A 144,179-nucleotide genomic window follows, 5' to 3' on the forward strand; every position below is an offset into this window, starting at 1 on the left:
TTATTTACGTTTGGGGCATCCCCCCACTGTCATTTACGTTTGGGGCATCCCCCCATTGTTATTTACGTTTGGGGCATCCCCCCGCTGTCTTTACGTTTGGGGCATCTCCCCACTGTTATTTACGTTTGGGGCATCCCCCCACTGTCATTTACGTTTGGGGCATCCCCCACTGTCATTTACGTTTGGGGCATCCCCCGCTGTCATTTTCGTTTGGGGCATCCCCCCCACTGTCATTTTCGTTTGGGGCATCCCCCCATTGTCATTTACGTTTGGGGCATCCTCCCATTGTCATTTCGTTAGGGGCATCCCCCCGCTGTCTTTACGTTTGGGGCATCTCCCCACTGTTATTTATGTTTGGGGCATCCCCCCACTGTCATTACGTTTGGGGCATCCCCCCACAGTCATTTCGTTTGGGGCATCCCCCCACTGTCATTTCGTTTAGGGCATCCCCCTATTTTCCTCTTGTTTAGGGCTTTCCCCTGCCGTCAGTTTGCTTAGGGCATCCCCCTTTTGTTTTAGATTTATCACCACCGTAGGTCTTCACCTATGGGCCTCCTACTTTAGTGTTTAGAGTTAGCTTTTATGGTTTGGCTTTAGTGTTTAGAGTTAGCTTTTTGGTTTGGCTTCCAGAGCTATTATTTTCTCAGTTTAGCATTTAGAGTTAGTTTTTGGTTTGGCTTCCAGAGCCATTATTCTTCTAGTTTAGTGTTTAGAGTTAGCTTTTTGATTTGGCTTCCAGAGCTATTATTGTTTTCAGTTCGGCGTTTAGAGCCACCATCACTTCTCAGTTTCGGCGTTCAGAGCCATCATCGGTTTTCAGATCGACATTCAGAGTCGCATCCTCGGTTTCGACGTTCAGAGTCGTTATCACTGTTTTCAGTTCGGCGTTCAGAGCCATCATCACTATTTTCAGTTCGGCGTTCAGAGTCATCATCACTTTTAGGTTTCGGCGTTCAGAGCCATCACCGTGTTTTCAGTTTCGGCGTTCGGAGCCATCATCGGTTTTCAGATCGACATTCAGAGTCGCATCCTCAGTTTCGACGTTCAGAGTCTTCATCACTTTTCAGTTTGGCGTTCAGAGCCATCATCGCTTTTCAGTTTTGGTGTTCAGAGCCATCACTATTTTCAGTTTGGCGTTCAGAGCCATCATCGCTATTTTCAGTGTGGCGTTCAGAGCCATCATCGTTTCTCGGTTTTGGCATTCATAGCCGTCACTATTTTCGGTTTAGGCTTCCAGAGCCATTACTGTCATCTTGTTTAGGCTTCTAGAGCCATTACTGTCATCTCATTTAGGCTTCCAGAGCCATCACTATCATCTCATTCAGGCTTCCAGAGCCATCACTATCATCTTGTTTAGGCTTCCAAAGCCATTTCTATCATCTCGTTTAGGCTTCCAGAGCCATTACTGTCATCTTGTTTAGGCTTCCAGAGCCATTTCTATCATCTTGCTTAGGCTTCCAGAGCCATTACCGTCATCTTGTTTTGGCTTCCAGAGCCATTACTGTCATCTTGTTTAGGCTTCCAGAGCCATTACTGTCGTCTCATTTAGGCTTCCAGAGCCATCACTATCATCTCATTCAGGCTTCCAGAGCCATCACTATCGTCTCGTTTTGGCTTCCAGAGCCATTACTGTCATCTTGTTTAGGCTTCCAGAGCCATTACTGTCATCTTGTTTTGGCTTCCAGAGCCGTTACTGTCGTCTTGTTTAAGCTTCCAGAGCCATTTCCATCATCTCGTTTAGACTTCCAGAGCCACTACTGTCATCTTATTTAGGCTTTCAGAGCCATCACCGTCATCTTGCTTAGGCTTCCAGAGCCATTACTGTCGTCTTGTTTAGGCTTCCAGAGCCATCACTATAATCTCGTTTAGGCTTCCAGAGCCATTTCTGCCATCTCGTTTAGGCTTCCAGTGCCATCACTATCATCTCGTTTAGGCTTCCAGAGCCATCACTGTCATCTTTTTTTAGGCTTCCAGAGCCATCACCATCGTCTTGTTTAGGCTTCCAAAGCCATTACCGTCATTTTGCTTGGGCTTCCAGAGCTATTACCTTCTAGTTTAGCTTTTAGAGTTCGCCTTTTGGTTTGGCTTGCAGAGCTGTTTGTTTTCTAGTTTAGCTTTTAGAGTTAGTGTTTTTGGTTTGGTTTCCAGAGCTGTCACTTTCTTAGTTTAGCTTTTAGAGTTAGTTTTTGGTTTGGCTTCTAGAGCTGTTATTTTCCAATTTAGCTTTTAGAGTTAGTTTTTGGTTTGGTTTCCAGAGTTGTTACTTTCTCAGTTTAGCGTTTAGAGTTAGTTTTTTTTGGTTGGCTTCCAAAGCTGTTTTTCCTAGTTTAGCTTTTAGAGTTAGTTTTTGGTTTGGCTTCTAGAGCTGTTATTTTCCAGTTTAGCTTTTAGAGTTAGTTTTTGGTTTGGATTCCAGAGCTGTTACTTTCTCAGTTTAGCGTTTAGAGTTAGTTTTTTTTTGTTGGCTTCCAGAGGAGTTTGTTTTCTAGTTTAGCTTTTAAAGTTAGTTTTTGGTTGGCTTCCAAAGCTGTTATTTCCTAGTTTAGCTTTTAGAGTTAGTTTTTGGTTTGGCTTCCAGAGCTGTTATTTTCCAGTTTAGCTTTTAGAGTTAGTTTTTGGTTTGGTTTCCAAAGCTGTTATTTTCCAGTTTAGCGTTTAAAGTTAGCTTTTTGGTTAGGCTTCCAGAGCCATCGTTTTTCTCAGTTTAGCGTTTAGGGTCAGTCCCATCATTCAGAGTCACCGCTCCTAGCGTTCATGTTCACTAGCATTGCGCATCTTACCTTCATGGTTTTGCATTCTTCCTCGGTTTTTCCTCACCTCGTTACCCTGTGCTTATCGCCTATTCATCTCGTAGTCCACATAGGGCAGTCTCCTTTAGACGCATTCTTGTTCGTACTCCAGGTTGGTTCGACCGTTACTCACCTTTGACACCGATTTTCGGGTCATTTTTGGAGACATCTTAGAGGGAGCTTGGATCCTTAGTATGGTCGTAGAGGCATTTTGAGACATCATTTTGTTTTAGGATCAGAGCCTTTGTGTTAGTCTGTCAGCCTGAGCGAATTCGTGTTTTGCTAGTGTCCCTATGGGGGTCTCCTTGGTTCTTCGGTAGAGTTCACTTCATTCCACTCACTATTCACACTTACCTTTCACTCCATTGTTCATGTTCCTTACACTCGTGAGCTCTACCGAAGAGGGGCATATTTGTAGACCCCCCATGAAAGAGCTGATGTTTTTTTTTATTATTATTATATATATATATTTTTTTCTTTCTCTGACCACCCCGGGATTTAGGCTGATGGGGGCGGCCAGATTAGATGGGATGCAACGGGTAGGTAAGGGAGCCAGGCTGGCTGACTGGTGAGAGGGGCAGAGCAAGTTGAGACTTGCTGAAGAAGACACGGGAACGAGGGAAAAGGGAGGGAGGAAAAAAGAAAAGAGGTTTTGGGAGGAGGGGCAAGTCTGCGGGGATCCGAGGAGAGCAAAAGCAGAGAGGAAAAAACAGAGGACTTGAGGTACATACGGAGGGTTTTCTTTGCTCATTTTTACTAGAGAGGATCTCTCCCAAGTGCGGCATTGTGGATTTTTATTATTCATGTTTCTGATTACATTGTTATTCATGCATGTTTCTTGTTACTTCTTTTAGCTTTCATTTTGCTACTCGGATGTGACTATTCTGCTATTCTCTCATTCTCTTTGTTTTTTTGTTTGGGGCTACCATGCGTATGGGTTCATCCAAATCATCTTAATGCTCTCGTTCATGGCCCACAGATTCACATATGAAAATGAGGCTCCATAAGTTTGCATTTTGTTTTCTTTTTCTTTTTTTCTTTCTCTGTTTCTTCATTGGGGACACGAAGACTTCTTCTCCTTCTTTTTGTGGGACTGGTCTCGGCTCGGAGGGACGAGAGGAGGTTTTGAGAGAGAGAGAGGGAGTTGTAGGAAGAACTAGCCGCAAGCTTGAGAGAAAAGATGAGCATGAGGGCAGATCTGGAACTGATAACATGGACGACGTTTCCGGGAATGATCAGGTTGCTGCTGACAACCCACCAAGGAAGAAGAGATACCACCGACACGCTCTTCAGCAAATCCAAGAATTTGAAGCACTGCTCCAGGAGTGTCTTCATCCTGGTGAAAAGCAAGGGTTGAGACTCCGCAAAAGGCTTTGCTTGGAGACCAGGCAAGTGAAGTTCTGGTTCCAAAATCGTCGCACTCCTTGTTATTCCAGTTCTTGGTGATAATCTGAAGCTTGAGGTAGAAAGGTTGAAGAAAGAGAAGAAGCTGTCCTTTGCATTGTCACCGGGGCGTTTTTTTTTTACCACTCAAACGTCTTCTTATTCTCTCTCATGCGTAATACCCATGTTTTTTTCCTTGACTTTTCCCCCACTCAAATATCCTTCCATCCTCTCTCTTATGCATGCAGCCACATGTTTTGCTCCCATGCATGCAGCCACATGTTTTGCTCCCAAACCTATTTAATATGTGGGGACCACGTGTTTTGCTCTCAAATCTCTTAAATATATGGTGATCCCGGGTGATTTTCTTTTCTTTGCCATCTAACTACTCCTAATAACAAAGCCACAACTTATATTTTAATATTATTACTTATGTCTCCATATTTTAATATCCAACCGAAAATCTCAATTCTAATTTTCAAAATCTCAATTTTCATTTAATTCCCAAAATTCAACTTCCACATTTATTTGTTTAATTACCATTATTATTGTAATTATTACTATTGTTACTGTTATTGTCATTATTTTATCCATTTATTTATTTTTAAATTCCATTCTCAAATTTTATTTATTTATTTATTTTTAAATTACATCTTTTAAACAATTTTCATAATTGAAGTTCCAATTTAAAAAAAAATCCCAATATTTGCATTCATTATTTAATTATTATTTTCGTTTTTATTATTATTCTTTTTATTTATTCATTTATTTATTCTAAAAAATTTCATCTTTAAACAATTCTTCAAAATTCCGATTTTTAAATTTAATTCCAATTTCCGAAATTCCAATTTTTATATCAATTTATTTAATCATTATCACTTTATTCATTTATTTATTTGTTTATTTTTTAAAATTTCATCTTTAAACAATTCTTCAAAATTCCAATTTTTGAACTTAATTTCCAATTTCCAAAATTCTAATTTCTTTCATATTTAATTCCCAAATTTCCAATTCTTAAATTTAATTCCCAAAATTCCGATTTTCAAATTTAATTCCCAAAGCTCCAATTTCCAAATAAATTTCAAAAGTTCAATTTTCTCTCTAACAGTTTTAATTCTCTTCGGGTTTCAAATAATCTTCGATTTCTCTTGATTTTATATAAACATGAATGCTATTTTCATAATTCCAGAATAATGGGATTTGTGATATTAATTCCTGCAAAAATGAATGGGCTTTGGTGGGGCCCAACATACGTGCTTTCCTCATGAATGATTGATTGTTTGTTTGATTAAATTGCCATACATGATCGATTTTATTTTGCTCTATGACATGCTCGAAATTATTCCTTAATTGTGCGCTAGCCTCACTTCTTGATAGCGCTTTATGGATCACTGTCCAGGTATGCATCCACACCCGCTCGGGTCATTTTTCTGTATGCATGTTTAGATTCCCACATGTGCATGATCACTCTGGGTATTCATTGATCTCTTAATTAATTGTCATGATTGCTTCATTTTATTAGTAGAGACCCATTTAGGGACTTAGAGGGGTGCTACGGTTCATACCGTACCTTCCTGATAAGTAATCTGACCCCCGAACCCGATCCGGTTTTTCACAGACCACCTTTTCCGAAACAAGGAGTCACACTTAGGGTTTTTTTCTTTCTTATTTTGTTTACCCTTTAAAAATAAAACAAAAATAAGTGGCGACTCCAAGTCATTTTTCTTAATCAATATAAAATCAATTTTTCAAATAAAAATTGAGCTCGCTATGGAGTGGGAAACGCATGAGCCGAAATGCGGGGTCCACAGGTGGGGTCTAACTTTCTAAGCTATCTGAAGTATATGAGAAGTCACCAGCAAGAGGTAGGGAGCAGCAGCTTTTTCCTTCTTTTTTTGTGGCATTTTTATCATGTAGGGAATGCAGAAGAGAAAATATATATATCTTTGGGCATGTGACATGGGACCCCATCAATATAATAAAAGCATTCTTGGAAATGGGAGATGGTAGGAGAGAGTAGAGAGCATAATGGCATATTCATAGAATCAAAAGCTGGTTGAATTGGGTTGGTAAAATATTGTGGAGGGAAGTTGAAGCAAACATTGATGGGACACAACCCAACTCTTACAAAAATGATGGCATTTTGATTGCAACCATCATAAGATTGAATTTGGTTGTGAATGTAATTTTTTTTTTCTTTAGGGTTGGGCTTGGAAATGGTAAAAACTAAAATAATTTAGAACAATGGTAGATTTAAAAATAAATAAATAAAATCATTTTTAGAGCCAAAAAAATGGGAATATATTTTAGAATACATGAATAAGAGTCAATTTTACAATGCTTTTAGAAACAACTTCTGACATAAAAAGTGTTTTTTTTAAAAAAAAATATATATGTTTAATAAAATTTAAAAAATAAAAAATTATCTATAATACTGTTAGGAAAATGATTCTCCTAAAATACTTTTAGATAAAACATTTTTACTAAAAACACTGTCGAGATTTTTTCGTTCTTTGTTATTGGATTTTGTTTTTTGGTTTTAAACCCTTTTTTTTATTATTCTTTTCATATATTAGATGTTATAAGCTTTTCATATAGATTAATTTTATAGAGAAATGCTTTGTTAGAAGGTATAATCAACTAAAATAAGTTGTAAAACATAAAAGGCTCTTTATGCTATATAAATAATAATAATAATAATAATAATAATGTAAACTATATTATCAAGGCTGCATTTGAAAATTGACCATTAGGGTATGCAAAATTTGACCAAGTCCACGTGTTTGCCTTTTTATCCATTTTCCAAGGCTTGATTCAAGGGTTTCAAATACTTCCAAAGCGGGCATAGATCAGCTGCCAAAAATATATCCATGACCTTTGTTTCACAACATCAGAGGATGAAATTAGATAATTTATTTTATTTTATTTTTACTATATATGAAGAGAAAATCTTACTTTTTTTCATTTTAATAGCTCTTTGCTTTGTACATTATTTTATTTTTATTCTCAAAAAATAAAAAATTATAAAAATTTTGGAAAAAATAAATGTAGTATATAATCATTAATATTGCAAGGGAAAAACCTCTTGAAACCCTAGAAGCATTGGCAGGTTGAGGTAGTTGGTTGGGAGGTCTTCCCCACCTAACTTCCAATTAGATGTGCTTGACTTGTAATTAACTCTAATAAAGATAAACAATTTACACAAATAATTATTAAAATAAACATTTGAAATAATATAATCAATTAATAAAAAAATAAAAATAAAAACTCACCTTAATTAAGAATCCTTGTTTTGGGTTTGATTGAAAAAATTCTATGGCCTTGACTTTTCAAACAATTACTTCTTGGTGTTGGTCACATCCATCAAAATGGAACTCAATCAATTCATGGGCCCAAAGGGATTTGGAAAAAAACATAAATGGTGCTCCATCAATTCATGCTCAATCAATTCATGTTTTTTTTTTTTTTTTACTTTATATTGAATGTAATTAACTTTCAAAATTTAGATGAATTTTTCTTAATTTTTAACTTATATGTTAATATTTTTATTTTAACTAAATAAAAAGCTTAAAATATGTAATTTTTTTTCTTAATCTAAAAAGTTAATTGATTCAGTATAAGTTGAAAAAACAAACACCAAACATCGTTTTTTCTTTTAAGCTTGATTTTATTTTCAAATATTTTTTTAATATGAAAAAATAAATTTCTTTATGAAATCTTATCTATGCCCTCACATAAATTTCAATAAAATTTTCAAATAAATTAAAAAATATTCAAATTTCAAATAAAAAAATAAAGGTACCACAATGTATTCCTATAGTACTTTGTTACTGAAGGAGAAGTGTAACCCTATTCCTTCTAATATAGTAAAGAATCACTAGAACAAAAGAGGAGCATTCTAATATTATAATACCAAAAATAATATTTGAAAGATTAAAGGCATAAATATTTTATTAATTTAAAAAATTAAAATAGTCATTAAAATACAAGAGTTAGGTTCATTGTATTTAAATAATGAAATAAAAAAGTCACAAGCCATCCCCAAAATTCAATCCTCTTTAGTCCTTTTCCCAAATGAGTTGACCAATTCTCCATTATTTGGGCAGGGATTGAAGGGCACATGTCAAGGTTTTGGCCCCTCATTTTCCTTGATTTATGCTTAATTGCTTTTAATCAAGTCAAGAAAATGAAAGTCTTCCACATTTTATTATGACCTATAACATTAATTAGGTTTTTTTTTATTTTTTTATTTTGATGATTTATACATCCTTGAAGAAATAGGTCTAGGGCATGGTTTGATTTAGAAGGGTAGGATTGGAATTAACCTACCGACAAAATATTATATTTTACTTTTTATTTTAAAGTTGAAATCATTTGTAACATTTTACCTACATGTACTAATATGTCAATTATTTTATGTTATGTTATAGTATATAACTAATATTAATAATTATTTTTTACATTATTGAAATGGTTTTTAGAAGAAATTCCATACCCTAAAATCAAATTCTTAGGAAAATTAAAAATTGATAATAAAAAATGTTACTTATGAACTTGATAAAAGTGTTAGGTTAAAATGTTACTTATAAACTTGGTAAAAATGTTAGGTTGCATTAGGGTTAGGAGTCTTTTAAGCTGACAAGTTTAAGGTTATTGGTGAGGGTGGAAAGAAAAAAAACTAAGGGTTTGTTTGGTTGTTGTTTTTTAAAACTGTTCTAGAAAATAGTTTTTGAGAATAATTTTTAAAAATAGTTTTTTGTGTTTTTTTTTTTTTAAAAATGTGTTTGAGAACTGAATTCTATAAAACAGTTTTTGTTCTAAAAAAAAAAACATGTATAGTTTGAGTTAATAAAAAAGTTTTTTAGAATAAGTAAAACAAAAAAACATATTTAAAAGTTATTTTTTTTAATTAATAAAGTGTTTTCTTTCATTAACTTGATATTATAAATATATAAATAATTTTCATATGCACAATTCATTTAAATTTAAAAAAATTATTCAATTTAAAAAATTTTATACCAATTATAATTTTTTTAAACAAATGATGATTTTATAAGCATGCGTAAGTATATTAATTTCAATAATTTAAGGAAGAATAAATGACTTGCAGGTGAGGGTGTGGTAGTTGGGTGGAGCTCACTTTTGTGGAAAACATAAAAAAAAATAAATACGAAAAACAATCTATGCTTTAAATAGTGAAAAAACAATGAAAATATTTTGTTATTGTTTTTTAAAAAAATGGTTTTTGAGAACACGAAAAACATAAATATATATATATATATATATACCCCCTTTTCCAAACAAGTTTTTTGTGCTTTTTGTTTTTAAGTACAAAAAACAGTTCTTGAAAACAAAAGCCAAACAGACCCTAAGTCATCCTTTATTTTTAAAACCAAAAGTAGTAAGAAATTTTATATAATTAGTCAAAACTTAAATCTAAAAGGTTGATTTAGAATGTGTGTGGAATTATTTTTTTTCAAAATATTTTTAATAAATGTGTTTTCTCATAAAGTATTTTTAAGAAAATCACTGTTTGTCCTGAAAACATTATATTGGATAAAGAATTTTGATTACATAACTTGAGTACTAGCAAAACAAATAAGAATCCTATTTCCTTGGCAAATCAGGCAACCGTCTTCACTAGGGAACGAGAGTTCGAGTTCTTGCTCATCACGAGATGGAATATTTTTTGTTATTAAGCACATTTCCCAAAGTGATCCACGTGTTAAAACAACAAAACTATAAATCCGTGAGGTGATTCATGAAAAAACATTCATAAAAATAAAAACAAATATGATTTTTCAAATTTTTAAAAGTGTTTTTTAAATTTTATCAAACACTTAATTTTTCCTAGAAACATATTTTAGAGTAAAAATATTTCTTATAATATTTGTCAAACAGATTTTTAGAGTGCGTTTTACAGTGATTCTAAAAAGTATTTATAATCTTTTTAACACTTAAAAATTTTTATTTTTTAAATCTTATTTTCTCATTTTTCTTATATATATATATAAAAAAAAAAGGAAATGTTAATTACTTTTAAATTATGTTTGGTTTCATAGAATTTGATTAAAAAAAAATGGAGGGAAAAGTTGAGAGAAAAAAAGTTAATAAACTCATTTTACTTATTTTAATTCTTTTATATTAAATAATTTAAAATTTCATATATATATATATATATATATATATATATATATAATTTTAATTTATAATAAAATAAAATATGAAAAAAAATCATTTTTTAAAATTAAACATAACATTAAATTTAATTTTCTTTCCCTCATTTTTTTCTCTAAATAATTAAATAAAAGAAAAACTTTACAATTTATTTATAATGTAAATTTTTTATCACTTTGATAAACCCACTAAACTTGAACTAATCATGCAGCATTTGATTTTCTTTATCTCTCTTTTGAATATTGTCAACATACAAATAAAAACAAAAACTAAATATGTAACAAATCTCAATATAAATTCTAATTTTTCAATGTCAATCAACCCTTTTTAATGACCAAAATTTCTTTAAAAAGCTAACATGATAATTATATAACATTCTGCACTTTTTAGTTTTAACACATGTCATAAAAGTAGCCTCATTTGGTTCATCATAATAATGTCCCAATATAAATTTGACTAGAGAATAGTTTTAGTCAAATTCAATATTGAAATGATGGCATTGGAGAGAGCTTGTTTTTTAAAACAAATTATAATGGACCTAAAAATGACAATGGGATATGCAAAAACCCTACAAATATAGGATATTATTATTAAAAAAAAAAAAAACTTGAGATATAAGATGACTGGAGGACCACATTCATATCAAATATCAAGCTACAAGCCTACAACTTCATTAATTCTTTAGGTGGAAGGGACCAAAGTGGGCTCCACAATAACTTACATAAAAGGAAACCAAAAAGATATTCAAATATTTTATATATATATATATATATATATATATATATATATATATATATATATATATAGTACTCCTTGCTACTTCTTTATCCTTCTTGACTGTATTTTGTTTTTGCTAAGTTACAATTCAAAATATAAAAGAAAAAAAATTCTTTGGATCACCACATGTCATCTAACAAAATAATAATAATATAAAATTAAAAAAAAAACATAAGAATATAGTTTATTTATTATGATAAATTTAAATAAATACTCATATAAGTTTAATAACTTCTAAACTTTAGAGATGTTTGATATTACTTAATGACTTAAGTTGACTTTAAGTTAAATTATATTTAAGTTGTTAACTTAAAATTTATCATTTAATTATTATTTTAAGAATTAAGATTGTTTAATAAAATTAATTTAAAAATATTTTAAATTATTAAATTGACATATTTATATTTATAAATTATAATTATAACAAATAAAGTTGAGTAACGGTGGAAGTTATGGAGTAGCAAAAAAGAATTAAGTAATTAGGATAAGTAAGGGTAAAAAGGTAAAATTAAGATATAAACTTAAGAATAATTTAATTATTTTTTATTTTTAATTTGAAATTATTTTTTATTTTAAGTTATACTATTAAGTTTTTTTACCAAACATACTTAATTTATTTAATTACTTAAGTTAAGTTATTAGGTTAGTTTGTGAAATACCACTTAGTTCTAAACTTTTTGTAAGTAAAATTAAACTTTTTATAGAATGATCAAATGTTAAAATTAATAATAAATAAGATCATGAAGATTAAGGACATTAGCCTAAAAAATGAGTGTGGTTTTCAGAAAAAGGAGTTCAAAATAATGGTAGCCCACCAAGACATTCACATGTGGTTCCATGGACGGATGTAGGGTAAGAACAGGATAAGATGAGTTGGTTATCTTTTCTTTTCAACCAATGGAGACCCTCTTTCTCATTTCTATGCCCATACATATATAGATAAAAATACAAATAATAAAATTGAGGTACAAAAATTGGATAAAAATAAAAATAATAGGATTAAAAAAAATAGGACTAGATAAAAAAAAAAGAAAAAAAGATTAAGGTATAAATAAATGAGACAAGGATGAAAAATAATAGATATAAAATAATAGGACTAAAATATGCATATAGTATGGATTAATTGATTGCATTTTAGCAAAATTATATACATAGAACAAGATCAAATATATTTGTCTATAAATAATAAAAGAAACTTTGGACTTATATGTAGGGGTGCCCAACAACATTTCTAGTGTTTGGTAATTGTGGAATGTGTTTATCAAAATTTCTAAGATGGGTAATGCCTCATAAATGAACAATTTTTGGTAAATATCCAAAGGTAGTTCATTCCTCTTATTAAAATTTCTTTATTAATCATTTTCAAATAAACAAATGTCCAACTCTAGGTTTATCTTTTCTTATCATCATCATCATCATTATTATTATTATTATTATTATTATTACTATTATTAAATCCTTCCCCACCAAAAAATTTTTAACAATGGAAAAAAAAAAATTAAATGAAAGAACATTTCATGGGTTTGATATATACCAACTAAAAAATATTTTTTATTTATTTATTTATTTTATGTATGCATTTTAAGAATAAAAAACATTTAACATTTAAAAATAGCTTAAAAAAAAGGTACATTTTCTATTTTTTATTTTTTAAAAAAATAAAATTATTTCTCAAAAAACTTGATTTCATTTTCATTTAGAAAGAAGCCCATTATTTTTATTTTTCCAGGAATAAAAATGTTGATTTCATTTTCTCAAAAAACAGATATATTTCTCAAAAATAGGTACATTTTCTATTTTTTATTTTTATAATAATATTATTTCTAAAAAAAAAGTTGATTTCATTTTCATTTGAAAAGAAACCCATTATTTTCTTCTTATAGTTTTCTTTATTTTTTAGATAAATTGTATGCAAATAAGGAATAAATGCATGATTAGAATCACATAATTTTTTTTTTCCTAATCAAAAACCTTTCATGACCAAACCCTTAAACTCTTTACCAAGACTCAAACTTCAAAGTATTGATCACCTTACAATAAGCATAAAGTAAATTCAAGGTATTATCAATGACAATTTACCCTTATCGACGGGATTACCCTAACATTATATTTATGGAGTTATCATATCTCTTTTATTTGACTTTAAAATATATATATATATATATATATATATATATATATATATATATAAAGGTGTAATACATCAAATTAAAAAGCACTTATTGCCTCAAATTTTCAAAGAACTTTTCATAAAAATAAATTTGATAAAGTGATTTAAAAGAATAAATGAGTGAAACACATTGGATTATATAAAAAAAGAATAAAAAAAAAAGGGGAAGGGCACATGAGATTTGTCCTCGTTAATAACATTAAAAAAAAGGGCAAAAAAGCTGTAGGAGATTTTAGGCAGCCAATCGTTTTCTAGGTGAAGTGTCGGTGGTGGAACAGCTCCTAATATCAGTTCACACAGTTGGCTCAAATCTCCATCTCAGTCTCCAATTCCCAGTCTCTCTTCTCTTCTCTGCTCTGCCCATTCATCAGCTCCCTCTTTGCCTCTGTAATTTTGCAGAGAACCACGCAGGAAATTAGCAGAATGGGTGTGGATCCAAGGCAGATTCTGGCTGGGTTTCTGACTGTCACCATGTTTGTAATGCTGGCCAACATGATCAAGAGGGAGCATTTTGATTCTGTGAGTCCATTCCCTCTTCAGGGTTGTGGGCTGTTGTCACTTCGAAGTTCTATGATTTTCTTGGGTTTTGATGAGTGTTTTCCGTTTCATTGTGCTTGGTTTGTCTGTTCTTTTCTGGTTCCAATTCGGCTTGGTTTTGGGTGGTCGAGTCCAAACCCACTTGTGGGTTGTCGTTTTCTTGCTGTTTTCATCTCTAAATTCTGTGATTTTCTTGGGTCTTCATCAACTTTTCCATTTCATTTTGCTGGGTTTATCAGTTTTTGTGGGTTCCAATTTGGCTTGGTTATGGTTCTGTGAGTCCAAACCCACTTGTGTACTGTGATTTTCTTGCAGTTTTCACTTAAAATTTCTGTGCTTTTCTTCAGTTTTGATTCATGTTTCAATCTCATTGGGCTTGGTTTCTCATTTTCATGTTCCAATTTTCACTGATTTCATTTCTATGTAGTTAGATCTTAAGACTCTGTGCATAATTCTGATTTTCTGTGTTTCATCTGGCTGTAGATTAATATTTGGAAGTGATTTTCTTGTAGTTTTCATTTCAATTTCAGTGCGTTTTCTTCAGTTCTGTTTCATCTTTCCACCTCATTCTTCTTTATCTTCTCATTTTTTTCCCAGTTTGAACTTGGTTCTGATATGAGATTGTTGTAAGTTAATGCAATGATGTGAATGATTCAATTGAATCCAATTAGATCTTAGAGATTTCCTCCTTCAATTCGTTTGTGGGGTTTCATTTGAGTGATTCAGGATATAAATCTTTGGATGTAATTCAGGGTGTTTGAACCCAAATCATTTTTCCATTTGGTTACTGGGAAAACGTTGGAAAAGTATGATTTGAAAAGAAAATAATAATAGAGGAAAGGAAAAAAGCAAAGACTTAAAACAACCCATGTTCTCTGATGGACTATTTTCCAATGGGAGGAAAAAAAGTGTGAGTGAAAATTTTCGTCTTCTTTTGTCCTGCATTTTCTTGGCATCCAAACAGTGAGACCTGCAGTGGCCTTGATTTGGATTTCATTAAATTTGGATTTGTTTGATTGCAAAGATAGAATCATTTGATGGGTGATGAGTATCTCTATTCACTTCACAGGTGAAAACTCCAGCAGCTGCAAATATTCGCCTAGATGAAAACCCAGCTGTAGAACAGAGCCTCGCTAAACTTCCCGGAGGGACTACCACAGGGCCTTGGAAGGAGGATGAATGGCAAGAGCTAAAACCCTGCTGGGCAAAGCCTGATTTAGGTAAGCCATTCTGAATCCTCCATCGATTTTGGAATTTTACATACTAATGACATTCATTCTACCTAAACCTATTTGTCAACTGGCTAACAGGCAATTCCGAGAAATCAACGGGGTTTGTCACCTTCTCATTAACTAATGGCCCTGAATACCATGTTTCACAGGTAGACAAATTGGGGCCGTTTCCATTTTGCTTGAATCCAGCTCAAAAAATTATATGTTTTTAGCGTCTTTCAGAAAATCAATACTGTCTATCTGTTGTTCTCTGATATTCATCTCATTGCTCTTGTCGGTTTCTATCAGATTGCGGATGCAGTGGTGGTGGCAAGATATCTAGGAGCAACGCTTGTAGTCCCTGACATTAGAGGAAGCAAACGGGGGGATAAGAGGTGAAGTTTGAGATGAGTTTTGCAGTACTGTTTTACTAGAAAGGATCATTCTTTTCCCATTTTTTGCTTTCTGTTTTTTGGTCATAGTTCCTTTCTCTACTGTGTTTTGGTTATTGTTTTGGCTTGCTTTACTTCAATAGATCACATTCTAAGCTAACATGAATAATGTAGGGTTTTTATGTGAATTTTCTCTTCATGTTGGGCTATGATTTTAGGACCTATTGGCAATGTTTTCAAAAACCATTCTCAAAAAACGGTTTTTGAGAAAAGTTTAAAAAGAAAAACCCTTGAGTGTTTTCAAAAATAAAATTCTGTTCAGGAATTCAGATTTGAAAAATTATTTTCTTGGCTTATTCTCCATAAAGTTGCTCAGAATACTCTGAAAAAAAACAACTAAAAATACTTGAAATTTCTTCTAAGAATATGTTTATAAAACAAATTCTGAACAAACTGTTTTCAATCGAAAACATGTTTTCTAAATTAGAAAACCATTTTCTGTTTTCAAGAACAATTACTAAACAGGCCCTCATTGATTTCTACTTCCAAAATTTTTCAGGAAAATTTCTACTGAAATGATGAAAAGCACGGCATATCATAGAGTTACTGGTTTTGCTCATCTTTTATTCTTTTTGCACTTTCTTGCCATGCTTGGCAAGAAATGAAGCCATTTTACTATGATGTTCCTAGTAGAATATATTGTTTGTTGGAAAGGTGATACCGAGATTAATAAGGCTAACATATCAAATGCTCTCCAGGGACTTCGAAGAAATCTACGATGTTGAGAAGTTCATGAAAAGCCTAGAAGGGGTGGTCAGAGTAACAAAAGATCAGCCTGCAGAACTATCAGCTCAAAACATTGCGGTTGTAAGAGTCCCTAACCGGGTGACCGAAGAGCATGTAGAAGAGTACATTGCACCTATATTCAGAACAAAAGGCAACGTCCGCCTCGCAACATACTTCCCTTCAGTGAATATGAAGGAGATAACAAAGAGTAAGGCAGACTCAGTTGCATGCTTGGCCATGTTTGGTGCTTTAGAACTGCAACCAGAAGTCAGGGAAGTAGTAGACTCAATGGTGGAGCGGTTGAGGACTTTGAGTAGGAAGTCTGATGGGCAGTTCATAGCTGTGGACCTGAGAGTTGAGATATTGGAGAAGAAGGGCTGCCTAGGAGGAGATGGGACGAAAACTTGCTATGGGCCAGACGAGATATCTGCATTCTTGCAGAAGATCGGATTCGACAAGGATGCCACGGTCTATTTGACTCAAACAAGGTGGCATGGCAGCCTTGATTCTTTGAAGGAATCCTTCCCTAAAACTTATATAAAGGTTAGTAATCTCTTCATTTCTAAATCATTGTTTAGAATTCTTATATGGGATAGTACAACTTCAACTTCGATAAGGTGGGTTTGAGTGTCGTGGAAAAATATGATGAAAAAATACTAAGGAAAAGAGGAGGTGGGAGTTGCTAAAAGATTTTCTTCTTTGTTTTCCTTTTGGACAAAGGTGAAGAACGTTTGAGATAGTGTATTTCTCGGTTATTCTTTTTAGTTACCTTTAGTTGGTTAGAGGTCAAGAACGACAAATTCAATCATCCCAATGCTAAAAGTGTTTTTTAAGTGTTTGACAAATTTTTAAAATCTGTAAATCCATTTATGGACTTTGTAAGTCTAGCTAAGAGAGTTTGTTTGTTGTTATTACCTTTTAGCTTCTTGTTTTTGTATTCTTGTTGTTTTGTTTTCTTTTGTGGGAGGATTCCTCATCCTTCTTTTGTACTTCTTAATTCTATCAATATTTTTCTTTGTTGTTTCCTATAAAAAATAATACATCCAAGACACTTTTTGAAAGCCTTTTTAATAGAAATGTTAAGAGTAAAAACATCTGTATGAGAATCACTTCCAAATAGGCTTTCAACGCCCAATTGACTTAAATTCATTTGTTAGACCCTTCGACTACTTCAAAACAAATCGATGTTACATATTTGATTCAATAGATGTTTATTATCATGTCATGTCGACACGGATATTTAACAGACTTTATGCAACATAGGTTATAACTCTTATTTTTGGCAAAATTTTGCAGGAAAACATAATGCCAGCAGACAAGAAGCCGAAGTTCCTAGATTCAGAAACCTCAGAATTCATGAAGGTCATCGACTTCTACATCTGTTCCCAGAGCGACGTCTTTGTCCCCGCCATCTCTGGCCTCTTCTATGCCAATGTAGCCGGTAAAAGAATCGCAACAGGCAAGAACCAGATACTCGTCCCAGCCACCATCTCTGAGGCCACAGCTTCTGCATCAGACTTCATCTCCTCATACATCTCCAAGAAGAACCACCTGGCCTACTCCTGTTTCTGCTAGCACCCCATGCATGTCAAAACCCGAAAACCCGAAAACCAAAGCATTTGTAGCATGTTGTGATGAATTGAATTCATAAAGGACTCTAGCTACTATCATCCTGTTGATCTCATTCAAAGGGTTTTCAGTTAGGAGATTGATGGGTTGGCTAGCTATACTATTCATACTTGGATTCAGGTTTGAAGTGATTCCCAGAGATCGAGAAGTTGATATTTGGGAAGCATTCTCGAGTGTAACAACTGGTTGAAAGCTTTACATATATTTTGATTCTCAGTTGTTTTGTGGTTGTAGAACTTTCTTGTATCATTGTCAATTGTAATTTTAGCTATACTCTTCTTACATTTCAAGAGTTACATATTTGTTTGGTTCATGAGAAAGTTTGCTCTCTTGATCATTCGATCTGCCTTTACTTTCGATTAAGACAAAAGACGGATTGATGTCTTCCGAATGATCAATCTACTTTTGCTTTCAATTATGACAAAAGACGGGTTGACGACTTTCGATGTATGGTCTTCTTTTGTTTTTTTTTTTGATTGGAAATCTAAATAGGTTTATAAATATCTTAAATCTGAATAGAAATGATACAAAAATATCATTCCAACTTAACAATTTAAAATCTTAAATCCAAAGAAAAATTTGTATAAAAATGTAAGCCAAACTTCCAATTAAAATAAAAATGATTTTTTTTTCAAATATTAGAGAATAAGAGTTCAAAAACCAAATTCTACTCAAGCACCTTTTTAAGTTAAAATTGAGAAGAAAATAGTTAAAATGAGAAGATTTTTTAGTTCTTTTCATATGAGTGTTTGTTGGCAATTTTAGACAAAAATTCTTAAATTTCTCTTGACTCAATTTTCCAAATTCTTTCTTAGATTACTTGCCTAATGAAAATCAAGATATTTTTTTTTTTTTAAATTAGGGAGGCTTGGGAAATAGTTTTTTTTAGTAACTGTTTAAGTGTCATATTCTAGGATCGATTCAAATTTGGGTAAGATAGATCTTGGATTGGTCCAATTTTCTTGCTAGATCTTTTCTTAGCCATTGTATCAAGGGCTCATGTCCTTTTAAACCAAAATGCTTCCAAATTAGGGCAGAGAAACCTACAACCTTTTTTTCCACCCTCTTGAGCACCCACTTTTCACGCAAAATTAGAGGTGTTTGGTTGTCAAGAAAATCAATCATTCTCCTTAATTTCCAAATCGTTTTCTACATTGGATTTTTTGAAAAATGGGTTGATTCTTCTCTTTCATTCATCTCTCATTTTCTTGTTTATTTGAGTTTGAGGGAAAACTCATTTTCTTCTTATATAGATATAGAAAGATGCTAAAATTCAGTTTAATGTGGAATCCAAGGGTACTCCGAAAGAAGAATGTGTGAAACTGAAAGTGGAAATATGCTAGTCAAATGGTCTTATTAGGATTAGTAGACTTGAGTTAGGTAAAACCTTCTATTCAATTTTTGTTATTTATAATAAATGTTTTCAGTCGCTTGTAGGCTTGTGATTTTTATCTCTTTTGAGATTTTCCATGTTTGAATCTAATATTTTTCTCTCTCTAATTCTTATCTTTTGTTCATTTCTATTTACTAATCTCAATTTCATACTTGGTCATATATGTTGACTGAGTGAAAAATGAGTTTGATTATCTTTTGAATATCTTGAATAATTTTCTATTCAATTTGAAGAAGATATCAAGTTGTAATTGAAAATATGCTAAGGAAAAAATTGTTCTTATGCATTTGTGTTAGGGAGTATTAAAGCATTTGCTTGTAACTTAGATTATAAATTGGTGGGAGTGTTATTGCATTCATGGTTGGTTGTGATTTTATTTTTGTTGAATTGTTTGAATAAAAAAATGTAAACTATGAGAAATTCTAAGGAAAGATAATATATGTTGGGAACCATTTTTTAATTTGTTTAAAAACAACTACTCCCCCTAAGTGTAGTTCATCATTGAGATTCATCCTCACTTTTGTTATTACAACAACAAAAATGAAAATAATATGGAAAATATGTTTTATGATGATTTTTTAAAGGGTTTACTACACTTTACCCCTCCAACTTATACCGTGTTTTTCACATTACCCCATTACATTTAAAATCGAGCAATGTACCCTCCATACTTCATAAATATATACAATGTACATTTGTTGTGTAACAATGTTAGCTGTAATGAATGAAAGGTGCATGTGCTAAACACGTGACATGTTTAAATGAAGACAAAATCGTCATTTCATTTTAAAACCCCAACTTAGCCCTCCTCTTTCCTTCAATTATCTAGTGGAAATTTCCTAAATCCCCAAATTACAACTAAATCCTTAGAATGGCTATTGTCAGGGGAATTTAAGATTCTGATGGTTTTGAGATTGAAAACCTTGTCTGATTCATCGTCAATGAGCACAATAAGAAGCAGGTTTTATTTTGTTTTAAATCTCGTTTTTCTTTCTCTATTTCTGCTTGTTTCTTGAGTTTTTTTTTAGGTAGGTCGTGTAGAGATTGGGTTGTTAAAGAAAAGGTTTGAAAATAGTTTTAACTTTTGATGTATCACTTTCTATAATTATGGTGGCTACTTTATAGGAATAAATTGATTCCTAGGCGTATTAAATCAAATATTTACACAATATTCAAAATATTCCAAAATAATAAACTATCCTAAAGAGTCTCCAACATGCCCCCGCAAGATGGTGGTTCCATTGGAGACACCAATTTTGGAACAAAGATGATGAAACCGAAGATCAGATAACGTTTTAGTTAGAAAAAACAATGGTATAAGGTGTCGTGAAGATATCGAAGCAAGAAGATTATTGCTATCCAATGAACAATGGTAGGGCGATGCATGAATTGAGAGAGTTTGTTGACTGCAAAAGCGATGTTCGGACGTGTAAGAGAGGTATATTGAAGACTACCAACAACTTGGCGATATTTAATAGGATCAGTCAATGAGGTGTCGTCGAACAATGTGAGATTATGTGTTGGTGAGAAAGGTGTTTGGGCTTCTTTGGCATTCAACATGTTGGTCTGAGAGAAGAGCTTAGTAATGTACTTCTATTGAGAAAGAAACAAACCGTCTTTAGATGGGATCACCTCAACTCCAAGGAAGAAAGACAAAGAGCCATGGTCCTTAATGGAGAATCGCGTGGCAAGTTGAGAAACAAACTTGTTAATGAAGCCCAAATCATTGCCTGTTAGAATAAGATCATCGACATACACAAGTAGATAGAAAACAAGGTCATTAGTATTATAGAAAAACAAAGAGGTGTTCGAGAGGTAGTTAACAAAACTTGCAGCCACAAGAAAAAGTTGCAATTCAGTGTACCATGCCCACAAAGCTTGCTCAAGACCATAGAGAGCTTTACGAAGACAAAACACATGGTTAGGAAGATTTTGATCAATGAAGCCTAGTGGTTGGACCATGTAAACATCCTCAGATAAATGCCCATAAAGGAAGACATTGTTCACATCAAGTTGTCAAAGAGACCATTCATTAGATAAAACAAGACTTAAGATGACACGAATAGTTGTTGGATTGACAACTGGACCAAACGTGTCATGGTAGTCAATATTCGAATGTTGGTGAAAACCCTTAGTCACTAATCGTGCTTTATATCGCTCAATTGATCCATCAGACTTGTGTTTGATGTGAAACACCCATTTTCAATTGACTAAGTTTTGATATGGATATGGTGGAACAAGGTCCCAAGTACCATTGCTAAGCAGGGCATCAAATTCCTTGGACATGGCTTGGTGCTAGTGGGGATGTTTTAGGGCAAGGGTAACACTTGTGGGTTCAATGGGTTCGAAAGGGGAAAGATAAGAAGTGAGGGTGAGTTTTTGAATGGGTTTTCAGATATTGTTCTTGGCACAGGTCATCATGGGATGGACATTCTCTTAAGGTAAGGAGGTTTTGACATGAGGAGAGTCAAGTGGGAATTGGGAAGTTGAATGGGTGGGTGGAGGTGTGGTTGAAGCCTTGTACATTGCAAGACAAATATCTAGCACACATTGGTTGTCATTTGCATTGGACTGATTAGATGAGTCCAAAATAGAAGACACAATCTCATCATGGGTAGGATTTTTGGGAGTGTTGACTGCCTTGGGTGTGGAAGGAGTGACAAGTTTTATGGGAAGGAAAAATGGTTGACTAATGGATGCAGGGGAAAAGGAAGAGGGGGGGAGGGGGTGGTTTGGAAGAAAAAGGAACAAAAATGGGAAGAGATGATGACATATGAGGGACCTAAGTATTGAATGTATCTTGACATGGTCTAGGACAAGAGAGCAAAAGAGATGCAAATGGAAATATGGATTCCACAAAATCAACATGGCGTGAGATAAAAAGTTTTTGAGTGGACAGGTGAAACAATGATAAACACTCTGAGAAAGTGAATACCCTACAAAAAAACATGGTCTTGATCGTGGCTCTAATTTATTTTTATTGTAGGGTTTTAACCATGGATAACAAAGACACCCAAAATGGAGAGATCATAGACAGAATTGGAGTGGGCATGCGATTTATGAGATAAGTTACAGTACAAAAGACATGTGACTAGAATTTGAGAGGAAGGAAGGCATGGCTAAGGAAGGTGGGACCGGTCTCAACAATGTGACAATGACGACATTCAAAAAAATCCATTATGTTTAGGGATGTGTGGTGGTGTAGTACGATGAGAAATACCATGTTAAGATAAAAAAAAAAAAAGGTGTTAAGGCTTTGATATTCCCCACCATTATCAATGTATGGTGTAATGATAGAACTATCAAAAGATTTTTCTACAATGAGCCAAAAACATCATAAACCTCTAATTTTTATTTTAATGGATATAACCAAATATATTTTGTGAAATGGTCAACAAATATAATGTAATATTTATATCCATCATAGGACTCAATGAGTGATCCCCAAACATCAGAATAGATAACTTCAAGAGGGGATGAACATGTAATAGACGAAACAGAGAAATGAAGTTTATCCGTTTTATTGCATTTGCAAGCATTACAAGAAAAAGTAGATGAAGTTGTGGAGGACATAGACACATCATGAGATGAAATTAACTGCTAAAGAACTTTGACAGAGGGATGACCAAGGCGATTATGCCATTCAAAAATGGAAGTTTTGACACTAGAAAAAGGCAATCAGTGGTGGAGAAGATGAGACTTGAGTCAGCCATTCATAGACACCATTTTTAATTGGTCCTTGCAAAAGACGTGCCCCCATGCAAAGATTCTTCACAACAAATGAGAAAGGCAAAAATTTAACTGATACATTATTAGATAAACAGAATTTAGAGATGGAAATAAGATTAGGAACACAAGAACATTTGTTAATTTAAAAGGTTGAGAGGGAGAAGGAATAGTAGTAGAACCAGTATGGATAATGGAAAAACCAGTGTCATCACCAATCATGTCATCTGAGCTTGCATAAGGGGAGTGGAGAGAAAGATTATTGAGGTCGATAGTAACATGGTGAGAAGCACCTGAATCAAGAAGCCAGCTTGAAGAGGCATGATCAGGTTGAGCAGCAAAATTAACACATGAAGCATTGGATATTGGTCGAGAGTGTTGAATAGATTGGGGTTGAAAGAAGGACTGAGTATTCCAAGGCATGTAACGAAAGCTTGGACAATGCTTTGCCCTGTGCCCCTATTGCCCACACAAATGGCAATACCCTTTGTAAGGTTTTGGACTGAAGGTACGATTATGAAAAGAGTAGGTCTGACCATGTTTTGACTGGTTATGGCTAGGGTGACAGTTGAATTTTTCCAATCTATTCAGGTTGTTGTTTTGGCAACCATTTCCCATTTTGTGAGCAACATTTGCAGTGACTGGTAGATGATTGTTCTTCTCTTCTTCATGCTGAAGGTGGGTTTCAAAATTAAGGAGTTTCTCATGCAATTCTTCAAATGAGATTGGTTGATTGGAGCATCCATCATGGCAAGTTCATCAGATCGACTTTTAATTTGCTGCATGTATTCAATGACCCTTTGAGATCCTTTATAAAGATTAGCAAGCTGTCCTTTGATTTGCATAACGCGCCCTCTCAACGGTTTAGCATATGTCGTAGCCAAGGTTGTCCAGGCATTCTTCGATGTTTTTAAAGAGGTAATGAACGGTATAATTGTGGAAGACAGTGATCCAACAATAACATTAAGGATTGGTTGATCTTGGCAAATCCAGAGAGAGTATTCTGGGTTGATCATGTCAACACCATTTACTTTGAGAATAGGGGGTGGACAAGGTCGGTTTCCATCAATAAAACCCATGAGATCATAACCGTCAAGAAGAGTATGAAATTGAATTTTTCATGATGTTTAGTCTGTTGTGTTGAGTTTGAGAGGGGCTTGAGCAGAGGCATTAATGGAGATTAAGGAGTGTGTTCTCAAACGGGCTGATGATGGATAGAGGAAAAGAGACGGGCATTGCAAGAGTATTTGGTTCTGGTTCAGGTTCAGCCATGATCTCATTATAGTGCTGCTCTGATACCATGTAGAGATTGGGTTGTTGAAGGAAATGTTTGAAAATAGTTTTTGTGTTAATTTTCATTGATATGAAAGACATGTATATATACAAGATACAATTGACTTTTTGGTGTATCACTTCCTATATAATTATGGTGGCTACTTTATAAGAATAAAGTGATTCTTAAACATATTAAATCAAATATTTACACAATATTCAAAATATTTATAGAATATTCCAAAATAATAAACTATCCTAAAGAGTCTCCAACACGTAGAGGTTTGGCTTATGAACATTTGTTTTTTCTCCTAGGAACCAAACAAGGATTTTTATTTTTAAACAAAATTCATTTGTTCCAAAAGCATAATAAAATATTATTTTTAGGACAAAACAATACGATCATTTGTATGATGAAATTGAAGTTTTCATTTCGCAAGGAGTTGATCCACAATTTAATTTTCATTTCTCTTCCCAAGGTTTTTGAGCAGCCAAACAAGGTTCTTTGTTGGGTTTTTTTTTCCCTCTTTAATCATTCCTTGAAACACTTGTGAAAATGATTTTTTAGATGGGTATCTGATCAAGGATTCCACTTCTCTAATGGCAAAAGCCTCCTTTATATCCATTTCCAATTCTCTCTTCTTCTTCTTCTTTTCTTTGGTTGCTATGTTTGATTATGTAATTTTAATTGATTGTTTTAATTCAATTTTGATAAACCGGAAAAGTCTATACTTTTGAGACTTTAGCTGCAATTTGGGGATTTAGGAAATTTCCATGAGATGAAGGAAGGAGGAGGGTTGGGTTGGGGTTTCCCCATTTTATTATTTATTATGTTTTATTTTATTTTGATAGAAAGATCGGTAAATTTAACTTAAATTTTTTGTTATTACAATAACATATCATCTCATTTACTATTTAAATATTTTGATATAAAAATATAGAAAGAAAGTTTAAAAACAATATTATCCACCCAACTTAATCTCACCCAACTTGAGTAAATAAAAAATAAAAAAAATAAAAAATACTTCTAACATTTCTAACACTAATTTTTTTTTATCATTCTAGTGTTAAAAAAACTAGAAACATTTAACATTTTTTAAGCATCTCGAGTTAGAACTTAATAACTAAAGTTCCTTGATTCAAATTTAGCTTTGATTATTAACATTTATTAAAATAATATATATATAACAACTACATGTAAAAGATTTTTTAAAAATCAATTTTAGTCAAATATTCCGAGTCTAACTTGATCTCAACCCCACCGAGCTTTAATTAGTCAGATTGAATTTAAATTAAACATTTATTAATTCAAATTCATCTTGACAAACCTAACCCACCAACTAAGATTTGTTTTCTTAAACCAAAAAGGAAATGATAAATTACAAAAAGCATCCAAATACTTTCACTTTTGTCTCAATTGAACCTCTAAATCTATTTTTCGAAATAATGTCAACGCTGAATCATTTCCAAATGTCAAATAGAGCCTTTGTCAAAAACTTCCATGGCAAGCATGTGAACAAATTAGACATCAAAACAAATATGAATGCCTTCCAACTTGTCACATGACTTACAAAGTACTTATGTAACATTTGGACATGATTAGATTAACACAACTGCAAAAGAGAGTTCCAAGGTTGCATTGAGGCAGTGAGACGCAAATGAAAATAGAAAGTGTCTTGTACATCTACTCCAAAAGTAGACAAAATAATCTTGGGTAAAAACATTTCGAGTTCCCAAGACTTTTAACATACATTTGCTTTTACAATACATAAAAAACAATTTTCAAAAACCGTTTTTCAAAACTACTTTTTGAAAACATTTCCCAAATACAACCCAAATTTCTAACCCAAAGCACACATTCAACAAATTTTCAACAAAGAATCATTTTTTGAGGATGTTTTCAAAACATCTAATATTTAAGAATAAATTTGAAATATTTTCAGTCATTTTTGTAGGGTGTTTTGACTAGATATGAATAAAACTATAAAACTTTTACATTGCCTGTGTAATGCGACCTTATCAAGACTGTTTTTCATTTGGAAAATTTTCCTAAATTAAAATCAGAAAATTGATTTTTCAATCAGAAGAAAAACCAAAAGTCACAATAAAAAAATTGTAAAAATGTTGGTCCATCTTGCTTCACTTTTAAATAAAAACTAACTTTTCTTCAAAAAATAACTTTTAAATAAAAAAAAACATGCGCGCACACACACACACATACACGCCACATTTTGGAAACCGGCGTCGATCATAAAAAATTTTAGATGCCTTTTAACATTAATTTTTGTCTCCATTGGGTTGAGCTAATTCTGACCCTGCACATACAAAAAGAACATTGGCTCCCATTCAAAACCCTGTTTTTAATCACTAGTAAGAACCTATTTTATCATTTGCTTGTGAAATCCGAATATCCACAAACTTAGTAGCAAAATGACAATTGATACATACAATACATCTAGAAATTTTCTACGGCAAACTAGATAGGTCACCAGTATAGTTCCCGATGCACAGTTACGCTATTTATTAAAAACAAATAAGCACAATTTTAAACATTTTGATTATAGGTACAAAGAAACAAACATATTGTAATTAGGTTAATGCCAATGGATCATTTTTCAATCAAGTAAGTCGCTGGAGGTCATAGAGAGACAATATAAATACTGGATGATCCAATATACTAAAAAATGTGTATCTAGAATGATTGAAAAGTCAGGCGGAAACAGGACCAGATATAATTTTTTCTTTTTTTTTTTTGGCAAATCAAATATCCATCAAGAAAGGGCAGATGCAGAAATGTTCTTGGATTTTAGGCTTCATGAAGAATATTATATGCAAAATACAATCAATTTTTGTGTAAAAGAGCCATCCCCATAAGCATTTATCAGAGGAATTTGAAAGAGAAATTTAAGACAACCCACATACGTATATATGCCCGATTAGTGATCTACTATGTTCAAAAGTTGAATATGTTATTTTCTCAAAGGTTCTAGCCATCTAATTTATGCTCAAAATAAATGTTGATTCAATTAGTTCTCAAAATTTATAAACCATCTAATTTCATCAAAATTCTCAACTTTGAGTTTGAGCTTACCTGAGACACGATTCTTGAGAGAGGGCTTGCATATCTATGGCTCCGAGGATCATCATTCCCTGTTACCCATGGTCCATGGGAGAGGGGTCGTGTATCCAAGTTTTGAGTCCTGGATTTTACCCCATACACAGTCCTCAAGGGAGAGGTCATAACCCAGGATCTTCCTCAAATCCTATAAAACATTACAACCCATTACAAAATTATCAGATTGAACTTTTACTCCATACACTAGATCTACTGAATGGAATCTTGTATAGACAGTAGTTAATATTTTCCAATCAGAAACTCTACAAGATAAACGATGGTGAGCTGATAAGAAAAGTTATCTTACATACCCACCCTCCTTTGCTCATCTTTTGGTTGTTCACTTTGCCCAATTGTTGTACAGCCCATTCTTCCAGCTTCAAATTGTTCTGACAAGGCTTCCTTTTCCCCAGGCTGAACCTGTTTTCTCCTTTTTTCCAGGCTGTGCTTGTCACTTCCTTCTCCCCATGTCATCTCATGTTCCTGCTTCTTGTGCTGATAAGTATAATCTCATTGCGCATGCAAACATGAGAACCAATTAAAGCAATTAGAATAAAAGCACTCCAATCTTAACATCTTAGTACATTTCATTTACAGTTCCAGCAAACAAATGAAGTAACAAGATCATATTGTTAGGGCGTAGAGTTGTTTAATTCCAAAAGTCTATCAACATACAGAGATCGACAAAATGATATTCAGAAACACAAGCCAAGTGGGTTAGCTGCAAAGTCTTCGACTTGCTCAAGGAACGCAAATTAGCAGGAACTTTGAGACATGATGCTTTGACGACTTCGAGTTCAAAAAAAGACCAGTGAAGATACCAATGCAAATATTTGAATTTCAAACATTTTATTGATATATCGAGCGATGAACACAGTGGAAGATTTTGACGGAGATAGGATATGCTGAAAGATATCATGACAACCACAGGAAGATGGAAGCTAAGCCCAATGACCCGCTCTCCTTTGCTGAAATGGCTTAGTGAAGAACTTGGCAAAGGGAGTCTCAGGAACTGGAATGAGTTTCCCAATGATGGCCAGAGGCCAGCTGCCAGAAGGAAAAGGATAGTTAGCAACAATGTTTCATGTGCAACAACTTAGAAATTAATTAGCTTGCAAATGAACTGTTAGAAGCATTTGTTTTCAAACACCTTAACTGGGCAAGTGACACCAGTTCGATACCCTATTAGAAAATTTTAAAAGCCAAAAAAAGTCATAAATGACCAGGTAGTGTAAGTCATAAAAAGTCATAACTGGGCAAGCATCTTTTCATCTTTATTCTTTCTTTGGCACTATTACAACATGATAATCCAAATTCAGTTAGAGCTTTGCAAACACGTGCATGTAAGGTTTTCAACACTCAGATTAAAATAATACAACAAAATTGATGAACAATGGTACTTGTCTTGAAATTTTATAACTTATCACTATTACTAGTAATGGTACAAACCTGACAAGGCCAATTGCCAAAGAAACCATCCATAATTTCCAACTGAGTTTAACTGTTGATGTAAACTTTCCAAGAAACTCAATGATGATAATCTACAAAAGAAAATTAGAACTGGCAATGTTAAGTACCAAGCATATAAAAAACAAGAAAGCCTTGAAAAGACAAACAAGGACTTCTCACCTGAAGCGCAAAGGTGATTCCAATGATCCCCATAAATAGGTAATTTTTAGTCACTCCAGTAAAGACATTAATTTCATCTGGCTTTCTGGCATTGAACTCGTTGAATATCTGCAAATGAAATGGTTGGCTAATTTTTGTTTGGTACTTTGAAATAGTAAAAAACAAACATAAGTAATTATTCAAAATTAATTTTATAATGTGACCTGGAAAAAGAAAAACTTAGGTCATGACATTTTTATTTATTTTTTAACGACTCATTCCTGTTTTACTCAGCTTACCCCAGACTACTTACTTGGCATAGGACAAATGAGTTGAATATCATACTATTCTTCACTTGAGTTGCATGCTTCCTGGTTTCATCCTTCAAATGAAGAATACTTATACCGCAGAAGTTGAGGACAAGGAGGACACTGACTTGATAAAGAGCCTTCACAAACAAAAAACACAGTACAGCAATAACTCAATAATGCTCAGTCAGCAATAGAAACATTACAAGTACCCAAAAAAAATAATATAATAAGAAATTGTTACCTGAATGATTAGGTTCCTCCACATGATATTTGTAATAAGAGGTTCTCTGAGAAAACAAACAGATAATCATCTCTCCACATCATGTATCAATCTAAAACCAAAACCTCCTCTTTCCAATCTTAAATTTACCAAAAAGCAAAAGAAAAAAAAATGCAAATCCTTATTTGGTCATCAAACTAGTATGAAAGAGAGAGAGAGAGAGAGAATGAGAAAAGAGAAAACAGAGCAGGAACACATCTTTGCACCCCTCTCCATTCTTTCCTCCATCAGTCCCAACCATACGAAAACAACCCATCATAAAATCCAAATTATAAAATTAGACGAGGAACAAAATCACGAGAAGTATACTACTTCAAGTTCTAACCTTCGACCAACTGGAGATCTTTCCATAAGATGATCAGTTGGTGGTTCAGTAGCCAATGCAAGTGCTCCAAGAGTATCCATGATAAGGTTAACCCATAGAAGCTGTACCAAGTGAGAAAAGAAAAAGTGATGTAAGAAGAATTAAATAATCCCTAAATTTGGTTATTTGAAAGACCATGAAAAGCAACATTTTTCACACTGCCGAAGTTTCACCTAATTTTTTTCCCTCTTTTTGCATATTACAAAAGGCCTATGAATCAAGAAATATATTAGTGGCATGTTTACTAAACTTTTTGAAAAAGAGAATACAGGGAAGGTATTAACAATGGGAAGAAAATGGAATATAAGGAATTGAAGTGTTTAAAAAGATATCAGGAAATAAAATGGGAATGAAACTTATTCCCTTTAATCTACGTTTGGTTGACAGAATAGCATAGGATATGTATATCTTATGATATCATATCCCATTGGATAAAAAACGCATATCCTAAGATATCATTTCTAATAGGATATGATATCCTTGGATATTATATCTAATGGACATAAAATCCTAAGATAGTATATACAATGTGATATGTTATGTTTATATTTAGTTTGTAAAATAAATAAATAAATAAATAAAATAGAATATATATATTGTTTTTCAATATTCAACATTTGTTTAAAATAAAATATTATATTGCATTTTAATATTGTCTATTAAAAAATATGAATTTTCTCTAACATTTAACAATATTCATGATTAAAATATTAAAAAATTATAAATTAAAAATAATTTACACACACACTAGCAAAGCCAACGTAGGCTTAGGGTGGGTGGGCATGTGGCTTAGGGGTCTTGTGCCCTTCCTCAAATTTTGAAAATAAAAATTTTGTTTTATTATTTTAAGAATTTTGGAAAGTTAAAAATGTAAAAATGCAAGTTTTCCGCCCCCTAAAATGTAAAAATGTAAAATAAAAAATTCGATAAGTATGGTGTATGGATATTAAGTAGATTTCTAAAATGTTTATAAAATTAAATTTATTCAAAATCCATATATATATATATTGTATTTGATATTAAATATTTTTTAGTCGTGATTTTGAGATTTTTAAAATTTTTGGACTTCTAGGTTTAATCAAATATTTACTAATTTATGAATAACTACATAATTATTTAAATTACATATTGTTTACTAATTTATAAAATTTAATTCATTTAAATATTCAATATTTTATCAAATATCTTTTTTTATTGGTGGGTTATTTTTGGTTTAATTTTGAGCATCTTGTAATTGTTTATTTTTTTATGTTTAACCAAACAGTTATTGATTTGTAACCGGCTCTCTAAGTTTTAATGATAACATTGTATTTATATAATAGATAACCTTTGAATAAAAATTTTATTACTATCAAGCGATTTATATTTAATTATTTTTAAAAAATAAAAGAAAAATTATTAGTGAAATTATTGAATTTTTCTAAAAATTATTAAAAATGTTTTAGTCATATTTCTTGCTATATTTTAAGACTTTTTTGAAAATATTATTTGAATTTTTTGATAGATCATATTTCTTGCTATTTAGTTTTTTGTGATTTAATTTGATAGATCATAAAATCTTCTTTTCTTTTATACATAACGTCAATAATTTCTTATTTTATTAAATAATGCTATTTATTTTATTGAATAGAAGGAAGTCAAGAACCCATTCCTAAAATATAAAAATTTATCTATATTTATTCTAATCAACCAATATTTTACCTTGACCACCCTCACCAAAATTTCTGGCTCCACCACTACACGTGCACCCACCCACTCACCCCCCCCCCCCCCCCCCCCCCCCACCCCCACCCCCACACACACACACACACACACACACATATATATATATATATATATATATATATATATATTAAATAATACATGTATTAGTATATTTTATAAATATTATTTTAAGCACAAATTTAATTTTTTTAATCAAATTTATTTATATAAGTAATATAAAAAATTTTATAAAAAAAAATGATTAAAAAAACTAATTTAGAACATATATGATATAAATATTCTATATCTCAACTTAAGATTCTACCTGGGATATAAAAAAGAGGGTGGATCTGTTATTAGAGCGTCAAGAGAACTTACCCTATTTTATACCAACCAACCAAACATGGGATAAGATATGTTATCCCCCTCTTACCCTATCCCATGCTATATCTAGCGAAACAAATATGACTTTAGAGTGTTTACCAATAGCAAAGGAAACAAAATGAGATGTATAATTTGATCATAACAAATAACTACAATATGAATGATGCATTACTATATTAGAGGCATAACTTCAGAAAAGTTGATTCCTCAAACTTGAGGAATTTGTTTCATGATGAGGGATAGGAGACTATGTTTCCTAAAATTTGAGGAATGGGTCTCCTTAAATTGGGGAGGGATCCACACAATAATTTTCCCGAAGTTTAAGTGAACAAAGGAAAGAGCAAAAAAGAAATGCCTCTCTTTCTTTTCATTCCAAAATAAACAAGTAAACATAAACTTCCAAATAAGGTTTCACAAAGTAACATTTCACAACTTAGAAAATAAAAATTCATCAACTGAGAGAGAGTGTAACCTGCACTGCATTTAAAGGAACATCACCAGAGGAAACTGATGCAACAACATTTATAATAAGAGCTGCAACATTAACAGTGAGCTGGAACTGGATAAATTTTTGAATATTTGCATAGACAGAACGCCCCCAGCGAACAACCTACATGGCAAAAACAAATAAAATTGTCATATACACCAGGTATAAATATGAATTACTGGGAATTTTCAAATAAGCCTCTTCATAAATGCATACATGGCAAAAAAAATAAATAAATAAAATTAAAAAATTAAGTGTCCATTTGGATACACTTCTATTTTCTATTTTTTAAAATCAGAAAATAGTAGTAACTTTTATATAAGATATAAGAACTTTAAGAGGCTTTACATTCACAAATTATGGTTTTAAAAACTCTTTAAAAAAATTGAGATATCAAAAAATTCTTATTATTTTTAAAAATTCTGAAAGTGGTTTTTAAAGATATAAGGTAAAACTGTATCTTTTGTAGAAAATGTTCTACTTTTATATAGAACTTCTATTTAAAAAAGAAAAAAACAGAAGTGTATCTGTGGAAATCCGTTATAATTTTGAATGATGATTGGTAGGATGATAGGGAAAGATTGAGGCCCCAATTGTGGATAATTTGTGTTCTTCCATATTTGTATTTTTTTCCTTTTTAATTGTTCTCTGTGTATTTGTTAAATAGGGATACGTTTATGTAAAAAATATAGTTTTGAATGAATTTTAAAATCATTCTCAGTTTCTTCATGGTTTCAGAGCCTCGTTTGCTCTAAAACCCTAATTTGTCCATGGATGCCCAAAGAGGGAACAACCATGAAAGAGTGTCGGAGATACACTCTTCGATGGGCCCCGTCGGTGCATTCGACAACTCCCCACTCAACCTTACCGTTGAAAAAATGAATGGTAAGAATTACAGAGAGTGGGCTCCAGCAATCAAGTTCGTTATTGACAGGAAAGGAAAATTAGGGTTCCTTACCGACGAGACTCGGTGACCACCTCTGACCGATGTAGTAGCATCCAGAAATGGCAGTCCGAAAACTCCTTTATCACCTCATGCTTGATTAACTCCATGAAACCAGCCATTGGAAAGACTTACATGTTCCTCCCGACGACAAAGGACGTATGGGATGCAATAAGGGAAACGTATTCCAATGCTGAGAATGCTTCCCAAATCTTTGAAATCAAGACGTGACTTTGGAAAATGAAGCAAGGAGATCGGGAAGTCACGGAATACTACACCGAGATGCTGGGTCTGTGGCAAGATCTTGATCTCAACTGCGAAGAGGAGTGGGGAGTGCACAGGGGACAGTGTGCGCTCCAAGAAGAAGATGGAGAACGAGAGGGTCTTCGAGATCCTAGCAGGGCTGAACCGCGAGCTTGATGACGTCAGGAGTAGGGTTCTCAGTCGTCGGTCGTTGCCCTCCGTCCGAGAAGTCTTCTTCGAGGTGCGGCGAGAGGAAAATAGAAGGAGAGTGATGCTGGATCTCTCATTTGGGCCTGAGGGCTCAGCCCTTTTATCTCGTGGGCCTCATGGGCCTCATGGGCCTCATGCTGTTGTTGGACCTGGGCCTCATGCTGTTGGATCTAGTGGGCCAAGCCCAAGACATTCCAAGAGGACTTATTGTGAGCATTGTAAGAAGTTGGGCCACACTAAAGACACTTGTTGGGCCTTACATGGTAAGCCCGCATATTGGAAGCCCAGACAGCCCAATAAAGCCCACAGTCATCAAGCCTCCATCGAAACCCAGGCAGACAAAACTCCCATAAAAATTTGTCAGTCAACTTCTAGTGTGGGGTTTAATTCCGACTAGCTTGCGAAATTATATGAGCATTTTTCTAATTTCCAAGCCTCTAGTCAGTCTTCTACCACTTTATCCTCTGGTTCTTTGGCAAAAAAAGGTACCTCTTTGATAGTACTTGGCACCATGTCTCAGACTACTCCCTGGATTATTGACTCTGGTGCATTTGATCATATGACTGATGCTCATCATTTATTTTTTACATATTCTCCATGTGCTAGTAATTTAAAAGTAAAAATTGCAGATGGTACTTTATCACCAGTTGTTGGCAAAGGGAGTATTCGTATTTCTGAGTCGATTACTCTCAACCCTATCCTACATGTACCTAATTTGTCTTGCAATTTGCTGTCTATTAGCCAATTAACCAAAAGGTCTAATTGCTCAGCTAAATTCCTACCATCTCACTGTGTTTTTCAGGACCTATCATCAGGGAAGACGATTGGCAGTGCTAAGGATCGTGAGAGTCTATATTACTTCGACAAAACCAATGTGCTTAGACAGAGTTCTATTGTTTGTAATTCTACATCTTATCCTAAGGACAGTGAACTTTTGTTATGGCACAAAAGGATGGGTCATCTTAGTTTTCAGTACTTAAAACATTTATTTCCCTCACTATGTTCAAATAAAACTTTATTGGATTTTCAGTATGAAGTGTGTGAACTTGCCAAACATCATTGAGCGTCTTTTCCTAAATCTAAGTATAAACCATCCATACCATTTACTTTGATTCACAGTGATCTATGAGGTCCCTCACATACCCTTAATAGGACCCATAAAAAATGGTTTATTACTTTTATTGATGATCATACTCCCATGTGTTGGGTATATTTGTTGACTGATAAAACTGAGGTTCGATCCGTCTTCATGAACTTTCACTCTATGATACAAACACAGTTTCACACCAAAATTCAAATTCTTCGTACTAATAATGGTACTGAGTATTTCAATCACTCCTTGAGCACTTACCTATAAGAAAATGGTATTATACATCAAAGTTCTTGTGTTGACACCCCTCAACAAAATGGGGTTGCAGAACGGAAAAATAGACATATTCTTGAAGTTGCTCGTGTTTTGCTATTTACATCTCACATGCCCTCACAATTTTGGGGTGACTCCATTTTGACAACCACATATCTTATTAACCGAATGCCTAGTCGGGTCCTATCCTTTGTCACACCCCTCAAGAAATTCCAAGAGTTTTTTCCTTATTTGAGACTTGATTCACATCTTCCACTTCGTGTCTTTGGGTCCACTGTGTTTGTCCACACTCACGGACCTAAGCGAAACAAATTTGATCCCAGAGCGCTTAAATGTGTCTTTCTTGGCTACTCTTCCACACAAAAAGGCTACAAATGCTATGACCCAATTTCACAGAAGCTATATGTTAGCCTAGATGTCACATTTTTTTAGCATACTCCCTACTACTCGCTTCAGGGGGAGTCCATGAGTGAAACTAGACCTTCCTTAACCTTTGACTATCTTGATGTTGCAATGTTTGAATCCACTTCATACCTTATATCTACCCTTTCGCCTAATACAAAAGGACACTTAAACTTAGGGGGAGATACGGAATTACAGACAAATAGGGAAACACTTGTTTACTCAAGGAGGCCAAAATCGAAGTTCAATGAGACACTCATCTCCAAAGCACTAAAAGAGTCAGAACCGGTGATAGTTCCAACCCCTCGAGAGTATGGCTCCAATTCTGATCAAGTAACAGATGACTTACTCATTGCTCTTAAGAAACAACCTCGTTCATGTACTCTCCATCCTATCTCAAAATTTATGTCTTATAATTCTCTTTTTGCAAAGTGTCGTGCTTTTACAACTAACCTTGACAGAATCCAGATTCCTAAAAACATTCAAGAAGCCTTCGAAATTCCAGAATGGAAAGAGGCTGTGATGGAAGAAATAAGGGCATTGGAAAAAAAATGAGACTTGGGAAGTGATGAATTTGCCAAGGGGGAAGAAACCAGTGGGCTGTAAATGGATATTCACATTGAAATATAAGGCAGATGACACAGTAGAACGATACAAAGCCCGCCTAGTTACAAAGGGGTTCACTCAGACCTATGGCATCAACTATACCGAAACATTTGCACCAGTAGCAAAGCTGAACACTATACGAGTTCTTTTATCCTTGGCAGCAAACCTCGACAGGCCACTCCATCAGTTTGATATCAAGAATGCCTTTCTGAATGGTGAACTAGAAGAAGAAGTGTTTATGATGTTACCACCAGGGTTCTGTAAGGAAGAAGAAGAAACCAGGGTATGCAAATTGAAGAAAACTCTTTATGGTCTCAAACAATCACCCAGAGCATGGTTTGATAGATTTGCAAAGGCAATTAAGAACCAAGAATACCAACAGGGACAATCGGATCTTCTTCAAATAGTCCAATGATGGAAAGATGACTATTCTAATCGTGTATGTCGATGACATCATTCTCACTGGAGATGACACAAGAGAAGTGGAAAGGTTGAAGAAGGTCTTAGCCACAGAATTTGAGGTGAAAGATTTGGGTCAAATGCAGTATTTCCTAGGAATGGAGGTCGCCAGATCAAGGAAGGGAATTAGTATTTCCCAAAGAAAGTATGTACTTAACTTGTTGACTGAGACTGACATGCTGGGATGCAAGCCAAGTGATACCCCTATTAAGGCAAGAAACAGAATGGAAAGTGACAAAAAGCCCGTGGATAGAGAGAAATATCAGCGACTAGTAGGTAGACTGATCTACCTTTCTCACACTAGACCTGACATTGTTTTCGCTGTAAGCGTGGTTAGCCAGTACATGTACTCACCAAAGGAAAGTCATCTGGAAGCAGTGTATAAGATCCTAAGATACCTAAAGGGTTCTCCAGGGAGAGGACTATTCTTTAAGAAGAGTGATAGTAAGAAAGTAGAGATCTATACAGACATAGATTGGGCGTGATCAGCAGATGACAGAAGGTCTACTACAGGTTATTGTACCTATGTCTGGGGGAATTTAGTAACATGGAGAAGTAAGAAGCAGAGTAGCCAAAAGCAGTGTCGAAGCTGAATTCAGAGCAGTTGCACAAGGTATGTGTGAAAGACTATGGTTGCAGAAACTGTTGGAAGAACTACGCATTACAATAGAGCTCCCCATTAAACTCTATTGTGACAACAAAACTGCCATTAGTATTTCTTATAATCCTGTTCAGCACGACAAAACCAAACATATAGAAGTGGACAGACACTTTATAAAGGAAAAAATTGAGAAAGGGATTATTTGCATGACTTATATCCCTACAAGGGAACAATTGGCCGATATTTTCACCAAGGGGTTACAGAAATCAAGCTTTGAAGACTTTATTGGCAAGTTGGACATGATTAATATCTATGATCCAACTTGAGGGGGAGTGTGGAAATCTGTTATAATTTTGAATGATGATTGGTAGGATAATAGGGAAAGATTGAGGCCCCAATTGTGGATAATTTGCGTTCTTCCATATTTGTATTTTTTTCCTTTTTAATTGTTCTCTGTGTATTTGTTAAATAGGGATACGTTTATGTAAAAAATATAGTTTTGAATGAATTTTAAAATCATTCTCAGTTTCTTCAGTATCCAAACAAACACTAAAAATAAAAAATAAAAAATAGCATATGAGATATTCAACTAGAAGCAGCATCTTGGGACATGTTTGTTCACCATATACAAACAAGGGCATGGCCTAAAACCAAAAGTCAACCTATATAACTGTTCCAATCAACTGATATTCAGATTTTTCCTTTAACTTTCTAGTTCTCTATACCGGGAAATTCAAACCATTTGATCATGTTTATTCAATTAGGACAAAAGTAAAACCAAGAGAAATAGCAATTCTTCTGCAATCCCATGGAGTTTTGAAAAATCCAAACAACTTAGGGATTGAAGAGAGGTAGAAATTCATCGAATAAACTACACTCCATTGTATATGTCAAGACCCATCGATGACGAGGGACTAAAAGCTTAAATGCAATTTTAAATGCACCTGAAATTCCTTTGTAGTCATAACATTTGTATATTGATAAGATCATTTACTATTTTCCATGGATAAACCATATAGCCAAGGAAAATGAACTCTGATTATAAGCAAAATGCTAGCCAAAATAAACTTCAGGACTTCTATATGGGGATAAGACCACATCTTTGGTAGCATATAAACCTCAAATTAAGCATAAGGAAGCCTATAGAAAAGAAGGAACACCTTTATGAGCTCCTCACACCTTAAGCATGAGCCCTCAAGGCTGTGCTTTATGCCACACATTTCCATTTTTGAGTCACTTAAAGGCTACCCTTATTGCATAAAGCTCTTTAAAACCATAAGAGTATACTCTAACAAAGCACATATGGTAGAAGTTAAGCCACCAAAATAATTCTGTTAAGACATGCAAAGGATTGACAGTATTTTTGTTTTAAATATAACAAGGTAGAATCATAACTACAAATTCCCAAGACAATTTACTCACATAAATGGTTTGCTTACACTAACCTTTACAACTGAGGCAAAGTTATCATCCAAGATAATGATGTCTGAGCTTTCTTTTGCAACTTCAGTTCCTTGAATGCCCATAGAGAGACCTATATCTGCCTACAATAGAAAATGATACAACCTGATCAATCATTACAAAGAAACAACATTATGAACCTGCTGAAGATGGAAAAACAACATCCAAACTCTACAGCCATAACCTATCCCACCAAGAGGCCCCAACACTAAACAAGCATATGGCTTCCCTATTTAGTCACTGCAATGCAACCATAAGTGGTTACCAAGGACCATGGAGTCTCCAAGTTTCATGGACTATGATGAGAAGACATTTAGAAATAAATGCAACTATAAATAGTTACTAAGTATATTCCTCTCTGAGTTTTGCCATAGACTAGGATAATGTCACACATATATGATCTACCTATCAACAATTAGTGTGTCCAACACTTACAGAAAAAATATACATTTCAAGTCTGAAACATGTTTGCACACAAAATACATCCCAAAAACTTGTTAAAGTTGAGGTAAACATCCAACCTTCTAGTAAAGGGGGATTTTGCACTAGTCCTATATTAGGTAAATAAGAAAGAGATAAGCTCGTAGAAGTTTGATCAATAATTGTGCCAAATTATTTATGTTACTCTAGAGTTGGGTGTTCATTCTACCCAATCCCCTAAGTAGCTAACCATGTGGTGAATATGTTGCGAAACAAGTAGCCAATCAATTTATTTCTTTTGTAAGGGATTTTCTACCCATCTAAGATTTTGTGTTTATTTTTGTAACCATTTTTACATGTGCATTTCCATCAATATCTAAATAGTCTTTTCTCACTTTTGATCAAAGTTATGTAATGGTTGTTATTGGAAAAAGGATTTTTAATCCTTCTTTGTATTTACTTAATCCATGGTAATAAAATGTTCGTTATTGACCATATCTATATATATAATCAATACAACATGGTCCCTCCATTTACTTCATGCATAAATATGTACTTATTCCATGAAATGCAGACAAATGCACAATAAATTGTGTTTTTGTAAAGTGGCCATGTCTAACACCTCATATCTGTCTCTGCATGTAATAGTCTATGGAAAATCTCCACAAAATGCATCAACAATAGTCCCAGAACAAGCAAACAAAATAAACCGTAAAGCACTTATTTCAGACTTGCAGGGTTCTACCAGATTTCTCACTTGAATAAGAAAGAAAGAAAGAGGAAGAAAAACAGAAAGGCCAAACAACACAACAAAACAAAACAAGACCTATAGAAGGTCAAACCTCATGAAGTGCAGGAGCATCATTAGTGCCATCTCCTGTTACGGCAACAACCTCACCAGCCTTGCGTAGCGCTTGCACAAGGAGAAGTTTATCATTAGGAGAAGATCTTCCCATCACCTATACACAATACACATGAATTAATTGTTGAGTCATATTTAGGCCCATCAAAACATCTATCTTATGCAAAAATATATTTTTATGGAGTCAACACACTTTATGCTTCATTCTTATCCATAGCTCAAGCATATGATAGAAATCTCTGGCTGTTGAGACCATACCAATATTTTCTTGGCAACTTGTTCTCTTTCTCTCTCAGATAATACACGGAATGCTCTTCCTTCTATGATATTAGGTTCAGTAGCATCTGCTTCAGAAGGAAGTATCCCACACTCTAAAGCTATTGCCTTGGCTGTTTGAAGATTATCTCCAGTGATCATGCGTACCTATTTGATCACAAACACATGATTTTCAACAATTCAATCACAAATTACTATATTATGGAATTACATATTTCGAATACGTTTTCCATCACTTCCACACTAGCTTCACATTAGACTAATGGAAAATGTTAAAAACAGACATCATATTGATTACTAGTAGCAATTTTATTCCTCACATCATTCATGGAAATATATCTTAGGAGTTCCTTAGGATGTAGATTATGCTTAGCTGTAGTTAATTTCATTCATAAATAAATCCAATGAGCCATACTAAAATTCATATTCCCAGGACACAATTGCATAGGGCCTCTAAATGGCATTATTTGATTGAATCAAACTTTTTTTTTTCGATAAGTAAACATCAATATATTAGCAAAGGCAAACGCCGCAAAGCATACAGGGAGTATACGAGGCGACAAAGGCCAAACAACAAAGGAACAAAAACAACAAAAACCCACCAGCCCTCAACTGGAGGCTATCCACTCCAGGAAACCTATAAGGGACCGGGACTCCGCACCATTATACAATTTTGCCCACCCCCACATATTACAGACAAAAGAATACTTAATTTTCTGTATAGCTAGCTCCCCCCCCCCCCCCCCCTAAATGCTAATCTATTCCTTTCCTTCCACACCGTCCAAAAAATAAACAACGGTATGGATCTCCAGATTCTCTTCCTCTTTTTGCCCACAAACGGACCCTTCCAGCTGATAATTACCTCCTTTACAGTCTCTGGAAAGACCCACTGGGCTCCAAACATACTAAGAGCCATCCCCCACAGCACACTAGCCACTGTACAATGTATAAGAAGATGACTAACATTTTCCTCATCACTACCACATAAGTAACACCGGTTAGGGATTTGCCATCCTCTCTTTTGAAGCCTATCAATAGTAAGGATCCTCCCCCAAGTAGCTTCCCATGCAAAAAACGCTAACTTGGAAGGCACATTCTCCACCCAAATGCCCTTTTTGGGAAACAGAGATGTACTATGGCTGGTCAACAGTCCATACGCATCCTTGACACCAAACTTCCCATTTTTTCCCCCCTTCCACACGGCCAAATCCTCCTCCAAATTAATTCTTTGATTCCTTAGGATTTGCAACAATTCGTCCACCAAGGCCAGCTCCCAATCATTGAAACTTCTAAAAAACCTTAGGTTCCAATCACCTTGGCCAGCATTCTGGTCCCATAAGTCCCCCACAGTGGCACTTTTTTGGGCAGCCACATTGAAGAGTTGAGGGAATCTCCGGGCCAGCTCCACATCCCCGCACCAAGTGTCCTTCCAAAACCTGATTTTGGTGCCTTTTCCCACCTTAAAAGTCATATTATTCCAACACCAATCTGCTTCTTTCATAATCTCCTTCCAAAGCCCCACCCCAAATGCCCCATTTGCTTTTTTAGTTCTCCACCCAAAATCCTCTTGCCCGTATTTTGCTACAAGAACACGTTTCCACATTTCATCCTTAGCACGAGCAAATCTCTAGACCCATTTTCCAAGAAGGGCTTTGTTCAACTGGACTATTTTCCTCAACCCAAGCCCCCCCTTCTCTTTGCTCACACACACCTTCTCCCAACTGACTAGGTAAGCTTTTCTTTCCGTGCTTCCCCCTCCCCACAAGAAGTCTCTTTGCAGTTTTTCAAGTCTTCTCGCCACTCCCTTAGGCATACGGAAAAGGGACAGCTGGTATAAAGGCATGCTAGCCAATGTGCTCTTTATGAGGGTGATTCTACCACCCTTAGACAAGTATTGCCGCTTCCATAGGGCTAGTTTCCACCTCATCCGTTCTTCCACCCCATCCCACACATAACCCGCTTTGTTAGGCGCGCCCAGGGGCAGCCCCAGGTAGGTTGAAGGCAGCTGACCCACCTTGCAGCCCAGCTCCACAGCCATCTCAAGGATCTCATCCACCTCCCCCACTGGAATAATTTCGCTCTTAGCCAAATTAATCCTAAGCCCAGAAGCGGCTTCAAACCAACATAAAGTCCAACTCAAAAACGTCATATCTTCTTTCTTAGCTTCACAGAAAACTATTGCATCGTCCGCAAAAAGGAGATGAGAGATACTAACAGCCTGCCCCCTACCCCTCTGCATCCTACATCCCGTGATGCAGCCCCCTTCCACAGCCCTCCGAAGAAGCGCACTCAACACCTCCATTCCCATGATAAACAAATATGGGGATAGAGGGTCGCCTTGCCGAAGCCCCTTAGAGCTAGGGAAAAACCCGGCTGGCTCCCCATTTACTAAAACTGAGAACTTGGCAGTCGAAATACAGCTCCATATCCACTCCCTCCATTTAGTCCCAATGCCCATTTTCTCCATCACCCTCATCAAAAATTGCCAATTGACGCTGTCATACGCCTTTTCAATGTCTAGCTTACAGATCAGGCCCTTCTTTCCCTCTTTTTTCCACGAGTCAATCACCTCATTTGCGATTAGGGACGCATCCAAAATCTGCCTACCCGAGACGAACGCGTTCTGATTGAATCAAACTTAACTATCTAAATTCAAGTTTACATTGGGATATTGAAATGGAAACTTGAGAAAGCAAGCAACACAAGCACCAGGCAGTCATGAGAATGGTAAGGACCCTATCCTTACCTATTTACAGTGTTATAACCAAGTCAAGTATGGTTTCCGGCATCATCTGCCTTTTCTTTCTGGGTTTTTTTCCTCCTTTTTGTGGGTTGCACTAAATCTCATCGGAGTCATGGAAAAAAACAAACCCCTCACACTAGGGCTAAGGATCTTTCTCTACCTTAAAACACTTACGTTAATAAGAGGGAATCTTGAGAACACTTGTAAGATAGGCATCAGGCAAGTTTCATGCTAATGGTTAGAAAAAAGTCAAGTATAGCCTGTGTCATCACTTATTTTTCTTTTGGGTCATTTCTTCTTCTAGGTTTTCACTACATTTTATGGGACTGGGAAATAAACACACCCCTCACCCTAGGGCTAAGGATCTTTCTCTCCCTTAAGCACCTAGAGGGCACACGATCCCATACCAAAGCCCTAGCTTTAATTCTCTCCCTCCCTCCTTCCTTCCTTAAAGGGTGTAAAATCCTAACAATTAATAAAGTAACATCACCCAATAGAAATAAAATAAAATAATCTAATTGGTGAATAACAATGAATAATGAAGAAAATAAACTGATGGGCAATTAATTAAAAAGAGAAAAGGAGCGAAACTGCCCTGTCTTTAGTTACTGACACAAGTTAGCAAATCTTATGCCATTTATTGAATACTATTGAACAACCAATTATCCTAAAAGCTTAATTTTGTAGGATTTGGGTCCATAATATATATCATGCACTCCTAAAAAATAATGTAAACCCACATGAATAATTGTAAATTTATCCAGAAAGTCATGAGGTCCATCATTGGTGTTGCTGCCCAAGTGCATAAGAAAAAATATGTTGTAGTATTTCAAAGAAATGAAATTGATGGTTAAGAGAGAGCAAAACATTAATAAGGAAAACTATAGAATGAAATTGATTGTTGACTCTGGAACTTCCCAATGGAGTGAGAAGAAATATATTATTTTCAAAAAGATGAAATTCACAAGTTTTATTAGTTGAATACTAGTAAAAAATGTATATAAATGAAAATAATAATAGTTTGAATTTTTAACAATGAGAAGAAAATATACAGGAAAAGAATCATAGAAAAAGTCGCAACTTTCTGGATTTTGAAAATTTTTAATTTTAATAATTTATATATTTTATTTTAAGAAAATATGTGTTCAAAATACTACTACTTTGTCGTGAACTTTAGGCAACAAAGAAGTGAAGTTCGATGAAGAAAAAAAACTTCAATCTTTTTGGACGGTAATATATGACCGAAGATTGCTACCATTTGTGCCTCTTGAATAAAAAGCACAGAGCAGCCAAGAAAGGATGAAAAAATGAAAGACACAAAAGAATACGCAACTTAAAAAAAAAAAAAAAATGACAGCAACAACTATCCATCCTTTTAGATGTCATCAAGACCATGTTTTAAGCACATAGGAAAGTAGCTATATGAAGCAGTCCCACATTGGCTAAAAGATGTACTAGTTAAAATGTGAAATATGTATGTGTGAGTCCATGTGTGTAGAATAGAGAGAAAAGAAGCAAACACAAACAAAAGTGACAGAAAATTGAGAAGCGGACCAAGTAAATGGAAGTGAGATAATAATATCAATGAATGTACAGTGGAAAACTAGATTAAGAAAAATATTATTATGACGAAAAATACACTTTGTTTGATGATGAGATATAATGAGTATATGCATCAATGAAAAATACAAGTAATGAGCGACACTTACAAGTAAAAACAATATTAATAAAAGCCTCATGAAAAAATTAGGGAGGAAAAAAAGAAAGTGGAAAAGAAAAAGTGGTAGTTAAGGCTATATGGTACCTTAATTTGGAGGAGCATGATAGTTTATAGTTCTACTTAAATCCATATAAAGCAAAACAAACTATACACAACTATTTTTAAACTTTGTAAAGCAATACTAGATTCTGCCGTAGTGTATGGTACTCATGAACTATTTTTTGGTAGAACCAAATAGTAAGACAATAATACATTAGAGCAGAAATATTACAATCAATGATAAAAGAAAGCGCCAGTGTTTTTTAACTTATAATATATCAATAGACTTTTCAAAATAGCACACAGAAAAAGAAAAAAAAACATCCTACTGAACTAAATGAGACAAGTATTATACAAAAACATATCAAATAGCAATCAAATCATCATTTAAGCATTAAAATTAAGAATATATCTTTGGTACATTTTAAACCTAAACTCCCATTTTTAGATAAATTTCAAACATAACATGCCCTAGTCAACCCTAGAAGGGTAAACTCCTTATCTTTTGGATCCTCAGTCACATCACTACCTTGCGAGTATGTCTTTTTCTTTGAAAGTGGATCATTCTTTCATCAAGATCACTTACTAGAGATTGACATCATAGGGAGGGCAAATGAAATGAAATGAAATAAAATAAAGAGGTATATGGTCCATTCTCATATTCCAATTCTAGCTGCTCCTGTATTCTACTAAATGGAGAAGTATTATGGATAAGGAAATGGCTACAATGCATAGAATGAAACAAGTTGTTGGGACTCATCATATGTATGTCATTAGATATCATCTTGGTGGGACAATTGAGAGATTGAAGACTCATCTACATTGCATATGGATATTAGAAGATAAATCAACATCATAAGGATCTTAATGTTAAATTTGACAAAGCCGATGATGAACGGTTGAGAAACCCTGGAAGATATGCAAGACTGGTATGGAAATCGACATATACCAGAGTGATTCGACCTGATAAGGGTGTCACTAATCAGTTCTGAGAGATTCTTCAACAACCTCATTAGGGGACATTTCGATGTATCTTGAGATATGCAAATGGTTCTTTTAGAACAGATTTTGCACTTTGATTCTATCAAATCCATGATCTAGATAGAAGATCTATTTTTAGTCAGTGAATCTCTATGGGAAATAATCTGGTTATCTGGAAGAATAAGAAAGCAAGTGTTGTAGCAAGATCTAGCATAGAGCAAGAGTACAAGGCTATTGCTCATACAACATGAGGGATTTTGTGGGTGAGATATTTTTTCAAATGGTTCTTTTATCTTAACTCTCATGAGATTGTATTCCCAATAACCAGAGCTGTCTTCCAGCAACCTGGTTTCATGGGAGGACAAAGCAAATAGAAGTTGATTCTCACCTTGCAGGGGATGTAGGGATGAAAAAACATATCAATAAAACTTAAATTCAATGACAAAACTAGTTGGGAGATGTTTTCATCAAAGCTTTATGGAAGGACCATGGAATCAGCAGAAACTTTTGAATTCTGAAAACTATTGTTTTTTATAAATCTACATAATCCACTTTTAAAAACTAGGGATTTATATCCAAAAACAGAAAGCCATGAACAACATTCATGATCATAGTTTAGGGCGCATCTTCCAAAACAAGGCAATCCTCAAGGGACAGGCTTGTACTGCCTGTCAGCCTCCTTTGGGGCATTAGTCTTGTAGAATTGTGTTTTGCTTTACCTCAAGCACCATGGGGAGTAATGTGGTACCAGATTAATATTAACATTCTCTATGAAGGGAATGACTACAAGGTACTGCAGCGGAATCAGTTGAAACTATAATGGCTAAACATTAGGCAAAATCTTCTCATGTTGCTTTTACATCATCCATACCACTGAATTAATCACGTGTTCAACCACTATATGTTGAAAGATAAGGCTTTGTTTGTTTATATTGTTTTCTATTTTCATGTTCAAAGAATCCAGAAATCAAGGCCAAAAACAGGTTTAGACAGTATTTTTCCGTTTTCATTTTCTGGAAAACTAAGCTCAAAAAATAGAAAAAGTGAACATCAAATCGGTATTTATGAATATGAAAAATATTAATATAAATAAAACATTATCTCATATATATTTGAAATCAAATATTATCCTAAAAATACAGTATAAATTTTTTGTCTATTTATTAGACTATGTATTATTGTAATTAGTTATATTTTAAATTAGAATAATTTATCTGAATAATTATAAATATATTAGAATATTTTACTAAATCATTTTATAATAAAAAATATAGTAAACAAATAAAAAATAGTGAACAAGTATAATATAAGGTCACATAAAACATGCATAAAAGACTATATATATATATATATGTTATCCTTTTTAATAACATATATCATACCATGACACGTGTATTATATAAAATTCTAATTATATTTCTTTTCACCACTTTTTCCATTAGTGAAAACTCAAAACCAAACAAGATTTTTCAAATTTCATTTTCCAAAAGAGTCTTCATTTTTCTTAATCAATCGCATTTTCAAGAAAAGAAAAAATAAGAAATAAAAATTATTTTCAGAAAGTGAAAATAGAAAATAAAAACTAGAAAACTTTGCGAAACTAAATGCAACCTAAATGTGAATCACAACTCTTCCTTTGCTATTACTCTAGTTTACCCAATCTATAGGCATTTAGTGCTTCAATCCCCTAGCTATTGGCATCTTCCTGAGATGGGACCAGAGAAACAGGTGAGAAACTGAAAACTTATATAAACTTTTCCATGCAAAAAAGCATTTTACTTTGCATAGCTTGAGATGCAGAAAATAGAAAGGTATTGACAGGTATCTATAGAAATACTACCAATTTTCCCCTGAACTTTCATGAGGGGAAAAATAACAGTCTTCTTTTTCTTGCTATGGCCCAAAGCTCAAACCTAAAAACAAGCCTAGTCTAGCAGCAGAAAAGGTCCCTTTGAAAGCAAAGGCCTTACAGAGAGAGGGGTCTCCAACATAGCTTTAATCCTTCAGATGGATAAGCAGGAATTAGTGAGCCAGTTAGCCAAACAATTTGCTCCAAGTTAAATGCATTGGTCTTCACATCCTCTACAACACAACCCTTTTTGCATCAATCATCTGAGTCAGAACATCGACTCAGAAAGTGGTTCCGAAACAAGGTGGAACTTTAAGGGGTTTCTCAGCATGCAAACAACAGATGCAAGAAACTAAAAGACCTAAAGGATACTCTTAGATGTGGTTGACCCTATATCCAAACAGATTTGTCCTCTTTTACCATCATGCTGTTTTGTGATGAATAGAGAGTAAATTGAACAGTAATGACCACCCACATAGGATAGCATGTCATATAGTTGATATACTATTATCCAGAAGATATAAAACTACCTTAACACCAGCATTCGTGCAAATTCTCACAGCATTTTGGACACCTGAACGACAAGGATCCTACAGATGGAGATAAATATTGGCTTTAGAGAAAGTTGACAATAAACACCATTTTGGAGAAACAAAATATGTTGTGAAAAAGAATAATATTGATGATTGAAAATAGAAAAACACTACTAAGAATAGCTATTCATATATGTAATGCATACTACATTTATGTCACACCAGGCCACATATAAAAAATTAAGTTTCCAAATCAAATGTATGCAAGCAATGAATGAAGCATATAAGTACAGATAAAGAGGCAGTGAATAATTCATTTGCATACAAGAGCTGCGCTCACAAGAAAAACATAGTATTCACTCTTTCATTGGCATTAGAATACTGCTTGTTGCCTGCATTCAATTACCCAGTTGATATGAATAGCATGTTCAAGACACATCAATTTCTCAACTCTCCAAATAATAGGACCCAATAGATGGAAGTAATAATATAATCGCCCACAATCCTTCTGGAAACTTGCAACACATGAACAGTCAACGTGTGGCACATTAAAGGCATCATTCAATGAGACACGCAAATGATTTTGACATTGGAAGCTACAAGAGTGAAAATTTTGGAGAAAATGGTAGTTAGGGGATACAACATTCAAAGAATGAGGAATTTTTAAAAAAAGAAATAAAAAATTAAAAAAATAAAAAATGAAATCCAAAAATGCAATTTGAAACAACTATTATAGTCAAATGCTAAATTATCATACACAGCAAGAAATGGCCTACAGCAGCATTAGAATATATCAGTTTTCATATTGTTTACCTTTATACCAACAATAGAAAGCAAAACAAGGTCATTTTCAGGCAAAACCCATTGGTCTCGTTGCTCCTCATCAATTGGCATTTTGTCCAAGTCAAATGTTCTGTATGCAATTGCAACACAGCGCAAGCTGCTTGCAGCCATTTGATTAATAGCTTCACTGAAGAACTCCTGCACAAGTTAAAAAGAAATCGTTATCTAGAATGTTGTTAATACTTTTAAGAGCTCCAGTGTACTTTCTTAATTCCAGCCCTTGAGGCCAGGAGTGCTTGTGGGATGGCTTGTGAGAGGTCCTAGGTTCAAGTCCCAATGGGAACAAAAATTTACCTACATATATATATATATATATATGTGTGTGTGTGTGTACTTTCTTAATTCCAATGAAAAAAAATGTCATTCAACCAATGATTGATATCATCTAATACCAATGCATACCAATATTAGCAGGGTCCAATTGGGTTTTTTGTCAGAAACACTCAGTAAAAAATTTAAATGTCCGCATGGATACTTTGTTGTATCACAGTATATAATACCCATACCACTAAATTTTTTTTCCAGCCAACAAAAGTAATAAAATATGACCCCAAACTTGAACAGGAAAAAATAAGCAAAAAAATTCATTAAGAATTGGACATCAGTTCATCCAGCACTATATGCCATTATCATGAGACATCATGTGAGTTGATGATTGATTGAATAAATAATTGCTACTAAGACTTTCCATAAAAAAGAGAAAGACGGTGAATATTATTCTTCTATTTTACAATTGCATAAGCACAATTGAATAAGTATCAAATATTTGACAAAGAAACTCAGTTTAAAAGAAAGATAGAAGTATCAAATATTTGACAAAGAAACCCACTGTAAAAGAGTGATAGATGGGTGTGTTAGCATGTTCTGAAAACATTTTGACCTACTACATTTAATAAACATTATAATCATCTTGTTTCTTTATCCCAGCATTTTATTTGGATATTTTTCATTGTCAATGATTTTGGGCACACAAATATCATGGAAAAAATGGATACTTGGAGCCTCAAACTAGGTATGCATAATATTTAAAGGACCAATAACTCAAAAACTCCTACTTTTTCAATTTAAAAACGTGAATTTCGATCACAAGTGGCACAATATCAAGTTTTGTTGTCCCCATAAAAATGTTTTCTTTACATATGAAAGGGCATTTACTTGTACCTTATCTTCACCCATGGGCTGCAAACAACCATTTGAGTCAAGATATTCCGTACAGGAGCCTAGTACCATCTCAGCTGCTCCCTTCCAATGTATATGAACTTTATTGTCACCCTGCGACAATAGAAAAAAGAGAGAGAGAGACATAACAGAATCTCATCAGAATATCTTTAAACACACCACAATTAAATGGCCTTCAACAATCTGAAAATTAAAAATTATATAACTCTAGAGAATTAGAAAACAAGAGCAAGATGATGAAAATGATTGTTAAGAACATCATCCAAATATTTTAAAGTGTATATAAGATAGAGACAATCTATTATTTGGCCAGTCTTTTATTGAGCCATGTATACAAAAATGCAATTCAAGCAGCATCAGTAAGGCCTTAATAACTGAATCCTATGTTTTCAACTTACACAAAATTATGTCCAACAGGTTTTTGGAACTTCTGTCAACAAAGTCATAGCATTAAGACCATGGAAACATATCAATTACCTGTACTGCAACACCACCTCTCTTTTTCTCTGAGTTGAAAGGGAAAACATGGAGAATTGAGGATTCTTCTCTTATTACATCAAACTTCATCCCCAACTGCAATAAGGATATAGATGACTAAAGTCAACTTGACATAGATATGCATGCCAAAAGGAGATAATATGTTTCAGGTAGTAGGGGAACCTTGACTGCCCAAGCAAGGATAGCCTTTTCTGTAGGAGATCCAGAAATTTCCATTTTTTCTTCTCCACCACCCTATCAAAATATAGATTCAGTGAGAAACAAAATCTGCTATTTAATAGGTAATCACACTAAGTGTCTACAAAACTAATTGACAGAAAGCCACAGATGACTAAATGGAACTACATACTTTTCCGGAAGAAAACAAGTACACAAGATCATGGTTAGCACACTGTCAATTACATTTTCATAGCCTGACATAAACATTTTTTTTTATAAATAATTTCCTAACATAAACATAGAAAGTTATCAATAACTATTAGTTCATTGTTGCATCATCTACAGCAATGAAGCCATCTACAGTTTTTGTTGAATTTACCTAAAATAAAATAAAATAAAAAATAGTTGCTAAGGGTTGTAGGGGTCAGAGTTGATCAATGAGGATGGAGCTCTACTTTATTGAAACTTCTAAATATCATACAGTTACATGTGTACCACTTCACGGAGACAATTTCTACCACAACCAGCATGCACTGCCCTATTTGTTGTCCGGACCTGACTTCACAATGACATGCTTCTAGGTATCATCCAAGTACAAGTTCATCACCTAATGCTGACTACAAGACCAGAAGGCACAACAAATTTGTGGTAGAAAATGTGAGGCATGTTACCTGCTTGTACCAGTCTCAACATATGCCAATGAAAACATCAAATGGCCATGCTGTACTAAACACATGAAAGCAGGTCACAACCATAACCATACACTATGAAAAGGTCTTAAGGGTTTTCTACATCGAGAGAAGTGCTAGGAGCGTTAAGACTTTAGCACAAATCAAATCTAATTAGTTTGATATATATTGTTGGTCCGCTACCTAATAGCTTAAGCTACATCAATTAGGAGGTTAAAAAGAAGAAAAAGTGAATAAAAAAAATAGGGAAAGAAGATGTGTGCATTTGCATACGTGAGAAATTCAAACTCTGAAATAATAATTCACTAGCTCAAAAGTAAATTCACAACCTTTTTATGAACCAGAAACCCTTGTAACATCTTATCTAGCCCTTGAACCAACCTAATGGTTAAGGGTGACTGTTAGCCCCTTGACTCGAATGACAGCACAAAGGGCCTCATGGGTAGGCCTTGCGCCCATGAGGGATTGGGAAGGAAGCAAGGTGGAATTGGAGGTTCAGATGCAACGGGAAAGGTTATTGGTTGGGACAACACTTAGGCTAGCATCAGTGCACCAGGCATAGGCCCATGCACACCAGGTGGTACGCACAGTGCACTCCCGCACACCTGCATGCACTCTTGCACACAACAAGCAAGTCGCACGTCCACTCACGTGCACATCAATGGTTCAGAGCTGATGCAAGGCTTATGGGGGATTTATTTATTTAACTAATAAATAAATCCATTGTTCCTCCAGCAAGGAGAAATCCCTAAAACGGCCTAAAATGCTCTTTAAGAGAGAGGGGGGTGGGGCCTAGGCCACACCAAGGCAGCACCGAAGCATGGCCATGGCACACAAATGAGTAGCTAGCACACACACATGAGCTCCACAACATGTGTGATGATCCACCCGTGGCCACAATGGCACGGGGCATGGTGCAGCCTCGCCCTTCCCGGCGTTGGCACGAGCGTGTTCAACCTTGTGCACTAAGGCAACTACATGGGTCATGGGCACAATGCCATGGCATGTTGCGACTAAGGAAGGCATAGCAACACAGCATGGCTGCAGCAACATAGCTGACTCATATGTGGGGTTTAGTACATGGCACAGGGTGCAATGCCCTGTGCACAGGAACGACAAGCCATAGGTGCAATGTCATGGCTCATTGTTGCAACCAAGAAGGCTTGGACATGGCACAAGGTGTCATTGCAGCAACTAGATCAAGACAAACATGGTGGTGCATGGCTGACACGGGCAAGGCAAGGGAAGGCCTTACAACCGTTGGGTTCATACATGGACAGCAAACCCAATGTGCCATGGGCACCTTGACATGGCACAAGGTTGGGCACCAATGTGTGGGGCAAAGCACACTATTGCGTCAGAGATGGACTAAACATGCAGATGTGGCAAAGGCAACAATGTTGATTCAGGCCAGAGGCAAACCAAGATGTTTTGGTATGGGCTGACCCACATGCATTGGGGGACAAAGTCCAAGATTGGCATGGGCTTCACTGTGTGGGGCAAAGACAGTTACATTAGCATTTGTTGGCAAGAGGCACCTTGAAGGGGTGAGATTTGGCTCTGCATGCAAAAGGGAATGTCAAATAGACCTTGTTGACCGCATGAGGCATGAAGGGACACTTCTATCGGAAGGAGTGTCTTCAACTGGGTGGTTATGACAGTTGCATAACCACCACCCCCAAGCTCCTGTTTTGAATTCAAGTGTGTGAATTCAAAATTCTAACGGATAGCAATCTGTATAAAAGTCTCCTGCATTGCAGAGAGACATACTGAGTGTTCATATCACAGATTGTAAACACTGTGGGGTGGGTTCCCTGACTTAGAAAAATTATGCAGTGTTAGGGCACTTAGAACAATTTTGTAATCTTGTTGTTCTAAATAAACACAAGTTGGGAAAGGTTCCCATATCTGATTGTTGCCTATTTACGTTTTCTTTTGCTGTGACATTTGGGAAGTTTGGCTAAGATTGAGTGTTAGCACCGCACACAGAGAAAAAAAATGGATATTAATTTTCTGGGGTGTCACAGTAACCATCCATTGAAACCTAGCCCAAAACACCAAAAATCATCATTCACTGTTAGCAGTGTGAACACTGATGTTACAGCATTGATACAATAACACCTAGAAATTTTAACATATAATAACAGGGTGGTTTAAAAGATAAAAACCAATTTTCAATTCATACATTAAGGCCTAGAAATCTTTCCTCATTAACAATGAAATAATTCATGTTTTCAAAAAAAAAAAAAAATTCCCAGGCCTAAAAATCTGTTGCTTTCTTCTCTTTTCCAAGGTTGTTTTTACACCTGCTATGTAAAAAGTTGTTAATTATTCTTGTATAATGGCTTCGTAAAACTAAAAAAAAAACAGAGATATAGAGGCTAACCTTAAGTAGAATTCCAAACATTTAAGTAGTCAACAAAAAATTCATGAAATTTCAAGAATAATTTAAGATTCCAAAGATTTAAGAAGTGTTGAAATAATGCCAAAGTTAGGACTTTAATTTAGGAATAAAAAAGGAGAGATCATTTTAGGATATTTCCTTATGATTTAGTTTCCTAATTTTAGGAGAGAATTAAGTTAGATTGATTTTTTCTTATTCAGTCATTTGTGTATATATATGTGTATGGTGTGTACCGATTAATATCAATAAAGGAGTTCAGAAATTCTTCATGGTATCAGAGCCAGTTTTCTGAAACCCTAATCCCTTCTGGCCACCTCTTATTCAAGCCATCACTCATTCCGGCCAAATCTCTCTGGCCATATCTCAATCCGATCATCTTTCTCTCTCTCTCTCTCTCATTCCGGTCATCAGTCCATGTTCTCAGAGCCAAGGGAGAAAACGCTTTCCGAACAGTCGAATCGTCGTCAGAAAACACTCACCGCCGGCAACTTTTCCGGCGAACTTTTCCGGCGAACTTTCTGACGACGGTTTTTTTCTACACCGCAAGGAGCGCCTAGAGGAGATCTCCAATTTGTCCCAAAGCACCGGAACCAGAAACCCATCCACGCGCCGCCCACGCGCGTTTTTCCGACCGGCGACTGCATCTCACGCGCCGGCGCGTGAGGGCGCGTGAGCCACTTTCCGGCGACGCGCTTCCTCCTCCAGGCTCGCCTGACGCCGACCAGCCACCCTTCCTACCTGTTTGTGCAATCCGAGCCCTGCACGTGCCTTTTTTGGGGTTCTTTTGCTTCCGCGGGCCCTCTGATCAGATTTTCCGGCGTCCTCCGGCTATTTTCTCTCAACTCCAGTCCCTGCACGTGCCTTGAAAAGTGTTCTTCTACCTTTCCGGTCCATGACAAAATACGGAATGGCATCATCACAAGTATCCAGCGTCACGTCACCAGAATCAGGGGGCAGATCTGAAATTCCAAACCTTGGTGGCAATGATTCCTCTCCTATTCTCATCACAGGACACAAATTAAATGGCCATAACTATTTACAGTGGTCACAATCTGTGTTGCTGTTCATTTGCGGTAAAGGAAAGGATGAGTACCTCACTGGAGAAGCAGTCATGCCAGAAACTACAGAACCGGGTTTCAGGAAGTGGAAGATTGAAAACAGCATGATCATGTCATGGCTTATCAATTCCATGAACAATGACATAGGCGAAAATTTCTTGCTATTTGGGACTGCAAAGGACATATGGGATGCAGCCAAAGAAACTTACTCAAGTTCTGAAAATACTTCAGAACTGTTTCAGGTTGAATCAGCTCTACATGACTTCCGCCAAGGAGAGCAGTCAGTTACTCAGTATTACAACACACTCACAAGGTATTGGCAGCAACTTGACTTATTTGAGACTCACTCATGGAAATGTTCGGATGATGCAGCAACATACAGGCAAATTGTGGAACAAAAGAGACTGTTCAAGTTCTTCCTAGGACTAAACAGGGAATTGGATGATGTTAGAGGCCGAATCATGGGCATTAAACCCCTGCCAAGTCTCAGGGAGGCTTTTTCAGAGGTTAGGCGTGAAGAAAGTAGAAAGAAAGTGATGATGGGATCAAAAGAGCAACCTGCCCCAACATTGGATGCCTCTGCCCTTGCTGCTCGGTCATTTAATAGTAGTGGTGGAGATCGTCAGAAACAGGATAGGCCTTGGTGTGATTATTGTAAGAAACCAGGCCATTATAAGGAGACTTGCTGGAAGCTTCATGGCAAACCTGCTGATTGGAAACCAAAGCCACGGTTTGACAGAGATGGCAGAGCACACGTGGCTGCCAACTCTGAGAGCACATCTGTTCCCGAGCCGAGTCCATTCAACAAAGAGCAGATGGAGATGCTACAGAAATTATTAAGCCAAGTTGGCAGTGGCAGTACTACCGGTGTAGCCTTCACTGCTAATCGAGGAGGAATGAGGCCGTGGATAGTAGACACAGGTGCTTCTGATCACATGACAGGAGATGCTGTCATTCTTCAAAATTACAAGCCAAGTAATGGTCATTCATCCGTCCATATTGCTGATGGTTCAAAGTCAAAAATTGCCGGGACAGGTTCTATAAAACTTACTAAAGACTTATATCTTGACTCTGTCCTCCATGTTCCAAACTTGGATTGTAATCTTTTGTCCATTAGCAAATTGGCTCATGATCTCCAATGTGTTACTAAATTCTATCCAAACTTGTGTGTTTTTCAGGACTTGAAATCGGGGAAGATGATTGGCAGTGCTGAACTGTGTTCCGGGCTCTACCTCCTTTCATGTGGCCAATTCTCAAACCAAGTCTCTCAAGCAAGTTGCGTACAGTCTCAGAGTATGTCAGAGTCTTTCAATTCTGTGTCAAATTCTAAGGTCAATAAAGATAGTGAGATTATAATGTTACACTATCGTCTTGGTCATCCTAGCTTTGTTTACCTTGCAAAATTGTTTCCCAGATTATTTATCAATAAAAATCCAGCATCTTATCACTGTGAAATTTGTCAGTTTACAAAGCATACTCGAACAGTATATCCTCAAATCCCATACAAACCTTCGACTGTTTTCTCTCTAGTACATAGTGATGTGTGGGGTCCCTCCCGGATAAAAAATATTTCTGGCACTCGATGGCTTGTGACATTCGTTGATGATCATACTCGGGTAACATGGGTTTTCCTTATGAAAGAAAAGTCAGAGGTCGGGCACATTTTTCAAACCTTCAATCTTATGGTTCAAAATCAATTCAATTCCAAAATACAAGTCCTCAAGTCAGATAATGCAAAGGAATACTTTACTAGTAGTCTCAGTACTTATCTTCAAAATCATGGCATTATCCACATAAGTTCTTGCGTTGACACCCCACAACAAAATGGGGTGGCCGAACGCAAGAATAGACATCTCTTGGAGGTTGCCCGGTGCCTTATGTTTTCCTCTAATGTTCCAAACTATTTCTGGGGGGAAGCTATTCTCACAGCTACCTATTTGATTAACCGTATGCCATCCAGAGTGCTTACCTTTCAATCCCCACGTCAACTTTTCTTAAAACAGTTTCCTCACACCCATGCTGCCTCTTCTGATTTACCACTCAAAGTATTTGGTTGTACGGCATTCGTTCATGTGTATCCTCAAAATCGTAGCAAATTTGCTCCTCGAGCAAATAAGTGCATTTTTCTAGGGTATTCTCCAACCCAAAAAGGGTACAAATGCTATTCTCCAACCAACAAAAGATTTTACACCACCATGGACGTCTCTTTCTTTGAACATGTCTTCTTCTATCCCAAATCTCATGTTCAGGGGGAGAGCATGAATGAACATCAAGTTTGGGAGTCTTTTCTTGAGGGTGTACCTTCTTTTCACTCAGAGTCACCAAATCCTTCTCAATTCGCGCCCACTAAGTTGTCCACACCCATGCCGCCATCAATTCAGCCAGCCCAGCACACAAATGTTCCTTCTCCCGTGACCATCCAGTCTCCCATGCCTATTCAACCTATAGCCCCACAACTTGCTAATGAGAACTTACAAGTTTACATCAGGAGGAGGAAAAGACAGGAATTAGAGCACGGATCACAGTCAACATGTGGCCAATATATTGACTCCAATTCAAGTCTTCCTGAAGAGAACATAGGTGAGGATAGGGATGGAGAGGTGTTAATTCCCAGCATTGATGATTCTACTTTGCCAATTGCATTGAGGAAGGGTGTTAGGAGATGTACAGATCATCCAATTGGGAATTATGTTACGTATGAACGGTTATCACCATCTTACAGAGCATTTGCTACTTCTCTTGATGATACTCAGGTTCCCAACACAATACAAGAGGCATTAAAAATTTCAGAATGGAAGAAGGCAGTACAAGATGAGATTGATGCACTTGAGAAGAATGGGACGTGGACTATCACAGATTTGCCGGTTGGGAAGAGGCCTGTGGGGTGCAAGTGGCGGTTGGGAAGAGGCCTGTGGGGTGCAAGTGGATTTTCACCATAAAATACAAAGCAGATGGATCAGTCGAAAGATTCAAGGCTCGTTTGGTAGCTAGAGGGTTTACACAATCCTATGGGATAGACTATCAGGAGACTTTTGCTCCTGTTGCAAAACTGAACACTATCAGGATCCTTCTCTCATTGGCTGTCAATCAAGATTGGTGCTTGCAACAACTGGACATAAAAAATGCGTTTCTAAATGGGGACCTAGAAGAGGAAGTCTACATGGAAATACCACCTGGTTTCGAAGAAAGTATGGCAAAGAATCAGGTTTGCAAACTCCAAAAATCATTGTACGGCCTTAAACAATCTCCTCGAGCCTGGTTTGATAGATTCACAAAAGCAGTCCTGAAGCTGGGCTACAAACAAGGTCAGGCTGATCATACTCTATTTGTCAAGAAGTCTCATGCCGGGAAATTGGCCATATTGATAGTCTATGTCGATGATATTATTCTATCTGGAAATGATATGGGGGAGTTACAGAATTTGAAGAAGTATTTGTCAGAAGAGTTTGAAGTTAAAGACCTTGGAAATTTGAAATATTTCCTTGGTATGGAAGTGGCTAGATCAAGGAAGGGAATCGTAGTCTCTCAAAGAAAATACATACTCGATCTTCTTAAGGAGACTGGTATGCTTGGATGCAAACCAATTGATACTCCTATGGATAGTCAGAAGAAACTTGGTATCGAGAAAGAAAGTACACCGGTAGACAGGGGGAGATATCAGCGGCTTGTCGGGCGCTTGATTTATCTCTCACACACTCGGCCAGATATTGGCTTTGCAGTGAGTGCTGTAAGTCAATTCATGCACAGCCCCACTAAGGAACACATGGAAGCAGTCTACAGGATTCTTAGATATTTAAAAATGACACCAGGGAAAGGCCTATTCTTCAGAAAGACAGAGAACCGTAACACTGAAGTATACTCAGATGCGGATTGGGCAGGAAACATCATTGACAGGCGGTCCACTTCCGGATATTGTTCTTTTGTCTGGGGAAATCTTGTTACCTGGAGGAGTAAGAAGCAATCAGTTGTAGCCAGAAGTAGTGCAGAAGCTGAGTACAGAGCTCTTGCACAGGGAATCTGTGAAGGGATTTGGATAAAAAGGGTTCTTAGTGAACTGGGACAAACGAGTTCATCTCCAATTCTGATGATGTGTGATAATCAGGCAGCTATAAGCATAGCAAAGAACCCCGTGCATCATGACAGGACCAAGCATGTTGAGATTGACAGACACTTTATCACAGAGAAGGTGACTAGTGAGACGATCAAATTAAACTATGTTCCTACCAAGCACCAAACCGCAGACATCCTCACCAAAGCTTTACCTAGGCCTAACTTCGAAGACTTAACTTGCAAGCTGGGATTATATGATATATATTCTCCAGCTTGAGGGGGAGTGTTGAAATAATGCCAAAGTTAGGACTTTAATTTAGGAATAAAAAAGGAGAGATCATTTTAGGATATTTCCTTATGATTTAGTTTCCTAATTTTAGGAGAGAATTAAGCTAGATTGATTTTTTCTTATTCAGTCATTTGTGTATATATATGTGTATGGTGTGTACCGATTAATATCAATAAAGGAGTTCAGAAATTCTTCAACAAAAAAAAAGTAATGAAATTGTATAAATTTCAATATACAATTAGAAATTTCAAGAATAAAAGTATTTAAAAAAGAAAAGCAAAGTAGACGAGGTGTGCTTCTTCAACAAGGCACATGTCTTGGAAAGCAAGGCACTATAACTAGGGAGTGTTTATGCATTGGGTCTAGGTGCCCTTTAAGCACACCTTTTAAAACTATGTCTATAATCCACCTTTTGCTCTGAATTTAATCTGAACCACCCATGATGGTCAAGAAAATCATGAAGACCATTTATATTTTGTTAAGAAAATGATAATCATGAATATGTATGACGATGATGGCAGAAAGGGACCATGGCAGCCACAGTACATAGTGATAGGCTACATGGGGAGCCATCAATAAGTATGTTCTGTAGCAACAGCAGCAAAGGAGAGTTCATAGCAATGACTAGAGGTAGACTTGATGACAATACGAGCAGTGAGGAACCAACATCCTTATAGAAGTATTGAAAGCTCAGGCCATGTATATGGAAATAGGAGGGCAAGTATGGATCTTGAATAAAAAATCAAAGGCTAAGAATGGGATATCAAAGTGTCAATTAAGCAGGTTGTTTAGATTCCAAGAAGATTATTCTATGAAGGTTTCCCAATCCCACTAGAAGGGATTCTGTATCTTAAAAGTCCATACTTTGAACTCAGTTATTATCAAAACCTTTCATAAAGCTGCCCTATCTATCTATCTACATATACATACATGTATATCAGAAACAAGCATTTTCATTCATCAATCAATTATAAATTCAAGAAGGATAAGCAATCCATAAAAAAAGTACAAAAGATGGTAGAAATTGCACTTATTCTAAAAATTTAAAAACAACAGTAATACCTTAGGCACAAAAACATTGCCCTGGGTATTGCAGGCAATGCCCTCATGTAGCAGAGATGAAACATCTGGATGCAACTGTGAGGAGTCATCTGGTGGATCTATCTTCTTTCTCCCTACATAAGCCTCAACCACAGTCATCTGTCATGAAAAGAACATCATTACCATTCAAACAATATGTCAAGGTTTCGACCACATGGCCTAAAATGGAAGCTAACAATATAATACTAGGCAGAGAAAACTTGAAAGTAATGTCTAATATGTTTCAAAAACAAACTGCCTTATACATAAAAGATTATACAAGGAAAATTTTTAATAAGAATACAAAGAAAAATAAAAGCTTGAAAAGTGTTGGGTGTGGGAGAGCATGATATACATAATGGGCCCAAATCCTAAAACCCTAAGCTTTTAGGATAAGTAACAGTTCAACATGGTATCATATTCTTGTTTGGCGGGAGGTCAAGTATTTGAACCTCATTGCTGCATGTTTATTTCCCCAGTTTATTAAGTCTGCATGTAAGTGTAAAAATGGAGGCTACACGTGAGGGAGGGTGTACATGTTTATTCCCCCAATTTCCACATGTAAGCCTAACAATGGAGGCTACATGTGAAGGATGGTGTTGGGTGTTGGAGAGCATCATATACATTGTGGACCCAAATCTTAAAAGCTTAAGCTTTTAGGAAAATTGGAAGGTAGTTCAGCAAAAAGAAAGGTCCAAAAATTTACAACAGACCTTATTCAAGGTTAATGTTCCAGTCTTATCACTGCAAATTGTTGTTGCAGAGCCCATAGTTTCACAGGCTGAAAGCCTACGCACCTGCATATCCAAAATGGTGTTATAAAACTAGAATAATGAGACAAGATATTATTAAGGATTATTTTGGAGGAAAGAAATGATGACACATGCCAAAGCCTTATCTGCCATCATCTTTCGCATGGAGTATGCTAGGCTGTCACAGAATAAAAGCTAAGAATAAATAAACAGAATCAAAGGCCAAGAAAATAAACTGCTTTTCATTATTACTGCAACAAAAAACCAAAAGTAGAAATCTAAAGCTTACGTCAAGGTAACAGCCAAAGGCAGCCCTTCAGGCACTGCAACAACCACAATGGTGACCTAAATAGTTCTACAATTAGTCATTAAGTAAAAAATGAGAAAATATAAACACATTGAGAGACTGCACTTACTGCAATTGTAATGATTTTAATGACATCATCTACAGCATCACCAAAACTCGTAACACCACTTTTAAATTGGACTGTTCCATCTGAATCTCTCGTATGTCCAGTAAAGTATCTAGGATATTGAATTAGATTGTAACTTGTAAGATGTATATAGAAATTATATTAAATATATATGTAATTAGCAATTTTTAGTTTACCTTATCAAAAGGACAGCCAGTACAGAAACAGCAACTGCAAGCCCAACTATGCCTATAAAAGTTGCAACCCCATTCAAGCGTACCTGTCATAGTTCAACAAAGGTAGCCTCATGATATAACTCATAAACTGCTACAAGGAGTTGTTAAAGCGGCATTAATTGTGTATGGGTGGGTGGGTGTGTGTGTGTGTGTGTGTGTGTGTGTGTGAGAGAGAGAGAGAGAGAGAGAGAGAGAACCTGCAAGGGGGTTTCTTCACCAGTATCCTCTGAGATACTTGCCATCAACAATCCCCATTCAGTATTGATTCCCACACCAGTTACCTAAAGATCATATAGAAGAATGAATAAATATAGATGCTGCCAACTCTTATGGAACATCATGATACTTTTACAGTTGGACAAGAAGAAAGGTGCAACAAGAAATTCATAAGATAGAAAATCAAGCAGCATGAAAATATCCACATCAATATGTAAAAGAAGGATCTCCCAACGGGGGATATGTCAACCCCCAAACAAGCATGCAGGATTTCCATCAGAAGAAACTACTGTCAAACAGCAGATAAAGGTTTTTCCTTTTCAGGAACAGAAGTGACATATTCACTAAAAGGAATTCAAAATCACAATGAAGGATGGGACATCCTTCCAAGAGATACAAGAATTAATTAAAAAAGAAAAATAAGCCCAAAAGCTCCAAACCAAAAACAAAAAAGTGAAGCAACAAGTCAAGGAAGTGACTACGAATACAAATTGGTAAATAATCTCCTGTAAGGAATCCCAGCTGCACTGCATCTCACTTAACTAGCTGACCTGCATCCTAGTTAGCTAAGCCCAGAATGTAAGAGTAAGAGAAGCCTAAATCTATAGTTATATCAATAATTTAGCAAACCCACCCATCATATTTCCGTTAACCTTGCTCCTTTTCTGACACTCAAGAATGGCAATTGTCAAATCTCCTTCCACTAGGAGATTTGAGAACCCAAAAACTGGGCCATCCAGCAAATTTTTCGAAGGGGCTAGCATAACTGCCTCAGAAGCCACTACCACACCAAGAGGTATAAAGAAAGATTTCAACACTCTACCACAATAATTCCTAAGTACCCCACCAATCACAAGCTCTCCTAGGTCATCCAAAAAGCACCTACCCAAATTTAGTTTATGTAAACCTACTGGAAAGGGTTTAAGCTCAAAGAAGCATAGGCAAAGACCATAGTGGCAGAAGACCAAAGAGAGAAAAAGTACATAGTATCCTAGAAAGACTCCACAGTCCTCTTATCTATCATCATAATTCTGGCATTCTTCTCCAACTATATTATCCACATCAGAGGCTGGCCTCACCAAAAAACTGTAGGAGGCAAGCTATTTAATTCATTTTCTTTTTTGATTGGAATTCAATCATAATCTTCTTATTGTTGTTGGATAGGGTAAATAGAGTTATCCTGGGAACCTATATCTTTATGAATATTCTTGGGGATTGGCCCTTGTAATGAATAAGAATAACTTTTTCCCCTATTCTCGGATCTAACAGAGTTATGAAACCCAGGGTGGCGATCCAACAGAGCCCTTTTAACTGCTCCAGATCTTAATTTGAAACCATCTAAGCTCTTAAACTTCTCAAATCATCCACCAAACAAATTTCATAACCTGGATGGTGCAGCCAGTTGGTATTTCTACAAAATAAAAAATAAAAATCATTCATATCAAAGATGTTTATGTCTGAATCAAAGAAACTTGAATGGGTCCACAACACATCAACCACATGACTAACTAATGCCACCCCAGGCAAAAGAGGAAAGACCACACTGAACACAAAACTGGGGAATGGAGATAGAGAAAGAGATTAATTATAAAATGACCAATGACATACCTGCCTTCAGTGATATAGTAACTACCTAAACTGAGAAGGTGGTCACCTCATGCAACCATCGCCCATGAAATGTCATATCAACTACTCTCTAAGTGCCTTGGGATGTTCATCATTGTGTTGTGAAGACGTAGGTTTGTTATTAGATCATATATGAGGGATCAAGCAGGAATCAGAATCCCAATTTTCAATATACAGTTTTCATACACATTCAAAGAACATATTTATGAATTATTCAACAAAACAATCAAAACTCCATTTCACCCAAAAACCAATCCTCACTGCATTTTTGTGACCACCATTGGCACGCAGTTGAGATTAAAACTAGCAATAAGAACATAAATGATGCTATAAGCTTGAAGTGGAATATCATCAACTTTTTAGTGCACCAGGATAAAGTGAAATAATATTTTACCAGCATAGTACCAACACCATCTGCCACTTTGCAACCAGACATCAAAAAGGGTGCCTTATGATCCTTGTGAACCTGCCAGAGACATCATGCTTGAGAACAAAACACTTATAAGAATCAATATATTACATTACAAGGTAGAACCAGCTTACAATCTTGCTTTCACCAGTCATGCTAGATTCATCAATTGCAAGAGAATGACCAGTAATTAAGATTCCATCTGCAGGGACCTGGATAAAACACCAAAACGCGGTGACTCGAGTTAATTTTAAAATAAATAGAGGTATTCAAGACAATATTCAGCAATCGAAGTACACTTACCTGGTCACCTATGCTTAAAGGTACAACATCACCAACAACAATATCAAATATTGATATCTCCACGGGTCTGCCACCTCTAATGACCTGCACAAATTTTTTGCATTGTCATGTCAATTTAGCATCCCAAATAATTTTAAAAACAAATAAACTAAACATATATATTCCATGCTTTAAAATGCCACAGACCTTTAAATGTATATTTCGTTTTTCCTCATTTAAATTTTGAAATTGCAGGGACTGTCGGTAATCACTAATTGCTGGTAGAGAAAATCAATATAAGAATGAAAGGCCATTAGTACAGTGAAAAACCCATTTCTTCACATGAGAGTATACAAATGTAAAGTTCTTGTAACAGATCAAATCATGTTATTGACTGAAGACACACTAAACACAGTGCATCCTGACCTTACAAGCACAAAAAAGAAACATGGGGAGATAAGGGCATGGGTGTCTAAGCAAGCCATGTTAGCCCTTCTAAGGTGAGAAATTAGGAAAAGGAAGGATATTTATGTATTTTATGGGCAGTAAGTAGATAGTATAGAAATGAAGAGTAAAGCAAATTTTTTACATTTTTTCATCAGAACATTCTCACTGTGATTTAGTAGCTCAAATGCCTGTTACATCTTTTCATAAGCAACAAAGTTCAATAGATGAAAATTGATTGGGAGATCAATTTTTTTTCCCCAGATTGAAATGGGTCAGGTTGCGCAGTTGCCATCCAATAATAGAGGTCCAAATTCATATTATAGGGTTACATTAGTCTCAATGGATTCAGCAGCAGAGAAGTTTAAGATCAGGGAATGAGTAGTCTTAGGAGATGGACTTCTAGTTCCAGTTATGGGTTGATAATGTTGCTAACTGAAATATATCTTAAATCTCAGGGAAAGCACACAAGAAAATCAAACTTTGCTTAAATTCCCAGTTTGGCATAGCAGAATGGAACTCAATCTTGATTCATACTTAAGTGGTCAATAGCAGATGGAAAGAGCTAAAGGCAGAGGTTGGGTTGGATTTTTCAGTTGAATCCAGCAGCATACGCCTCCTGATGAAACATGGATCTGAATCAAGACTCAAATGCAGCTTGGACAGATTTACACAATCCAGATCCTACACCATGTCCACATCAAATCCTAGGTCCATATGAAACTTCAAATCCAGGTTGGATTGCACCTTGATAAAACATATTTTTCCTTGTCTAAACAATTGGAAGTAATTTTGGCCAGAAATCAATAAGGAAACTTGAGATGAAAATTAAAATTTAAAATAATAGTAATAATACAACTAGAATAATGGCCTTTCAAATCTACCACTGTATTCAAATCTTGAGCCAAAGGTCCAAATTCTATCCGTTTTATTGAATTCCAATATAAGAATCCAAGATCTAGAAAATCACAAGAAAACCAAATTCAGATGATGGAAAAGAGAGACAAGATGAAAATTCTTCATTAAGATTTCAGGTAAAAGAAAAGTTAGCACATGAATGAAAGGTCTCTTGAAACCAACCATGGAATACTTTTGAGATGGTTTACTTAATTCATTATATTATGCCCATCATATACCTTGGAGAAAGGAAATTAACCTTAGTTGCAGATAACTTTGCACCACAATGCATGGAAATATTTTTTAACATTTAATTTCATCTTATAATGTGTATTAGGGACAAAAAAACAAAGTATTAAGTAGCAATAAGGTGAACTTGTGGACTAGAAAACCAGCTTTTCTAAAACCCAAAAATGATAAGTCTCCTTAAACCACCATTTTGCAAGTGACTCAACCAGAACACTAGCTCAGGAAAAAGGTTCAAATGCAAACTAACAATTATTCCATAAGCAGATCACCAACATTTGCTGTGAGGTAAAAGATTTTCACAACGTAAAAGCATAAAGACCATTATTTAACTGTTACAAAAATTTACACAAAGTTAAGATCAAAACAAGAGCCACCATTTAATCAGGTTCTAAAATCAAGCCCAAACCTACCTAATATGCCAACTCAATAGAAAAAATATATATGAAATTTAAACTATTATAAAATCATGATCAAGTTGACTTCAAGTTAATTCTAGCCAAGAGCCGCACTCAAAAGACAATAATGAACATCAAGCCAATACCAGTAACAAATATAACAAGAAACACTGCAAAGGCAATGCTACCCCCATCATACCATCCTTCTTTCACACCCTGTGAGAAGATAGAAAAAGAAACAAGTCAGAATAATCAGAAAGCTAAGACAATCACAGGATTTATAGAATAAACACTATGCAGAAACAAGTGAAGACCGAGAAAGCAAGAAAAAGAAAACAAATGTGGATAAACAGATGTTGCATAATCCAAAAAAACAATAATTTTATTGCAATATAATACTATCCTGTGGCGACTAAGGACTTATAAGCCTTTTCCCCTAGTTTTTCCCTTCGTATGGATGGTTTTAGCTGTCACCCATTACAAAATTACATAACTTTGTGGTGAAATGTCGCTTTGCTTTTGTGCAATTGGATTTAAATTTCACGAACCCTAAATCCACGATTTTTGAGCCAGGCTGAAAAATACAACCTTTGCCTGCAAATCATGATCAGATTTTGTATCCTGTGTGCGGGCTGGACTGGTAGGAAATATCGGGAAATTTCCTAAAAAATTGGTAAAAAAATCAGCGATACAAACCGAAAATTCGCCTATAAATTGCAGTGTCCAGCGATTTTTTGAAGATTTCGCCGATTTTTCGCCTACAGCCATTTTTCAGCAATTTTTTCGCCGATTTTAACCGAAATTTGGCGAAATTTCTCCCATCGACATTTCACCCCCCTCTTTCGTATCGCCAGCCACCGAAACCCAAAATTTCGGTGAAAAAAATGGAAACTTTCATCCTTGGATATAAGCATGAGTCAAGTGCATAGGATAAAGCATACAAGAAGTCTGGGTATTGAGAAGCTTTGTATGAGAATTAAAGCTTTGTTGGAGGAGTGGTTGTGCAAGTTACTTAGAGAGAGTGACCCTTTATGACAAAGCCATTCAAAGCATTTATTGTTGCAAATATTTCCCTTCTTTATTCTCTAGTTTACAATCAAATGGATGGAATTCTAAGATTAAAGTTATGAGGTCAAACAGTGGCCATGTAAAGCTATTTCCCAACACTTCCATGACTTCTCTTGGTACATTCAATTCTCCATCGATGATGGTTCAGAAATTCATCTTAAGACCTATGATGGCAAGATCAGCCACTTCACATTTAATCTCTGATTTTCAAGATCCAGATATTCTCCCATCTAGATCATTGTTAAGCCTTTAGACTTGGAATGTCAACCGTACTAGCAGGATTGAGAAGGTTTATGCAGTGGGGTTTTCAAGGATCATATTGGTGGAGTTTATGAGTGATGGAAATCCAGGACAGCTAGGAATAATCGGAGTTTTCAAGGATCATATTGGCAGATTATTAGGGTTTTCTCCAAGCCCCACTAGGATAGGGTTGGCCTGAGAGTAAGAGATTCAATAAATGTTGGAAGGCTTGCTTTAGGCAAGCCTACAGGACTCAATAGTTTCATGGTGGCAGGAGATTCAGCCATTGTTATATCATGAGTCTCAGAGAAGAAGTCAGAGTCTTGTAAACTACATATTTAGTTGTAACAAATCTTCGGCCCATCAAGATGATGGTGATATCTAGATTTTGTTGTTAGTACTGACTCAATCTTCATTGATCTATATTGGTGCTACTTTTATCCATAAAAGAATAGTTCATCCTTCTTGTACCTTTAAATTCATGCTAATTGAATTGTTTCCAATTAAAAAATAAAAACAACATGCATGTATATCAATGTAAAAGGACAAATAAAAAATTGGAAAGCCACTGTCACACATATTGCAATATGCTTCAGCAATCAACAGCCACAGGGCAATTGACAAAATGATAACACTTCAATTGTAGACACCTACATGAGAATGCTCACCTCAGTTTTTATTCCTAAAGCCAATGATGCTGCTGCAGCTACAATCAAGATGATAAGGGTTAAATCTTGCCAAGCTTCCCAAAGGAACATCTGCAAGCACAATGCATACAAATGAACAGCAGTGACAGATTAACAGGGGCCAAAATGGAATAGTATTGGATACCACATGACTAATTTAAAATACAGACTGATAAACAACAAAATAAAACATAAGGAGTATACCAAGAAACTCCGCCCTTTTTTCTGAGGATATGTATTTGATCCAAACATGTTTCTTCTTTTTGATAGACTAGCATCATCCCCATCAGTTCCTTTCTCTAGATTTGTTTCTAATAAATCCGATAATCCTTTAACCTGACGTAGAAGTGACCATTAAGAATATCTACACTGGACATAGAGAACCAAGAAATTTGAAATAGGGAAAACATATCCATAAATGACTTGCCCCTCCATATTCTTGCAGAGCAGAAAAATTATGATCTCTGGTCATTGAAGCAAGCTGTTCCACTCCAATTAAATAATCACCAACTGGACTTGGTGGTGATACTGTAGTACCCAACACTAGACCAATCAAACATAAATCACCATAAGAATGAGCAGTCTATAGAACATAAACAACAATATACAGCCACTATTCATGCAGAAATCTATATGAAAAAATGTTATAAAGCTTTCCATAGTGCCTAACAATATAACATAATAATTTAAGCAAGGCAATTACCTAAACCACTATGGAATGAGAAAAATACATATATAACCTTCATATTGATTAGAAATTATAGAATTTTGATAGAATGCACTTAAAGAGCCAATTTTAATTGAAAATACACACAGCACAAAAATATTTCATGAGACCATCACACACAGAAGCATACCATTTTTCTCTTTCCTTTTTCTTAAAAAAAAAAAAAGGTCAACAAAGCACATTGCTTGCATCCTTATAATTGTCCAATTTCTTTTTCTTTTTTTTATTAGAAACAAAAGATATATTAATTATAAAAAATAAATAAATAAATAAATGAGAAGGATAAGGGATCCTTCCCACAAACGACAAGAAACTGAACAAAATATGGCTAATTTCCTCTACTAAACAAGGAGAACTATACACAATGGTTTAGTCCACTTAAGGATATACATAGATGACATCTTTTCAATTCCAGACTTGGTTCCTCTCATTTTGTCCAATCCATTTGATTTACAAACCGAATGTCAAAATAGTTAAATAACATTGAGTGGAATGTCTTTAAAGACATCGGTACAAGAGGCCAAAAATACTGAGTGGAAGTGAAGCAAATCCCACAACATCTCTATCATTCTCCACTTTTCCTCAAAGATCATACACCACATAATTCAGGCACAATGAGACAAGTGATTTGCCTAAGGGTCTTGTCTCTCATGAAACTCCCCAAACCTTTATATGAGATGGTCCCCATGTCATACATACTCCTTGGTGGAACCTAATCCCTCCCAGCTAGACTGAATATCATATGCCAAACCCTAATGTTAATAGGCAATGTGGAAAGAGATGATCAATCAATTCTCCACTCCCCATGCAAAAGAGTGCCAATCAAGACTAAGGAATTCATACTTATCTATTGTAGCATTTCATTAGCATTTACTTTCTTGTATGTCACTAACCAAGCAAAGGCCTTGATCTTAGATGGGGCTTTTGAATTCCACTAACAATTGACCAATTGCTTTTTGTTGCTTTAATTTTGTAGTTTTGAACTTCTAAATCTTTATTTTTATTTTCTTTTTTCTTTTTTCGATCAGATTCTTTATTTTCAGTTTTTACAAAAAAAAAAAAAAAAAATTGAATATCTTATGCCAATCCATCCCAGCAAAACCTAATCCTAGGTGAATCCATCCTAGCTATACTAAATATCTTATGCCAAAGCCCCAATGTTAACGGGCAATGTAGAAAGAGATGGTCGATCAATTCCCTACTCCCCATGAAAAAGATGCACCAATCAAGACTAAGGAATTTGTAAAGTCTTCTCAACTGTAGCATGTCATTAATGTTTACCTTTTTGTGCACCACTAACTAGCAAAGGCCTTGACCTTAGACAAGGATTTTGAACTTCTAGACATTTTATAGATTTCCAATATGTATTGTTACACATGGGCATTATTTTTTGTATTATGTAAAGATAAAATATATTAATAGCTTCAACAATGAATAGGAAGGATCAAATTTTGCATTTCTGTGGGAAGTTTTTCATCATTAGCCAATGGGATCGCTATCGGTTTCCTCCAAAGTTCGGGAGGTTTAAGGTCAGGTGTAGTGCTCCCCTCATCAAATTATCCAAGTCATTAAGATGTTAGGTTGTTTGATTCATAATAAAGAGGGTGGTTTCAATAGAAGATTTAAGGTGGAAAGAAAAGGGGGCAAAGGTGCAGGGAATAGGGATCTCCCATCTCCTCTTTGCTGATGATACTCTACTTTTATGCAAGGCCATCAGTATGCAATTGCTCTACCTAAGGTGGTGCCTCTTTCGGTTTTGTTAGGGTTTTAACCTAAGAGCTAAAGCTTTTAAGTTAATTGATTGCTAAATATGGTATCAAAGCCTTAGTTGTCAAGAGGCCATGAATTCAAACCTTACCGCATGTTTATTTTCCCAATTTGTTAAGCCTAAAAAGAAGTCCATGAAGAAGTTTACCTATGCAACAGGGAGCTAGGGCTTTAACCTTAATTAATTAAATAAGCTTAATATGTATTATTGATTCACCATCTAATAGTGTAAGCTTTTAGGCCAATTTCTAGCTTAACAAGCTTGAATTGGTTTCATGACAAAATTAATCTTTGCAATAGTAAGCCCATTCAAACAAAGAACACAAGGGACTTGGATCAACTTGTTGTTTCCAGGCAATAGGAAGAAAAACTCAAACACTGCTCTAATCTATTATTGAATTGAATTACAAACTAATTTATGGACTTGCGAATTATCCAAGTCCTTTATTTTAGGAAACCAAAAACATCTTAAAAACTACGAGATTAATTTGAATTAATCTCTAACTACTCTATGGATAAAACAAATTTAAAATAATTCAAATTAACTCAAATATCCAAAGCTGTTTGGATAGTTTGAATTAATTCAAACCTCTTCAACTAATTTAGATAATCTCAATTATCTGGAAAAAAAAAATCTCCTCACACTCCCCCTCAAGCTAGGACAAAAATATTGAGTAGTCCCAGCTTGTCTCGTAACTTCTCAAATGTTGGTCTTGCAAGGGCCTTTGTTAGCAGATTTGTTGCTTGCTATGTGGATGGAATGCAGGTCATGCAGATGGTTCCTTCTTCCAGTTTCTCTTTGATGAAATGATGGTCTACTTCAACGTGCTTTGTTCGGTTGTGATGAACTTGGTTATGAGATATGTTTATGGCAACTTTATTATCGCAGTAGATCTTCATTGGCTAATGTGATGTGACTTTTAACTCTTACAACAGAAATTTTAACCAAAGTAGCTTGCATATGCCTTGAGCAACAACTCGAAACTCAATTTCCACACTACTTCTAGCCACGACATTTTGTTTTTTGCTCCTCCAAGTTACCAAGTTTCCTCATACAAAGGTACAATATCCAAAAGTTGATCATTTGTCATCCACCGAACCTGCCCAATCAACATCCGTATAAGCTTCTACTGTTCTTGCTTCATTTTTCGCAAAGTATAGACCTTTTCCAACCGTCCATTTGAGATATTATAGAATTTGGTACACAACCTCCATATGTTCCTCGTATGGTGTATGCATGAATTGGCTTTCCACGCTAACTGCAAACGCAATATCAAGTCTAGTGTGAGAGATAAATGAGCCTCCCCACTAAACGTTGGTACCTTCCTTTATCTACAGGGCTGTTGTTTTGGAATTTTGTCAATTTCAAATTCGGATCCATTGGAGTATCAACCGGTTTGCACCCCATCATTCCAATTTCCTTTAAAAGATCCAAGGTATACTTTCTTTGAGAAACAGATATACCTTTCTGATTTCTAGCCACTTCCATGCCGAGAAAGTACCTCATTGATCCAAGGTCTTTTATCTCAAATTCCCTGCCAATTTCTCCTCTAAATCTTCCATCCCCCGTTTGTCATCTCTTGTAAGGATAATATCGTCAACATAAACAATGACAATTGTGATCTTACCAACTTTGTGTTTTTAAAACAAGCTATGGTCCGTTTGAGCTTGTTTGTACCCCATTTGTTTGATTGTCTTAGTAAATGAAGCAAGCCCTTGGTGATTGCTTCAACCCATAAAGAGATTTTTTCAATTTACACACCATCCCATCTTTCCATGCCACATCAAAACCTAGTGGTAATTCCATATATACCTCTTCTTCTAGATCACCGTTAAGGAAGGCATTCTTTACATCTAATTGTTAAGGAACCATCTGCAATTTTAACCTTAAAATTTCCTAGACTTGATGTATAAGTTGAAAACAAATTTGAACACCTTGTCATGTTATTTGTTGCACCCGAATTGATAATCCATGATTCTTCCCTTTGTGTAACACCATTCAAAGCAAATGAAAATGTACCTTTTTGAGCTAATGGTGAAGTACTCAAATTATTTGGTAATGATGTTGGTGTCAACAATTTGTAGAGTTGTTCCATTTGTTCCTTAGTAAGGGAAACACTAACTTTGCTATCGTTTGGCTTAGGGCCTGGTTCTGCTGTAGTATGATAACCTTTCGGATCAGATTTGTTGACTTTCTTCTTCCAATTTGCTGGTTTTCCATGTATTTTTCCAACAAGTGTCGCGGGTATGATGGGACATTGACAGTGACCGCACCATAGTCGATTTCCTCTCTGATTGCTATGAGAATCTCCTTTGTTTGCCGAGTTTGAGCCATGAACAGCTAGGACTAAGTTGTCTAACGTGGGCAGTGGTTTTTGTTCTTCGAGCATGACACGCTTACGACACTCTTCTCTCCTCACTTCTGCAAAAATCTCATCAATTGAGGATAGTAGTTTTGTTCCAAGCACTCGTCCCCAAACCTCATCCAACTCCTTGTTAAGTCCAGCAAGGAAATCAAATATTTGTTCTTTATCCACCATTTTCTTGTATCTTTCACCATCCTCGGCAGAACTCAACACACAATCATCAAACATATCTATTTCTTGCCACAATTTGTTGAAAATATTGAAGTATTGTATTACATCCATATCACCTTGTCTCAAATTTCAAACTTTGTTTCTTAGTTCGAACATTTGAGTTGAGTTTTCAAGGTCTGAAAAAACACGATTCATAGCTTCCCAAAGCTCTTTTGCAGTTGAGTAATACATGTAATTTTCGCCAATGTTTTCTTCCATCGAGTTCAGAAGCCAGGCCATAACGATTGAGTAACTAGCGTCCCAAGCATGAAGCGTAGGACCAATCTCCTTTGGCTTCTTTATTGTGCCATGGAGATATCCAATCTTCCTGCGTTCACAAATAACCATCTAAGCAGCCCTCAACCATTGAAGGAATTTTTTGTCATTAAGCTTGTGAGTAGTTATTTGAAAGGATGAGTGATCAACAATAGTGGGAACAATGTAGAGGTCAACTAAGAAGGTTCTGAAGACACTTTTGAGTCGTCGCCCTTGCTCGTCCATGTCATGGCAGTTTTACCATGGTATTTTCTTCAACTACACAGCCTACTCTGATACCATGTTTCCAAGCAATAGGAAGAAACACTGGTCCGATATATTATTGAACTGAATTACAAACTAATTTATAAACTCAGGTATTATCTAAGCCCTTTATTTTAGGAAACCAGAAACATCCTAAAAACTAAGAGATTAATTTGAACTAATCTCTAACTACTCTATGGATAAAACAAATTTAAAATCATCCAAACCCCACTATCCTCACCTCCTAATTTTGGAAATGTCTAAGCAAACATGGGTAGCAAATAACCCACCCACCCTCTACCACCAAAGCATCAACCACTCAAGCCTCCTTAAAAGCTATAAAAGAGGAAAGAGAAGGAAAAGAGTCCTTAAAAGGAGAATTATCATACCAAACATCTTGCCAAAGCTTGATTCTTCTCCCAATGTGTACCACAAATCTTATTTTGGCCTTGCAAGTTCCTCATCCTCTTCTTATCACCCTCCACATGCCAACATCATATTCCTCCGTCCCAACTTAAGGGCACCATCCTCCTAGCTCTTCCCTAAACTGTCCTATTATGACCTTTCTCCAAAGAACGTCTTTCTCCGTAACAAATCTCCAACATTATTTTCCGAATAAGGCTTTATTAAGAATGAAGAACTCCTTAATATCTAAACCTCCTTTCTTATCTTTTTGCAAATCAAGAATCACTTCACTAAATCGAGTTCTCTCAAGTGCCCCTCCTCCCTTTAGGAAATTCTATTGAATTTGTTCCAATCTCTGTGTCATCGCCTTAGGAATAATAAAAAAGGACATGAAATAAATAGGTGTGTTGCAAAGAGTAGTTTCTAGAAGTGAGCCTCCTACCTTTTAACAGGTATTGCCTTCGCCAAATAGTTAAGCATTTAAAAACATCTCCTTTGCCACTTCCTACACAATTGAAGGCCTAAAAGGGACTCCCAAAGGCAAACCTAAATAAGTTATTAGAAGCTACACCACCCCAAAGTCCAACACCAAAACAAGCTTCTCCACATTAGGGACCTTTCCTACTAGGATTAATTTATTTTTCAAATTAACTTCCAATCTTAAAGAAGCCTAAAACCATAATAAAACCCATCTCATGCAGTTCAATTGATCTGGGCAATGATCCCAAAACAATAACTTTCTAGGCAAGGATGACTCCTTTATGCATATTTCGATATGAAGGGAAAAAGAGGAACAAAACTTTGAAGATGAGGGGCAGTTGGAAGTAGCATTAAAAAACCAATTCCACAAAACTTTTTTTTCTTTTAGGTGAGGGGGGATGGTAGGGAGGAGTCTTATTCTTTGGGTTTCATTATTTATTTGGATCATCAAATAGTTGGCATTTCGGTATGTTGTATTTTTTTCTTTACACCATGTTGTCTTGTGGTGTGCTTTCTATACTCCTAATGTACATGTGAGCCTCTTTTTCTATCTAGCACTCTTAATTGGCATTCTGTTTGTTGAAAAAAAAAAACTTATCTTTTAACCAACCACATATATTACCATATCCAAAAGGATTAGAATTTCGAACCAAAATACTATTATTTAAAAAAAAAATCCATATATAGATTGGTTTTAGAAATAATGTCCAATTTAGTGCATTTTATACACACAGACATCCAGATAGATTTTGTTTTCGAAAAATGAAAACCACAGCCATGCAGCCATGGGCCGTTAAAAAATAATATCTTTCACCACTTCCCCTAATTATCTCCAAATATTTTATCCTCATAAATAAAAAATTTTAGATAAAAGATAATATTAAAGTTTATTTCAAAATATCTTTATAATTCATATCCATTTTATAAAAATGTACAATTACTAGAAAAATTTTTCTTATCTAAAAAATGTTTTATAATTTATTTTTTAATCATCACTATTTTTTTTTTTTTTTATCAATAAGTATAAGATTGTATTGCAAAGAGGCGCTACAATAGCGACCCACAGAATTACATTATAAAGGAACTCACCCCCTTACAGAAGGGCTCATACAACAAGGAAAAAACAAAAACCTTCTCCCTTATCACAAACACACCCAATCTATAAAATCTAATAAGGTCTAAGAAAGGGGGGGCAGAGGACTAGAAGGATTTTAGGCCAATTGGCTTGATGGGAGGGTTGTATAAGTGGTTAGCTAAGGTGTTGGCTAATAGAATGAAGGGTGTATTAGCTAAGGTGATCTCAACGTCTCAAAATGCTTTTGTGGAGGGGCGGCAAATTATGGATGCAGTGTTGGTCGCTAATGAAGCAATAGATTCCATTTTGAAAAGCAATAGAGGGGCGATTCTTTGCAAATTAGACATTAAGAAAGTCTATGATCATGTAGATTGGTCGTTTCTTCTAGTGGTGTTGGAGAAGATGGGGTTTGGGGAAAGATGGTGCAAATGGATAAAGTAGTGTTTATCCACTGTTAGGTTTTCAGTTATGGTGAATGGAAGCCTTATTGGGTTTTTCCAAAGCTCAAGGGGGTTAAGGCAAGGAGACCCCATGTCGCCTTACTTATTTGTAGTTGTGATGGAGGCTTTTAGTTGTTTGCTAAAGAGAGCCGTTGATGGGGGGGTTTTGTTGCCTTGTTCGGTTCGGGGAAAAAGGGGTGAAGGGGTCCAAGTCTCTCATTTGTTGTTTGTTGATGATACGTTAATTTTTTGTGAGGCAAAGGAGGAGTAGTTGACGTACTTGTGCTGGTTGTTAATGTGGTTTGAGGTAATTTCAAGGATAAGAGCAAATCTGGAGAAAAGTGAGTTGATTCTGATTGGTAGAGTTGAGAATGTGGAAGAGTTGGCTGATGAGTTCGGTTATAAGGTGGGAAAATTGCCCTCCACCTACCTAGGAATGTCGTTGGGTGCTCCTTTTAAATGTGTTGCAGCTTGGGATGGAATAGAAGAAAGATTCCGAAAGAGATTGGCTATGTGGAAATGCCAATACATTTCAAAAGGGGAGAGGATTACCTTAATGCGAAGTACCTTGTCCAATTTGTCGATCTATTTTATGTCTATTTTCCAACTGCCTAGGGTGGTTAGAATGAGATTAGAGCAGATTCAAAGGGATTTCCTGTGGGGTGGTGGGGCTCTTAAGCAAAAACCGCACTTAGTAAGATGGTCAATAATGTGTTTAGACAAAAGAAAAGGAGAGTTGGGAGTTAAGAGTCTTGGGTCTTTCGATAGAGCTCTTCTTGGCAAGTGGGTTTGGCGCTTTGCAAATGAAAGAAAGGCCCTTCGGAACCAAGTGATTAAAGGGAAATATAGGGAGGAAAAAGGAGGGTGGAGATTTTGTGAGACTAGGGAGGCCTATGGAGTTGGGTTGTGGAAAGCAATAAGTAAGATGGGACATCTGGTAACCCCTTCTTTTGGCTTTGTGGTGGGTGATGGTAAGAAGGTGAGGTTTCGGAAAGACAAGTGGTGTGGAACCATCCCTTTGTGCAAGGCTTTTCCTTCATTATATGCCTTAGCATCTTCCAAAGAGGCTTGGGTAAATGAATTTTGGAGAGCTGAGGGGGAAAGGGGGGGAAGTGGGAATCCTTGTTTCAATAGACTTTCAATAATTGGGAGTTGGAAGAAGTGGAAAGGTTGTTTTGTTGTTTGGAGGGGAAGAAGGTTAGGGTGGATGGACTTAAAGGGTGGGGTTTTTTCGGTAAAATCTTTATATAGGGCTTTGCAGCCGGTGTCTCTTGTTTCTTTCCCTTCGAAGATTATTTGGAACTCGTGTGCAGCCCAAATTAAGCTTCTTTGTGTGGGAGGCTTCATGGGGAAGAGTTCTAACCTTGGATTGTTTGCAAAAGAGAGGTTAGACTTTGGCAAATAGATGCTTTCTGTGCCATACGCGTGAGGAGTCAATTGACCACCTTCTCATTCATTGTGAAAAAACAAGGGAAGTGTGGATGTTGCTCCTTTCTTTTTTTAGAGTTTCTTGGGTTTTTCCTCTTTCGATGAAGGAAACCCTTTTAGGATGGAGGAGCTCTTTTGTGGGTAAGAAGAGGAAAGTGGCGTGGCAAGGACCATTATGTTTGTTTTGGGTCATTTGGAAGGCTAGAAATTCAATTGCTTTTGAGGATTGCGTGTTGTCCATTCAAAGGCTGAAAACTTCTTTTATGTATTTACTTTGGTCAAAAATCATCACTATTTTAGACATATAGACTTAACACATATTGAAATTTTTTTTATTTTAATAAGGATTTTAAGTGATAAATATTTTAATAAACGTCCAATCATTTTTTATTTTATATTCAATCATTTTTTTATTACTTAAGAACATCATAAAAATGATGGTTGAACAATAATTATAAAATCTTTCTTAGATAAAATTGGGAAAAAAAAAGGTTTTCCAAGTAATTATAATTTTTTGTGAAATAGATATCATTTATAAAGATATTTTGACCAAAAAAAAAATAATAGACAAACCTTAATATAAATTTTCATATTATCTTTTATTTAAAAATTTTATTTATAGGGATAAAATATTTGGAGATAATTATGGAAGTTGGTAGAAGATAATAATTGTTAGCGGAAGCAAAAATCACGGATTTTGCACTAAAAACACAGCCACAAGTTGGTTTACATACAAACACAGCCATGGGCTGTGGTTTTCCTTTTACATTACAAATGTAGCTATGAGCTGCGGTGTTCCATCCCTTGGGAAAAAAAAACCCACATGGATATCCATGTGTATGAAATGCATTAGATTGGATATTATTTTCAAATCCAATCTATATATAGGATTTTTTTTTTTAAATAATATTATATGGTTCAAAACTCAAAAGCCAAACCACAAAATGACATGAATAAATATCAACAGAGATTACAAATTTGGGGACATGTGTTCGTGAGAACAAAGCAATATATTCCACTTCAATCAACTTAATTTTTTTTCAAACTTGCCACATATCATTGCATTAAAGAACAAAAAAAGGGGGTTGCTGCACCATCTCATAGACAGCAAGTTTTCATACCGGAGGAATAAAGGTGTGAGTCCCAATTAGAAGCATTTCCAAAAATAAGTCTAATTTTTCACAGATTTTGTTTAATTCCTATTCTTCGTTCTTTTTTCCTTGTAGAAGTATTTTTAATGAGAAGATTCATCTTTGTCATCAATATGTCCATCTTTCTATATTATTATCCCCTCAACTATTCTCATAAATTCTCAATTAATGCTCAAAAATGCAGGCAAAAGTTGCATTAAATATGATACAGAAAAAAAAAAGACGCCCGCCTAATCCACTTCTAAGTAAATGACACTTTGCTCACCATTATAAGATAATACATAATTGTATAATAAGTAGAGAATTTCTAGAGAGTAAAATACCTATTGTTGCTTGTTCCCCAGCCAATTTGAAAAGCAATGCCGCCTAACACAGGAAGGTACTCATGAATTGGGAAATTTATTAAAAAAATTTGAAATAAATGAGGAATATTTTTTGATAGGTGAAATAAATGAGGAATATTAATAACATTACTCTTATGACTTGTGCATGTGCTCTAATCATCCTTCTTCTTTGCTCTTTCTCTTCTTCCTTTCTTAAGTCCAATGTGTACCGAAATCGACGAGAAGCATTGAGCACGAGTGCTGCTTGCTGTAAAGATCAAAACACTTCAGTCCAAACCAGAACATATAACTGTTCTCTTTGCATCTTAAGCATAATAGTTAGTAATCCAACAACAGAAAGTAAGAACAACTATAATTTCACTGAAGGTAAGAGATGGATAATGAAATATTAGCTAACAAAAAGGCAGGGAGCTATCAAGCATAAAGAATATAAATAAGTGCTTCCTATGAACTTAAACAATAACTCCATCTCCATCTACAAAAAGAATTTGCCAAACACTGTTTCTACAGACAGAAAAGACAAAGTTCTACAGCTCAGTTGGATATTTTTTTTTATGGATAAAGAAAAAAGTATATTAAAAGAAAGAAGCACAAGAAAGCGCCTCAAAGTACATAGAGAGTATGCTATGAGCACCTAAAAGTGCCACCAAAAAACAAAGAGGGACAACAAAAAACTGCACCCCTCAACAGATCCCATCCAATCCACAAAATCTACCGTAGAAGAAGGGCCAAGAGCTATAAACAATTTGGACAACGCCCAGGATTATAAAGAAATGAAAGTTTAATCCCTTGTACAGAATGCTCCTCATTATTGAACGCTCTACTGTTCCTCTCCTTCCAAATTGTCCAAAAATGACACAAAGGAGCAGCCTGCCACACTTTGTTTTCCTTTTTTTTACCCACTAAGGACCCATGTCAACTCAAAAGCATCTCCTATATTGATGAGGAAAGCACCCATGACACACTAAAGCAAAAACAAAAGATGTCATAAAACCCTTGTCTTGTCACAGTGAATGTGATCAACTGATTCCTCCTCTATACGACAAAGGAAAAATCTGTTTTCCATGGACCACCCTATCCTCTGAATGCGAACCAAAGTTAAAACTTTATTCCAAGTAGCCTCCCATGCAAAGAAGCTCACCTTGGGCAGCACCCAAGAGTTCCAAATAACCCTTGCTGGGATACATAAACAAGATCCCATACAGCTCAGTTAGATATAAACAGTACATTGACTTTGAATCAAGTACACTATACAGGCTATATCCTGGATGACATCATTTCTCTAGTTGAATCACACAAAATTCTCATAAATACTACATCCTTAATGTCTGATTACCTGCATGACACCAGGATCTTTACAAACAAACTTGCTTATCTGAACATTCAGGATGTATCAAGAAAACTTTAACCTTGGGGTTTTCAGCTGCATATCCGTTTAAAGAGTTTAGGTGATCAAATTTCACCACAGATTAAAAAGGAAATAAACAGGACAAGATATTTCAGTATACAAACTTTTATAGAAAAGTGCCCATCCAAAAATGCACTTGCAACCAGAAAAGAAAATATCACATTAATTACTTCGCAAAGATAACATAAACAACGCACCAGTGTAGAAAATAACAAAATGTATTAACATATGTGGATGTAAAGGAAATTGTTGGATGGGCACTCCCCCATTCACAAGATGCCTCAGCACAACTTTTAATAAAGTCTTATACCGACTACAAGATGTCAGTTACAGGATTCCTTTTTCACCCATCTACTCCATCAAGGCCGAGTATTCCATTTAAGGTATAAGCAGCCATGACCTGACTCCTATACTCGATGGCCTACACTCTTTTTAGTGTTGTTACACCACAATGTCGTCAACCAGAAATATACAGTGCTCCAAGCTAATGCATGCATTGGGCTTGACAGTACAATATTAAACCCTCTCATTCAATTTTCGTCATCTTATTCTCAGATGTTAACTCAATCTTCACAAAAAGGGACCCATTCTAGTTTTATCCATCTTGTATTGTCAATCTTATCCATCTCAGGTTCCCCATTTGAATTTGACCAAGAATCATCTTATGAACTTAGTTTCCCAGCATACATGTCCCATCAAGCACCCAAGACCTTGCAGCTATCTCATGGAATTCTCATTTTAATTAAAATGTCATACAACTTCGAACCATGATTCAAAGTTGCAGTATCAGACACTGATTCGGAGGGTCCCGAGGCACATCGATCTAGTATCTCAGCTCGGTATAAGATGATAAGCAAAATAAGATATTTAAAATATTATAAAAATTATTGAAAAAAATAGGTAGAATTAAATAATCTTCAAAAAAATTAATAAACTTAAAAATATATTAATACAATAATATTTAATTTATTATTAACAATAAATTAACATATAAAATACTACATTATATATGGTAACATTACTATATAAAATAATATATTACCTAAATTGATATGAATTACCATATAGAATAATATATTACGTAAATTGATGCAATTTATATAGTAACAATAAATTATTGAATTTTCACTTTTTCTTTTACCATTTCAAAACCATTAGCTTATGAGGCAATGTGCATTTAAATAATAAATCACTATTATATAACATAATACATTACCCCCTTTCTTCAAATCCCTAATCCCAAACGCCAACTACCACCACACGTTCTTCACATCCCAAAATAAAGAGAGAAACTAAAGAGGGTAGTCCGAGGCTCGGTGTACCTAGTTTGGCCTCCTTTGCAAAACACATCCATGCCACATCAATGAGAATACAAAGACGAAGTAACTCAACCAAGGCAGGCAAAACCCACACGCAAAGATCATTGTTGATGGAAGAATTTGATGTTTTTTTCATCGGTCAGGTGGTCACCACAATGACATCTCCGACAAGAAGGCACTAGAGTCCATCTATGATCTTGTTGGGATGTTTTCTTTTTCTTCTTCTTCATCGTGGGTATAGAGTCAATAGTTCTTTGAAAAACTTCTCTTTTGAAGAGAATCTCTATTTTTTCTTAGATTTCTTAGTTTTTTGTTGTTGTTAGATGTTCTTTTGTTGTGATTTGAAAGGGGGAAATGATTTTTGGGTTTAACTAGAGAAATGTTCGATAATTCGAATGATTCAACCAAGTCAACTTGGAATCTCGACCGAGTTTAATCGATTCTTGACTAAGTTTAGGTTGAAAATGGTATTGGATATCCGACTCAACTCGGAAAGGTTTGACGCAGATACAACTTGCCAACTCATATCGGACTTGGCCAATATTTTGAACCTTGCTTTGAACTGCCAAGAAGCATTTCACTATTTCAACTTTAGTTCTAGGGATGTCATCCACTTCAATCCCTCCTAATAAATGAACAATCCAAGAGAACAACAATAGTAACTCTTCCTAATCTCTTGGCTAGTAATTACTATTTCTTCCATTGTCAGAACTTTTAATTTAGACTTATACTACATTTATTTGTCTTCGTCCTTACCTAAAAGACTTGCAATCATAAATTATCTTCTTCATTACACTAACTAAGCAAGTAAGCCTTATGCAACCCATACTGTAGTATAATCAGCTAGGCTATTCAGAAGCAAGAACGGGCTAAAGACTGTTTTCCAATAAATGCAGAATCAGGCCGTTCATAATCAGTGGGCAAGAATAGGAAATCTGTCATGTTATGTGGAACCCAATGATACTTGTATATAGATTGCTTTCAAAAGGTTTACAGAGGCTAGCATGCTATAAGTGCCTGATGCTGTAGCTGAGATGGCTGAACGGTTTTTAAGTCATTGACAGCAGCCAAAATAATTCAAGTCACCCAAAAATAAGATAACTTCACAACCTCCCTTCAACCACAAAGATTGACATCCTAGGATTTCCTAATCCTAGCTTCTCATTTTATCCTTGCTTCTTTCTAAGTTTGATTTATTTTGCCTTTTTGGTTGTGTTTGGATAGAATATAGTTTAAATAATCTAGACAGCATTAAGGTCAGGTTTTTGTTGCTCCACTTGAACTTTGGTCATCCGGCAGTAACAGAGCCATGTTGATTGGGTCTTGTTTAGATCACTATCATGCTTCCTAGAAGAAGAGGATACCAAACAGAAAATACCCACACCAATCCAATATTTGACAACCACAATAAGATTGATCAAATAAGGATACCTACCAAGTAACAGAACTTCCAGTTCATTGAAGTGAAATCTCTCAACCGGATGATTTCTTTGAAAAACTTTTTCAAAGTCAGGTTCATCAAAAGGATCCGATTGTTTGGGATGATCAATGAAGTGAGTCAACCAGATGATAAATGGGAATTCAAAAGAAAGATCAATGAAAAGCAGCGATGATATCTAACACTTTCCACACTTGTAGATATAAATTAGAATATATTGTAGAATAACATAGAACTTGCAATAAATGTAAAGCTAACATAACAATAATTCTATATAATAGAATATTTAACAACATGAAATAAAACTTTCCATCATACTTACAATTAGTAAAGTTGGTCCACTTTTTCACTTTATATGTTTTTTTTATAAGTAGACTTAAATTAAAATAAAAGAGCTGCCAAAATAAGCAGCTCAAAGTGTACAAGAAAAACAAACCTCCCTTCACCACCCAAGCTCAAGCAAAAGAGTACAGAATAAGAAGTACCCAACCATTCAAGAAACCTACTAAAGATAGTGGGCAATCATCCAAAAACTTTAGGCTCAGCCCACAAAAAGCTTACAAAATCCCTCTTCAATTTTTGGATGGAAGAAGCCACATTATCGAATGCAATGTTGTTCCTTGCCCTCCACACCATCCAAAAGAAGCACAAAAGGGTTGCTTGTCAAACCTTCTTGCACTTTTTGCCCACAATATAACCACACCAAACCAACAAAGTATCTCTCTCACCAACGAAGAAAGCACCCAAAAAGCACAAAAATCAGCTCCCATAAAACCCTAGTCATTTCACAATGGAACAACAAATGATCAACAAATTCTTCACGTCCAAGTAGAAAAAACATCAATTTGTTAAAGACCAACCTTGTCTCTGAATTTGATCCAATGTTAAAATCTTACCCCACATTGCCTCCCACGTAAAAAACTTCACACTACCTCCCACGCAAAAAATCTAATTTAGGTTGAACCCAAGAAATCCAAATGGCCCCCACTGGATAAGACCCACCCAAGTCCAGTTCCAACTAAGGTAAAGGGACTTAACAATAAACTTACCACTCTTTGTCACCGACCAAAACAAAGTATCTTCAACATCCCTACGAACTCTCTGCCCCTGCAAACACACCAAAAATCTCCCCACATAATCCACACCTCAATCATTAAAAGATCTAGAGAAACAAGGACTCCAGCCCCCAACTTAACACACAAAAAGATTATCCCCACACCACCTATCCTTCCAAAACAACACCTTTCGCCCATTGCCTACCACAAAGGAGCACTACAATCTCACAAGATCTCCTTCTGTATCACTTTCCACAACCCAACCCCATACCCCTCTTTAACCCCCTAAACTGCCCACCCCCTAGTAATTCCCCATACTTGCCTTAAATTACCCGATTCCAAATGGCACCTCTCTTAGTCACAAAACGTCAACTCCACTTACAAAGGAAAGTCTTATTAAAAACTAAAAGATTTTTAACCCCCAAGCCCTCTCTCTTCTTATGTCGACAAACAACCGGCCACTTAACAAGATGAGGTTTGTGCTCTAATGCCCCACCATCCTAGAGAAAGTACCTCTGAATCTGTTCAAGTCTCAGTCTAACAACCCTTAGCACACAGAACAAAGACAAAATAAATGGGCAAACTAAAAATAGTGTTTCTAATCAAAGCGACTCTCCCTCCTTTGGAAATATAGTTGCTTCCACATAGACAAACTCTTGCAAAACCACTCTCAAACTCCATCCCAAACTGTTGTAGACTTAAACGGAGCACCAAAAGGAAGGCCCAAATAAGTGGAAGGTAGACTTCACACCTTGCACCCCCGCTCAGCAAGTAAAACATTTAAATTCTCCACCCTTTCTACCGGAATTAACTCACTCTTCTCCAAGTTAATCCTCAACCTTGAAATTGCCTCAAACCATATAAGTAACCAACATAAATAAGTTATCTGATCCTGAGAAGCCTTGTAGAAAACCAAAGTGTCATCAGCAAATAATAAATGAGAAACCTGAACACCCTCTCCAAACCTACCTTTCACCTGACATCCAGATAAAAAACCACCAGCCACCGCCCTCTTCAAAAAACAACTAAGCGACTCCATTGCAATCATAAATAAATAAGGCGAAAGAGGATCCCCCTAATGCAAACCTATAGAACTTGGGAAAAAAAACCAAAGGGAGTGCCATTCACTAAAACAGAGAATTTGGTCGTGGAAATACACCACCTTATCCACCCAATCCATTTTCCCCCAAAACCCATTTTTTGCAAGACCAATAGAAAAAAGACCAGTCCACATGATCATACACCTTCTCTATGTCTAGCTTGCACAAAAGACCACTCTCATTACTTTATCTACTTTATATTCTAAAAGTAAAGGTAATACCGACATCTAGCAGTGAGAGTATCAAAATACTATTAGTAATTAATCACAATTTCATTTTTTTATTTTTAATAAAAAAATAAAATTTGACATTTTAAAATATAGCCAAATGGACATAAAATACAAATCAAATGATGAAATGTATGTATTATAGGTCTAGTTTTCGGTTGAACTTTAGCTGGTGAAGCATCAATCATAGCTCCCGCTCAACCTTAAGTCAAATTGAGATTCCTCAAGGCAAGGCTTTTTTCAAGTTGGTTCAGGTTTAGTTAAGTCCAACCTAACCCAGAAGAAACTAATCGAAGCACCTATTCTTGTCTTACCTAATCTTGAGAATATTTTTAGAGTAGACTAGGATGTTTCTAAAGTCAGCATAAAAGTGTCCTTCATCAAGAGATATGGCACATAGCCCTTTATTGTGAAAAGCTCAATGATGTAAAGCTTTGAGACACTATTCATAATTGGAATTCTATACTATTGTGTGTGAATTAAGAGATAGGTAGCTAAGGGTTTTTTCAAGTTGGTCTAGCTTTAGGTTGAGCTTTAGTTGGTGAAGCCAACCCAACCTTAGGTCAAATTGAGATTCCTTAAGCTAAGGCTTTTCTCAAGTTGGTTCAGGTTTAGTGAAGCCCAACCCACCCACGTTGCAACCTAGAAGAAACTAATTGAACCACCTATTCTTGTCTTACCTAACCTTGAGAAGATTTTTAGAGTAGACTGGGACGTTTCTAAAGTCAGCATAAAAGTGTCTTTCGTCAAGAGACATGGCACATAGCCCAATGATATAAAGCTCAATGATGTAAAGCTTAGCTTTGATACACTACACATGCTTGGAATTCTATACCATTGCGTGTTAATTAAGAGATAGGTAGCCTTGTTTGGAGAATTAAAAATTTTATTTTGAACTCTAACCATAAAGCAATTGAATACATTAACAATCAATAAAACCTAAACTCGAGCCCTAGCATGTGGGTGAATTATTTACAGCAATTTATTTTCACACTGAAATACAAGGTTGTTGTTAACAATAAAGTTGTCAATGCCATGTGTCGACGTGCTTCCTCATTGACTAGAATGCCAGTCCAAATGTTAGCATTTGATAGCTTAAAGTTTTGTACAAAAAAAGACATTTATTTTGGCCCTATTTTAAATGTTGTATGGCTGAAAAGAAGCAAACCATAGCCTTTAGAATGGTACTCTCTTTAAGAGTAATCAATTTTGTATCCCAAATTGTTATCCAAGGGAGAAAATTGTCATTCGACAACAGATTTTGGGACATTTTGATATGATAAGAGCATAAACTTGGTGGAATATGATTAGCCGAGTTTGAGGCAAGACATTAGACACAGATAAAAGATGCCATGTATGTAAATGGCCTAAGGGAACAAATACGAATGCAAGACTTCATACAAAGCCTTTGCATATCAAATAAACCATGGATAGCACTGAGTACAAATTTTTTACTTAGGCCTTCCTCTGACACAATGATGTATTGGATAGTGGACAGTTTTTCAAACATGATTCACTCCATCCCTTGTTTGACAATAATAGATGCCAGTACTGTAACAAAATTTTTCTTTAAAGTTTGCAAAGTTGCATGATGTTCCTTATTCCATTGTTTGTGATCAAAATTTGAAGTTTATTACACTTTAGTGAGCACTATGGAAGACGACTAAGACACAATTAGATTTTAGCACTTCTTTCCACCTGCAAATGGATGAATAAAAGGAGGTTGCGGGTAGAAGATCACTTAATCTACAAAGAACCTTGGTCAAGGACAAGCCTATGCGTTTGGATTTGATATGTTCACTTGCTGAATTTGCCTACAATTCCTCAAAGAGTCACACAACTCAAACTTTCTCCATTTGAAGGGGTATATGGCCTGAATCTTCAAAAAACGTATAGACTCCTATGTCAAACTCAAAGAAGGATAATGTGAAGGCTAAAGAGCGCCCAGAAACTATTTATCACTCAATACATAGGTAAGAAAGCAAACAAAAAGAAGCAGTGCAAGATTCAAAGCTTGAGCTTATTCTCATAGATGCAAGGTTGTCTCGAGGCAGGGGAACTATGTCTGGGCTGTTTTGACTACAAATCATATTCCAGCAGGTGTGGACAACAATATCAGAAATAAAAACTGTTAAGCTATAAATAGAATAAGAGAATTATTTTCCTATTATGTTAGTTTTCTATTTCTGTAAATAGATAGTTTTATGTTAGTTTCTTATTTCTATAAATAGATAGTTTTATGATTTAGGAATAAGTTAGTTTCCTATTATGTCTCTTGTTTCCTATTTCTTCTCTTGTAATCACCTCTATAAATTGTGTGTATAGTCAATCTAATATACAGAACTTATTATTTTTCATCCCATATTTCGTGTCATGGTATTAGAGTTGTAGGTTTTTAAGACATGGGTATCATTTTGGCCTTCATCACCATTTTTCTGGCCTTCATAACTGGATTTCTTTGTTTCACGTGTTCTTTTACCAACCTTCATTGCCACTGTTTTTTTTTTTTTTCACGATCTGCCTTAATTCCCAAGAGATCGGGTTTTTTCGTGGAAGATGTCGAAGATTGCTCATTCAGATACACCTTCACTCTCTTTTTGCATAAATGTCTCACAGAGGGTTTATGATGACTCTTGGATAATAGACTCTAGTGCCACAGACCATATGACCTCCAAATCTCAACTTTTCCATACCTATACCCCAAGCCCAAGTAATAAGAAAATTGCAGTGGACAATGGCTCTTTAGCTACCATTGCAAGTTTCAAAGACATATACATCACACCTACCCTTATTCTTAAAAATGTCCTCCATGTACCAAAATTGTCAGCCAATCTTGTTTCCATTCAAAAGCTTGCCCATGATCTTAAATGTTATGCTATTTTTTTCCCTTCTTATTTTGTTTTTCAGGAATAAGGCTCGAGGAGGAGGATTGGATTTGCTAAGGAAAGGAGCGGTCTTTACCACCTTGAATCATCTCAGAAAACTAGTAATAATTTTTCATTGTCTTTTCTCAGTTCCTCAAATAAAGATACCATTTGGTTGTATCACCTACGTCTAGGTCATCCATCTTTTAGGGTTTTAAAGGTCATGTTTCCTCATTTGTTCCAAGGATTAGATATTTCTGAGTTTCATTGCAAAACTTGTGAATTGGCAAAACATACTCGTATATCTTTTCCTATTAGCAATAAAAGAAGTTCTCATCCTTTTCATTTGATTCATAGTGACATATAGGGTCCTTCGACTATACCTAATGTTTCTGGGACTCGTTGGTTTGTATCCTTAATTGATGACTGCATTCGGGTTACATGGATCTTCTTAAACAAAAATCTGATGTTAGCATTGTTATACCTAATTTCCACTCAATGGTTCAAAAACAATTTAGGGTTAAAATAAAAAGCTTTAGGACAGACAATGTAGAGATTACTTCAACCAGATTTTGTCACCCTATTTTCAATCACAAGGCATTCTCCATGACTCATCATATGTTAACACACCCCAACAAAATGGGGTAGTTGAGAGGAAAAATGGGCATTTACTCAACACAACCCGAGCCTTACTCTTTCAAGGGAATGTTCCTAAGTCCTATTGGGGGCAAGCTGTTCTTACTGCCACATACATGATAAATAGAATTCCCTCACGAGTGTTAGACAACAAAAGTCCCATAGAGATACTTAAGAGTTTCTATCCACACTTCAGAACTTCAAATGGGCTCACTCCTAGGGTATTTGGGTGCACTGCATTTGTTCATGTCCACAACCAACATAGAGACAAGCTAGACCCCCGAGCCATAAAATGTGTCGTCCTTGGTTACTCATCCACTCAAAAAGGATACAAGTGTTACAATCCCTCATCCAGAAAATTTTACATCTCTACAGATGTCACCTTCACAGAAAATAAACCTTTTTTCCCCAAGTCCTTTCTTCAAGAGGAGATTCCAATGATGGAAGATAGTCCTTGTGAGTCCTTTGAACCTCTTGACCTTCCTCATGTCTCAACCCATGGTGATGAAGAACCTGAGTCATCCGAGTGAATCACACCTAAGTCACCCAATTTTACCACTGAACCCGTGTCATCCCCTATTCCAACCAGTGTCACTCGCAATTTTCCACAGTTTCCTAAGGTATATTCAAGGGAAAAGGTCATTCCATGACAAAAGCAGGTCAAAGAATCCAACTCAGACCCTGGGAATGAAATCACGGTAAAATCAAACCCACCTTTACATACACAACCTGGTGAAACTTCCACTGACTCAATAGACAACCTAGACCTAGACCTTCCCATTGTTGTTAGAAAAGGCACCAGAGAATGCACTAACCGACCACTCTATCCACTATCACACTATGTGTCTCTTAAGCACTTATCACTAGCCCATAAGAATTTTATCATGAGTCTAAACACCACTATCATCCCTAACACTGTTTCTGAGGCATTGACAAAAAGGGAATAGAAGGATGTTATGAGAGAGGAGATGAGTGCATTAGAAAAGAATAAAAACATGGGAGATTATTGAAAAACCGAAAGGGAAAAACATTGTTGATTGCAAGTGGATTTTCACAGTGAAATATAAGGCTGATGGATCTCTTGAGAGACATAAAGCAAGATTGGTAGCCAAAGGGTACACTCAAACTTATGGAGTTGATTTTCAAGAGACTTTTGCTCCAGTTGCAAAAATGAATACTATAAGAATCCCGTTGTCACTAGCTGCCCACTACAATTGGCAACTCCTACAGTATGATGTTAAGAATGCATTTCTTCATGGTGATTTAGATGAAAAGATTTACATGAACATCCCACCGGGATTTGAGAGAAACACAGGTAACAAGGTGTGCAAGCTGAAAAAGGCCTTTTATGGGCTAAAACAATCTCCTAGGGCTTGGTTGGGGAGATTTGCAAAAGTCACGAAAGAGTCTGGGTACAAACAAAGCCTAGGTGACCATACTCTTTTCATTAAGCACTCGGTTGCAGGGGGAGTAATTGTTCTTCTAGTCTATGTTGATGACATCATAGTGATTAGAAATGATAAGAGAGAAAAACATGAAGTGAAGCAGAGATTAGCAACAAAGTTTGAGATAAAGGAACTAGGGAAACTGAAGTACTTCCTCAGTATTGAGATGGCATATTCCACACAAGGGATCTTCATCTCTCAACAAAAGTATGTGACTGATTTATTGGCAAAAACAGGGAAGATTGGGTGTAAACCAGTCTCTACCCCAATGGATCCAAACCACAAGTTGGGAAAAGCTAAAGAAGAACCAGTGGTGGATAAAAGAATGTACTAGAGGCTGGTTGGTAGGCTCATATACCTTGCTCACACTCGGCCAGACATCGCCTACTCGGTGAGCGTGATTAGTCAATTCATGCATGATCCAAGAGAACTTCATCTTCAAGCTGCTTACAGGGTGCTGCATTACTTGAAAGGCAACCCTGGGAAAGGAATTTTGTTCAAGAAGAACAATACTCTTGCTCTAGAAGCATACACCGACACTAACTATGCAGGTTCCCTAGTGGATCGAAGATCAACTTCAGGATATTGTACTTTTCTTGGAGGTAATCTGGTAACATGGAGAAGTAAAAAGCAGAATGTGGTAGCAAGGTCGTCTGCAGAATCAGACTTTAGGGTCATTGCTCAAGGGTTGTGTGAACTACTTTGGCTGAAGATTATTCTAGATGATTTGAGAATCAAGTGGGATGGTCCTATGAAGCTCTATTGTGACAATAAGTCAACTATCAATATTGCTCATAACCCTATACAACACGATAGGACAAAACATATTGAGATTGATAGGCATTTCATCAAAGAAAAATTGGAGGAAGGAGTAGTATGTATGCCCTATGTTCCATCAGAACATCAATTAGTTCATATCCTAACAAAAGGGTTGAACAGTTCAATGTTTCACGATCTTGTATTCAAGCTGGGAATGGAAGACATCTATTCCTTAGCTTGAGAGGGAGTGTTGAGCTGTAAATAGAATAGAAGAATTATTTTTCAATTATGTTAGTTTTCTATTTCTATAAATAGATAGTTTTATGTTAATTTCCTATTTCTGTAAATAGATAGTTTCATGATTTAGGAATAAGTTGGTTTAGGAATAAGTTAGTTTCTTATTATGTCTCTTGTTTCCTATTTCTTCTCTTGTAATCTTCTATATAAACTGTGTGTATAGTCAATCTAATACACAAAACTTATTATTTTTCATCCCATATTTCGTGTCAAAAACATTGGCCCATGCAAGATTGTTAGCTAAATCAATGACAAAGCCTACCAAATGAAGTTGCCAACCCATATTTATAATCAGATGAGCAGCTACTTCCATACAAGGTGGCCCAAGAATGATGATATTAGCAACTCAAGGTCGAGTTTCTTCTAACCAGGGGGCACTGATGCAGTGGCTAAGATGACTAACAGTTTTTGATTCTTTAAAACCACCCAAAATTCTTGAAATCTGCTCAAAAATAAGATGCACAGCCCAAGAGTCCATCATGCACCATGTGATAAGCTTAAATAAGCAATGAACAGCCAGGATTAAAACATCTTAATGGGTTAAGTTTTATTATTTTAGGGCAGCACTAATAAGTAGCTATTTTTAATTTTAATTAGTTTTTGGACTTCAAAAATAGAATACAGCTTCATAACCTCTTTTTCAACCACAAAGTATTGCCAAGGGGTTTCCTAACCTTGACTTTTAATTTTTCTCCCTGCTTCTCTCTTAGCTTGCACTCTATTATCCCCTGGTGATGTGCTCAGATAAATTTGAGTTTAATTAATCAAAATAACATTTAAGTCAGGTTTTATTGCTCCTCTCCAAATTTCGGCAATAGTGACCCACTCATTCTATAAAGATGAGTTCCGCAATTGACCTCCATAACATGCAGCCAAACATTCTTGCTTAAGTTAAGATGCCTCCACAATGAACCTCCACACTCAAACAAAGGTGTCTTCCTGATTTGTGAGTTACACCTCATCAACTTAATGACTTCTCAGAAATTTGGAAATAAAGAACCTAAGATCCTGTTTGTTTAGATTGTTTTTTGTTTTTATTTTCAAACAAAACAGAAATCAAGTTTAAAAACATATTTAGATATTTTTTTTCCCATTTTCATTTTTGGGAAAAACTAAATTACAAAAAGGCAAAAAGTGAAAACACAAAAATTTGGTGTTTATATAATTTTCTTAAGAAATTTGTAAAACATTCTCAAAAAAAAAATGTTGGGGGAGAAAAATTAACAAAATAACTTAAAGAACAGAGGGACCCACAATATAAATATTAAAAATATTAAAGGAGCATAAATATGACTAAAATCACGTAGTAAATGATGATCCCATTCATATTACTATTATGATTTTAGGTTGAATCAAATACATATTTTTTATATTAGAAAATAATGCATTTTATTATTGTAATTACAAGCATATTAGGATCTCATTACACGATTTTAAAAATAAAACATAGAGCAAAGAAAATGAAAAGGAAATTGAACAAATGCGATTTCAATATTTTCATTGTTTTTCATCTGAATAGGCGGTCAACACCAATCAAGACTTTACCATTTTCATTTTAAAAAAAAAAAATAGAAAATGAAAATTGTTTTTAGAAATATAAACTAAAAAAATATTTTCCAAACTAAATGCAAGCTAAACTTTAATTACCAACTCCCATAAAATCTTCTCTAAAGACCCCTTTCTCCTTCCTCACCCAGCAACTTTGGTTTGAGCCCTATCAACATATTCTAGCCAGAAGAACTTTTTTAAAGGTAATAATCCAGCATAAAAGCATTGTCCAAACAGGGGTTATTTGTCAAAGGTCAGCCACATTGACAGCAAGGTGTTTGAATTTGAATGAAGAATATAGTAGAATCAAAGGAAAAAAAAGGAAGTTGGAGGCAATAATAGCAGCCCCCTAAACAATTTCTTTAGTAGAAATTTCTAGGAGAAAAATCAAAGAACAGAACTAAGAGAATTTAGATCAATCAAAAAATAAAATTCAATCCCTTTTATGATGACCTCTTAACCCATTTATAAGAGTTATATGGACAAGAACCAACTAGCCATGAAAAATCTTGAACTAATAGTATGACAGCAGGTGTGCAGTTGGTTGGACGATTTAGGAGCAAACGTAGTAATAGTCAAGTGTCCCAAATGGCAATTCCCTCTATCGTTGAATCTAGTATACACAAGCACACCAGCATCCAATTAATTCCTACCTCAGGTCCTCGGCAAACTTTTATGGGTGCACCCACATGCCACTTGTTTGAACAATCATGACAAACACAGCACATTTACGCAGGCTCATGCATCAAAGAAACATCTTTTTTAATAGGCAAATAAGGAGAATATATTAAAAGCACTTACAAAATGGCACATCAAAGTACACACGAAGAATAAAAAAAGGCCACATGGCAAGCAAGAGAAAAAAAAATGTGAAGAAAAAACCTACCACTCTTAACAAGAAACCAGCCCCCTGAACCCAACCCCCACCCAAACCCTCTAAAACAAAACAAAGCAACAACCTCACAACACGAGTGTTGTGTCCCTAGTGCTCCTCCCCTTTCCCCTGAAAGTACACAAAGAACTATCGTAGTTAACCAAGCACTCAAGTTTACGTAATTCCATCTCAAAACAAGGTGCCAAGAGGTGCTTCCTCCTTCCACCTGAAAGTACACGAAGAACTATCGTAGTTAATCAAGTATTCAAGTTTAAGTAATTCCCTCTCAAAATGGGATGTCAGGAGGTGCTTCCTCCTTCCACCTAAAACCTTTACCCCACACCCTTTTCTTGCCTCCAAATTCTTCAAAAGGGAATTGATCTCTTTCTCGAACCCTGCTACTAGCATCCCCACATAATTGCTAAAATTTACAAACTTTCTGGGAAGGCTAACATCTCCCTCCAAAAACGCAATAAAGCTTCAATTCCTTAGAGGGTTCCGGCTACCCAACTCCAATCACCAACTCCTTGCCCGAAGGATCCTTCGAATCACTTCCCAAAATCTCCAACATATAAATAACATTTTATTTTATTTCCTAGAAATCAAACCATGAATCTCCCATATCCACACCCCAAGTCCTTGCCACTTGAGCTAGGACTTGAGAGTAGAATTGTATATTAAAAAATATTTACAAAGATTTTCCAATAGCATCAACTAAGTTTCAAAAATAAATAAATAAATAAAAGATCGCACGCTATCATAATTTCCAACTTAAAGGGTTTGATTTGGAAACCCCCAAAGCTAAAATTTAATATACACACAGACATGTTAAAGAAATAAAAACACAATGGTTAAAAAAAACCATCTCTAAGAACCTATAGCCATAATTGTTCAAAACTTACAATACAACAATACAACACATTTTTTACGAAAATCAATATGTAATCCAATTCATACCTTACCATAAAGCGTATCTAATGATACATATACAATGCAAGATATGATACTTTATATGATGATACAACGATATATACATCTTCAACTATTTTCCATAATTTTTTTATTAAAATAACTTATTGTATTAATTGTTTAAAATATACTAAAAGATTAAAAATTGATCCTAAAAAGGAGAAATAGGTAAAACAATCCTATATGAAAAGCAACGTTCTTGCTATCAAATGTTATGTTAGAAGTGAACTAAGTTTATTTTTGTGATAAATATTAGGAAATTTTCATTTGAAAGGTTTGAATATTGACATTAAAAATGATGGTGATTGGCAAATAAAAAATTTTACTTAATATATTAGCATTTTTTATTTCTATTTTGGTGGGGAAGGAATCATAAGAACCTGAAAACTTAGAACTTTGAATATGACACATAATGGCATATACACATATGATGAATCTATATATTAAAGTCATTATTGTAAATCTGAACTTGTCAAAACTCTAATATTCAATGTTTTCATATGATATGATATAGTTTTAACACTTTAGATCCTATCATCTTTCATAAAATTAGTCATATATTATTCTATACTTAATACTTTCAATAGAATGCACACATATGCATATATTTTCTATTTCTTTTTCACTATATCAAAATTACGATACATGATATAGAAAAATAGAAAAGTGAAACACAATAAGTTTTACAAGTTACCAACTATGCCTATAACAACCCCATAGTACAACTTCCAATCTACACATTTAAGAGCATCCCCAGTCAGCGGATCCACTATCACTCTAAACATTACAACACAATGTCTTTAGTTATAATCAATGTTTTTAGAACCGAACCAATCATTGAACCAAAAAAGTTACCGGTTCACGATTCACTGGTCGAACCGGTGACGTCATAAATATATAATTTATAAATTATTAAAATTTAAAATAATTATAAAAATAAAAATAATAATTTATACATTATTTAAAAATTAATTTTTTATTTGAAAATCAAAAAATTAGTTTCAAATTTAAAATTAAAATTAAAATCATAATTTTAATTTAAAATTCATTTTTAAATAAAAAAAACTTATTTTTAAATCAGAAATTGATTTAAAATTGTAATTTTTTATTAATTTAAATTAAAATCACAAGTTTTAAACATGAAGTAAAAAAATAATAAATATAAAAATAAATAAATAATATAGAGATGAGATAAAAAAATAATTAAAAAATAAATAAATCTGGAAGAAGGGATGACTATGAGAGGGTCGGGCAAAAAGGGGATACTTTTTCCAGTGCACCCACATGCCGCTTGTTTGAACAATCATGACAAACACAGCACATTTACGCAGGCTCATGCATCAAAGAAACATCTTTTTTAATAGGCAAATAAGGAGAATATATTAAAAGCACTTACAAAATGGCACATCAAAGTACACACGAAGAATAAAAAAAGGCCACATGGCAAGCAAGAGAAAAGAAAATGCGAAGAAAAAACCTACCACTCTTAACAAGAAACCAGCCCCTTGATACCATGTGAAACAAGCCCTTCCTCTAAAAGCTTAACCTCTTGTTGTCAATGCTTCAAGACAAACCCATGAGAATTTTGATAAAAAGGGGGTCCAATTAACAATTTGGAACCATTATGACCACCATCCATGTCCTCTTCAAGCTCAAACAGAAATTTTATTCAAACCCTTTTTTTCAAGGATTTTCTATGGGTATCTCTCTCAACTAATTTTTTTATCAAACAAATGCCTGTCTTTTCAAGATTTGTGGTAAGGGAATTGAATATCACTTTTTGTAGTTGGGTATTAAGTATACATCATTAATCTGTTGGGCGTTCTTTATTTTTTCTCCCTTTCTTTTTAATATTGATTGAAAAGTTTTGAGTAATTCAACCGAAGTGACGAAAATAAATTATTGAAGAAACAGAAGCAATATCATTACAAGAACCTGTAACAACCATCCTTTTTCCCTATCTTTGTTTATTTTTATTTTTTTTTCAAGATGGCTGCAATGGTGTTGGGATGATTCATTATCAGGTCAGCCTTTAACCAACCAACAAGGAAACACTCATTTTATCCTCCACAAAATTTTATCACCCCTTTAGCATCTTGTCCACTAGGAAACCAGCAAAAATCACTTCTTGCACTAACCTCAGTCATTCTCTTAGCACCAATGCTTCACCATTTTGAAGTGCAGATTGAATTTAACCTCTCTTATTGAAAATAAGAACTCCAGCACCCTCTCTTTTCTGATAAGCACACCATCCAGTCTAAGATAAACATGTCCAAGACAAACTTCTGAACAATTTAGCATCACGAATTGGACGAGAGTCATTCAATTTGCAAGCATTCCAACTCTTGACCATGTATTGAACCAGTTTGAACTTTGATGTTGTGACTGGGTGTAGCATCCAGAAGAAACCCAATTTTTCCCAGGGAGCAGAGACAATAAAAGAATTACCGTCCTTGAATCTTCTAACAGTTATTTCTGCATCAAAGACATGTTCAAATCTTAGTCTTACGTGGACTAAGTCAAATATCAGTAAGGAAGTCTTGTAATTCTCACTTTGTAGAAAGTTCCATGGACTATTTGGATAACCGTATTGGCCATCCTGTTCTTCAGCTTCTCAATATCCAGTCAACTCTTCTTCAAAATCGTTCCAGTTTTGCCTGACTATTCAGATTGATTTGCCATCCAATTTTCTCATTCTGCCGCAATTAATACCTAGGCATATCTTCTGGCCTGCTCCTTTTATGAATTTTTCCCATTGTTCTTCCTTACCATTCTCAGAAATCAAACAGATGAATTGCGACCCAGCCTCCATTGCAATAATTCACACATCCAATCTGCCTGCATGATCTTGCACTTCAATTTCCCATCAAGCCTTTAATGAAATTTCTGCACAAATCTTCAGATATGCCCAATTGCCACCCTTTTCCCATTATTTTCCCCTCCTTTCTGAGAAATCAAACAGAGGTGAATTCAAAATTGAATCACGACCAGCCTCCCATTTCAACAATTAAAAGTCCCATGTGTCAGAAATGATTTTGCGGTTCCATTTCTCATCCAGCATTCAATTAAATATCTGCATGTGTTTTCTGGTTTTGCCCAATTGTTATACTTTCCTCATTATTATCCCCTACCTTTCTCAGGAACCAAACAAAGTTCAAATCAAAATCAGTGACACCCCATTTTCCATTACACCAATTAACAAAAACAAAACAAAACAAAACAAAATCCAACAAATTCACACTCAATAACAAAAAATAAAAAAGTAAAAGAATTGATGATTCATTAATGGCACTGCATTGAAATACAGTGCATGCAACAGCAAAACCAATGATGAAAGCGCAACAAATCTTACCCTCCATCGCTTCAGCGTCTCCACAGAAGCGTTCTTGGTGGTAGCAATATTGAAGGGATCCAAATACACCACCTCATCCTCATCGCCGCCGACCATGCCACCGCCAGAGGCAGATGCAGCCTCCATGTCACCACTTCCGTTCATGATTGGCCTGCCGCACGAGAGATGGCGCCGCCGGTCTTCAACGGAGCCACCTCGCGGTTCTTTACTGGAATCACTAATCGTGAAACACCAAAAGAAGAAACAAAAACTTGCCTACAAAATCAACCTGAAGTTTTTCCAGCTCGCAAATTCCGTTTCCTATTGTTAGAAACTCCAAACATAGAATTCCCTCTAATTTACACGATCTACAATCGCATTGACCGAGTTCGAATACTTTTTTTTTCTTTTTTTTTCTTTCAAAAAACCAAAAAAAAACGAAATCAAAACCAACTTTACCGAGAATTGAGCATTGATTTTCGGCTTTTAAACAACCGCAGTCAACCAAATAGAAAATAACGCCTTCAATCGCCGGTAACGATTCATCGCAGAAAATGAAAAATAAAATTAAAACCAAAAATATTACAAGGGTTATGCTACGGTACCGAATCCATATTGGGTTGGATGGCTGAGATTTAATCATTTTCATCCAATGGCTGAAAAAAAAATGGAGGCATGGTACCGAAGGAGGCATCGTAGAATTTTTCTACAATAAACATGTAGGAAACTTCCAGGAAACTTCCGGTTCTTCATAATTGCTAAAGGGTACTTGGACTTTTCGCTATTTGGATAGAGAGAAAGTTTGGGAGAAACGTCAAAAAGGCGATTTGGACTTTGGAGTGGAATCTTTTCTAAACGTGGGAATGGAATGACATACACTGATACACGTTTGTAGTGGGAGATAATGTGACCATTTTTCCTAGTGATGTGGACTTTTGGAAAGAGAGATTTCTTGGATTCTCATAGATTGCACCAAAATCTTTTGGCAATTCATTTGGGTTTTTGATTAATTAATTGGGATGAAATTGATGGGTTTTAGGGGATATAAAAAGGGTTTTCACTCTAAAGTATATTCAATGTTGTTATAAGCTTTTGGTAATTTGCTTCCAACTCGGTTTTCCATCATCAGAGAATCAAGAGACTTTTGTCGGTGCTAACTTGGATATCGAGTCATATGTGGATTCTTTTTTTTAGTATTGTTTGAATCAGCCAAAAAAGAAAAATATTTTCTTGTGAATGTTAGGAAATTAAAACCATCAATAACATGTTAATGATTTTTCAAAAAGCCCGAGATATAAAATCAATAAAAAATCACTACCTCAAAATTTAAATAATTTCAAAGCAAATTTTAAAAATATAAGATAGGTTAGTAATAAGAATTATTATATTTTTACACAGAAGATACTATCATTTTCTATTTTTTTTAAAAACAAAACCCGAAGTGTATACAAATAATTCTTTTTAAAAACAAAACCCGAAGTGTATACAAATAAAATGATTGAAGAATTAAAACAATTTTACATCCTCGAATTTTTAAAAATAATTTTTAAATACATAAGATAAGTTTATAATAAAAGTTATCATATTTTATCAAAAAAAAAAAAATTGCTACTTTTAAAAAAGAATTGAAAAAAAAAATTATGGTACAAAAGTATAAAGTGGGGCATTTTTTAATATGACTTTTAAGTAAAAGTTTCACTTTTGCCCTCCTTTTTCTTGAACTTTTTGCTTTTGCTACGACAACTTTCGGGCCAATTTATTTTTTGAAATTTATATATATTTGTCATAAAAGAGGTTTAATTTCCTTTATAACTTATGTAAATATAATTTCTTTCAATCTAATTTTTATTTATTTTTGTACCTTAATTCATTTCTTCGGCGTTTTATCTAACATTTCAAAATTAACCATACGCACCAATAATTCAAATAATATAACACCAAATCGATGTCATAGAATTTTTAAACTTTATATTTAATTTTTAAAAATATTATATATTTATACTATAACATAACAAATCATGCTACATTTCAAATCAAAGACAACCCACAAGACCCACCATTGATATGATAATAAGAAATGAAAATAGTGAAAGTGATGACAATAATGTTGATGGACTATTGAAGTGATGATGATATGATAGTATCGAAATTATTGATGAAAGTAGGATGTCATAAGTTTAGCGTCCACTTTGGTTCAAATGATGTCAGAAGTTCAACGTCCACTTTGGTTCATATGATTGTTCTAAAGAAACTTTGTTGGGCTTTTTTAATTTTTACAGCTATTTTAAATAATTCCTAAAAAATGGTACTTTTAAAAATAATTATTAAAATATGGTACTTTAAAAAATAATTTCAAATCTATAACACTTTTTGTCACTTGAAAAATGTTTCTTACCAAGACACTTTCTATATTTTTCATATTAATCATAAATATTAAAAAAAAAATTGAATTTACACTAAAGGTATCTCTTGAATAGACACCTTCCATAATTTCATAAAATTGAATTTATGTTAAAGGTGTTTCTTCAAAAGGCGCTTTTCTATAATTTTTTTATTAGTCATACACGTTAAAAAAAATTGAATTTATATTAAAGAAATATCATTTCTACAATATCACAAAATCAAATTAATACTAAAGATGTCTCTATAAGAGACATCTTTAATCATTTTCATATTAGTCACATTGTGAAAAAAAATTGAATTTACATTGAAGGAATTTATATAATTTCACAAAATTGAATTTATACTAAATGTGTCTTTTGAAGAAACATTTTCCATAATTTTTATATTAGTCACCTATCAAAAAAATTAAATTTATACTAAAAGTGTCTCTTTAAGGAAAACCTTTGAATATAAATTTAGTTTTATAAAATTGTGGAATGTGTCTTTTTTTGAAAATACACTTTTACTATAAATTCAATTATTTTAATGGATGATTGATACAAGAATTATAAAAAGTGTGTCTTAAGAAAGACATCTTTAATATAAATTCAATTTTTTTTTTATTATGAAACTGATATGAAAACTGTGAAAAATGTTTATTTAAAATAAACTTTTAATATAATTTTGATTTTGTAAAATTATAAAAGGTGTCTTTTGAAGAGACACTTTTAATGTAAATTCAAATTTTTTTAACATGTGTTATTGATATAAAAATTATGAAAGGTGTCTCTTGAAGAGACACCTTTAGTGTAAATTCATTTTTTTTTAATATTTATGGTTGATATGAAAAATATAGAAGGTGTCTCTTCAAGAAACACCTTTCAAAGTGGCAAAAAGTGTCGTAGATTTGAAATTATTTTTCAAAGTATCATATTTTAAGAATTATTTTTCAAAGTACCATTTTTTAAGAATTATTGTTTTAAATGGCCGTAAAAATTAAAAAAGCCCAAACTTTGTTCATGATGGATTTTTGAATTTTTGAATTTTTGAATTTTTGAATTTTTTTGAATTGACTTCATTAGAAAACATTTCGCGTTTGGCTTTCAAAAAAATTAAATCCAAGAAATATTTTGATATATTTATTTGAATTTTTTGTTTTTGTATGAAACAAAATTTTGAAAAATGAATAAAGTAGAGATAGAAGAAAAAACAAGAGGAGAAAAAGGACTGAAGAGGGTAGAAAACAGGAGGAGCGGAGTCAGTCCATGTGAGGCTGACCCCGCAACAATCACGGCTCAATTTATTTCTTCAAAGCGGTCGCTCTTTTGGCCTACAGCTAGTATATTGACTAGGGCACCGTTTGGTCATTTCTGAGCTGTTTTGAAAGTAATGGTATGGGTGGGAAATGTTTTTAAAAATAGTTTTTGCTTTTAAGATTAAAAAATACAAAAACAAGTTAAACAATTAGAAAATAGAAATAAGGATTTTTTTCGCAATTGCTTTTTTAAATGGTTTTTTATTTTTTTTTTAAAGTAGAAAAATATATTTAAGAATTAGTTTTTGTTTTTTAAAATAGAAAATATAGTGTTTTTAAATAATATTTTTTAGTTGTTTTAATTTGCTTTTTAGGATTTTTTTTTAATAATTATATAAATATGAAGAATAGCTAGAATTAAAGTACCACATATAAAAGTTATTTATAAAATATATTTGAAAATATAGAAAACATGTTAAAAATATTTCATTTTCCTAAACAGACATTTATTTTATAAAACATCAAAGAATAATTTTTAAAAATTGTTCTCAAAAAACTATTTTTAAAAGCTATATTCTTAAAACATAAAATAGAGTGTTTTTTAAAAATATATTCACTTGTTTTCTAAGGAAGGTTTTAAAAAAATAATTATATAAATATTAAGAGTGATTGAAAATAAAAGATATTTAAAATTTTCATAAAATAATTTAAAAAAAAGATTATTAAAAACTATTTTTTAGAACTGTTTTTAAAAATATCCTCCAAACAAAACCTAATTTTTTATTATTTAAAATAGAAAACATTTTCTAACTCAAAAACAAGCTTGATCAACTTTTGACAAAAAAAAAAAAAAAAAAAGACAAGTGTTTTAATGTTTTTGAGGGGTGATATTTGTATTTTGACTTAATAGAAAAGTTAAAATATTTAATTTTTTTCTATTTAATTAAAAGTAACTTATTTATATTAACTAATATAATTAAAAAATTAACTTGTTGATATCAATCAATATAATTAAAATTAACTTATTATTAATAAGTTCAGTTTAATTATATTCTTGATATCAATAAGTTACTTTTAATTGAATAGAAAAATATAAATATTTTGATTTTTTTTATTCAATAAAAAAATAAACATCACCTTAAATAGTTAGTCTCAACTATTTGTAACTTAAATTTAAAACCACGTTTAAATTTAAGATAAGCCTATTCTCCTTGCTTCTTGGTTGTAAGAGCATTTGCAAAAATGGCAAAAATATATTAAGGTGTTGTTTGTTTTTTTAACTTTTTGTTGAAAGGCATCATTTTTTTTTCAAGATTTCATATAGTTTGTTTTTTCACTTTTCATTCACTTATTACTTAATTTTAAAAAAAAAATTATTGAATAAAAAATCAATAAAAAAACTAAAATATTTGATTTTTTGTGGATGTTTAGAGTAATATGTTGGTTCTTCTTTACTTCTTAAGACTTAGTAAAAATAAAATATGAAAAAAATAAATAATTTAATACTTAACATTATTAAACACTATTTAATCTTAAGTTTTATTTAAAATTAAGCAAAAAGAGCATATATCACCTAATTATTTTTTAGAACAAAATATTACTTTTAGTAAAGATTTGTTAATCATGTTTTTAAACCAAAAAATGTTTTATGTTTTTAAAAAAAAAATCTATTTTTGAAACAATTATTAAATAACCCTAATCTCAATTATCTTGTGATTTGAATAACATAAATAATATGTCTCATTTGACAAAAAAAAAATGATATTCTAATAAGAATAAAGTTGATTTTTCTATCTTAATTTCCACAAAGAATTGGAATCTGAATGAGAATAAAGATGAATTTTTCTCTCTTAATTTCCACAAAATAATAAAAGCAACTTTATTCTTACATCTTAATTTCCACAAAGAATTGGAATCTGAATAAGAATAAAGTTGAATTTTTCCCTCTTAATTTCCACCAAAAATAAAAGGCATGTTTGAAAGAAGTCTACATGGTGAGCACATTGATGGAAAGAGGGGGCAGTGGGCTCATTCATTGCTTACAAAAATGGTTTCCAAGTCTATAAAGAAGACCAAAGACTATGTTTATAATATTAAAAAAAAAATGACCATGGAAATTAGCATTATCAAATTGTATGGTGTGGGCAATTTTCTATTTTCTATTTTTCTATTTTTTATTTATTTTTAATTATAGTGCAAGCATTAAATATATTTTAATGGGTTTTCTAATATATTTGGTTTATTTTTTCTAATTTTTTTTAGATTAATATTTTAAATTAATTTTAAAATTATTTTAAATCACAATTTTTTTAATTCCTATGAAAATTAATGATTTGAATTGTTTGTCAACACAATTATATATAAGCTCTTTTTTTGGTTTAATATAAAAATATTTTTTTAAATGGAATATTTTGTAATTCTTTAAAATTTGTATTATTTTTCATTCAATGTTTGAGAAGAATTTCAAAATTAATTAATTAATTAGTTAATAATCATGGCAACTTTTAGTTTAGTTCTTTTTAAACATACTTCTATGAAAAATGGAAGGTTTTATTTAATGTTATTTAAAAAAAAATCCTATTTTATCGAGAAAAAAGTGTTGATTTTTGTTTGATAACTTTTCAAAAACAATTATGAAAATTTAGTTTTTTTAAAACAATGTTCAAAGATAATATTATATTTATTCGAGGAATAAAATTATATTTGTGCAGTCAATTCTAAAACAAGGTTTATTCTAGAAGATGGAATTTTCATGCACAACATGATATTCTCGACCTATTTTCCATTAAACAAGTCATGCTTTAAGAAAGTTGTGTCTTACTCATGCTTAAAGTCATTTTATATTTAATAAAATATCTATATAGTCAATATTTCTTCTTATAACTTTGATTTAAGCTTTTAGCTAAATTATAAAATTACCTCAATTTAATAACAAACAAAGACCGACTTTTGAATTACTTAAGGTAGGAAGATTAGGTCATATTTGGTAACTGTTTTTTAAAACAATTTTTCATTTTTCACAGCAAAAAATAGGAAAATATGTTTGATAACCAAAAATTGTTTTTTGTTTTCCATTCTTAAAACATCCTTTATTTGTTTTCTATTGTTTTCACTTATTTTTTTGGGGTTGTTTTAAAAAATAATTATATAAACATGTAGAATGATTAAGAATAAAACATTAGACATAAAAAAAATAAAATTAAAACATATTTAAAAATATTAAAAACATGTTAAAAAATATTTTAGATTTATAAACAGATTTTTGTTTTACAAAACATCAAAAAAACAGTTTTCAAAAAATGTTCTTAAAAATTATTTTTCATAATTATTTTTTAAAATAATTACCAAACAAGTTCTTAAAATTTTTCAATTAACTTGCCCAATACTTAACTTTTTCATAACATCTTATACAAAAATTATAGAAAGTAATAAGATCAAGAAAGTAATTATCATTAAAAATAATTATTTCTTATTATATTAAAGTAAATATTTAACTATTGGGGTGAAAATTCAATTTCAACTCAATAATAAATATTTTTATTATTAGAACCATCTTATTCTTCTTATTTCATAGTTCGAAAATGTTCTTATTTTTTGTGTGTTTGATTCTCATAATTCTACTTAAAAAAATAAATGAAAACATGAAATTTATTCTAAAAATTAATACATTTCGAGATTTTAGTAAAGAGGTGGTGAAATAAAAATTATTTTTTATTTTTAGAAAAAAACCATTTTTAAAAGCAATTATCAAATAACTCTGATAACTCCTAGTATTCTTGTTGTAAATTATTTTATGACTAATATATACCATGAAGAATATGTCTCTTTTGAAAAGGTTTGGAATTGGAATAAGAATAAAGTTGATTTTTTTTTCCTCTTAATTTCCACAAAGAATAAAGATATGTTTGAAAGAAATGGCATGGCAGGCAAGCATATAGAAGAAAAGAGAATTCTGACAAGGTTTGGAATTGGAATAAGAATAAAGTTGATTTTTTTTTTCTCTCTTAATTTCCACAAAGAATAAATATTCCTTTGAAAGAAGTTGCATATCAAGCATATAGAAGAAAAGAGAGAATAGTGTAGCGTATATCAATTTTTTTTTTTTTTTAACTCAACTAATTTATCACTAAATTGATTTAAAAAAATATGACTTATCAATTCAACAAAATTTGAGCTCAATAAATGATGGGTCACATAGATTTGACACATGACATATATTCAATAGGCGATACATGATGAAATTTGATAGACAGCAAAAAAACTACACATTTGTTCTTTGTTTTTCAATAAAGTCATTCGGGGAATAAGTCACTCTAAACTCTTGATTTACTTTTAAAATAAAAAAAATAAAAAACACTTTTGTCGTTTGCTTTCTAATTATGATCAAAGTCATTCGAAATTAAGCCACTTTAAGATACCAATTGACTTTCAAAATCAAGAAAATGTTTTCATCGTCTGTTATCGGATTGTGATCAAAGTCATTAGGGAATAAGCACTCTAATCCTTTGATTAACCTCCAAAATTAAGAAAACATTTTCGTTAGCTGCTTTTAAACTGTAATCAAAGTAATTCGGGAATAAGTCACTTTAGGTCCTTCATGAACTTAAAACTTCACAAAATTTCCTTATAAATTCGAGAAATTTCAAAAGAACTATACACATGTTTTTCACCTTTCGATAAATTCATTCAGAAAAAAGTCACTCTAAACCCTTGATTGATTTTTAAAATAAAAAAATATTTTCATCGTCTACTTTCGAATGGTCATTAAAGAAAAATATTATCTTGTAAAGGATATTAACATTGAACTTGTTCCCTATAATTATTAATGTTAATAAAAAATTATTTTACATTATATTATTTTTCTTACATAGAAGGACTTCACGAAATTTATGTCGTACAAGTGGATTGATCCATTGCTTAAAAAAGTTATTTCCATATCTTTAAAGAAGACCCCAGACTATGTTCATAATATTAAAAAATGACCATAGAAATTAGCATTACAAAATTATTTCATACACGGTTTTTTTTTAAATATAGTGAAAAAATTAAAATGATTTTAATGGTTTTTTAGTAATTGAGCTGGATATTTTTTGATCAATTGTTCATTGTGGGAAAAAACTTCCACAGTGGAAACTAGTCTTTCTTTATATTAATATAATTTTTGTTTATAGAAAAAAAGGATTTTTTGATAACTTTAAAAAAAAAATAGTTTTTAAAAATATATTTTAAAGACTGGTTTATATTATTTTCAATAATAAAATTATGTTTGTAAAGTCAATTATGAAAAATTACTTTTCCCATATATTCTCCATTTTTCATATTACTATGTAAAAAATATTTTTAAAATACTTTAAATTTTTTTAAAAAAAAATTTATCATATGTACAAAATAAATTCTTAAAAAAATTATTTTAAGTCTAAAATTCTCTAAACATGTTTGGGTAAATGTTTTTAAAAACAATTGCAATGTAGATCCTTCATCACTAACTTCTAAAAAAATAAAAAAAATAAAAAAAATTAGGTATTAAAATTTTTATATTTAAAGTGTTTCAAGTGATGATAAACATAAAAACTATTTTTAATGTTATAAGAAAATATTTAAATAAAAAATAATAAAAAAATAAAAAAGCAAAGAAAAGTAGAAAACCCAATGGTGGAGAAATAGTGATATGATTGCCATGCAATACACCATAGTGGCACTGGTAGCTTTACGTAATGGAGTACAAGATGAAATACCAAAAAGACCCGATGATAGGAAAATGGTGGCCTCACCACAATGCCATAGTGGATGGGAGCTTTTAAGTAATGGAAGGAAGTTTCTAGGAAGGAACCAACAAAATATCAAGATTTGCTTTTTAAGTTACAAATAGAAAAAAGGACAAAAAAAAAAAATATGAAACACTTTTTTTTTTCTAATGTTTAGTTGTGTGTTTTTATGCTCTGAAAATTCCTTTAATCTATCAACAATCTCTTTCTAGCAACACTTTAGGGTTTAAATGCTCTGAAAATTCATTTAATCTATCATCAATCTCTTTTTAGCGACACTTAGGGATTAAAACCCTTTATCTCGACTTTTATACCATTTATAGAACCTCGGAAGTTATCAATTATCTTAAAAACAATTATTATTAGGAAATATGCATACCCTAATCTTATAGTGTATTCACCTAAATACCCACGATATTTGAACACAAGTGGAGTTGATGGATGCAACGAACTTCGATATGTCAACATCATCTTAATTTTGATTGTTTAGGTATCTATACCAATTTGTTTGTTATAGTTAAATCATGATTATATTAATTTTCATACATTTTCAGGTTGTTATCTTAATAACCTAATTTAATTTATATTTGTAAATACATTATTTTGTAAAACTCATTTTTTAATAATACTTAATTGATTAATAGACAACTAAAATATGCATTTTAAAAAAGAATGAACTATTCATCAATTGGGTAACCTGAAGAATTGTTGGAAACACTTTGTTTTGGGTTTGACTTTCAATCTAAGTAGTGCCCCACCCCTAACAAAGTTGCAACTTGCAAGGTTGCCCCTTAGAAAACTAATTTCTTTCAAGTAAAAATCATAACATGTAAGACTAACATTTAATCCACTAGTTATATAAAGAGTGCAAATTTTTATCAAATCCCTATTGCTTGTACTCCCCATGGCACTTACTTTGATGTATGTGTTGGGGTGTAATAATGTTACTCTTAAATCTAACGGTAAATCACCAAAATGATGACTTTTAGAATAAATTTGTTAAGTATAATATCGAATGCCGTAAAAAATTTGGTATATCCTTATTGGATATCAATTGGTTTTTAAACGAGATAGTTAAAATTTGATTCAATAATTTGTATCAGAATCAAAGATCATAAGATTTTGAGTTCATACTTTCTTGGATAAGTTTCCAAAATGTACTATACAAACAGCTAAAAAGCCTAGGACCATAAGTAACCCTAATGAATAAGTGGGGAGGAGCATGAAAGAGTGGTCCTCCTTATCTTATGTGTAGAAGACATCTATAGAAAATAAAATAGGGCTAGAGGACATCTTGTTACCACTAGAAAGGAGAACCTTTTGCAAACATGGAGATCAATTTTATTTTATTTTTTTACAATGTGAGGTCATGTTTTGAACCTCTTAATCAAATATCTCTTATATTTATAACATATTTTAACTTGTATTTGTATATCAACACACAAGCATTGTAATATTAAAATCATAAAATATCGGATTCGAAATTGTTGGCCTTTTCTTTTAAATTCATAATGTTATGTTTGAATATTGGAGAATTTGAAAGAAAATGCAAATATATATATATATATGTTTCTAATTATTTTAATTATTTTTTTTATGGTAGAATCAAACATAAAAAAAATATTTTTCTAAACAAATTTTTTTTTTCCTTTAAGCCAATGACCAAGACAGCAAATGGCTTGGCAACATTTAAGTATTTATTTTAAGTTGTGAAAAATGAATAAAAAGTACTTTTAATATAATGACAACAAAGGGATTCTTCACTTTTACATGAGAACGTGTTTGCCTCTCTTGGCCTTGAATTGGCTCAACCCCTATTTTAAATCATGTTTGGTTTCTAAGAAATTTAAGAAAAAATGTGAATGAAAGAAAACAAAAATAAAATATAACTGAGAAATTATTTTAATAGGCTACTTCATAAATAAAATTATAGCTAATAAATTATTTTAATATGTTACTTCACAGTCATTTAATTTATTTTCTCTTTTATAAAAATCAAATAATTTGAAAATAAATAAATTTTCAATAAATTTTAATTATATAAAATTTTCTTTATAGGAAAAACAAATATTAAAAATTATTTTTCTCAATATTTTTTTCTTCTTCCTTTTCAAATATAATCTTGGGTCTTTCCGATAAGAAAAAATAATCTAATAGCATCCGACTTGCTTTCTCACTTCACATCATTCATATGTTTTTTCTTTTATCCACTTTCCACGCTTTAATATCACGTCGTTCACATTGCTTCATAATCCAACTATCAACTACCAACTACCAACTACCAACTACCAACCACCCTTATGCCTACATATTTGTCAATTTGGCATTAACTCACAATCAATTGTTGTTGAAACTTAAGACCTAAATTTTCTTTGAACTTTGCCATCTAAACCTCAATAGCCACTTTAGGTGACCAAACTTATGTCGTATGGATTCACATTTTTTTTTTCTTTTTTCTTTTTTTTTTTTTCAAAATGAAAACCACAAATATTGGCCGCTTTATTTTATTTTCTTTCATGTCCAAAAAATATTTCTAAAAATTTAAATTATAAAATAAAAAAAAATATAATAATGTGATATCCCATGTCAAATAAGAAAAAAAAAATTTGGACTCCTCTTAATCAAATCGGGTATGAGATTGACATAATGAGACATTATATCGGTATGGGATGGATCATTGTGATATTTCAATATATGGAAACTATTTTTCTAAATGTGGTTATTATCACATTTTTTTTAATTAAATGTTTCTATTTTTTGATAGGGCGTAAGAAATATATTTTTATTTAATTAAAATTTTAAAAATATCAAAACTATTTGTGTTTTCAATAAAATTATTTTTAAATATAAATCAATAACATCATTAAAATAATTAATATTCATTTGGATGCACTTTCCATTTTTTTTAAAAAAAAATAAAATAATACATTTTATATTAAAAAAATACAACTTAAAATTTAAGCATTCTCATATTTTATTCAAAACTATTACTATTTTTTTTTTAAATAGAAAATTCATGGAAACGGACACTTTTCATTTCTTCCATTGCTAAAAACAAAAATTAAAATCATTTTATTATTAAAAAATAAATAAATAAATTATTTAATTACCAAAAATAGAAGAAAAAGAAAAAGGACCAAAGAAGGCTTTGGTTTTCATGTGAAATCGGCGCCTTGACTAACGGCGCAATTTAAGATTGAACGCGCTTGCTCCGGTCGACCGCCGCTAAAATTAGCGTGTATTGACTATTGACTACTTGTGTGGCCACTTGTTTTTATTCGTGGCGCATTCAGAAGTATAAGCTTGATGACAGGGAAATTTGAAAATAATAATAATAATATCAAAATAAAATTCTTTTTGAAAACACAAATATAAATATAAAAAAAAATATTTTATGTGCTTATTTCCCATAAAAAAGTTTTAAAAATATTTTTAATTGATATTTACAACACTCTATAATAACACTTTTAAAAATATCTTAAATTTATTCTTAAAATAACTTAATTTTTAAATTTGCTAAAATATGTTTTTTAAAATTTAAAAATTATTTTTAGCTCTAATGACAACTACTGTTTTTATGACATGTTTCAAACACATCTTTTTTATTTTATAAAACAATATTCTTAATTAATAAATGAAATATATTAATGATTTCGAAACATTCAAAGTCTGTTTGATAATTTTAAGAAGTGTTTATAATATTTTCAATAATTGAAAATTTTTATCTTTCAAATATTGAAAGGGTAAAAATGTTTTTTAAAATCATTATCAAACATATTCTAATAATGTATTTGACAAAAAATTTAGAAGATGTTTTTAATCTTTTTAACACTTAAATAATTAAAATCTGTAATTATTAAAAATGTTATAAAGATTTTTTAAAATCATTATCAAACGGACTTTAAGTTTGATCAATTTTATAAAAGAATTACTAATCAAAATGATATCTTTACATATTTATTAACAAGTGTACCTTCGTGAAAAATTAGTAGTTTGTAAGAAAAAATTGGTAAAGGAAATAAGTCAATTATTTATAGACAATTTTACGTCTTTCAATGATAAATAGCCTACAAATTTATTTTTGATTTATTATTATTATTAATAAAAGGATATAAATTGGTGACCCCTTTTTTTTATTTGAAATTAATTAATTAAGTATTTTTATTTGAAATAAAAATTGTAGCAAAAGAGAACAAATGAAATGGTTATTGGGTGTTTCTTTTACTATTAGCTATTATTATATATTAAGAAAAATATTAGCCTATAAATCAAAGAAGTATTAGAAAATGGATAAAAGTATAAAAAAATTAAATTTTTTTATTTTGTTTACCGTGGAAAATATAAAATAATACAGTATAATGACAAGTTGTCTTATTTGGGAGCTACTCAAGAAATCCTCACCCGTATTCTAACAAGTTGCTAATAAACTCCCAACCGTTTCAATAACTCCTTTCTCCTATTGAGTAAAAATGAACTCAAAAAATATCTACAAAAAATTATTTTTAAAATGAGAAGCTATTCAAATGATTTGCAAGATTTACTCCAACAAATGAAAACACCATTATGATATTTTACCATAGAGTTCATCGTTTATCCCCACAAGATAACTACCAAACAACTCAACCTTCAATAATGCATGACCACTTTTCAATGAGGTGAAGATTCTTTTATAGATGTGACCAAACAAGAAGACTAATTTCTTCACAAGATAATGGAATACCACCAAATAATTCTAGATGAAAATGAAATATAGCAAAAAAAAAATTATTAGACAGAAAGGGACACTCTTTCACGAGACACTAAATAACAAAAAGATAAAAGTAAGAAATTTTAAATATTTAGAAGACGGACTTGAATTCATTTGAAATCAATCTCATCAATTACAGAAGAAGACTCAAGTTAAGACCTTTATTTGTTTGCTTAAAGCATCGAAACCAATCATAGTAATTCAAATTTAATTACAAGTGCAATTCACAAGTTAATTAATTAATTAATTATTTTGTTTTGTTTATATTAGTTAGTTTGTTCAAATTATTAAGTTGGTCTCGTGTGTTATATCCTTTGGTTGATAATTTTGGGATTTATTAATTTGCAAATCTTTATGAACTTTGAATATATTTTCTAATTCTTCTATAGTTGATTTTGAAGGATTGTCTAATGAAGTAATAGTTTTAGAAGAAGGAGCGGATATTTCTATCTTTTTTTCTAATTTTTTCATGACTTCATTAAGAAGTGGATCAATTGAAGTGGTTTTTAATTTTATTAATTAATTTTTAGGGATTTAAAATAATTTTCTTGATTGAGGGAGGCTTCTTGAATTTGAGATTTAGGGGGTGAAAGTCTTGGGAATTCATTTTCTCTACCAAATGATCTTAATTGGAATATTAGGTTGAAAATTTACTTCTTAAATTCTTACTTCTTAATTTATGTTTCTTGCAGAGATGTAATTGAAGGAAGATCTTAAGGATAAAGCTTTGATCGAACTTCTCTGTTGTACCAAAATACTTAGTCTTTTTATGTAGCAACTCTGGTCAAGAAAAATTAGAGAAAAAGTCACTACAACTTTTGTAGTACTCGGAGTATCGTCCTCAAGGACTGGCTTATGGAAATTGTCAATATTAGAATAAATGAATTGCTTTTGTTTAAATCCTAAAGTGAAAAACAATATGTAAATAATGTGAAACTAAGTAAAAGAAATTAAATTAATAACAAAATGAATATTGATTTTAAATTCGATTGATTCAAGTTTGGGGCTTTCCACAATCCAACCTAAGGTATAGAAATTAGAGAAAATAGAGGTCTTATAAGTAATATGATCTTAGGGTTTTGGGATCCTTGGCTGGTCGCGATCAAGTTAAACTCTATAACTCAAAATTGCAACCAAAACCTAATTTTCCCTTTTTAAAATAGATTCCTAAAACCATCAAATAAATGAGATTGATTAAAATTTGGCTTTTTAACCCTTCCTACTCCTTATAACTTTGTTTTGGGGCAAATAACGATAGAGAAAACGAGGATAACTAATGATCAAGAATTACCAAGAATCACTAGTATCGGGTAATAACCTATTGTATCATTCCCTAAACTAACTCACAAGGATAGGATAAAAAAAAATTGATAAATTTTCACCCAACCAATAATTAATCTCATTGTTATAATAATTTACCCATTGTCCATATAGGTTTCCTAGCCCTTAGGTTTTCATGCTTCAAGCCCCAAGTTGACTTCTTAGCCTCTCACAGGGGTGATGTCACATTCACGATCTATAATAGGGTAAAAGTCCATAATTTGAATTAAAAAAAAAACTAAAAACAATATTTTAATAAATAAGAAAAAGAAAACAAGCCAAAGTTCTTGTTTTCTTCTACCTTCAATGTCAAAGCCTTTGGAAAAAGATCCAAGATCCCTAAAACCTAGAACTAAGAGAGTTTATATAATATCATCAATTACCTAACATGTGGCACACTCTCATTGGCCACTTATTACAAAATAATTACCTAAAAATGATAAAATAATAATAATAATAATAAAATGGTGATTTCTAGTCGTGTGGGGTCCACTTAGGGCAGATAAAGTGCCCTAGATGCAATTCCCGAGATAAGGGAGGTGAAACATCAAAGTGGCAATGGGTGAATTCGAAATTGGTGTCATTTCGAAGAGGATTTCAAATTCATAAGTTAGATTTTGAATTCATAAGTTGAATTTCGAAATCATTTGAAATGACCTTGTAGCTTGGTTCAATTGTCTTCAAATGGCCATAACTTTTTCATTTCAGTTTTGATTTGCACACTATTTGAAGCATTGGACTCTTGACTTCCCAAGTTTCAAAATGATATATAGTATGTATAAAATGGACCTCGGGAACTGTTCCAAATTTGTTCTCAAATTCAGAGTATATATTGCCATAAGATTTTTGAGTTCTAAATTTCCATGCAGTTGAATCTTGCTTCATGCCTCATTTCCCATGTTTTCTTGCCTTCTTTCTTACTTCATTATGGTCATTTCTCATATTTCAAACTCATGATATCCTCGTATTGCCTTTCCTTATGGTCCATGAGTTTTGACTCACTTATTTCCTCATTTTGCCCTTTCTTAATCTTTCAAAATCTAAAATGATTCAATTTGCACCATTTTCTTCCCTTGAACCTGAGATAAGTCTCCAAAGTACAAATTAAACTCATAACTAGGGCCTTAACATCAATTTAGGTCAAGTTGGGCGATTTGAATGTCCTTTGGTACACAAATCATATTTAATATGTGCCATTAGAGCACATATTTTGGCTCCAATCAAGCTTTTGATTGATATCATTTTATTAGATCAAAACAAAATTAAATAATTAAAATAACAATATTTAAAAGAGACAAATTAAAATAAAAAACTAATTAAAAGACAAATTAAATTTAATAATTTGAACAAATTAACTAATATAAACACAAGAAAATAAATGTTTTTGAGCAAAACAAAATAACTAATTAATTAGCAAACTTGTAAATTGCACTTGTAATAAAATTTGACTTAGAATGATTGTTTAAGATACTTTGAGTGGAAAAATTAGGGTCTTTAAAATATAGATTCATAAGAGAAAGAAGTAAAAGCCAACAAGTTTATAAGAAAATCTCTATGATATTTTCGTTAATGACCTTTGAGAAAATAAGACTAAACTTAAATGAGAAAAACACCTAAGAGGGGGGTGAATTGGGTTTTTAAAAATTCTTTTTGAACACAACAAATTCAAGTACAATAGAAGCAAATATAAAGAGGTAGAGTTAGAGAAATTAAACTCAGATTTTATAGTGGTTCGACACTTCCTTGCCTACGTCCACTCTCCTCAAGCTCCTAACCGAGTGAGAGTTCCACTAACTTGAAGCTTCAACCAAGCTTCTAATATCCTTTACACTTGGATTCCGACTCCAATGGGCTCTTACACAATCTCTTCAAGATTCAACTCACTTGAAGGCTCTAACACTCAATTTATAAGAATAAATTTCTCTCAACCTAGCTCAATAATAGCTTAAATACAAATCAAAGCTAGGATGAATCACAAGGGTGCACTAAAGGATATGCAAGTAAAGATTTAATGCACCAAGAAAGAAATGAGAACTTTTAAGGCAAGAACAAGTGGGTAGAAAAATAAATGTAGGTGCTTTCTTGCTCATAAATGAAGTAGAACTCTCTATTTATAGGTTTTTAACTTCGGGAGCCAATAAAAACAAAAGGCAGCCTCAATCGGTCGAGCTGGGGGTCAATCGGATCACTAGCCGTTGGAGCATTTAATGCTTTAGCAGGTTACCGTTGCTTCGACCAGACCTCGACCGGGAAAGAAGATGCCTCGACTGTGAAGAAAAAGGTACTGGAAGAGAGAGAGTGTTTTTTTGCACTCCTTGATCGGGCCTCGACCAGACAAAGGGAATTGGTCGATCGGTACCCTGCCCGGTTGAGCCGGTTGGCCCAGTGCCTCGACTGGTTCAACATTTTGACCTCGAAACCTATATTTTTCTGGTATTTTCTCTTCTAACACTTAGGCAAGGTCTTTAGGTAAATTAATATGCTAAGTTTGAAACGTTTTACCTAAGGTACATGAGAAAACAAAGGTTATACTTAGTTAAGAAAAACACCCCAAAGGGGGGGGGGGGGGGGGGATGAATTGGGTTTTTCAAATCTTTTCAATCACAACAAATTCAAATACAATATAATCAAAGTAAATAAATAGAGTTTAGAGAATTCAAACTCAGGTTTATAGTAGTTCGACACTTCCTTGCTTACGTCCACTCTCCTCAACCTCCTAACCGAGTGAGGGTTCCACTAACTTGAAGCTTCAACCAAACTTTTAATCTTCTTACACTTGGATTCCGACTCCAATGGGCTCTTACACAATCTCTTCAAGATTCAACCCTCTTGAAGGCTTTAACACTCAGATTTTTCCAAGATATAATCACTTAACCTAGCTTAAGAGTGGCTCAAATACAAGACAAAGCTAGGATGACACACAAGAGTGCACTAAAGGATATGCAAGTGGTGATTTAATGCACTATGAAAGAAATGAGAGCTTTTTGATCAAGAACAGGTAGGTAGGCTATTGAATGCAAGTGTTCTCTTATAAATAAATGAAGTGGAGCTCTCTATTTATAAGTTTCTAAGCTTGTGAGTCAAATACAGCAAAAGGTAACATCGTCCGATCGAGCTAGGGGTCGACTAGTTCACTAGCCGTTGAAACATTTAATGCATGACAGGTTACCGTTGCCTCGACCGGACCTCGACCGGGAATAGAATCCCCTCGACCAGGAAGAGAAGGCTATTGGGAGAGAGAGAAATTTTTGGCCTCCCTCGACCGGTCTTCGATCGGATGACCACAACCGATCGACCAGTTCCTCAACCGATTGAGCCTTAACCTCGACCGATTGAGCCTTTTTAGCCCCGAAAACCTATTTTTTTTATTCCTTTCTTTTCTAACACTTAGGCAAGGTCTTTAGGTGAATTATTAAGTCAATTATAAAACATTTTGCGTAAGGTACATTAGTTAAAAACTCGGGTTTTAATGAGATCGACGTTTTAAAGAATAAACTCAGTTTTCAAAGATGCATGAAACGTGTGAAAATCCTAAGTGCACTCATGCATTCATCTTACATTAGTTTCCTATGATCATAAATCTTCCAAGCGTCTCGATCTTATATCCATTTGGTCTTTTGATGAATTTTCGAGTTTATACCTAAGATTCTTAAACAATAAACCAATTAGTCACTTAACCATGGTTTGTTATCATCAAAACCGGATTAGGAGAACCCTTGGGCTAACAGTACATTTGATAAAACTTGGGTTTAGTGAAACTGTAACTTTAAAAAATAAACCGAGTTTTCCAAATATGCATGAAATGATATGTAAAACCTAAATGCACCCATACATTCATCTTACATTTGTTTCCTATGATTAAAGGGCTTTCAAAAGTCTTGATCTTGCATCCATTAAGTCTTTTGATGAATTTCCAAATTAATACTTGAGATTCTTTATAATTCAAACCAATTAGTAACTTAACCATGATTTGTTATCATCAAAACCTAATTATGAGAACCTTTGGGCTAACATTCTCTTTAATGAGCTTGAGTCTTCTTTCACAAAATCAATTAGGAGTAATTGAGTATTCAAAGACATGCAAAATAAGAAAAACAAATTGGGCGCTCAAATGTCTAATAGGGGCCACTTAAGCGCCAACATGGAGACACTTAAGTGTCTTGTGTATTTTTCTTCATATTTTTCAAATTTGTGTTTTTCCTAAATGGTTACAACTAAAGACCTATGGGCTAGGTATAAAAAAAATTTTAAAAATTCAATTTGGGTGTACATATACAACCTTGAAAATTCAAAGATATCGTTGTTATGCCCTAGTTACAAAACTTCAGCATTAAGTTCAAGTGCATAGAATCTTCAAAATCCTTTTAGGGATAAAAAAACAAATATATGAGTTGTCAAGCCACAATATGGTTTTAAGGTAGTCCATTAAGGAGCATGATGGAGTATTGTATCTTGGTCATGAAGAACATGCAAAGGTGTTTGATCGATATAACGCTTATGGAAAGAAACACTTAGATTAGGTAAAATTATATATTATTCTTTCTAGAATAGACTCATAATTGTTATATCTATAGAGGTTGAGACAATCTTTAGGTGATCGTTTGGGTATCTTCGATATTCAATGTGTAATTAGATTTAGTTTGAATTATTAAAATTGGTATAATTTTTTCAATGGTTAATCTAAAATCAGCAATGAAATCTCATTGATTAATAAGGATGATAATTGAATCAATTTAAACAAATCTAAAAGTTATTGACTTAAGAAAATTCATTTGGATGTATAAATTACGAGTACTACGTATTCATTCTAGTCTTGATAGTTCTTTGATCAAGAACACAAACATATAATGAAAATAATTTATATATGGTATCTCATTTGCATTAGACAAGCTCTCATATTTTTCTAAACTACTTTTATAGTACTTTAGGTTTTTTTAAAGATTATCAAGAGCATTTAAATTATTTTGTCATGTGAATGTAACGTAAAGAGTATTCTTGATTTGAAAAGTTTGAAATAGACATGGGAATAAAGTTGGTTTTTCTCTCTTAATTTCCATATAAAACAAAAATAGAACAAATGAAACTTTGTCTTGTTAGGTGGGAAAGAAAATTATGGGAAAAAAAGAGAAAATTGTCGGTGGAATGATTTGTCACTAAAAATTGACTTTTAGAGTTTGTTTTTTGTTTTTTTTTCTTTTTCTTTTAAAAGAAGAATGTTATATTTGTAACATTTAAACTTGATTGTTAAAATCAACATAATAAAATCCAATCATGAATGCTAATATTAAAAATGATAAATAAAAAAAATGTAATTAAAGACAACGTAAATATTAGCTTAATTTTTTAAATGACATTAAAAATAATAACAAATGTAGTTAAGACAATTTAAATATTAATTTTTAAAATAATTTTTTTTTAATCTATTTGGATTTAGTTTGTGGAACCAATTTCCATACCATTTTCAAGTGGTAGCTATCTTTTGTTTAGATTAATATAAGAGTTGTAGTGATTTTAGGAAACGTTCCCATCTTTTCTAAGCTTGAAAGTTTTTATCTTTCAAGTATTAAAAAAGTTAAAAACGCTTTTTGAAATCATTGTCAAAATGTATTTTGAGGCCTTATCTATTTTTTTTAGTTCTTGCAATAGATTAAGTATTGAATTAGATAAGATGGAAACATCTTATGGATTATTTGAGGGCCTGTTTGGAACAATGGCGATGAAAATAAAAACTGAAAATTCCATTTCATTTCTCATTCTCATTCTTATTTTTTGTAAAACTTGGTTCATCCATAATTTCCATTGATTTTTTTAAAAATGTTTTTTAGAATTGCAATTATTTAATGCATGAAACTTTTTTAAAACTTGAGAATAGTTTTTTGAAGTCTAAAATATTTTCACTTAAAATATTTAAAGGAAATTTCTTCATGATATGAAAAGAGGCTTCAAACTCTAATCTTCCCATAATTTTGAATGGTTTTTCCTAAAGATGTACAAAATTGTAAAAAATAAATAATGGTAGAAAATCAAAGGTAACTCATAATAATTATGGAGACTTCCAATCAAAATGAATTTATACAATCCATATTTTCAAATTTTATACATAATATTTATGAATCTCAAACATCAATAAAACAACTTGTAATCATAATTAACAAATTTAAATCATAAAATTAATAATTATTTTATCTACATTATAAAATTCATTTCAAGAAAGTTTTTTGGAGCCCGTTATAATACTGAATCAACACATATCGAAAAACGATACTAACAAAAAATGTCACATATATATTTTAGGTATTATACTTTGTACCTTGATCTGATTCCATTACTTTGTACATCAATCTCATTTATTTAGACCCCTATCTAATGATCCAAGTTTTACCATTTATTTTCAATGACCATATCACATTTTCGGTATGTTGATTTTTCGTGTTTATAATAGTGATAATAGAGGAGGAATGGGAAAAAACAAGTATGGGATGAGCTCATGTATAATACATGATCTCCAGACTCAGAGATTCTGGCTCATTATCAACCCACTTGGGATGGGCTGGTTCTTGGTGCAGCCCAATAATTTAGTTAGGCCCAATGAGAACTTTCAAGCAGCTTTCCCAAGTTCAAGAAGGAAACTTTCTCTCGGTGGTTTGGAAAGAGTGTAATTTTTACATTTAAAAATAGATAAAGTTTGTTGCCAACGTGTCATTGGATTTTATGTTGGTAAAATTATATTTTAAAAATAATTTTATTAAATAAATGTTCATATTTTTTAAAATTTTAATTAAATAAAAATGCTTTCACAGTATAACATTTGAAAAAAAAACATTAATTTATATGTTTCTTCAAAATTCAAGTTGGTAGATATTTGACTCATGGTTAAGAGTTGAACAATTTTAAAAATTATATTTAATTTTTAGACCCTAATTTTAGCTTTTTGCATGGATTGAAAATAGAGTTTTACAGTCTATTTGATGGTTATGCTTGAAAATAGAAAATAGTTTTTTAAATTAAATTTAAAAAAACTATAATTTGTCGTTGAAACATATTTCTAAAATCAAATTTAGGTGTTTTGGGTTTGTTTAGGAATATTTTTGAAAATGGTTTAATTTATTTTTTAGAATAAAAGTTTGTTTGAAAATTTGGAATATTTTTAATATTTTTTTTTATGATCTTAAATATTTTTTTAAAAATAACTTTTATCTTTAAAATGATAGACATAAATAATCTAAACATGCTCATAACAATCCTTAAATAGCAATTAGATCATAAGTGGAATTGAAAACAAATCGAAAACGTACCTCCCGCCATTGCCATTCTTAAAGGTTAAAACAGTATCTTCAATTTTTCAGGTTTCAGGTGCTTCTAAACCTTTCTCAACCTCTACTTAGATGGTGTTTTTTAAGACTGAAAGAGATTCAAGTCTTAGGGAACCCTACCCTTTAGTGCTCTACCCTTTTTTAAAGACTCTCTCCATCACCGAGTCTGCTTCGAGTGTGCACATAACATGGGTTAGTGATGCGAATGTGGTTCCGAATGTGAATCCTCGTTCCTAAATTGATGGAATGAATGTGGACCACATTCCGAATCACGTATTCGATTTGTTATCGAAGATCCAAGAGAAACAAAATCTCAACATTCTCTCACTTGGTCCATGTATTCCACCATTCACCATAGCAAGAAACAAAACACATGAATCATGTTGATAGGTCCTCTAAAATCAAGTATTATCTTCCATGTATCACAATGCATCATGTCTCTCAAACACTAGCCCATACAACTTAATGAATAAACCTTATGTTTATTTTAGGTCAAAACATTAATGATATTTCTCAATAAATGAATAAAATTGTACATAAAGAAAATCAAATATGAGAAAATATCACAAATAGAGTTTCATTAAAAATAACATTCGTTCTTACAACGAAAATCACACAAAGGAACCAAGTCCCAATCTATCTACATGATCCTTAAATTTCAATGGTGGCATGCCTTTAGTCAAAGGATCATCAATCATCAATTCAATGCTTACGTGTTCAATAACTACTGTTTTCTCTTTAACACATTCTCTTATGGCTAAACACTTGATGTTGATGTGCTTGTTTCGACTACTGCTTTTGTTGTTCTTAATCATAAAAACTGCAGCTGAATTGTCACAATATATTTTCAATGGCTTAGAAATTAAATCCACAACTCTAAGCCCATAAATGAAACTTTTTAACCGTACACCATGTGAGGTAGCCTCAAAATGAGACACAAACTCAACCTCTATAGTGGAAGTTGCAATCAAAGTTTGTTTTGAGTTTCTCCAAGAAATAGCTCCACCGACTAGCATAAAGACATATCTTAAAGTTGATTTTCACGAATCAATGCAACCAACGTAGTCTGAATCAGAGTAGCCAATCACTTCTAAATTATCAATTCGTCTATACATAAGCATGTAGTCTTTGGTCCCCTGAAAATACCTCATCACCTTTTTTGCAGCTTTCCAATGGTCTATACCTGGATTACTTTGATATCTTCCTAACATCCCAACAGCAAATGCAATGCCAGGTCTTGTGCAGACCTAAGCATACATCAAGCTTCCAACAGTAGAAGCATAAGGAATGTTCTTCACTTGTTCCCACTCAAGATCCTTCTTCGGGCACTGGTCCAAATTGAACCTATCTAGTTACAATGGGAACCATACTAGGTGAACAATCCTTCATCCGAAATCTCTCTAAAACCTTATTGATATAGGTTTTTTTGAGACAAACCCAAAAAGCCTTGAAATCTATCTCTATGTATCTTAATGTCAATGACATAAGTCGTATCACCCATATCATTCATGTCAAAGTTTTCAAAGAGAAATTGTTTCATCTCATGTAGCAAACCCTTATCATTGGTTGCAAGTAAAATGTCATCCACATACAGAACAAGAAAACAAATCTTATTCCCACTGACTTTCTGATATATACATTGATACATAATGTTCTCCATGAAACCAAATGAAGAGATAACATCATGAAACTTCAAATACCACTGACGGGATGCTTGTTTCAATCCATATATGGATTTCTTAAGCTTGCATACCAAATGCTCACCACCACTAAAGGAAAATCTTTCTGGTTGTTTCATGTAAACCTCTTTCTCTATATTTCCATTAAGAAAAGTCGTTTTCACATCCATTTGTTACAACTCTAAGTCAAAATGTGCAACTAATGTCATAATGATACGAAAAGAATCTTTCTTAGATACAAGAGAAAAAGTCTCCTTGTAGTCAATTCCTTCCTTTTAAGTGAATCATTTAGCAACAAGTCTTGCTTTATATCTTTCAATGTTGCCCAATGAATCCTTTTTTGTCTTGAAGACCCATTTACATCCAATGACTTTTGCACCATCAAACAACTCAACAAGATTTCAGACTCCGTTAGATGCCATAGAATTCATATCATCTTTCATAGCATAATATCATAAATTTGACTTTTTGCAACTTATGGCTTGTGAAAACGTTTCAAGATCATTTTCGGTTCCAATGTCATAGTTCGATTCTTGTAAATACACAACATAATCACTAAGTATTGTTGTTTTTATTGCTATGGTAGATCTCCTTAATGTTGTATCAACATTTTCCTGAGGATCATATTGCTCAACTAGTTATTCAACAATTTTTGGAGAATCTTGAACAACTTGATCTACTGGATTGTCATCAGCAATTTGTGGAACTTCAATGATTTGTTATCTATCACCTGTTTGAATTTGAGGGGCATTGTGAATGACAATCAATCTATCACTTGAAGTGGATGGTTGATCATCAATATGATATTTTTCATAAACAATGTCCTGAAATCGATTGCTCTCACTAATCAAGTCATTCTCAAGAAACTTAGCATATCTTGACTCCACAATCCTAGTGTTGTGAGATGGATAGTAGAATCTTTACCATTTAGACATTTCAGCATATCCAATGAAATACGCACTAATGGTCCTTGGGTCTAGTTTCTTCTCTTGTGGGTTGTAAACTCTTACTTCAGACGGGCATCCCCAAACACGTATATGTCGCAAACTTGGTTTCCAACCTTTCCATAATTCAAATGGTGTCTTGGGGACAACCTTTGTTGGAACTCGGTTCAATATATACACTGTCGTTTTAAGAGCTTCAGTCCGTAAGGATTCAGGAAGCTTGGAGTTGCTATGCATACTCCTAATCGTGTCCATTAATGTTTAGTTTCTTTTTTCAGCCACACCATTCTGGTATAGGGAACTAGGCATGGTGTATTGAGCAACTATCCCATGCTTTTGAAGAAACTTCGCAAATGGACCAGGTACTTGTCCATCATCAGTGTATCTACCATAATATTCTCCACCTCTATCCGTTCTCACAATCTTTATTTGCTTTCCGCATTGATTCTTTACTTCATCCTTAAAAACTTTAAAGGCACCTAATGCTTCATTCTTGTTATGAAACAAGTAGATATACATGTGTCGTGAGTAAGAAGATGAAGTATTTCGGACCATACGCATCCATGTTTGGACAACAAATATCTAAATGGGACCTTAGGTACTACCTTAGCTAAAGTTGGGATTTACCTTCCCCAAGCCTCGGGTCTTCCTTTGTGACCCTTAAACCATGCCATTATGTGGTTCTCTTGTGTGGTCAAGTGGTTCACCTTTGGTTTTTTTGGGATTGTACCTTAGGTACTACCTTAATAGCCCTTAGGTACTACCTTAAGGGACCTTAGGTACTACCTCAGCTAAATTTGGGGTCAACCTTTCCCAAGCCTCGGGTCCTCCTTTATGACCCTTAAATCATGCCATTATGTAATTTTCTTGTGTGGTCAAGTGGTTCACCTTTGGTTTTTTTGGGAATGTACCTTAGGTACTACCTTAAGAGACCCTAGGTACTACCTTAGCTAAAGTTGGGGTCAACCTTTCCCAAGCCTCGGATCCTCCTTTGTCACCCTTAGACCATTCCATTATGTGGTTCTCTTGTATGGTCAAGTGGTTCACTTTTAGTTTTTTTGGGACTATACCTTAGGTACTACCTTAAGAGCCCTTAGGTACTACCTTAATAGCCCTTAGGTACTACCTTAAAGGACCCTAGGTACTACCTTAAAGGACCCTAGGTACTACCTTAGCTAAAGTTGGGGTCAACCTTTCCCAAGCCTCGGGTCCTCCTTTGTCACCCTTAGACCATTCCATTATGTGGTTCTCTTGCGTGGTCAAGTGGTTCACCTTTCGTTTTTTTGGGATTGTACCTTAGGTACTATCTTAAGAGCCCTTGGGTACTACCTTAAGAGCCCTTGGGTACTACCTTAAGAGCCATTGGGTACTACCTTAATAGCCCTTAGGTACTACCTTAAGGGACCTTAGGTACTACCTTAGATAAAGTTGGGTTCTACCTTTTCCAAGCCTTGGACTTTCCTTTGTGACCCTTAGACCATGTCATTATGTGATTCTCTTGTGTGGGGAAGGGGTTCACCTTTGCTTTTTTGAGGCCTGTATCTTAGGTACTATCTTAATAGCCCTTAGGTACCACCTTAATATACCTTAGGTACTACCTTAAAGGACCTTAGGTACTACCTCAGTTAAAGTTGGGTTCTACCTATTCCAAGCCTCGGGCCTTCCTTTGTGACCCTTAAACTCAAATACTAATCAAATTAATATAAGAAATCTATGAAAAAAAATTAATAACTTTATTGTTTATTTTCTATATAAAATCATATCTATTTTTTAAAATTTTGTTTACTAAAAATATAAGCTTCAAATTAAATAAAATTTAATGCGGATGATTTATCAACAAGTCTAAGTAATAGTAAAAAATAATTTTAAAATCAAATAGTTAACCAATTAATACCATAAATTTTTGGATAAAAATTGATCTATTCTATTATTTATTTATGAACATAGTTATATTACTATAATTTCTTTAACTAGAAACATAGACTTAAAATCAAATAATATTTTCTGTTGAATTTATTTATTTTAAATAATACTATTAATCATTCTTATTTTTAAAATATTATTATTAATTTTTACTAAAAAAATCAATTATTATTTTACAAAGATGTCAATATCCATATTTCTATAATAAAGAGGAAACTAGTATAATAAATTCATTTTAAATAATATTATTAATAATAATTATTTTAAAAACATTGTTATTCTTTTTTAATAAAAAATCAATTATATCCATATTTCCATAATAAAGGGTAAAATGGTATAACTTTTATAAAAATATATATATATATAAATTTGTGATTGTAATATGATATTATCATTCCTATTTTACTAAAAACTATTTATTGTTTAAATACAAAACTAATTTTATTTTCAATAAGAATTTTACTAAATTTAATTAATATTATATAAATTTAATTTACAATGTTTTTACAAAATCAAAATAAAAAATAATAATTTTAAAAAACAATGCATCCAAATAAGTTATTTATCATTAAATTAAAAAAAATAAAAATAACTTACCAAATACCCCTATTTTGAGTGAAAAATGAATCAAATCGATATAATCAATTTATATGTTATAAAAAACAAATTGGTCATATTTTGAGTAAAAAACCGAAACAAATCAAGTCTTCTTAGGTCTATTCAGTTTGGTTTTCGGGAAGTGGTTTCAATCTACTTTAATGACCTATTTTAATCCTAAACTTAATTATAAATTTGTGTTTGTTTTAAACCCAAAACCCATTAATTTAAGTTTATATTAGACCTAAGTCTAATTTGTTTTTAAAATTGATTGAAACCAACTTAAATTTTATGTTAAAAATATTTTAAATACATTAACAATTAATTTGATCATAATATAAAAAAGAATGAATCACTTTAATATAATCTAATATAAAAAAAAATTATAAAATATTAAACAATTATAAATAAGTTTTAGAATATCAGTCTGGTTGCATTTTTATAAAAATGAGGCCAAAGTACAGTTACTCTATCCTCTCCTTAGGACCAAAGTACAGAGCCACTCAGACCAACCAACTCCAAAGTAGAGTGGCCTGATCTGGCTTCTTCCTCTGGTTTGATCCCTAAGTCAACTATTTAAAATAGGATCGATGGATTTCTCTTACAAGAATGACAATCTACCACCCAGTGACCCCTACTTCACGAGGATCATATTCATTCATTTCAAACAGACAAATTGATTCAGAATTTGACTATATTATTAATATATTAAAATTAAACTAAAAACCACTTCGTTCCAATAAACCAGCACATTAAAAAACCTGGATAAGCAAAAAATCTAATTTTCATCTTCATAAAGCATCTCAACCAATATATTTTGCAGAGACTATATAAGTTCTGGCTGGTATACTAAGAAACTCAAGTGTTTTCAACACAAAATGAAACATATCAGAGGATTTTGTCCTCAATATCTGATATTAAAGTTGATGCCAGGGAGCTGAGTTCCCTCCCGGTCTCACAGGTAATACTTTTGAGACAAGACTAAGCTTTTTTGTGCCTGTGAAGAGAAGACCATCAGTAGTATCAATCCATACATAGTGCCTTAACCAAATATAATTATAAAAAATAAAAAATTTAAATTTCCATGTGACCACACCATTCTTTGAAACTCTTCCTTGTTAATCATAAAATGGAAACATCATAAATCTGCAGAGTTACCTGGAAAGCAAGACGACTGATCAAATCATAGGCACAAATATGAAGAGAGGATTAATCTGGGACGCAAACATGAATAGAGATACATGTGGAAGAATATGAATACTTTGACAATCCAGTAGAAAATAAGTATTTAAGCTTATATCACTAATCAATGAATCTATGGTCCAATATTTTGGTAACCTTCTTGCCAATGGAAAAAAACATATGGTCCAATTCATTAAGAATATTCCCTTAGCTAAAACAAATACTGAGGATGCATTTTGGTCCAACATTGTGTGGAGGCATAACTATTATGAAATTGGTAACTAGGCCTTACAAAGGGAAGCTTAAAACAAGACAACTAAAGTCAAAATAACTAAACAGATTAGTTCATGGGAGTAGGTATTGAAATTAAATCTGCTCCTAAAGCTAGTTCCTGTACATGGATGTTTTTAGGTAATGAATTTTTTGTGTTTTGTCTCTCTCTTGTATGTATTATGTTCTGTGTCATGTCTGTGTGTTGTATCAATATCCATGCTATATATATATATTCTACACAAACTTCATTTCTAAAGCATAAGAACAGGTTTAGAAAAAAAAAATTAGTAGATTACTCAGTCATCAGATTACTAATATTAATGAATAGGTGACTTCTGACATGATAAAATTTTCTTGCTTCTTAGCAAGAGCAAAGCAGGGCTCACCAGAAGAACCTGTTGCACTCCTGAGCTTGGCATAACCAGCAACTTTACTAGCTACATCTTGCACCGGAGTCACAACCTGCTTTGCATTTGTAACTAAACTTATCACACTTCTCCAGTCTTCTTTCTCCAAGACAGTCATCCTGGGAAAAAAAAATTGATAACATTATTGCAGCAAGTTTACCTTTTAGATTCATAAATGGAAATATGCAACCCACAATTGTGATTACAGGTAATATACCTAGTCTGCTGAGAGTGCCCTGAAATTAAAGCAAGAGAGACTACAGAAGTACAAGGAGTTTGCTTATGACTTACCCAGGCACTAAGACTAAGTTCCAATAAGGTAATACCAGAAATATTGCTTTTGTGATTTATAATTTATATGCTTAGCCTTTTGGTTGTTTTGGTTATTCTTCTAAAATTTTATAGCATTATCAGTATGCATTAATTTAAAAAAAAAAATACTCAATTTGCAATTTCCGTGGTGTTCAAACTGTAGACTTGTCGTGGAATATCTAATGCATTCTGAGGTAGTTTGTATTCATGCTTTTGTGATACTTCTTCTGTGATTACTCCTTGTGGGGACTCTTTAATGAATGTAATAAACTTAGTTCCTTTAGAACATTTATCAAATGGCAATCCCTAACAAATGGATTAGACATAATGGGCCTTTTATCAAAAGAGATTGGAGTAGCTAGAGTGCAGTTGTCCACTTTTGCTGAGTATATTTTTCTTTAATTTGGAAAAGTTGGGTTCTGAAATCCTAATTGTTTTGAAATCAACAGCCCATAACATACTTTTCCCAAAACAAAATGTGATCAAATAGTACTCTTTCCAAACATGTTTTTATCTTTTCTGACAGCAAAATCCAATATTATATCCAAATATGAAATAAGTGTTAGCATTTTTATCTAACTTCTGCTCATTCATAATTAGATTTAAATTTATTCTTTTAGAAATGTATATAAGAAAACTGGTAGGAGATTGAAAATCTAAGTAGATAAGGCGATAAACAGCATACTTTGTTCAACACAATAACCAAGCACTCAGAGGCAGCAACAGAATACATATATGCAATCCACAACTGTAGACCCATTCCCCCAACCAAGTCATGCATATATGCAGACACTTTTTCTTAGAGGCAATTCTTCAAACATGTAATATCCCCATTTTTTCTATCAAGTCTTGAAGTATCAAACAAAACCTTAAAACTCTTGTTTCTGAAATCAAATGGAAGCACAGATATGATACCAAATGTTTGATATGACTAACTCCAATTTAGGTGATGCAAGGATATGGGATAGTTCATATGTTCAAGTTTCTGGAATGAAACTGGGAACTTTAAGCATGGAGTGGAACTTCAACCCTGCTTATAAATATTTGAAGACAAACAATAATCCTCACTAATTGCCAAGAGGAAAAAGATCAAACATTTGCCATCCCACTCCAATCATAGCTAAATAAACAGCAATAGAACTGTACATTCATGAAGCCCTAGTAACAGGTTCAAATTTTTGCCAATCTTCCCATGATAACATCCACAAGTCCCTAAAAGCTTCAAGCACCTTGTAACCTCACTAACTTGCATCTCATAATCCCTTCTACAGGATGCTCAAAGCTATTTTAGTACAATAAGACACCTTAGGAGGAGTAGAAAGTTGCCACAACCCAAGGCTTTATAGGAAGGCAAAGTAAGCCATTTTACAAACTTCTTAAAGGGCAAGAGGGTCGATGATGTCAAGGAGAACTTCGAGATACCATCCTTTTGGAATGGAAGGTAAATTTCTCTAGAATTTACAAACTTCTTAAAGGGCAAGAGGGCCGTTTTTGGAATGGAAGGTAAATTTCTCTGGAATAAGTAGGATATTCTCTAGACGAAATAAGGAGTTCTACTTCTAGCAGCAGCATGACATTGGGTGGTACTCCTGCTTATGGGATCAAATCACACAATAGGAAGCATCAAATCCCATCATCCACTTAAGCCCTTAGATGAGAATATGGGTTGTGATCTAATTAAATTGGCCTGACCAATCAAGAAAAAGTAAAAATAAAAAAAAAAAAAAATTTGTATAAAGATTAAATATATTAACAGTGGTTACCAAAAGGGTACACAAAAGCATACATGATGTATATGAGGGGGACTAAAAGACCAAAACAAGGTGAATGGGTACACAAAAAACATCAACCATGCCTTAGAGCTTAACCATTCAAGAAAGTCCATCATTGATAGGAAGCATTCTTTTATATACACTCTCACCCACTCCAAAATAACTTTTACAAGGGAGAAATGCTTCCATTAAACCTACAGGGAGAACCATCACCAAATAACCCCTAAGCTTGTGTAGTATTCAGGGTGCCCTTCAAGTCTCCATCAAGTTACTTTAGAAGAGTTACAACAAGAGAATCACTTGAAGGGCAAAGGTTTTCTTCGGAGTTAAAGGAAAAGATTGAGGCACTTCAAGAATCCACTAACCAAAATTAATGCCTTTTGTTAAGTGATTTAAAACATCACTTGAAGAACAAGCATGACTTTAAGGTTATGTTTGGTTCCCGAAAAGTACAAAGGAAAGAAAAAAAATGCTAAGGAAAATGATTTTATCATGTTTGGTTGTCCAATAAAATATTCCAAAGAAAATTAAATATAATTAAAATTAGTTAGAAACTTATGCATTTTAAAATTATGTAATCTTTATATTGATGAGTTAAAATAAATAAAATGAGTTTGAAGTAGCAAATAAAAATAATTAATCATATTTAACTTTGTTTTTTTATTTTCCTTCATTTTTTCTTTCCTTTTACTTTTCCTCTCTATTTTCTTTCCTTTGCATTTTCCCTCAAATTTTCCGAGAACCAAACATAGCCTAAGATTTTTAAGGAAATAAATAGGGCATTACAAATTGTCCACAATCACAAAATCAGGATGGTCCCAGAAGGCAAGCATACTTGAGAGAATGGGAATAAAATCACAGGAGAAAGGTAATGAAAAAAAAAAAAAGATATGATCAATTAAAACAAACTGCTTCAGGAGCAATATGCAATAATTATAATGATGGTTTCCATTACAACTTACACAATGAATAATTTCACAGAATACAGAATTATGACTTGCTCAATTAAAGATAGATAAGGTACCAGCCCAATCTTCAATGTACTCACCAAAAGAAAAAAGAATATTTCAATTTGCTGAAGCAAATTATAAGTATACTAATAATATTCAAAAGCAACTTTTGCAAGATTTTATACAATGTGATGTGATCCTTTCCAACCATCCATACAAGTTGTTCAATTTTAAACCATGGAGAACATTATTCAACTTTATATTGACATGAAAATTCATATGAAAATAAGAAGGAATCTTAAGACATGCTCTTATCAGCCTAGCATGACACATATCTCCAAAAACAATTATTAATTGTAATATCAGAGGTTCAGAGTTCAGAAATTTATAGCCTATTTGTTTCCAAATGTGCACCACTCAAAACCTAAATCGAATCATAATACCTGGATTCCAAAAATGTTGAAACCCTACATAATCTCCCCTGCATCAATGTGAAAATAAACTAACACAAAAAATACATCAACAAAAACAGAAAACGAGGGAGAGAAACATGATTCAAATGACTAGTCAAGAAGATAATCACCTGATGATGGTGATGAAGATAGAGATTCGGAGTTGGATCTTTAGACAGAGAGGAAGAGAGCAACTACAGTTTTCCCACATTCTCTGTCACGTTCAAGCTTAAGAAAGTGTTGGATTAATTCGAGGAAATCCACAGCCTCCAATACTCACTGATTGCAACTATTTTCATACCTTTCTCATTAACATGAAAGACTTAAATACAACTGAAAATAACAACTGACTCAATCCACGACGCTGATATTCAGCTAACAACCTAACCTAAAGACCTATTCTTAAGCCAAAATACTTGGCTGTGAATTAACGGATGATGCCCACGTACAATTATTGGACCCAAACAATTAAATTAATCAACTCAACATGACTCTGACTCAACCAAATTAAATAATAAGCAACCAACAAATTCAATAATAAGCATTACACAACTGGGCCCCAAGTGCACATGACATTGCCCCCCTCATTAAATGACCTTGTCCACAAGGTCTGGAAATTCATTGACTAAGGTAGAATATTCCACCCAAGATGCTTCATCTTCACCGAGCCCCTTCCATTTCACCAGTACTTCGGTCACCGCATGATTTTTTTTTCTTCTTCAACCTCCTGTGCAATATTTCTTCTGGTTCTGGTCGAATAACTCCATCCTTGTCTGCTGGTGGAAGAGTAACAACCAGCTGGTGCCTTTCTCCCAACTTCTCCTTTAAGCAAGATACGTGAAACACCGGATGTATTTTTGCCTCAGGAGGAAGCTCAAGCCGATAAGCAACAGTACCGATCTTCTCCAGCACTCTATATGGACCATAGAATCTTGGAGATAATTTCAAATTCCTTCTTTGCACCACCGATTGCTGCTTGTATGGCTGTAAGCGAAGGTAAACCAAATCCCCAATGTTGAAACTTCTCGCAGTCCTCTTAATATCTGCAAATTTTTTCATTCTATCTTGTGCCAACTGCAAATTTGTACGAAGGATGCGGATGATTTCATCTCTGGTCTTCAAAGTATTTTCTACTTCTTGGAGTTGTGTGGTTCCTGGCGTATAAGGAATTAATTTTGGGGGTGGGTAGCCATAGACAGATTCAAAAGGGGATAATTTGGTAGATGCATGAATGTTAGTGTTGTACCACCACTCAGCCAACGGAAGCCATTTAACCCATCCCTTTGGCTTGTCCCCCGAGAAACACCTAAGATATTGCTCAACCATCTTGTTGACAATCTCTGTCTGACCATCCGTTTGAGGATGGTAAGCTGATGAAAATTTCAAAGTGGTTCCCTGCAGCTTAAAGAGCTCCTTCCAAAATGTACTCGTAAAAGCAGGATCTCTATCAGTAACAATGGAATTAAGCAGCCCATGTAATTTAAAAATATTGGCTAGGAACACCTGAGCAATCTTTGAGGCAGTGTACGGATGAGAAATAGGAATAAAGTGAGCATACTTAGACAGCCGATCCACGACCACCATAATAACACTGTAGCTTTCAGAGTTCGGTAATCCTTCAATAAAATCAAGGGAAATATCAGTCCATACCTTAGTAGGAATTGGCAATGGTTGCAGCAATCCAGCCGGGTGGATATTCTCAGACTTGTTTTGCTGACATATATCACATTCCTTGATAAACCTTCTGACTTCCTTCCTCATTCCTTCCCAATAAAATTCAGACTTAGCTCTATGGAGAGTCTTGTGAAATCCTGAGTGTCCTCCTTGTGGGCTACTGTGCAGCAAATAAAGAATTTGTTCTCTCAACTCCTTTGAAGCTGGAATATACAATCTTCCTTTGTAAAATAATAATTCATCCCTTTGTTTATAATTTTGGGATGCAAGACTTCCTTGTTCCAAATTTTTAATAATCTGCTGCAATTTAGGATCTATAGCATAACTGGTTCGGAGTTGTTCTAGCCAAGTGTTAGCTGGTGCAGTAATAGCATATAGCTTCCCTTCCTTCTGATCTTCCATTTTTCTGGACAAGGCATCAGCAACCTTGTTTTCCTTTCCTTGTTTGTATTCTACCACAAACTCATATCCCAAAAGTTTGGTAATCCATTGTTGCTGAAGAGGAGTACCCATCTTTTGTTCCAGCAAGTACTTGAGACTCTGCTGGTCCGTTTGTATCTTAAAGTTGTGTCCTAAAAGATAAGACCTCCATTTCTTCACTGCTAAGACCAATGCCATCAACTCCTTCTCGTAGGTAGATAGTTGCAAGGCTTTTCCATGAATTGCTTGACTCATGTATGCTAAGGGCCTGCCCTGTTGCATTAATACAGCTCCAACACCAATACCAGAAGCATCACATTGAATAGTAAAAGGAATAGAAAAATCTGGTAAAGCTAAGACAGGAGGGCTAGTTATAGCATGTTTAAGATCTTGAAAAGCCCTTTTTGCGGATTCGGTCCATTTGAAGGAATTCTTTTTCAAAAGGGCTGTTAAGGGGGCTGCTATAAGTCCATATCCTTTGATAAATTTTCTGTAATATCCAGTTAAACCTAGGAAGCCTCTAAGGGATTTAAGGCTGGTAGGAAAGGGCCAGTTAAGCATTGCTTCAATTTTGGTAGGATCAGCTTGTACCCCATCTTTTGAGATTAGATGACCAAGATACTCAATTTCAGAACATCCAAAACAACACTTAGATTTTTTTGCAAAAAGCTGGTGCTGTTTTAAAATGTCTAAAACAGTTTGTAAATGATGGACATGGTCAGCAAGGTTTTTACTATAGACAAGAATGTCATAAAAAAAAACCAATATAAACTTTCGTAAATAAGGTTTAAAGATGTCATTCATAAGACTTTGGAAGGTTGCCGGGGCATTGGTAAGCCCGAAAGGCATTACCAAGAATTCATAGTGGCCTTCATGGGTACGGAAGGCTGTTTTAGGTATATCCTCTGGGTGGACCCTAATTTGGTGATATCCCGACCTTAAATCTAGCTTACTAAAGATGGTTGATCCATGAAGTTCATCAAGAAGTTCGTCAACTATAGGTATAGGAAATTTAACCTTAATGGTTTCTTTGTTAAGGGCTCTATAGTCAACACAAAGCCTCCAACTTCCATCATGTTTTCTTACTAATAAGACCGGGGATGAGAATGGACTTTGGCTAGGTCGAACAATACCAGATTGTAACATTTCATGAACTATGTTTTCAATTTCAGATTTTTGAAAGTAAGGGTATCTATAAGGCCCTACACAAACTGGTTTTGCACCTGAATGTAATACAATATGGTGGTCATGATTTCGAGTAGGGGGCAATCCTTTGGGTTCTGAAAACACTTCTGGATATAGGTTAAGAAGGTCATATATTAGTGGCTCAGCAGAAGTTTCAATGGACAGCAAACTGGAATTTTCAAAATCAATAAGCTGAATAACTAGTCCTCTTTTATTTTGCCTAGAAACTTTACCAAATTTTTCTCCTTCTACTAATGAGATACCAGTTGGTGACATACCTTGTAGTTTTCGAGGTTTGTCCCAAACTGAGAACTCCATTTGAAGTCTTGAGAAATCCCAAAGGATAGGTCCCAAGGTTTGAAGCCATTGAACACCCAGAACAATATCACATCCTCCTAGGGTCAAAATGTAAAAATCAATGGTATAGAGATTACCCTGCATATGTAGAGGTACTGCTGCACAACTCCCCTCACTACGAACTGCTTGCCCATTAGCCACTTTGACAGAGAGCCCTTCTGTTGGATTAGATGGTAGGTGAGCCCTTTGAATAACAGATGGGTCCATGAAATTGTGTGTACTTCCCGTATCAACCAAGATTACTACTGCCCTTCCACAAATGTGCCCCAAGAATCTCATTGTTTTTGGGTTTGGTGACCCAACTAATGCATGGATAGATATTCCGGGTTCTATCTCCACTATAGGCGTTTCCTCCTTAGACTTGCTCGCACGCCCTTCTGCAACTTCAGATTTGGGCACCTCATCATCACTTGATTCATCACACTCCATGATAAACAGTCGGGCTGATTTGCACTTATGCCCCGGGGCCCATTTGTCATCACAATTATAACAAAGTCCCTTATCCCGTCGCTCCTTTATTTGTCTAAGTGATAATCTTTGGACCGGAACAATGGCCCTTTTTTCAGGTGGGCTCGGAGGCCCAATAGCCAAACGTGTAGGAACTGATCCTAGCTTTGCAGTTCTTCTAAGAGCAGCCACATTCTCTTCTTGCATTTTTGCTAAACCAAAAGCAATATGTAAATTTGAAGGATTAAGCATACGTACCATAAACCGAATATCTTCCCGCAACCCACTTAGGAAACAACTGAGTTTATAAGACTCAGCCAGTCCTCTAAGTTGGTTTGAAAGAGCCTCAAATTGGCTCTTATAATCTTCCACTGTTGAAGTTTGCTTTAACCGAATAAGAGCTTCCATGGGGTCTTCATAAGGTGATGATCCAAACCTTGTCTGAAGTGCACGTACAAATCCCTCCCAACTACTAATTCCCCCTGCAGCTTCAATGTCCTGGAACCAAACCAAGGCCTTCCCTTCCATATGGAAGGATGCCAATAGGACTCTGTGATGTGGATTGGTTTGATGGTAATTGAAAAATTGATCAGCTCGATAGACCCACCCACTGGGGTCTTCTCCATTAAATTTAGGAAAATCCAACCGTACTGCACGAGTCTGAATTCCCCCATTATCTTCAAAAAGAGGGTTAGTCATCTGTCGTTTAGACCTTTCTGAATCACCTGAATTATGCTTAGTCTTCATTTGCACTAATGTCTGCACATTGGAGGCAACCACTTCTAATTGATGGGCCAGCCCTTCAACCACTTGTTGCAAAGAATTATGATTTTGCTGATACTGCTCTTGATTTTGTTTGACAGCTGCCAAAGATTCAGCAAGTTGGGAATATCTGGTACCTGTACCCTCAGCCATTGGAACGACCTGGCTCTGATACTAATGTCACGTTCAAGCTTAAGAAAGTGTTGGATTAATTCGAGGAAATCCACAGCCTCCAATACTCACTGATTGCAACTGTTTTCATACCTTTCTCATTAACATGAAAGACTTAAATACAACTGAAAATAACAACTGACTCAATCCACGACGCTGATATTCAGCTAACAACCCAACCTAAATACCTATTCTTAAGCCAAAATACTTGGCTGTGAATTAACGGATGATGCCCACGTACAATTATTGGACCCAAACAATTAAATTAATCAACTCAACATGACTCTGACTCAACCAAATTAAATAATAAGCAACCAACAAATTCAATAATAAGCATTACACAACTGGGCCCCAAGTGCACATGACATTCTCCGATCTACGTTGTTGACTAACGAAGAAGAGATTAGGGTTGGTTTCCCGGGATTCTAGAGATTTCGGGGATATATAGGAAAATAACAGGTTAGACTTCACGTGATTTAGGTTTTTCAGATTGAGGAAGACTAGACGGAGGTTAGGGTTTTAGAAATGGTGGGTTTTGTGAGGGAGATGAACGGATGGAGTCTTTGAGTTCAGTGCTGGTGCAGAGAAAGTTAAGACAGAGAGAGAAATGTGAGGAGGGATGTATTGTTTTTTGGTTCTTTATTTTTTTGGTTTATCAGATGTGGACGCTGACGTGGCTGAATGGGGAGGGCAATTTGGGTATGAAATCACACCTCAACCCGGAGTGCTCAAAATGCAAATGATTTTTGGGATTGTAATTAACTTGAAAATAGTAAACTTGGGTTTTGAGATCCTAATTATTTGCATATCAAAGACCCATAACATGTTTTTCCCATCAAAAATTCATGTGGGAAATTTTTTTATTATATCAAATATAATTAATTACCCGTAATGTCTTTCTATGTGATCCTAAAACACTTAATATATAATTTTGTATAATTAAAGATGTTGTGGCTACTCCTTAATTAATTAAAATTATATAGATCACTAGACATTTAATTAATTCATAAGAAAAACTTATAAAAATTGCATGAAATCATAAGCAATATATACACAAAACTCAATATCAATGTACTGATATTATTCAACTCAATATTGCATATATAATAAAACAATAAATCATACAAACAAAATTTTGAAATAAATATTATAAGTATATAAATATCTACAATTAAATCCATAAAGAGCCTTGCATAATTAAAGAATTAATTTAATGTGCAAAATTATTTTAACTTGATGTTGTATGACAAGGCAAGGCTAAGACTAACTGGGCTATTGCCCCTTTTCTTATTTCTATTTTACTTATTTCTTTCTTGTTTACAGTTAAAACGATGAGCCCATGTAGTTGTCTTCTACCTTCAACCAGATATGTTTGACCCATTTGCTACCCAAAATGAAACCCGACGGTGTCCATGTATTCCAAACAGTATATTGATGATTTAAAACACTGAAAATGTTAGAAATCTCATCTCCTAATGATTTCTAACCATATTTTTCATTAAAAACTTCTAAAAAATATGAACTCCAAAATACCAAAACTCACTGTATTTTTTTATTAAAAATGCATATTGTAAAAACGAACAAGGGAGAGGCACACATGCTCTAATACCAAATGATAGATATAAATAATATAAACATGCTCATAACAATCCTTGAATAACAATTAGATCATAAGCGGAATTCAAAACAAATAAAAAACATACCTCTTGCCATTGCCATTCTTACAGGTTAAAACAATGTCTTCAATTTTACAGGTTTCAGGTGCTTCTAAACCTTTCTCAACCTCCACTTAGATGGTGTTTTTTAAGACTGAAAGAGATTGAAGGCTTAGGGAACCCTACCCTTTAATGCTCTGCCATTTTTTAAAGATTCTCTCCATCATCGAATCTATTTCGAGCGTGCATAGAACATGGGGTAGTGATGTGAATGTGGTTCCAAACGTTAATCCTCGTTCCTAAATTGATGGAATGAATGTGGACCACATTTCGAATCACGTCTTTGGTTTGTTATCGAAGATTTAGGAGAAACAAAATCCCAACATAAAATTTTATTTTTAATCATTCTTTATATTTGTATAATTATTTTCTAAAATTATATTAAAACATAACTGTAAACATTTAATATATGTGTTTCAAAAAACACTGGCCTCTTAATTGGTTCTCAAAAATAATTTTCTTCCAAGAAATTACCAAATGTATTTTCAAATTTGAAAACAAATTTAAAAAAAAATTGAATTCCAAACAAGCTCTTTAGTACTCTCATTTAAAGTATTTATGAGTAATGATTGAAAAAGATTTTGTATTTTAAATAAATGTATAACAACTCATAGGAAATAAGAGTATGTCATACCATATTTTTAAGAGTTTGTTTAAAACCTTTTTAAAAAGTACTTTAAAATTACATTTGATAGTGATTCTAAAAAACATTTTTAGTCTATCTAATACTTAAATGATAAAAAATTTTAAATATTAAAAAATTTAAAAACATTTCTTAAAATCACTACCAAACGGACTCTTAATTTAAGAAGTATTTTAGATGTTATAATAAAAATTAAAAGACACTTTTACACCATTGAAAAATCACTTAGAGTGTTCCTTAAAGAAATACTTGATAATTAAACTTTAAAAAAAATGCCTTTACTAAAAATAGTTTGAAGAGAAATATTGTCAAATGCACTCTAAAAAAATACTTTTAGTTTAAAAGGTGTTTTTGAAAAAAAATAAAATAAAGTATTTGATATATTTTAGGAACTTATAATATGGTTTGAAAAAACATTTAAAAGGTAATTTTCCTAAAATCACTTAAAAAATAAAAAACATTTTAAGTAAAAACATCGTCACCGACACTCTAACTAAAAAAACTGTTTTTCAAATATGTGTGAACAACTCTTTTTTAAAAATTTTGCAAGACAAGCTCATGGAATTGCTTGAGAGTTCTTTTATAGAGAGATTGGTTGGTTATGGATGCTAGATTCTTACGTTAATCTGATCATGTTATAATCTCAAGTAAGGTGAAATTTATTAAATTGGAAATCCACCTTCGTAGCGGGTTGAAAATTGATAGTTTCTAATTAGGTTGGACTAAACTGAAATGAATTGATTATTCAAATAGTTTAAAATGGGTAAAAAATTTAATTGATTTTTGAATTACATACTTTAATTTGTTAAATACGTGATATTAGAATTTCTCAACCCTAACTCAAGCTTATAATTTTGTGATTAAGTTGAGCGGGTTTGAGATTTGGGCCGAACAATACCGAGATCTATACACAAGATAATGGATCAGGACCCGGCCCATTTGAGGCCCGACGAACACATTTGTATATCAAACCCCTAGATCCTGCGGCCAGGATCTAACCTCTCCCTGAAAAGAAATGTGAGCCGTTGGATGACTGAATACAAAGCCACAAACAAACCCTACAAAACCCTAATTTTTCACCATCCATCTTTTCAGACTGCTTCTGATTCTCAAGACTCCTATCTTCTCCACTGATCACAGGGGCCACTCTCGGTGAGTAGAAGCTATTTTCCGTTTGGTTCCTTAGAAAATAGGGTAGGAAATGCATAATTTTGGATTATATTACGGTTTATGTGGGTTTGTTTTGGTTCCTACTCGAATGAAGTTGGTGGAAGTGATTGTTTCTTGTTGATTTCCGAGAAAATAGAACAGCAGTTGAAAGACTTTTGATCTTGTTACGTTTTATGCTGTTCTGGTTTGGTTCCTAAACGAATGAAAATGTTCATTTAAACCGAGAGATTTCAGGTATCTCAGTTTCCTTTTTTTTTTTTTTTCTCTGGACTTTCCTGGCATCCAAACATGGTTTTGTAGTTGGAGTTTACCTATAAGTGATTGTTGATTTGTTTGCCCCTGAAAAAAGGGACAAAATGGAAGAACCTTGGATCTTGTATTGTTTTATGTTCTGGTTTGCCCCTGAAATATCGACTTTGATTTTTCTTCTGGTGAATCTAGGGTAATGCGTTTCTTTGTTTTGTTTTCCAGTCAGTGATTTCTTCATGTATATTTGGTGCCTGACAAAAGTTTGAATATTCAATTTTCTGTTTTTCCAGAAAATGTGAGCTCTCCTAAGTTAAACCAGATGTTTATATCAAGCTATGCCGAAATGGCTTTTTAAGGATTCCCGTTTTCTTTTTCTATGTAAATGCTGGTTATAGGGACATCTAGGGTTTCAGACTAAATTACTACTTCTGATAATCTTTAATTAGTATAGTTCCTTTGGTTGTTGAGAAAGTGGGGGAAAGAAAATGGAGCCCTAAATATTATTTTTCAATATGTTCTGGTATTGAAAAAAAATGAGCTGAAAAAGAGAGATAATCGAATTAGAATAGTTTGGTTTTTAGCTTTCTCTGATCTCAAATAAATCTAGTTTATTATTAATTTTCAAATTTTTTTTACATATTTGCTGCGTTCAATTTGTGTCCTACTCAATGTTTTAAATGACTGTTGAGGCTTACGCCTTGAGGCTGGCCTCGAATCAAGGCTCTACAAATTAGCCTTGGGGCTATAGCCTTAAATAGGGTAATTGAGGCTTAGGCCTCACCCTATCGAGGCTTATAGCTTTGAGGCCTAAGCCTCCAATATCCAAAGGGTCTTCAGCTTTTATGAGCTTTTGGTATATATTTTATAAGAGGCGTAAGTATCAATTTTCAATGAGTTTTAATGGGTCTACCATCTATGCTTTTGTGGACTTTTGATAGAGATTTTATGAGTTTTGTATTGGGTCCCTACTTGGTTAAGCCTTTTACAAAATAAGGGCTTAGATGATTTCCAATTAATCTTTTAAAGGGTTAATTTCATTAATTTCCCTTGAGGTTTTGGCTAAATACACCTAGCCCTCATTGGTTTGAAATTTCATCAAATACCTCCCTTCCTTTTATCATTTGTTGTTTTCACTCACCTCCCCTCTAATTCAAAATAAGGGAGGTATTTGACAAATTTTCAAATTAGTGGGGACTAACTGTAGTTAGCTAAAACCTCAAGGGAGGTGAGTGAAATTAACCCATCTTTTAAATTGAAAGGAAAAAGAGTGATTGAGAAGAATAAGGGAATTGATGACTATTTTTTAATGGCTGATCTCATAAATAATCTAATTATTGATAGATCAAAAAAGATACCACTACAATTGGTGGATAAAGAAGAAAAAAGATGAGTGGATATTAACACTAATGGGGAGGATGATATAGCAATTGAATATAATAATGTTCCTTGGAGGGTCCTATTAGTGCTAGTAATAGTAATGTTGAAAATTATTTTTGATAAAATCATGAGAGAAAGCTAAATTTTATGAGAAAAAAAAATTAAATTAGAACTAGTAACAATGAAAAATAATTAGTTTTATCATTATAAAATTTGTTTACCTATAAAAAAATCATTATGAAATTTGTGCTTTTTATTATTTAACTTTCTTGTGACTTTATGAGTATTTATTTTAATTTTTTTGATAATTTTTATTATTTATTTGTTTAAGTTGAGGCTTACACCTCATTTGCCATGAGGCTTAAGTCTCACCTTGTTTAGACAAAATGCCTCAAGATCGTCTTTAGCCATTTAAAACACTGGTTCTACTCTTTTTGATGTATTCATATTTCTTTTGAGATTTTGTTGTCTTTGTAGTGCTTATTAATTATAAAAGGTTTGTGATGAATATAGAATTTATCATTTGATTGGTTTTTGGCTTGGTATAGAGATGGGTGAAGAGGATGCCAAGGGAGGACCAGTGATTCCAGAGTCTGTGCTGAAGAAACAGAAGAGGAATGAGGAATGGACATTGGCAAAGAAGCAAGAGGTTGAGGCGAAAAAGAAGAAGAATGCTGATAATCGGAAACTGATTTACAGTAGAGCTAAGCAGTATGCAAAGGAGTACGAGGAGCAGGTACTCTCATAGTTTTGTCTCATGTATTTGTTTTTCTGTTTTACTCGTGAAGATTTAGGTAGTTTTAACTAATAGACGACACATTTTTCATGCAGCAAAAGGAGCTGATTCAATTGAAGCGTGAGGCTAAGCTGAAGGGTGGATTTTACGTTGACCCAGAGGCTAAACTTCTATTTATGATTCGTATCCGTGGGTATGCACTTGGACTATAGTTATTTCCATTGATACCTTTACTTTCATATTAATATTCTGGTTCTCATTCCTGTTCACTCTGGAACTTTCAGTATCAATGCTATGCACCCGAAGACGAGAAAGATTTTGCAGCTCTTGCGTTTGAGACAGGTTAGATGTCAAACCATTGCATCTGGAAATGAGAAATATATGGCTGTTATAAATCTAATACCATGCTTTGTGCTTGACAGCGTTAAGTTTCTTCTCATATCTTATATAGATATTCCTCTTCAAAGGATATAGCGGGGTAGGGAATTGGGGTTGAACACCAGGGTGCCCTTTTTAGGAGTAGTATTGCTAGTTCTTGCATTGTTAATCAGAATTGTTTTCTTACTTTATCAGATCATATATATATATGTATGTATGTATATTGGTTTCACCTCAGAATCTGATGCTTATACCTTAGCACTGCAGCTGTGATGAAAACTTTGGGCAGATAGAAATTGGTATTATCCGTATTTTTTCTACGCTTTTGATAGTAGACTCTGACAGTAGTGGCAGTATTTACCACCTAGCTATGCCCAGGTACAATGCATGATACTGTACCATATTGCTTCTGAGATAGGTTATGGAACTGTGGCCCATTAGCATTCATATCATGTCCATAAAACACGCTTGACACTCAAATGGTGAAGACAAACTACAATTTTCATTAACCAAAATAAATTGTCTAGTGAGAGCAAATAATCTAGATTGAAACGTTGAAAATCAATGCCTTACTATAGTACTCAAGAAGCTGAATTAAATGTATAGAGGATCAAATATCCCAAACTTGTATTCTTGATGCTATTGTGGATGGTGAATCATTAGTTCATCTAACAAACTGCTTCCTTAGTGATTGAACATTCTTTGTTTTATGTCAAATGGATTGGTTATGCATCATCAAGGAGGATATAATGTCTCTTATCATGAGCTTACTAATCTAAGCAAGCTATCCCATTAGAAAAATGGAGTGTTCTTTGATGATATAAGGTCTTCTCATTCACTTCTTTGAATACAGATATTCAATGGGGTGTTTCTTAAAGTGAACAAAGCAACAATGAACATGTTGCACAGGGTTGAGCCTTATGTGACTTATGGGTAAGTATCTCACTCTTTTGTTTTTCTTAAAATCCTATAAAAAGTCTAAACTTGTATATTATTCATTTCTAATGTATTTATATTGCAAATATTTTAGGTACCCCAATTTGAAGAGTGTGCGAGAATTGATTTACAAGAG

At 33.8% G+C, this 144,179-nt stretch overlaps 3 protein-coding genes across 5 annotated transcripts in view; 2 read left to right on the plus strand and 1 right to left on the minus strand.

Moving 5' to 3' along the window:
* Nucleotides 1-13,523: 13,523 nt before the first annotated feature.
* On the plus strand, nucleotides 13,524-18,159 carry LOC100250173 (protein MANNAN SYNTHESIS-RELATED 2). Its single transcript, XM_002275380.5, has 6 exons — nucleotides 13,524-13,815; nucleotides 14,903-15,053; nucleotides 15,144-15,214; nucleotides 15,354-15,439; nucleotides 16,195-16,765; nucleotides 17,519-18,159. The coding sequence occupies exons 1-6, from the start codon at nucleotides 13,720-13,722 to the stop codon at nucleotides 17,795-17,797; spliced, it is 1,254 nt and encodes a 417-aa protein (XP_002275416.1). The 5' UTR covers nucleotides 13,524-13,719; the 3' UTR covers nucleotides 17,798-18,159.
* A 9,726-nt stretch (nucleotides 18,160-27,885) lies between these two features.
* On the minus strand, nucleotides 27,886-99,386 carry LOC100253521 (calcium-transporting ATPase 9, plasma membrane-type). 3 transcript variants are annotated; one of them, XM_010656859.3, is made up of 34 exons: nucleotides 97,773-98,160; nucleotides 97,358-97,694; nucleotides 79,411-79,527; nucleotides 79,260-79,302; nucleotides 68,796-68,911; nucleotides 68,573-68,704; nucleotides 68,351-68,440; nucleotides 66,521-66,590; nucleotides 64,597-64,667; nucleotides 64,411-64,494; nucleotides 64,242-64,319; nucleotides 64,093-64,164; nucleotides 62,054-62,137; nucleotides 61,818-61,900; nucleotides 61,624-61,732; nucleotides 61,497-61,552; nucleotides 61,343-61,385; nucleotides 61,169-61,252; nucleotides 60,438-60,575; nucleotides 50,889-50,960; nucleotides 50,706-50,801; nucleotides 50,211-50,321; nucleotides 49,020-49,187; nucleotides 48,204-48,263; nucleotides 40,324-40,488; nucleotides 40,046-40,162; nucleotides 38,768-38,866; nucleotides 32,481-32,618; nucleotides 29,882-29,982; nucleotides 29,518-29,563; nucleotides 29,279-29,413; nucleotides 28,987-29,094; nucleotides 28,807-28,898; nucleotides 27,886-28,404 (listed from the first exon to the last, which is right to left on the minus strand). In XM_010656859.3, the coding sequence occupies exons 2-34, from the start codon at nucleotides 97,364-97,366 to the stop codon at nucleotides 28,299-28,301; spliced, it is 3,093 nt and encodes a 1,030-aa protein (XP_010655161.1). In that variant the 5' UTR covers nucleotides 97,367-97,694; nucleotides 97,773-98,160; the 3' UTR covers nucleotides 27,886-28,298. The 3 variants fall into 3 exon arrangements, with proteins under 3 accessions (XP_010655161.1, XP_002275074.2, XP_059595731.1); XM_002275038.5 differs by lacking the exons at nucleotides 97,358-97,694; nucleotides 97,773-98,160 and adding an exon at nucleotides 98,572-99,386; XM_059739748.1 differs by lacking the exons at nucleotides 97,358-97,694; nucleotides 97,773-98,160 and adding an exon at nucleotides 80,617-80,683.
* A 40,895-nt stretch (nucleotides 99,387-140,281) lies between these two features.
* Nucleotides 140,282-144,179, plus strand: part of LOC100245039 (large ribosomal subunit protein uL30y) — a 4,499-nt gene continuing 601 nt past the window's right edge. The window contains exons 1-6 of the mRNA XM_059739751.1: nucleotides 140,282-140,349; nucleotides 142,542-142,729; nucleotides 142,825-142,922; nucleotides 143,014-143,071; nucleotides 143,961-144,040; nucleotides 144,138-144,179. The exon at nucleotides 144,138-144,179 is cut by the window's right edge and continues 61 nt beyond it. Coding sequence (XP_059595734.1) covers nucleotides 142,544-142,729; nucleotides 142,825-142,922; nucleotides 143,014-143,071; nucleotides 143,961-144,040; nucleotides 144,138-144,179 — 464 coding nt within the window. The 5' untranslated portion in view covers nucleotides 140,282-140,349; nucleotides 142,542-142,543. The remainder of the gene's footprint in view (nucleotides 140,350-142,541; nucleotides 142,730-142,824; nucleotides 142,923-143,013; nucleotides 143,072-143,960; nucleotides 144,041-144,137) is intronic.

Source organism: Vitis vinifera, chromosome 9, assembly GCF_030704535.1.
Source record: "Vitis vinifera cultivar Pinot Noir 40024 chromosome 9, ASM3070453v1".
Taxonomy (NCBI): domain Eukaryota; kingdom Viridiplantae; phylum Streptophyta; class Magnoliopsida; order Vitales; family Vitaceae; genus Vitis; species Vitis vinifera.

Excerpts from the sequence above, each read along its gene's own strand:
- LOC100250173 (XM_002275380.5), top strand. The coding sequence starts at position 13,720 with ATGGGTGTGGATCCAAGGCAGATTCTGGCTGGGTTTCTGACTGTCACC. Across the intron at positions 15,054-15,143 it reads CTGGGCAAAGCCTGATTTAG|GCAATTCCGAGAAATCAACG; the intron begins GTAAGCCATTCT and ends ACTGGCTAACAG. Across the intron at positions 16,766-17,518 it reads TCCCTAAAACTTATATAAAG|GAAAACATAATGCCAGCAGA; the intron begins GTTAGTAATCTC and ends AAAATTTTGCAG.
- LOC100253521 (XM_002275038.5), bottom strand. The coding sequence starts at position 98,715 with ATGAACGGAAGTGGTGACATGGAGGCTGCATCTGCCTCTGGCGGTGGC. Across the intron at positions 68,912-79,259 it reads TGGGGAACAAGCAACAATAG|TGTTGGGTACTACAGTATCA; the intron begins GTATTTTACTCT and ends TGATTGGTCTAG. Across the intron at positions 66,591-68,350 it reads CTTTAGGAATAAAAACTGAG|GGTGTGAAAGAAGGATGGTA; the intron begins GTGAGCATTCTC and ends ATCTTCTCACAG.